Source organism: Orcinus orca, chromosome 21 (genome assembly GCF_937001465.1).
Source record: "Orcinus orca chromosome 21, mOrcOrc1.1, whole genome shotgun sequence".
Lineage (NCBI taxonomy): Eukaryota > Metazoa > Chordata > Mammalia > Artiodactyla > Delphinidae > Orcinus > Orcinus orca.
The window spans coordinates 3,266,302-3,409,389 of NC_064579.1; the positions used below are offsets into that span (position 1 = coordinate 3,266,302).

Genomic DNA, 143,088 nt, shown 5'->3' on the forward strand with positions numbered 1-143,088 from the left:
TAACCTGAGACAAAGTGAGAGAGTGGCATGGACATATATACACTACCAAATGTAAAATAGATAGCTAGTGGGAAGCAGCCTCATAGCACAGGGAGATCAGCTCGGTGCCTTGTGACCACCTAGAGAGGTGGGATAGGGAGGGTGGGAGGGAGATGCAAGAGGGAGGAGATATGGGGATATATGTATATGTATGGCTGATTCACTTTGTTATACAGCAGAAACTAACACACCATTGTAAAGCAATTATACTCTAATAAAGATGTTAAAAAGAATAAAATGAATACTCTACCTGGCAAAGCTGTCATTCAGAATTGAAGCAGAAGTAAATTGTTTTCCAGACAAGCCAGAGCTGAAAGAGCTCATCACCACTAGACCAGCCTTATGAGAAATATTAAAGGAAATTTTAAAAACTGAAATAATGGACACTAATTAGTAACAGAAAAACATATGAAAGTATAAACCTCACTGGTAAAAGTAAATATATAGTTAGATTCAGAATACTCTAATGTTATAATAGTGGTGGATAAATCACCTATAAATCTAGTATGAAAGTTAAAAGACAAAGGTATTAAAATAAACATAACTACAATATTAATTAATGGATATACAAGGTAAACAGATGTAAATTGTGACTTCAAAAACATAAAATGTTGGGGGAGGAGAGTAAAAGTGTAGTGCTTTAGTATGTGTTGGAAGTGAAGATGTTATCAGCTTAAAATAGACTGTTATAAATGTAACATGTTTTATGTAAGCTGTGTGGTAACCACAAGCAAAAATCTGTGGTAGATACACAAAACATAAAGAGAAAGCATACCACTAAGCATAGCACTACAGAAAATCATCAAATCACAAAAGAAGAGAGCTGATGAAGAAGAAAGGAACAAAAGAATTACAAAATAGCCAGAAAATAATTAACAAAATGGAAATAGGAAGATTATATCTATCAATAATTACTTTAAATGTAAAAGGACTAAATTCTCCAATCAAAAGACATAGTGGCTGCTGAATGAATGAAAAATCAAGACCCTATTCTATGCTGTCACAAGAGACTTACTTCAGCTTAAGGACACACACAGACTAAAAGTGAAGGGATGGAAAAAGATATTCCAGGCAAATGGAAACCAAAAGAAAGCAGGGGTAGCTATACTTATATCAGACAAAACAGACTTTAAACCAAAGACTGTAAAAAAAGACAAAGGCATTATATAATGATTAAGGAGTCAGTCCAACAAAAGAATATAACAATTGTAAATATTTGTGCACCCATCCTAGGAGCACTTAAATATATAAAGCAAAAATTAACAGATCTGAAGGGAGAAATAAAAAGCAATATGATAGAAGGGAACTTCAATACCCCAGGTTTAACAATAGATCATACAAACAGAAAATCAATAAGGAAATATTGGACTAAATATTTACAGGATAAATTTCATCCAACAGCAGCAGAACACACATTTTTCTCAAGTGAACATGGAAGACTCTCTGGGAATTTTCCAACCACAGTGGTTTGAAACTAGAAATCAATTACAAGAAAAAAACTGGAAAATTCACAACTATGTGGAGATTAAATAACCTGTTCCTGAACAACCAATGGATCAAACAAGAAATCAAAATAGAAATGTAAAATATCTTGAGACAAATGAAAATGGAAACACAACTTACTAAAACTTATGGGATGTAGCAAAAGCAGTTCTAAGAGGGAAGCTTACAGCTATAAACACCTCTATTAAGGACAAAGTAAGTTCTCAAAAAACAACCTATCTTTACAACTCAAGGAACTAAAGAACAAACTAAGGCTAAAGTTACTAAAAGGAAGAAAATAACAAAGAGCAGAAATACATAAAATAGAGACAAAAAAGAGAAGAGATCAATGAAAATGAGAGCTGTGTTTTTGAAATGATAAACAATATAGACAAACCTTTAGCTAGACTTGCTAAGAAAACAAGAGCGATGACTCAAATAAATAAAATAAGAAATGAAAAAATATAAAATATGAACAGACCAATTTCTCTCTCTAGAGAACAAATCTCCAATTTTCTGCCAATGTAAGGGCAGGAGCAATCATCAGTGGCATCTAGAGATCTCAGAATCTCTTAGTCTTTTCTCCTGATTTTAGCTCCCCCTTCACCCCTACTTCCAGAGCTCTCTGGTGCTAACTATTGGGCATCCCATGATGTAAACTGGTTGCTACTCATATTTCTCCACTTTTCTCTTAGTATTCAATTTTCTGCAGGCTTGTGTAGTCAGTTGCATGTACATCCATTCACTTTCCAGCTTCCAACACTTCGTTGTTCTGCTTCTGTCCAGAATCTCTGTCTTATGGGGGAGGAAGAGGAAAATGATATATATGTTCAGTCCTCCATCTTTAACCGAAGTTCTTAAGCTCTGTGTCTTCTAGTTCATTGCTACTTCCATAGAGAAAGACTTGTGCATATGTCCAGGCTTAAACACACGTGACAAGGCAGCATTTGTTTGGGCAAGGTTGACCAAGGCCACCATCATCTTGATTTCTTCTGAGAGAGACCAGGTGCTCAGTGAACCAAGCAGTGAGCTCTGTGGCGTAGATGAAGAATTAAGGTGACTTTATTATTGTGAAAAATGTTTCAATAATCACAAAAGTATGTAGATTTCTCTAAGGCCCTATTTTAAAAGACAGTAAGTGACTTCCCTGGATGTCCAGTGGGTAGGGCTCAGCGTTTTTACTGTGGTGGGCCTGGGGAACTCAAATCCTACAAGCTACACAGTCCAGCCAAAAAAAGCAAGATAAAAAAAAAAAAGACAGTGCATATTTTTGTTAAAGTAAGGAGTGACTTCTTTTCTGAGCCTGGATTATATTACAAGAGCCACTCTGGTACCTGTAATGGCTCTTTCCTCTCCTGGACATGTGGTGCTACCAACAAACAGCATCTTTTAAGTTCTCCAGTGGAAGGGAGAGGGATATCTGGTCAACCCAACCATAGCAATATCTAAAAATGCTAAACAATACAGCCCCACAATTTAGCATGTTTTCCCATGGGATGATTTTGCTCTCCTGAAGTGTGATTGTCTTCTATCTGGTTTTTGGGTGGCCTAGACTAACACAGTACTGTTATTGGAAATAAACGATATCCTGCAAGTCCTTCTGGCTGAGCGTCTCCTGTTTTACCCCATGCCTGGGACAAATGACTTACAGTGACTACACCTTCCAAGATGCAACAGAGCACGTCCCAGGACTACACCTCCCAAGATGCAACAGGGCACCTCCCAGGACTACACCTCCCAAGATGCAACAGGGCACCTCCCAGGTTCCCAGGCCGTTGACTTCCTGGGCCTTGATGTCCCTCTGAATGGATATAGAAAGCTTAGAAAGGATAGTTGGGGTGGATGGGAGCAGGACCTATCCAAAACCAACCAAACAAAATGGACCACACTTGGAAGTTAGAGGAATGACTATCTCATTTCCTGGACGTAGGTGAATCAGGAGGAAGACAATGAGTGTCGATAGGAGGTTTTCCAAACCTTTTTTGAAGCAGTCTTTATTTTTTAAAGCAAAATCTAGGGTAGGCTGTCAGAAGTTCTCTGCAAAAATACAGACCATTATCTGTATGTGTGGGAAACACATTCTTAGTCAAAATATTTATTTAAACATTTCAGCTGATCATTTGTTCCTTTTGGGAAGAATTATTTCACTGCATGTGAACCTCAGTGGAAAAGACATTGAAAAATTGAGTAGTTCATTCTACACAGCTCCAACTCACATTCTGCTTCCCTCACCCACACGTTTTTATTTCTATCGAAAATTCTTTTTACACCTTCCTTTGAGACAGGAACCGATACACAGCACTAAAACAATTTCAACAAATGTCAACACAAAACGCAAGAAGACATACACCAGGTGCGTTTTCCGAATCAATAAAAACGTTACTAATAAGAAAAGACATTTGTAGTTTGTAAATTTTCATTTTGCTGGGCAGGAAGCCAAAATTCTGGATCATCAGTTTAATAACCAGCCGCTCGGAAGCTGGCTTGAGAAGGAAGATTTTCCTCATTCTGCTTCCTTAGAGTGGCTTAGTGGCTTTTCCAACACCGATCCCCTTCCTGGGGATGTTTCTCAGGGCTGAGCCTGTAAAGGGACTGGGGGCACAGGCCCTGCTCTTTGCTGCCCCCTGGGGCAGCCCCCTCAGTGATCAGGCCAAGAAAAGGCCCTTCCAGACCTTGGTGGGCTCTCTAACCTGGTCCTAAGGGTTAAACAACCTTAAACTTCCAATCTCAGCTGTTTACCTCAGCTCAGGTGCATTAGAGAGATTATATAAAGGCCTTCCTACTTTTTTCTGGTTGTCGGATTCCGATGCTTGGGTATTGTGTTTTAAAAAGTTTATTAGTGAGACTCTTTTCTGAAAAAGTAGTAACCAAAGAATAGTTTTCTGCCTTTCTACTATGATTAATTGGTGAATCCTCTACCCAATTAACTGAGGCAAACTTTGCATTTGCATTATTGCTGCCTGTTCAGATTCCAATGGCACTTAAAAAAAAAAAAAGTTCAATGGCTCATTTCAGCTCTACCTAAATGTCCTTACAGCACAAACGTTATTTTTGGCTCAGGGCACATGCTTTCAGCTATCTCCCTAAAGCTTTCCCCGCCCCGGCTGTGGAAACCCAGCTTTGCCGAGTCTATTCAGGCCTCCTCACATTTGCATGTCTATCAGGGGTCTTTCACAGCCCAGTGGCCCCAACAAGTACTTGCCAATGGCCGCATTGTTCTTCAAAACCACCCCAAATCAGGACTTGCAGCGTCCTTCTCGCCTTACCATTGAAACACCTGTTAGTTTTCCGGGACTTTGCTTTCTACTTATGGGAGTTGTACCTTCCCTACTTGTTGAGATGGCTATTTGTGGGGAAATGCTTGAACTTCCTCTTGGAAAACTCTTTAGAAGTTACCTCAAGTTTTATATGATGCCATTTGATCCCCCTTAGCGCTCATTTCTGCTTGTTCAAAAAAGGCTGGATGGCCACATGGATGGGAGAATGAAAAACACTTGTTTCTCTCACTCTCATGTGCTTTATAAATTTAAAATTTCCCCGAAAAGAATCTGAAAAAGAATGGGTATATGTATATGTATAACTGAATCACTTTGCTGTACACCTGAAACTAAGACATTGTAAATCAACTATACTCCCATATAAAATAAAAATTAAATTAAAAGAATAATAAAATAAACTTTTCCCAAAGTTAAAAGTCTACATGAACGTAAAGTGATTATATTGTGAAACCAACATTTCAGATTAGGCTATAAAACAACACCGTGTTCAGGGAGATGAATTAAAATCTATTGCAAATATTTAGTCCACAATTGCACAGGTCCAGGGAGCCCACTTAACATAAGAGCAGGGCAGGACTCTGAGTAGATATGTCTGTTTTGACTTGTGTGGTTATACATATGTGATATGTGTCTACGTGTACAGATACATACATTACACAGATATGTTTATTATAAATATATGTATATACGTGTATTTAAACATATATACTTTCATGGCTACGTAAGGCATTGAAGACTAAAAAGACAATATCTCTCATTTTTATTCTTTAAAATCTGTACTTAGGACCCACACAGGGTTCGGCTCATCTGGAAATCTAAGAAATGCTTTTGCAGACTCACATTTTGGTGTTCATATCAGACCTGAGAGTAAGACAACTCACTATTTTTATTTCCATGTTATGAATGAGTTATTATTTTTAGTATTAATAACTACTTTATAATTCAGCTGTTTGGAAGTAGACCCAGGCTTTGTGACCTCTGGTCTTACTGTGCTTTTCTCCTTGTTCCCAGCTCAGTAGCAATTTCCCCCCAAACTGCAATCTTTTTATATGATCGTATAGCACTTTTATTGAGTTAGAGAATTTTAATAATAACAAGCAGATGATCAATTATAAAGCAAGTCGTAAAATATCATTGGTGTAGGTAATACTAACGTACACGTAAAAATAGTTTAAAATGGTTTATACTTATTGAGTTAAGGGAAGTTCTGTGCTTTAAGATTTCGCATTGTAGCTTTTTAAGCAACTTGGCTTCACAGCCCAAGAAGCGTTATTCACTGTTTCTCAGAAGGGTGGCAAATTCACATTTGGGCTGTTTTCAGCAAATCATTTTTGGGCTTCTTGGTAAATTGTATGCAAAATATTTACTCTATGGAGTCACGCAAGAGAAATGGTACACGTTGCCATTTTTGGACGTTTGTGAGTATAGCCAGACAAAGCTAAGTGGGGTGGAGTCTGAGAAAAAGCTTAAAAGCCTCAACCACCTAAACAAATGTGGCATTCAGGCATTCAGGCTGGAGGTCCCCTGGTCCTCCAGCATCTCTGGGATACTGGGATGACCAGAGGAACAGTGGTGTGAATATTCAAAGCCTGACCTATTCCTCTGGGTGCCCCTTTCCTTCTCCTTCTGGGTGGAAGCATTTTCTCCACAGACTGACTCTAGTTCCTGAACTAACTGCAGTAGGCAGTTATCAATTCCTCCAAATACATATATTTTTTTCTTTTCTAGGCCTAGAGTGGGGCTGGCTGTGGGAAGGAAAAGTTAGGTCTATCTAACGGCAGGATGAAAGAATCAAAAGGATTATGTTTCAGAGAGAAACAATTGGCTGTGCCTCCTTGGGAAATGCTCCTAAACCGTTCAGGGCCTGAGATGGGATTAGACGCAGCCCAGCCTGAGGCAGCATAGATGCTCATTCAGCTCAGGTCTTTTTCTGCCCACTTTCCTCTGGGGAGTGACCAGGAGAGAGGGCAGCTGTGTCACCATGTTTCCCAAGAAGCAGACAGTGGAGGTTTCAGAGGTGAAAGGTTAAACACTGGGGTCACTAATGTGAAGGGGAGTTTGGGGACAGGGAAGGTCAGCAGGCAGGTTGGGGGAAAGGCGGGGGAGGTGAGAGCCAAGGCAAGCCAGTCCCAGGGTTGAGAGAAAACAGGCCGGCCTCTCCTCCCTCCCCTGACTCCAGACCCTACATCTGTGTGTTGGCGGTTGTGATGTGATCTCCTGCCTCTCTCCTTCAGCTCTGCGGTTTGGCATTAGCCTCGATGCTATGGCCTTATACACAGGATGTTCACAGAAGATGCTTGTTAAGTTATCGTGGTCCTGCCTAGACTTTGGCTCCCCTAGAAATACTCTGATTTTGGAATCACTTCCAGTCTTGGGGCACAGTTTTGCATGTGGCCTTAAGGGTTGCTAATTTCCCTAAAGTAAAGGTGGAATTGATTTTTGGAAGAAGTGTTGCATAATCGGAATAAAATCTGAAAAGGGTAGAAAATGAAGCATGGACTTATTGAAAATGAACCCCTTTGAAACATGGGGTTACCAGAAAGTAATACATTCACTTTTTTGTTAGGTATATATATATATATATATATAAAATATATTTATATATATATATATTTAAATATGTATATATGTAATATATTATATATAAAATATATTTATATATATTATATATATTTTATATATTTATATATATTTATATATATATATTTTTTTCCTGAAAACATTCTAAAATAATTTTGCTAATAGTTAGTACATTAGGGTAAGTGTGCAACTTCTCAAAGTCAGTTGTCATTTTGGAGGTCCAGTCTGCATACAGAGTATTTATCTGGAAAGAAAGGCTGTTTTCTTCCCCTGTTGTCATATCCCCCATGATGGGCTCTTCCTTGAGAGCTGAAGAGAGGCTCTACTCACAGCCCAGGAGAAAAAAGACCCAGTTACCTCCTGGACCGCATTCAGGTTGGTTGCCAGGATCCCTCCTTTGAGGAATCTGCCACTTAAGTCAATGGAGAAGGGCATACTGTGTTCTGGGGTGAGATGCAGGCAGGGCCAGCCATTAGGGGACCTGGCTGGGATTGGGTCTACCTGGTAGCTACTTAGTGATATATTTCTTTGGCAGTTTCCCTCCTGACTTCCCGAATGAATTTAAAACCTCCCCCAACTTGGGCTTATATTTTCTTACCTAGAAAGTAGAAAGAAAAAGAAGAAGGATTTCTCCCTTTGTGCAACCCAGTGCTATAGGGACGACTATGAAAACTCTTTGGGTTCAAAAAAGGAAAAAGAGAGAAAGACACAGAAAATCATAAGGAAGGATAAAAGGGAAAAACCACACAGAGAAAAGACTGGCAGGGAACAGGTAGGGAAGGGAACAGATGGGAAAAGGGAAGAGAGGAAGGAAGGACAAAGAAGAGAGGAAGAGAGTGAAAGGAGGGATGAGGGCAGAAAGAAAGAGCAGAGGAGAGGATGCCTCATCAGACCAGAGCCAGGGGAGACTGAGGAGCCCTAACGCCCCTGGGGAGACAGAGCAAATCTGGTCTGAAATCTTCAGGGATCTATTTTCTCAGATGTCCTGGGGACAGAATTCCAAGGCCTGGGAGACACCAAATTGTGTTCTTTCTGTGGTGCTGGGTCGTGGGGCTGGATGGAGGGGAGGGAAACCATCTGCAGAAGCAGAAAGTAATAGATTGTAGCCTCAGGCTTCTTATGTGGACACAAGCTGAGGCAGAGAGGGAGGAAGACAGATTCTCAGGTTTGGGGTTGGGGGGATCTGTAAGCATGTAAAGTGGGATAAAACTCTAATTTATGTGAAATCATATGTATAAAATTTGTAACACACAATTTTATTTGCTATAGGACAATGTATTTTTAAAAATCATTATAAAAGCAATCAAGATAGAAGAAATAATCCTAAAATTTATATGGAACCACAAAAGACTCAGAATTGCCAAAGAAATCATGAGGAAAAAGAACAAAGTTGGAGGCATAACCCTTTCAGACTTCTGGCTATACTACAAAGCTACAGTAATCAAAACAGGGTGACATTGGCACAAAAAAATGAACATACAGATGAACAGAACAGAATAGATAGCCCAGAAATACACTCACGCACCGATGGTCAATTAATCTAGGACAAATGAGGCAAGAATTTACAAATGGAGAAAAGACAGTCTCTTCAATAAGTGGTGCTGGGAAAGTTGGACAGCTACGTGTAAACCAATGAAATTGGAACACTCTCTCACACCATATACAAAAATAAACTCAAAATGGTTGAAAGACCTAAATATAAGACTTGACACCATTAAACTCATAGGCAAAACATCCTCTGACATAAATCGTAGCAATGTTTTCTTAGGTCAGTCTCCCAAGGCAAAAGAAATAAAAGTGAAAATAAACAAATGGGACATAATCAAACTTAAAAGCTTTTGCATAGCAAAGGAAACCCTCAGGAAAATGAAAAGACAACCTATGGAATGGGAAGAAATATTGGTAAACGATGCAACCAACAAGTGCTTAATTTTCAAAATATACAAACAGCTAGTACAACTCAATATCAAAACCCCAAATGACCCAATCAAAAAATGGGCAGAATACCCAAATAGACATTTCTCCAAAGAAGACATACAGATGGCCAACAGGCACATGAAAACATGTTCAACATCACTAATTATTAGAGAAATGCAAATCAAAACTACAATGAGGTTCTCACATCAGTCAGAATGGCCATCATCAGAAAGTCTACAAATAGTAAATGGAGAGGGTGCAGAGAAAAGGGAACCCTTGTACACTGTTGGTGGGAATGTAAACTGGTACAGCCACTATGGAGAACAGTATGGAAGTTCCTCAAAACACTAAAAATAGAGCTACCATATGATCCAGCAATCCCACTCCTGGGCATTTATCCTGAAAGACAAAAATTCTAATTCAAAAAGATACATGCACCCCAATGTTCACTGCAGTATTATTTACAATGGCCAAGACATGGAATCAACCTAAGTGGTCAGTAACAGCTCATTGGCTTAAGAAGATATTTTATATATATATATATATACACATACATATATATGTATATATATATGTATATATATATGAATATTAGCCATAAAAAAGAATGAAATATTGCCATTTGCAACAACATGGATGGACCTAAAGATCATCATTTTAAGTGAAGTAAATCAGATGGAGAAAGACAAATAATGTGATATCACTCGTGTGTGGAATCAAAAAATAATACAAATATCTATACATAAAACAGAAATAGACTCACAGATATAGAAAACAAACTTTTGGTCACTAAAGGGGAAAGGGAGCGGGGAGGGATAAATTAGGGGTATGGGATTAAGAGATACAAACTACTATTTATAAAATAGAAAAGCAAAAGGGATTTACTGTACAGCCCAGGGAATTACATTCAATATCTTGTAATAACCTATAATGGAGGGCTTCCCTGGTGGCGCAGTGGTTGAGAATCTGCCTGCCAATGCAGGGGACACGGGTTCGAGCCTTGGTCTGGGAGGATCCCACATGCCGCGGAGCAACTGGGCCCGTGAGCCACAACTACTGAGCCTGCGCGTCTGGAGCCTGTGCTCCGCAACAAGAGAGGCCGCGATAGTGAGAGGCCCGCGCACCGCGATGAAGAGTGGCCCCCACTTGCCGCAACTAGAGAAAGCCCTCGCACAGAAACGAAGACCCAACACAGCCATAAATAAATAAATACAATTTAAAAAAAGAAAAAAAAGAAAGTTTTAAAAAAAATAACCTATAATGGAAAATAATCTGAAAAAAATGTGTAACTGAATCACTTTACTGTACACCGGAAACTAACACAATCTTAAAAATCAACTATACTTCAATTTAAAAAAATCAAGGTAGAAAAACCAGCCAACACTACCGTGGATGGACGCGTGTGTGCCCACTCCCTGCTGACATCTTGAAAAGGTCCCAGCCCGGCTGTGAACCGGGAAGGGTCTCTGGCATCCTTGTTGGCACACTGTGTAATAGCAACCTTGTATTCCCAGCCCAAAATGGAAATATGCAGCTTCATGCACGGTCTGACACTGGGATGGAGTATTTGAAGTTAGACTACTGTGGGAACACATGGGATGTATAGGCTTCTCCATTTAGGCCCTAGCAATTCAGCCACAGACCTGCTTCCCCTCCCAGGAGTAACAGTCTCCCGTCTGCGTAGAAATGGAATCCGGGTTTTGCTCCTAGGGATGACTGGTCCTCAGATGAGATTTCCTTCCCCTTTATCCCTCCAAGGGGACAGTGTGAAGACCCCGGAGCGAACTCCCCGGGGAAGAGGCCGGGAAGGGAAGGAGCCACTGGCTGGGCCGAACTGGGGAAGCTAACAAAACGCAAACACCTCCCAGCCCCCAGCGATCCGCCACTTCCCACCCCCTCACCATCCCCGTCCCGCTGTAACGCACGGTGTAATCTCGCTTCTAAACACAGAATTACAGCAAACCAGGGGGAAAAAGCCCCAAAGGAAGAATTAATTTCTGCTTCCTCATGCAAATCCTTTGGCCAGTCATTGAAGGTTCAGAGCAGGACCAATTCAGCTCCTTGTGCAAATTCCAAGCTGAAGGCATTTAGAAAAGAAGAGGGAGCGAGAAGGAGAGCAATTGAATGGATTTACTTTTCTAAGAACCAGCATTAACAAAGGTTCCATTTTCCATGGTTATGGGTCTGGCTAGCCGGCTCTCCCTGACAAGCTCTCCAAACACATGTGCTGGCCTGTTGAAAAGGCCTCGCTGTTGACTGACAGATAATTGAAGTGACAAATTGTTTCATTGTATTTGGCAGGGAGAGTGCTGTATTAGATAATTATGGGGAACGGAGGAGCTCTGGGGTCTCAGGTCACAAGACATGCCTGACCCTATTTTCTGCGAGGTCTGAATGGCGTTCTCGGTCCCAGAGGACCTGAGTGGGGGGCTGTCCCTTTTTTCATTGGTGTTGCGTTTTTTTTCCTTCCCCTTTACCTCCCCCTCCCCCTCCCCGGCCACCCCTCCCCTCCCCCTCCCCGGCCACCCCTCCCCCTCCCCCTTTCCGATCTAGTGATTAAGAGCTAAAGCATATGGAGACCTCCAGAGCGGAGAGAAGGGCCCTGATCTCGCCCCTACCCTGCCCCCACCCCAATTCCTGGCCTTTTAGGAAAACAGTTTGTGGATTTTATCCACAGTAGAGAGTTTTCAAACTCTTCCTCTGATCGGCTGCCCACAGCGTCCTGAAAGGAGGCTGGCTAGTCTTGGAGGGAAAGTGGCTGGGGACGAGGGAGTCCCTTCAAATGGCTGGGGGTGGGGGGGCCTGGGGCGCATCCTGGCAGGGTAAAGGGCGCAGAGCTGCTTCTGTGTGCCGCGTCCTGATGGGGGGTTTTCTGCGTCATCAGCTCTTTCTGATCCTGGTTTTCCTGAAGGAAAATTAGGAGACGCAGGAGACCTAAAGATTAGGAGGTAGTAGAACCATCTCTTTTTTCCAGCTGAGCCCCAGGAGGACCACGCCGTTTGTCAGTGGAGAAGTAGGGGAGACCTCAGGTCGGGGGAACTCCCCATCTGGCACTCTTTTCCCCCAAACACTGGAGCCTCCTGGGAGATAATGAAAAAAGTGTCTGCGAGTGTGAAATACAAATAACTTTGTCCGCCTCTGCCTTCCTAGCTGCCCTGACTGCTGTATAATCTTACATGAAGCTGAAAGCACATCACGTAGATGGATGGATGGATGGATGGATGGATGGATGGATGGATGGATGGGTGGGGGCTCCCTTGTGTCACACTTCCTGCCCTGCCCCACACCCTCAAGGCAGTCATTCTCAGGAGTTGGGGGAGAGACCCTGGGAATGAGACTTCCCCGATGGTTCAGAGGGACCCCAGAGCAGGCCAGAGGGGCTGGGAAGAGCCTGCTCCGTAGGCTACGAGGGAAAGTGAGTGGCAGGTCCTTCTGCCCTCAGCCTGCAGCCACTCAGGGAGGGGGGGCAGGAGACTGGGGTCTGAGGATTTTCACTCTCAACCTCACTTGTTTTCTACAGAGCTTTGATGCTTTGGAAGATTCACTTTTCTTTCCAACGGGAAAGGTGTTAGAATTACGCAAACTCTTAAGATTCATTAGCTTCAGTTGAATTTTCACTTTGCCCCCATGGACTCTCTTTTTTTTTTTTTTGCCTTTCTTTTGACTTTTCACTCTAAATATAAGTCCAGAAGAGAACCTCAGAAGGTGATTTGTCATTTGGTTTCCAAAAAACAAAATGGTGGGAACACCTGAAAATTTCTGCAGTGTGTGTGACCCATGCACTTTCTCTGACTGTTTAAAAAATCCAATAACTTAAAAAAAAGAGAGAGAGAGAGAGAGAGCTCTCTAGTGGGTTTTTTTTTTTTAGATGTTGGGAGTTTATTAATTAATTAATTTATTTTTGCTGTGTTGGGTCTTCATTTCTGTGTGAGGGCTTTCTCTAGTTGTGGCAAGTGGGGGCCACTCTTTTTTTTGTGTGTGTGGTATGCGGGCCTCTCACTGTTGTGGCTTTTCCCGTTGCGGAGCACAGGCTCCGGACGCGCAGGCTCAGCGGCCATGGCTCACGGGCCCAGCCGCTCCGCGGCATGTGGGATCTTCCCGGACCGGGGCACGAACCCGTGTCCCCTGCATCGGCAGGCGGACTCTCAAACACTGCGCCACCAGGGAAGCCCAGGCGGGGGCCACTCTTCATCGCGGTGTGCGGGCCTCTCACTATCGTGCCCTCTCTTGTTGCGGAGCACAGGCTCCAGATGCACAGGCTCAGTAGTTGTGGCTCACAGGCCTAGTTGCTCCGCGGCATGTGGGATCCTCCCAGACCAGGGCTCGAACCCGTGTCCCCTGCATTAGCAGGCAGATTCTCAACCACTGCGCCACCAGGGAAGCCCTCTAGTGGTTTTAAGGCAGTCATTCTCTGAGTCAAAACCTGCTGTGCTCAGTTCAGGACTGGCTTTGACTGACTTATAGAACGTATGTCCCTAACAGAAGGCATTAATTAGAGGGATCGTGAATTTGAGGGGAAGGCAATAGAGGCAGCACAGGATCAGAAATGAATAAAATGGTTTTAGAATCTTGTGGTAAGAGAAGTTGTGGTACGAGTCTGAGGAGAGTTTCCAAGCATGGCTGCCACAAGTTCCCTCCCCCAGCACAGGTATACTTCTCACCCCATCAGGAGGAGGAACTGAATTCCTCTGCTCTTGGACTGATCTTAGTGCCTTGCCTGAGCTGTAGGACGCGGTGGAAGGGACTTCCAGGGACTTCTAAGGCGAGGCCGTGAGCACTCTGCGGCTTCTATCTGGGTCTCTTACAACACTTGCTTCTTGAGACACTCCTTCTTGGGACATTCCCTCTTGGGACGCTGCCACCATGCTGTGAGAAGCCATATGGAGAAGCCACACGAGGTTGTTCTGGTCGTCAACCAGCTGACCTCTAACTGACAGTATCACCTGACAGCCATCGAGTTGAAATGAAGCAGGACCCTATGAAGTCTTCCCAGGACAGAACCACCTCCAACCATGTCCTCTGCCTGCCTTTTGTCTGTAGAAAGACTTTGGTCAAAGAATAAATTTAATCAGAGAAGTGAGAAAATGTAGAAGCAAAGGAAAGCATTCATATAGGACGAAATAATAATAATTGAGTCGTTAAACAAAGTCAAGGGCCTCTATTTAATTCCTCCTCGAGGGCTATACATAATATTCTGAGCCATGTCCTTTAGTTGTTTTGTAGATACTGAAACCCCCAGCAGGTGGAAGAAGTTGAGTATGTGATGACCAGGCTGTCGCCATGATGCAAGCTGCCATAGTTCTGAGAACTGGCCTCAAAGGAATGGGAAAAAACCAACCCTGGAACTGAAGACTAACTGTACTTAAAACAATCAAGATGACACTGATCAGACCACTGCATGACCAATTTCAAGATGATTGTCAGAGCTGACTGTGCCGTTCTGCAGGTAACCCCTCCAGCCACCCCTGAAACTCCCCTTTCAAAGTTCTTGCCCCCTGATTGGCAGGTGGGGATTTGGCCTTTGGACATGAGTCTGCCTTCTCCCCAGGTCCCTTTCTACCAACACTTGCCTCTTGAGTATTGCTTTCAATCAGGGAGCAGCCGGACCTGAGTTCAGTAACAGACTGAAACAACTCCACTGGATGTCCAGTCTACTCAAGCCTTTAGATGACTCCAGCCCTGGCCCCTACCAAATACAACTCCATGAGAAATCTTAAATGAGAATTGCCCCGCTGACCCATCAACAGACACATGAGAGACAATAATAGATTGCTGTTTCAAACCACTATGTTTTGGAGGTGTTTGTTAATCAGCAAGGTGGACAGAACAAACAATGAGACTTCCGTCCCTAAATCGTTGCCTTGGGGAAGGGGCTAGAGAGAGGGGGATTGCTCCAGAAGAAGTAGAACACCATCTACAAACAGTAGATAAAGCAAAGACCTAGGAGAAGGAGACACAGAAATTCTATGGTCCAAAGGATTTTGCCCAGCAACTGATGTAGGACATGCAGCTGGCCCCAGATGCTTTGAAGTACTAGCAAAAAGTCTTCATGTTTTTCTCTCCTTCTTACTGAAAGGATGCTTTTCCTTATGAAATTGATCTGAAGGATTCATCATGGTAGGAAGCCTCTCCTCCCTGCCCTGCACTACCTGTGCAGTTGTGTGACAAGAGGGATTCAATTACCTTGAAGGGAAGGGAGTATAATATATGGGGCTCTCAGTGTGGGGTAAGTAGAGACTGAGGATGCTTTCATGAACGTGGGTTGTGAGTGAGGGTTCACATCCAGAAGCTGGAGACGTTTGCAGAAATCCAAGGTCACCAGGAAAACAGGCTAGAGACTCTGTCAGCTTGGTCCCTTTGGCCCAACACAGAGCTGGATGCAGGAGAAATCACAAGCCAGTGACATCAAAGGTCCTTGTCATGGGGTTTCTATCTCTCTCACCCAGTGGACTTATTTGCTGTTTTCTTTTCCCTGCTGCACCATCCCATTGCACCCTCTGGCATAGACCCTCCTTCATTATTTAAAGACCTCTCTGGGGACTGATGATCTCAGCCCTTTCTCTTTCTAAACCTCCCTTTTGGAGTTAGGCTCCCATGTGGACCACATGCAACTCTGGCAAACAGGCACGCCCTCCTGGGGCCTTAGCCCTGCAAGGAGACTGCAGACAACCCACTCACTGCTAATTGTCTTCTCTGAAAGAAGAACAAAGAAGAGATGGATATTCCTTGAGAAAATCCAATATGAAAAATTCGGGTTTGATAGGATGTACATTAGAGAGTTATTCATATTGCAGGTAGTAGTCCTTTAAATGTCCACTAGTGCATTTAAATACAATTTGATTTAAAAAACTAACCAAGGTAGCGTTTCTTCAGGCCATGTTTACCATGTAAAGTGAGAGGGACAGATGTTTATAAGAAGGGAATCCAGCAGAAAGTGTCTCAGTCTAGAGACAAAGGGAGCCCTTGATTGATTTCTCACAGGGGGAGACATTTTTCTACCTTCTGGAGTTAAAACAAACAGCCAAAGAGGGGAACAAATCAGGCTTTCTGCAGTCAGTTCACTTCACCAAGTACTTTTTTAAAGAACCTACGTGCACCCGTTTGGAATATGCCAAATAAAGAGTTTCAAATTAGTAGAGCAGACTAGAGGAAAAGCCGTCTTCAAAACTATAACAAGGTGATAAAATGTTACTATTTTAAAAGGGTGTAATGTGAGACAACATTCCTTATTTCTTTATTCCACACCATTTCTAGAAAAATAGGCTGATACTCTTAGGTGTCAGGAATGGAAAATGAATTTTGCCAGATTATCTAGGGAGAAATGTCTAGATCTACCTGTAAGGACCTTTACATTCTAAGTTAAACTTCTGCCTCAGGCAGATTCATTCTCTGGGTAAATCGAAATCAAATCCAAACAACGAAGCTAAACAAACTAACCAGAAAAAAAAAAAAGCCAACAACAACAAAAAAAGAAAATTAAAAAAAATAAAAGCCTTTGTGGAAAGAAATTACAGTCAGCGTGGAGGAGAAATGGGAGCTCAATTCGATTTGATTCCATTCACTTCAACTCAACCCAACCCAACCCAACCCAACCTGATCCAACTCATTCCAATCCAATCCAGTCTGATCCAACCCAATCCAATAAATATTTATTGAGTGCCTACTACCTGCTGGCAGAGCAGTACATTCCATGGATTCGGAATTGAGACACAGTCTCTGCTCCCAAGAAGTTCTGTTTGCAACATCTGCAGAGGATCAGACATTCATACATTAGAGAAGGTCCCAGGCTAGCCCGTTGCTTCCTGGCCCTCTGGGAAAGCCCTGCCCTTATGACCCCACCTCTGTGCCGCCAGGTTTAGCCCAGTGCCTTCTCACCTCTGCACAGAGGGGGTACCACTGCTCCGTGTGCATGGCCGTGTGGGTGTACATGGACATTATGCCTGGTCAGGTAGAACTCGTCTTTTCTAGCACATTTGCTAGAGCTTGAATTTCATTATGATCCCTTTTTTTCTCTCTCCACTGTCAGTCTAGCGCAAATAATAATTATGAAACCCCTTTTCCCACTATCGAAATAAAATACAGCCAGAGAGCTAAAGCACAGCCCGTCCACTGAGAGCCGACTGAAGCTGGGTGAGACCAGTAATTCAAAACAGATGAATGAGCAGCAAATACTATGGACTCAGTATTCCAGGCTGACCTGACCTTTAAAACTTGCTGAAAGTTATCCTTGAAATTCCCCAGAACTCCTTGAATAACTTCTGTAAAAGGCTTATTTATCACAAAGTCATAAATAATATTTGCTAGGTATTTGCTCCGTCCGTCTAGAAAATGAATTAGGCCAGAAGACATGAGCTCAGTGGCTGAGCTGGGGTGAGGGTGGGATGGCCTGGGTTGTGGGGTGACCATTCACAGATCTGAGAAGGAAAGTACCGAGAAGCTGCAGCTTTCTGTCTTCCATACATGGGGGTGTAAAAGGAGGGGTGCTCAAGGAATGTGGTTCAGTACGGCAGATTTTAATTTCATTGCTTCAACACAGAGGTGGCTGCAGATGGCTGTCAAGAGACATAGCTCTGGCAAATAATTCAAGTGATAACTTCTACAATCACTAAATTGTTTCTGGGCAAGATCCCAAAGTCCCTTCCCCAAGAGCTAGATGCTCTGTAACTGCCTTCCGTTAAAGCTGGAGGCTTCATTCATTCAACAAATCTATCCAAAGACAGCGTCCTAGTTCTTTGGGGGATATAAAGATAAAAAGGACTTAGTTACATCTTTCAAGGAATCTTTGTCTTCAGGAAGACAGAGAAACATGCAAACACCTAGGACACAATGTAGAAAGTGATAAGCATGTTAGTACAGGAACAGAGACAGGGCAGTAGGAATTCAGAGGATGACTTCCTGCTCATGGGGGTGGGGGGGCAGGCGGTGGTAAGAGGGGGCAGGGGAGGAGATGAGAGGATTTTTAGAGGAAGCCCCACTGAGCTTCTTGAAGGCTCGGTAGGATTTGGCAGGGCAGGGGTGAAGCCTTCCAGGATGAAGGAAACGTGGGAAGATCAAATATAGGCGTATACAAGGCTTGGCCCAAATAGGCTGTGAATTTAAATAGGGGGGTGATGGTAGGAAGGGAGGTGGCAAACCAGGGCTGGAAGACTGACAATGGTCCCTATAAGATCTAAGGAAGATGCTGTTGTAGGAATGAAGAGAAAGGGATGCTCCACAGCCATTATAGGGGGTGACAGACAGAAGTTGGCAACTAATCATGAGGGTGGGGCGGGGGGCGGCGGGAAGGAAGGGGAAGGGATCCTCAAGCAATAATGTTAAGATCATTTCCTGGGTCGGGCTTCCCTGGTGGTGCAGTGGTTGAGAGTCCACCTGCCGATGCAGGGGACACGGGTTCGTGCCCCAGTCCGGGAAGATCCCACATGCCGCGGAGCGGCTGGGCCCGTGAGCCATGGCCGCTGAGCCTGCGCGTCCGGAGCCTGTGCTCCGCAACGGGAGAGGCCACAACAGTGAGAGGCCCGCGTACCACAAAAAAAAAAATAAAAAGAAAGAATAAAAAAAGATCATTTCCTATCTTGAGTGTGTGATGCTATTAAACCTCACGGTCTGAGCCTGCCTGCAGGGAATTGAGGCAGAGCAGGGAAGATAGGAAGTGATGCCTGCTGGGGGGAGAGGATCACAAAGGACAATCGACTGCATCTTCTGCTGCCGACAGCTGGGGACCGGGGAAGGCGTGGGGTGTTTGCAGGTGAAGGGAGCCCGTGGGGAGAGGTGAGATAAGGGAGGGGGATACACACATTGTCGAGGGGTAAGGAAAGGAGGGATGCATGGCCTACAGGGAGAAACAATGAGCTCTGATGAGTGGATGCCCAGGAAGTTTGCGTGGGGAAAGGGGGAGTCGAGAGAGTGCCTGTCCCCACCCTGATGAGGTCAGAGGGCAGAGAGAGCTGCCTGGACACCTGGGGAGGTGGTGAGGTCTACACCAGGCTGGCGGGAAGCAGCGGTCAAGACCTCCTGCCTAGTGTTTTGCCTCTGTTTTTATTCTGTGCCCAGGACCAACGGGCTCAACCGGACACTGTGCCTCCACCGTTCGTCCTGGGAATACGGAGCTCCTGAATGAGGCGACTGGGTGCTGGGGAAGCAGGGCCCCCGTGACAGGATGGTGGCTGACTAGATCGGGGAGGGCGGGTTTGCCTTGCCAAGGAGCTGCGCTCGGAGATGCTCTGAAGAGCCTGCCTGCTTTTCTGTGTTCCTTGGTGGCCTTCCTGGTGACTCCCAGAGGACACATGCTTTCTTCACGGCACAGCATGACTGGTTGTGATGGATGCCTCACTCAGGGGCTTGGCATGGTTCCCGTTCTCATCCTAGAGCGTCAGAGCTAAAGGGGGCTTCGAGCTCATATCGGCCAGGGGCCTCCAACCGGTCCACCCGGAAAACCAGGTCTGGACCTGGTGTCACAGCAGCTGCCAGCCTGAGAAGCCCTCCAGGGATAGGGAGGGAGCCTGGTGGGGTAGCTTGAGCGGCCTCTCCCCTCCAGGGCAGGTGTGACGCTGGCTTCAGAGATAGAGTGGGATAGTGTGCTGCTAAGAAGGTGCAGGAACCCCCTATGAGGATGACTTCCAGCTGGCAACACCATGAGCTTAGGGCCCACTGCCCGGCACAGAGTAGAAGCTCAATAAACATTAGTGAGATAAAAAAAATAAGGAAATTCATTAATTCCATCATGATTGGAGAAGGAATAAAGTTTGAGGAGTTATAGGGTTTTTGATTCTTAGTTCAGTTTCCTCTCACTGCACCCATAAGCTTTCTCTCCCCAACATCATTTTCTCTCATGATTTTGTACCTTCAAGAGCTGTGTGTCTTTCTTAGGCTTCTTCTCGAATTTCCAGAAACTTCCCCCAGGCCTGAGGATCTCAGTTTTCTTTAGGCACTTGGAGTGCTAGACCTACATTCACTCCCTGCTCCCTCCTTATTCACTCTTTCTTTCTTTCTTTGTGTGTTTATTCACTTACACCATTAAGATGTTAATTGGCCATCTGTCCTAAGTCACCTGACGTTCCTGTAAGAGTGTGTATTGTAAAGACAGCCTGGCGGCTCAGGTCTCCTAGAGGTAGGTCACAAGATGGCCGCAGTCCGCCCCCTCCTTGGAATCACACCCTCCTGCATGCACGCTGACTTCCCTCCTGGGCTTTGTCACTTGAGTGGCTCTGGATACTTGGAAACCAGTGGAGGCTGAGAAGCCCTTGTGCAGTGGGACTGGTCTTCTCTTCTGGTTTGTGGAACTCTGTGGCTGCCGCCGTGTGAAGAAGCTTCTGATGATGAGAGACACGTGGCCCAGTGACCTCCGTCATCCCGGCCAATAGCCTGCCCTCAGCCAGATGTGGGAGTCACCCCATTACGTTTCGGGACTGTTTGTCTTCTGGCAATAGGTAACTGATACAACAGTTACCTCCTCATTAGCCTTGAGAGGCATCTAATATCTTTCCAAACAAAAATGCACTCTTGCACCAGGATGCGCCATACTTTCAGCCCCCAAATCATTCTCCAGCTGTTGGTCTCCTTTTATCTTGTTCAGACTTTCTGGAAAGCCACTGGCTCTCGTACAACCTCTGGGCCTGAAATCAACAATAAATATTGGCTTCCCATCCCAAGACACAAAGCGAGAGCAGTCATCACCATATTCCCAGCTCTGATGGGAGTGGGTGCACCAGAGGCAGTAGTGACTATTTGAGGGAGCGCCCTCCAGGGCACCCCCAGGGAGCACGGTTCCTTCAGCCAAGGAACTTTGTAGACTGGACTCCATCCTGCCAGCTCAGGGCACGCCATCACCCCCAACCCAGCAGGATCCTTCGAGGGCCAGAGGCGGCTGTCCTGCTGCAGCTCCCCAAGGGGCAGCATCTCTGTTTGCCCACTCAGGAGTCTTCGCTGGGTGAGGGCAGGGTCTCAGGTTCCGGAACACGAAGACCCAGCTGAGGAGTCTGTGCTTTGTTATAAGAGGGGACGGTTCCAGAGTGTCGGGCTGGAGCCTGCTTTGGGGGTGCTCTGTGGCTCAGTGGTCCCTGCATTTGTGGAGAGACTTCTAGGAGTGGGGAGGGATCCACACTGTGTGCAGGATTGCAGAGAATGGCAAGAGGATGAATAAATGATGCCGATACATGAGTAAGTGATGCCGCTGCTGGTTACAGTGGTAACAGCAGCAATAGCAGTGGGAATCGGGGCATCAGCAGCTCTGCTAGCAGAAGTGATGGCACTTGCAACGCTGCAGGGCTAGGTTTGCATGCGTCTGACCTCTGTCCAGCCCACTTGCACTGGGCGCCCTTTCTCTGGCTTTCCCACCTCCAAGCTCAGGCTTCCCTCCCCCCAGTCACCCTGACAGCCCCTTAAACATCCAACACCCCCTCCGCCCCAAATCAGTGTCCCCTCCTCTGTCATAATCCTTTTGGGCTCTGGTCTCTACCAGCAGACAGTTAAACCCAGATAAAGGCGGCCCCACTAATCTGTCCGTTAGTGTGTGTGTTCCTGTCCCAGATAACACACTCATTATGGCAGACACTTGGCTGGGCTCTTGGAGAGGGTCATGGAGCAGCAAGACGCGGGCTGGAGTTTGGTTTGTACCTGGGGGTCCTGGGGGAGCTTGAAGAGATGGGGTCTCATTACCTCTTAAACCATCCTGAGGGTGGATGTTCAGGCTCCCTCTGTGTGTCTGAAGCCAACCTCTCATCTGGGGCGTTGGAAGAGTCACACAGGCTTTGGAATCAGATGAATCTGATTCGGCCTCTTATAAGCTCTGTGACTTAACAGTTTCACTTCCCGCCTCTGGACCTCAGTATTTCTCATCTGGAAAAATGGGAAAATTATCGCTACCGTGCAGGCTTGCTGTGAGAACTGGGAAGAATATATGAAAAATGTTTACCCACGACGGGACTCCCCCAAGGCAGTGCTGGGATGGGGAGTTTCTCCTGCCCGAAGCCTTGAGGATGTAGAGTGCCCCCAGGTGCAGGGGCTGCAGGCCTGGCTCTGGAGCCAGACCCCGTGGGCTCAAAGGCTGGTTCCACCGCTTATGAGATGTGTGACTTTGAGAAAGTTACTTTTCTGGGCCCCAGTTTCCTTATCTGTGAGGGACAGTATCAGCCCTTACGTCATAGGGATTAAGTGAGTATCTCGGCATGTGATGGAGCTGGCACTGTGCCAGGGCAGAAGGATGGTTCGAAGAGGCTTGGGGGAGGACTTCACCGGCTGACTGTTTTGTCTTCTCTCTGAGCTCTGTCCTTCCCTAGTTGTGGGGCATGGCTCACCAGGACAGGTGCCTGCCCCAGACTCTTCAGATCCAGGGTGCAGTGTCCCGGGGGGGTCTCAGGGTCTGATGGGTCCAAGCATCTCACCTTAGGAGGCCTGGTGGGGTGCAGACAGAACCCTCTAGGAGGGATGGCCCAGGGCCTGGGGTGTGAGAGGTTTGGAAGGCAGGAAGAAGGAAAGGAAACTCAACTTTTGTTTAGCTCCTACGTGTGTTAGAGGATTAGACTCCATGATACGCATTATCTCCCCACCTGATGAGCGCATGTTATTATCATGAGGAGCCCGAGGCAGAGCGGTTTCTACCTGCCGAGGTCACACGGAGAGCGGCTGATGGGAGAGAGACTGGGACAAGCGTCTGCGGGACACCAGAGCTCCTCCTGGGCAGTGAGGCCGTGCAGTGGCTCTGGTGGCTTTAGTCACAGCACGGTCCTCGGATCCTTCAGTTACCAGGGTGGGGAAAGTGAGCTGTGTACCGTGGGGTCACCTGGATCCTTGGCGTGCAGCTCTGTGAATCGGCCAGTCGACAGGTGCAGGCAGCCTCCAGCTTCCAGCGAGGGCTTGGGGCAGCCGGGGAAGGAGAACTGCTGTGTTTGCTGATTCAGGGCAGAGTCACTTCCTCCGCCTTTGCTGAAATTGCCTCTGAAACTCTGGATGCTAAAACATACCCTGCTTTTTTTTTCCAGGAACTATTCTTGACCACAATTCTACTGTCAGTTTGTTTTCTTGGATTGCTTCTCTTTTTCCTCCAGAAAGGGTACTGGGATCTAAGAAATAAAACAAATAAACAAAAACCTCCATGAGATGAGAACTGTGACCAATGGAGCTCTGGTTAACCGAAGCATCTTGTGGAAGGTGGCTTTTGTCCCTGTCGCTCAGCATCAGCGTGTCTGTGCAGCAGGGAGAATCTGTCACTGCCAGTGACCACCGGTGACTCCCCGGTTGAGGTGACTGTGTGTCTTCTGCTGTGTGTGGTCACACTAGCTTCCGGGGTGTCAGGGCCATGGGATAAAGGGGCCCAGCAGGTGGGCCTGTATCTCATTGATTTCCTGTGGATGCAGTGGCCCTTGAAGAAGAGGATTCCATGGGGCAAGGCCCCCCCTGCTCTGCCTTTGCAAATTTTCTCCTCACTGAGCCCAGGCCTGTGTGAAGGATGCTGCTGAAGGGGGCACCAGGCAGCGGGGAGGGGAAGGAGGGAGCCATTGAAAGGAGGGCCTGCACGTCTAGCATCTTCAGTGGGCCAGGCCTCTCTCATTACTACCTAGGACGCTGGCGGTCCCCAGGGCAAAGGGCCCTTTGTTTATTGTTCCTTCCCGTGTCTTCCTTCATTCCTCCCTCCTTTCCACCCCCTTCCCTTTTCCCATCCATCCATCCATCCATCCGCCTATCCACGTGTGACACTGTACAAGAGATGTGGTGGGAAATATACAAGATGAGGTCCCTGCCCTTTAAGAACCTCCAATCTAGGAAGACGGATGAGACAGAGACACACATAAAGCAAAGTAGAAAAAGAGCAGGGCCGTAGAGCAGAGCAAAAACTGCCGCGAGCATTCAGGGAAGAGGTCTTGCTGATGTGGTCAGGAAGGGGGGTGAACCTGGAGGGGGAGGTGAGGGGGTTTAAATGATGGAGGGGATAGGATTAGCCTCTCAGGGAACAGAGACAGCAAAGGTCAAGGTTGGCAGGTGGGAAGGCTGTGGTTGTTTAGGGAAAGGGGACCCGTTTGGTTTGGCCGTGGAGTAAGGGTGCGTGGAGGTGAAGATGGCGGGATACTTTTGAGCCAGGTTGCAGAGGGCCCTGGCTTTAGGCTTTGTTGCACGAGGTAGTCAGGATCCACGCAAGGCTTCTGGCTGGCGGTGCCTGTCCTGAGCGGTGCCGACACACAGCCGCCAGGGACAGCGCCCAGTGGGTGAGTCCACACCCACTGTCACTCCCTGACCTGGAGGGCCCAGCCACTTCCCTCCTGTTCCGGCACTCCTGGCCACTCCCATTCGTGTGAGGATCCATCGTGAAAGCCCCGCGAGGCACGGCCGGATGACTAAGTGATGGGTCGCCTTCATGGAAGAAAAACATTGACCAGAAGAACTTGTCAAAGAGAGGCGGAGTCTGCCGCAAGTAAACTTTGTCAGTGACAAAGAGAAGCATCGCCCGGGGGCTGTAAGTGTCTCAGTCGTGACTCCTTTCTGTAAATTTTTTTGGCTGCGCCAGGTCTTAATTGCAGCACGTGGGATCTTCATTGCCGCGTGTGGGATCCAGTTCCCTGACCAGGGATCGAACCTGGGCCCCCTGCATTGGGAGCGGGGGGTCTTAACCACGGGACCACCAGGGAAGTCCCATGACAGTCCTTTTTTAAAAAAATTTATTTTATTGAAGTACAGTTGATCTACAGTGTTGTGTTAATTTCTACTGTACAGCAAAGGGATTCAGTTATGCACATAAACATTTGTTTTCATATTCTTTTCCTTTATGGTTTATCAAAGGATATTGAATGTAGTTCTCTGTGCTGTACAGTAGGACCTTGTTGTTTATCCATCCTCTATATAATAGTTTGCATCTGCTAATCCCAGCCTCCCACTCCCTCCCTCCCCCACCCCCTCCCCCTTGGCAATCACCAGTCATCGTTGCCCTTTTAAATGAGCAGTGAGCTTACTTCTCACAATACTTTAAAGAGTGTTAAAAGGTATTTTGTCCACGATAATTATCCCTGCCCCGCCAATGCCATAAGTGGGCGTCATTAGGCCCTCTTTTGGTTTAAGGACGACAAGGTCCCTGGCACGTACATGCCTGCCTGGAAAGGGGAAAACATGGAGATCTGTTGGGTCCCTGACCTTCAGGGTGAATGGATTCCTTAGGTCAGCAAATCTGTGTGCTGCCGGCTTCTGAGGGATCAGCACCCAGGACTGGATGGGTCTGGAGTATTTTTAAGAAACATTTAATGAGCTTGTCGAGTGTGCAAATGTCTAAGCTGGAGAGCTGGGGCTGGGGAACAAAGAAGAACACACCTCAGTCTCTTGCTGTAGCTGCTCAGAGGGTCCTGGAATCCGGCAAAGAAGAAGCATCACTAATGTTCTCGTTACGTTTCTCAAGGCATCACCTCCTTTAAATGCATTCATACACCCTGATGAGATAGCTACTAGGATCCTCACTATTTTAGGCTGAGGAAACATGCTCAGAAACGTATATACGTAGTGTTACAAATCAAATGAAGGAGATCTGGGGGATGGGCAGGAGGTGGCGAGCCGCGGGGGGCAGACTTAGCCAGACTCCAGCATCTGTGTTACAACTGCAGGGCTATGAGGTGTGAAGACCATTCTAAAACCTGACCCCAGGAGCGAGGTCAGAAGGAGAGAAGCCAGTCAGACCCTGGGGCGGGAGAACAGAGCAGGTAGGAGTCAGGGCAGACCCTGAGCGTGGGCCCAGGGCGGGTGGCACTTGGTCAGGGCTCTTGGGATTTGCTCCTTTCTTCTCATCAGTAAATTCTGGGAGCAGGACCAAAAGAAGCAACGGTGGAGGCTCACCAAATCTGTGAGGTTAACTCAAGCAGACCGAGCCCGGGTCCCCTCCCCATGGGACCCGCCGGCCCCCAGATGTACTAGAGAATCAACCTAATTCCTCCACTTGGGGTCCATGATAAATTTTGATGCAGCCGAAAACGGCGTGGAGAATAAAGCCTCCCCTGGTGGATCCCAGGATGGTGCATGTGTGTGTGTGTATGTGCACTCAACCAAGCTCCCTCAGTCCCATGCAAACGTGCGGGGGCCCCCTTTTCTTGGAGGTCAGTGACAGCCCAGCCTCCCATTCACAGGTTGGAGAAAGGGCGTTAATCTTCCTGACATGGCGGGGGTGGGAGCGGCGACTTGGGGGCCAGAATCCCTCAAACTGGGACGTCACTGAAAGCAGAGAGATCCTTGTCTTCGGCTGGGTGAATACGCTTTCGTTATTGAGCCCAGGACATAAAAGAAGTCCGAGGAGCTTGAAGAAAATCAAGTAGCATTACAAGAAGCAAATATCACCTCTCCCTTTTCTCCTTCCTGCTTTTTTTTGGGGGGGTGGGTGGGTAGGGTATTCACGGAGGGGACTCTGTGCCCTTGGAGGAATTTTGCAGTGTTTTCCGAGGACAGACACCTATGTTCTCAGCAGAAGGGGCAGAAAGGGCAGGCCTGGTGAAGTCTGAACTTGTGCCCGGAACGTAATTCATGCGGCCAACGGCTTGTACCAACTGACCAGCTGGTGAGGCCTCACCTTTCTCCAGTGGAGCTCTCCTCCACCTGGATGTTCCTATCTCCCCTGCTCCTCGCTGTTCCCCTGGGCTCAGCAGCCGCAGCCTGGGGCATCGGGTCCCATCCATTTGGAACGAGAGAGGTGGGATTGCGAGTGAGGGGAGGGGGAGGGGGTCAAGCACCCAGACCCATTGGTTAGAGAAACTTCGGACCCTGTGCCTGCACCCTCCTGACTCATGGCTGGTGGTCCTCTCCCCACCCCCAGCTTTGCCCCAGCTCCAGGCTTCCCTCTCCCAGACTGTCCAGCCACCTCCTCTCCCGCTTAGCCTAGCCCCGATGTAACCCAAGGTAGGTTCCGTCTCTTTCCTGAAGTCTCCAGCCAAGTCCAGCTACATATCAGCCCCATACGACGGAACGCCTCCGGGGCCCTCACTGCTTCACACGTGACAGTCCCGACCCTGAGGGCTCTGCCCTCTTGCTGGGGGCTTGCAACCATCCTAACTGCATTCGGCTCTCCAGGGAAATGTCACTTCTTCAGAGCGGCCTGATCTCAGCCCTTCAGAGCTAGTCACCCTGTGTGACTTTTTCCCCACAGCACTTCCCAATTCCTTAACATCTTGCTTCCTCGTGTGTTTGTTCTTTTCTTGTCTCACTACGGGAAGGCCAGGCAAGGAGGCAACTTGAGGCGTTGTTCACTACAGTGGTCCCAGTGCCTAGAAAATGCCGGTTTGCCAGAGGATTAGAGATGCTCAGGGCAGCAGAGCGAGCGGAGCAGAGGCTGGAGCGGTGCAGATCCAGGACTGGGCTTGGGGTTCTCACCTCCACGCTGTGGGTGACCCCGGGCAGGTCCAGCAGCCTCCCTGGGGCTGGACGGCGGCAGCCCTTCTTCCTGGGATTCCAGAGCCCTGGGTGTGGTGGGTACGTTTGCGGCTCTCAGGCTTGGCCAGCAGACGTGCCTTGGCAGCCAGTGCCATGCACGCAGGGCACAGGTGCGCCCGGGGCTGCAAGGCTCTTTATGGAGCCACTGGAGCAGGCTTCGTTAGTGAGGAGAGGAAAGGGAAACAAAGGGCAACCTTCCCAATTATTAATAAGGCAGCAGCCCCATCCATCTTAATGAGACAGGGTGGAAAAAAACAGCGTTTGGGCCGTCAGTACACAATGGGATACAATAGAGACCTTGCTTTCTTTTTCAAAAGGAGGACAGAGACACAGACAGACGGGAACAAGGAGGCCAGATTGGAACGCCGATCCGAACGTGCACCTCCGCGCCCCTCGTGGAAGGAGGCCCCTGCGCTGCAGCCACAGCTGTCGGGAAAGTGCCAGGGGTCCTCTGCTGGGGCGGGATGAGGCAGCCCCTCTGGCAAGTGGGCGTGGAGCGGCACCCAGCCTAGCGAGGGCCTTCGACCCCTGGGTGCACGTGGCCCAGTGCGGACCAGTGGCACAGGACCTGTCACCTAACGCGGGGCTCATTTTGATGCGTTAATCTTTTCAGTTAGTAGCCCCCTTCCTCCTACCCCTACCCCCCTGGCCACTGTGCCGTGTCAAAGATTTTCTGAGCCCCGCACCTGGGTCCTTCTGCTCGTCAGCTGAGTGACTTTGGGCAAATTTCTTAATGTCTCACCCTCAGTTTCGTCAGAACTAACTTACCTCCCAGACTTGCTGAGGTTCTACTGCGCTCATCTGTGTATAAATGATTGTCAAAGTGTCTGACACAAAGAAGGCATTGAGTAGATCTTCACCGAGTCAGAATCTGAATCTCATCTCAGCTGGCGGACAGGCAAATGAGGTCTCCAGGAGGCTGGGCTACCTTGAGAGTGGATCTGCCTCGTGTTCGCCCTGATCGCTCCCCACCCAGCACGGAGTAGCTGAATGAACGACCAAAAGGCCAGAACTATAATAACTTCATCAAGACAAGAGGCTGATCGAGGGTTGGTCATGCCCCGAAAGGTGGGGAATCGTCCTTCCTTCTGGAGAATGTTCCCTGGAGCCTGGAGGCCCCGCCAGCCCTGGGGTTCCCTCCCCCTTACAGCAGGTCCCCCAGGCTGCGAGGTCCAGCTTGAGCACCGGCCGCGCTCTTCTCCTCCTGGTGGAAATTCTCCATCTGCAGGAGACTGTAGGAAGGAAGAAGGAAGGCAGCACACATGGGCGTCAGAACCCGGACAAGTGGGCGGCGCAGAGGCTGGCCAGGAGCCCAAAGCACTCAGGTGGGGCTGCAGAGAAGCTGGTCTCTCTAGCCACGTCTACTTAGGTCAAGGTGTCCTGCGTGGGTTATGGAAAGCATTTCAATGTGGAGGGAAGGGGAGGGAAGAGGGGCAGTTGGGGGGTCTGGCGACAGGCTGCAGAGTGTCCCGGGGCTGTGCCCTGCAGGGGCCCTACAGGCAGGGCAGGAAGTTCCTGGGGAGAACGGGCCCCAGCCCTCACACGCGGCCGTCCTCCACAGGAGCCAAGGCTAGATCCCAATTAGAGCCAGGATTCCTGCAGTGATGGCTGTGTGCTGCCAGCACCCTCATTAGCTTGGCAGGAAATCCCTCCAGCCTTGCAGGATCCCGCCACATGCCCAGACACGCTCCCCGATGTCCGAACCCCCGGCTCTCTGCCTCCCCTCTCTTGCTGGGTGACACCCCACGGGTGCAGCATTTCCTCAGAACAAACACCCCCAGGACTCCACAGGAAACGCAGGTCCCCCGTGTGCGCAGGGCAGAGTTCTCACCAGCCCTCCCCTCCCGGGACACAGTCCAGTCCAAATGGGAAAGGAAAGGTGTGTTTTGCGTGGCAAGCGATTACAGGATGAATTCCTGCAGCCTGGAAAGGGCAGCTGTCAAATGCTCTCCTGATATGACAGGCATATGACCTTCCAAGGCTCCCCTCTTGGCCCCTTCCCATGGGTGGGTTACCTTGGGCAGAGCTTGTGCCATGCCTGGCAGTGGCCGGGAGGGTGGAGGGGACCGAGGCGAGTTTGCTGGGAGGGAGCTCAGAGGCCCCGCATCCCCCAGGGACCATTGCATGACCCCCGAGCCTGCTTCAAACCCTCCTCTGCTGCTGCCCAGAGTTAGAGCAGGTGGACGAAGCTCAGAGTCTCTTCCTTAGGGGATGCAGAACGCAACGGAAAGATATCCAGACTGGGCCTGGGATGCCCCGGGAGGACAGGCAGTCCACACAAAGCAGACAGGGGTAGCGAGAGGTCTTGGGGGGCAGTGAGGAGGGCACGTGCACAGGAGTGAGCAAGGATGCCCAGCAAGAACCTTGCACGTAGTAGGAGCTCATTAAATACCTGTTGATTGATCACTGGCCCCAGAGTTCTCACACCAGCCTTCACTTCTGTGTGGTCTGGAAGATGCAGATATGACTCTATATGCATCGTGAACTGGACAATGGGGGCAATTATCCCCCATGTGAGCCATCACTCACCCCGTCCCACACGAAATCTTTTGCAATAATTACCTGACATTTCAAATGAAGCAGGATTTTTAAAAACCTATGTCATTGGGACTAATAGTTATAGAAAAATAGTTATGCTGCTCTCTTTGCCTATCCTTTTTACTTTAAAGTTAATATCTATACTTTCACTTTTTGTTCCCCCAAAGTGATATATGATCATTGTAGACATTTTAGAAAATGACGAAAAGCCAAAAGAAGTAGTTTAAATCCCTTTTTTTTTTTTTTTTTTTTTGCTGTATGTGGGCCTCTCACCGTTGTGGCCTCTCCCGTCGCGGAGCACAGGCTCCGGACGCGCAGGCCCAGCGGCCATGGCTCACGGGCCCAGCTGCTCCGCAGCATGTGGGATCTTCTCGGACCAGGGCACGAACTCGTGTCCCCTGCATCGGCAGGCGGACTCCCAACCACTGCGCCACCAGGGAAGCCCTAAATCACTTTTGATTCCAACAACCAGAGACAATGAGCATTTCAGTGTAGTTATTTTCAGTTTTTTAGCTGTCTTTTTTCCTTCTTTCCTTCTCTCCCTCCTTTCTTTTTTTAAATTGAAGTATAGTTGATTGACAACATTGTGTTAGTTTCAGGTGTACAGCAAAGTGATTCGTTTTTTCTTCAGATTATATTCCATTATAGGTTATTACAAGACACTGGGTATAATTCTCTGTGCACTACAGTAAATCTTTGTTGCTTATCTATTTTATGTACAGTACTTTGTATCACTCACTTCTTTCTCTTCTTTCCAGTCTTTCAGCAAAATTTGTTTTTTTTGTTTTGTTTTGGTTTTTTTGCGATACACGGGCCTCTCACTGTTGTGGCCTCTCCCGTTGTGCAGCACAGGCTCCGGACGCGCAGGCTCAGCAGCCATGGCTCACGGGCCCAGCCGAGGAGGGGCATGTGGCATCTTCCCAGACCGGGGCACGAACCCGTGTCCCCTGCATCGGCAGGCGGACTCTCAACCATTGCGCCACCAGGGAAGTCCTCGGCAAAATTTGAATCATACTATAGATAGGTTTGTAGCCTATATTCTCCTCATTCACTCATTCGTTCATTCATCATTAGTTCATTTGTTCTTTCAGCAAGTGTCTCCTTCTTGAGTGCTTTCTAGGGACGAAGGCACTGTTCTGTGAGATGCAGTTGTGAACAAAACTGATACGAATCTCTGCCCTTGGGAAGCGTTGGTGATGGTATAGAGGGAGACAGACAAAATCAATGAGAAAAATATGTGGGTGTTAGAAGAGCGTAAGAGGTGGGTAGGAAGTTGAAGCAGGAAAAGGGGGTGGTCGCTGTGGAAGGGCTGGATGCAATTTAAATAGAGAAGACCCCCCAGAGCAGCTGATGTCTGGGCTGAACTGGCAGGACATATTTCCTCCCGAGATGTCCCATTTTCAATACCTAAGCTTTGGGTGCTTGAAATGACTTTCTCAGGTGCACCAAAAAATCTAGGCAAAATTCTTGTATCTTCCATATTGATAAATGCAGTAGCGAAGAAGAAAAATGCCAAGAGAAGTGCTCAAAGCTTATGGCCGAGTCGTGCATCTTTCCCGGGGGGGATCAGAGCATGTCCACGGCAGAGAAGAGAAGGAGCTGGGAGAAGGCAGGGCTGGTGAGGGCGACACGGTAGCACCCAGTCCGCACTGCCAACCAGGTGGCTCTCTCCTCTTCCCATTTGGACACAGTTGTTATAAGAATAAAAAAAGAAATCACATCAGCGGGGACTTCCCTGGGGGTCCACTAGCTAAGACTCCAAGCTTCCAATGCAAGGGGCACGGGTTCGATCCCTGGTCAGGGTACTAAGAGGCCGCATGCCGCGCGGCGCGGCCAAAAAATTACAAAAAACAAAAAAAAACAAAGTCACCTCAAAACAGCTGTATCTCTGGTGGTGCCTTTGCTGTTTTCACATTCATCTTTTCACACCGATCTTTTTCACACTGATCTTTGCTGGTTATAATCATCACTAATATTTGCCCTGGGCTTCTGGGTTTTCTGGTGTTTTCAGAGCTCCTAACGCAGTATGAGATGTAAAGTAAAGGAGGCATGGTCAGAGTTTTCTTTCTACATAAAATTTCAAGGTTTGAAGGGGTCTAGAGCCTAAATCGCCCAACTGCCTCACAAATTAAGGCCCCGAGGCTCAGAGAGACCGAGAGGTAAGTCCCTCTGCTTGGTCAGGCTGGAAAACTAGACTCCTAACATCACAGAGTTGATGTTATTACGGCACCATTCCCTTCCAGAAGCCAAGCTGGTTTTCCCTAAATAAAACTCGCAATACTTAAGATTGTTCTGGAGTTAACCACTGGTCCCAGGACTCTCAAATTAAACAGAGAATCTGCCTTGCCTGTGTTCAGGGTGGCAGCGTGGTCACCTGTCTCAGGAGCAGCGTGGCTCTGACCAGGATGGGGTTGGGCTTGGCTGGCTGGTGTCAGCTGCTGGGCTCTTTCTTGGCCACTGGGATGCTTTGAGAGTGGGTCCCAGGAAGTAGCCTGGGCTGGTGCCCATTAGCCAACCCCTTCTGAAGCCCTGAATATGGACTTTGTCTGGCGGCCTCCATTCTGCTCCGAATGGACTAAAGCCAGTCATTTGGCAAAAATCAGCTCAGTGGCCGCCATTGTTCTTAAAGAGGCAGAGCTGAAAGGGCTGTGGGACTAATGTATTCTATTGTGCCCCTTGGGCTGGCCTCTGAGCGTGGGGAGAGGGCTGCATTCCACAGACGCCCCTCCCCCAGAGCTGGAGCTGCTCAGGCAGCCTTTGGGGCCATGGGTGCCTCACCTCCCAGGGAAAACTGGGGGGGGGGGAGGCACCCCATCTGGAACCCCTCGGGTGGAAAGAAAGGGTCTTGAGAGCAGCCAGGAGCCCAGGAAGCGAGCCCTGGATGGGAGTGGAAAGGTGGGGAGCTTCCACGGAGCCAGGCACATCGCCCTGGTGGTCCAGCCCTGTCTCCCTCACCCCTGCTCTGCAGGGCACAGTCACCAATCAAGCAGCCCCTTCTCCTCTGCAATCCATTTCCCATCAAGAACATTCCACCTCCGAGGACAAGAGGGGTCACCGGATTTGTTTTGAGCTGCCTACAGATCTCTGGTTCCAAGGTCAGTTATGCCCGAAGCAAGAGAAATATGATGTGTGAAAGATAAGGAGGGAAGGGCTTGGAGACGGAGAGCCTGGGCTGACACATTTATCATATATGCCCTTTTAAGCACAGAGAAGGGGTCTGTGTGAGTCTGGGGAGACTACCTCTGGTTCCCTGAGTTTTTGCAAAGCTGGGCCTCCATCCCAGGCTTCCCCTCACTTTGGAGGGCTAGAAAGGACCTCAGCCAGGGGAGGAAGGAGGCAAGGCAGGGTGTGGTCTGCTGGTTTAGGTCTTTCCTAACAAGACAGAGGTTTGGAAGTGTGATTCCTCTGGACTTCAGCACCACCTGGTTCTTCCTCCCTGCCACCCCCTTTAATCTTTTACAAGTGTACTTATTCTTGTGACAGCAACCATTCGACCTTTGGGGGCGGTATCACGAGGCTGAGAGCCTCCTTGTTTAGGATAGTCGGGGGTGGACAAAATGATGGCGTGGGGAGAGAGAGAGAGAGAGAGACTTGTCTCCCAGCTTGACAGAACGATGGACCTGAGGAAGATGGGGTCTCTGTGTGCTGCAAACCACAGTGGGGGTGAGGCGGGGTTCTGGGGGGCTTGTTCTGGGGCCGAGTTCCTAGCATGTCCCTTGGTTTCCCTGAGTTGCTGGACAATAGGTGGGCAGATGCAACTCCAGGATAAAGCATGTTGTCCTGACAGAGTGTGACAACCCGTCACCCACGCTCTTCCTACCACCACTCCCCCCAGCTTTGCTCTGCGTACACTGGCCCCCTCAGCCGTCTCTGATGTGTGTCTTTCTTTCCCATCTCTATGGTTTTAGGGATCTGGGGGTACCTCTTAGAAGACCTCTCTTCCCCACAGGACTCAGTTCAGGCAAAGCTTATGTCAGGAGAAAAGAGAGGATGGAATTAACCCCCAATCTGAAATCCCCACTGATTATGAAGAGGCAATTTCCTTGCAGTGGAGATGGAAATAAAGCCCCCAATCTGGGACTGTGGGTGAGTTAAAATTATGCAGGATGCAGAGCACTTCATCCTCCAGAAAGAGTATTTTATTCTCCTGTCAAGGCGCCAATGATGATGGCAATAAAGGAAAACATAAGTGATAGTGGTAAGGATTATGTGGCAATTCAGGAAGTGGTCGCTTATATATTTATGGACCGACGTGGCTGGAAAACTTTTCATACCCAAGGAGTTCATGCAGAACTTGGAAAGCACTCCAAGGCTGAGAGGCTATACTGGGGAAGCTGTTACTGATGGGGCTTACACTGTGTTTTAAGCAGTTTGGTTAATAGACTACAGTTAAAAATCAAGAACAGAGGGGTTTGATGGACAAATTATGCTTTCCTGGGGGGTTGGGGCTTATGGCTTTCTCGCAACACTGTAAGTGTTAGAAGGACCCGTAAAAGGCCATGCTTGTCTAGCGACAGATATTAAATATGATACAGCTTGGAGCTGCTGGAAGATTACAGAAGCCTACAGATGCGCAGCTGCTTATATGGCAGCGTATGGGGAAGAAAGCGGGGTCTGTCTGCCCCCGGCCGCTGCAGTCAGCCTCAGAGATGCCAAGGGGCAGCGCCTCTGTACTGCCTGCCCTTTGCTTTGTAGCACCCCTGCAGCGCTGCTTCCTTTAAGAAAGAGAGTTGCCTGTCCGCCCTTTCGGCCCGTGAGCTCGATTTCATTGTTGAAGGATTGTCTGAATGCTCTGTCCTTGGGGTGGCTGACGAGCCTCTCTGTGACTTACTCTCCTCTTCTGAAAAGTGGGGATCCGTAAGCCCCTTCCAGTTGATTGCTACATCGCGGAATGCAGAGCAATGTGGGTGCCCATGTGTGACAAATCCACTGACACCTAGAAATAGGTTGTTTTTGCAGCCATCGGAATTGAAACAGGAGAAAGACAAAGCAACTTCCTAGCCTTGGATGGGTTTCTTAGGATGGTACTTCTCAGCCTTAAATATGCATAATATGCATGTTGGAACCTTGTTAAGATGCACATTCTGATTGAATACGTCCAGGGTGGGGCCTGAGATTCTGCATTTCTCACAAGATCCCAGAAGCTACTGATGCTGCTGGTCTGGGGACCACACTGTGAATAGTAATGTCCCTGGAGACAGTAAAAATTGGAATGTTCAGCCTTTGAGCTTCCTGTCTGCTGTGAGAGCCTCTAAATGAGAGACCTGTATCACTTAGGTTTGTTTCTATCTGTATGAATGAGAAAACCCAAATGACTTTGGATTTCAACAAGTGAGGCAGAGAGATTATAGGTCCCGCCCAACAGGAATTCCAGGGTAAGCCACTCAGGTCATTGCTTATGATCCAGGTTCTTTCCATCTTTCTGTCCCTCCACTCTAGTGTGTGGGCCTTTATCCTCATGCTTGTGGTCTCATGGTTGCAAGATGGCTGCTGTACTTCTTGGTATCACATCTGAATTCCAGGCAGGCAGAAGAGTGGAGGGAGGGTCATGGTGCATGCCTTCTAAAGTTATCTGGATTTTTTTTTTCCCCCCACTGCCCAGCTTGTGGGATCTTAGTTCCCCAACCAGGGATCGAACCCAGGCCCCCTGCAGTGGAAGCATGGAGTCCTAACCACTGGACCACCGGGGAATTTCCTAAGGCTGTCTGTTTTAAAATGCTTTCCAGGGTGCCCCAGTTACCAACCTGCACTTACTTCTTACTGCTCAGAGCTGGGTCCTAGGACCCATCTCATTCAGGGATCCCGTGTCTACAACATGGCAGGCAGTGGGCTGAGTACGGAAGATACAAGGACCAAAAGGATATCGCTTCTGTCCTCAAGAAGCTTCTGGAGGAGCTCCAGACATGTAAACAAGCAAATAGTATTTGAGGAGGGCTGCTTGGGTAGTCATGGTGCACAGGGGCAGAGGACTGCCCTGGCCACTTCTAGCAGGGGGACCCTGGGGAGTGGCCAGCCAAGAGAAGATGGGGAGCTGAGTCTGGGGTACCGATTGGGAAGACAGCTGGCCTGATGCATTCTGGGAATGGTGCATCTTCTCACGCCTCTATGGGAACCGTCCCAGTGCTGGGATGAAGCTGGCACGCCTGTAGGGCTGCACAGGTGGTTTCTGTCTGGCATACAATCTGATCAGTTGTGCCATAATGGGTTTTAAAATTTTTAATATCCCCCCTGGAAAGACCACGTAACTCTCAAGGTGTTCAGACCCTGAAGAGGACCGTACACAGAACTCCTGCCTCATATCCTGGACCAGCTCTCACACAGCCCTCTTTCTCTCTCTCTCTCTCCCAGGTGTAGTGAGCCCCCCTTCTTTGCATGGCTCCCAGTCTTTTCTCCCCTAGAGCATTTCTTCTGGGCATCCACATGCTGCCTGCACAGAGCTCTGTAGTCTCCTTGGCAACCCAGGACAGGCCGGGTCACCCTTCCTAGCAGCAGTTCCAAAGCCCCCACTTCTGACCCCTGCAGGCACCCGCTACTCCATCCCGCTCTTCCCTGGTTCTAGGACTCACAGGAAGACCCCTCATATACCTGCCCACGCTTCAGACCTATCTCTCCATCGCTCCCTCTTTCAAAACTGCACTGCTGGTGGCGGTCCCACCGCTCTGACGCTCCGGGTCTTCTTCTGAAAAATGGGAATAACGAGCTGCTGTGCCAGCTCAGAGGCTTCTTGTGAGGTCCAAAGGCGATAATGTGGGTAGACTGCAAACTGGGAAAGACTGAAGAATGGCAGCTCACTACTGGGGCTAGGGGCTAGGGACCGGGGGGCAGTGTGCCTGAGCTCAGGGGAGCAGGGCCTCTAGGATGCGGTGCGTTATTCAGGCGGAGGGAGACTAGGAGAGGAGACCCCCCAGCCGTGGATGGAGATCAGGGGGTGAGCGCCTTCAAAGCGCATGTGTGGTCACCACACCTGACGGGTGCTCACTCATCCTCTCCCCGCACCTCGTTTATACCAAACCCATGAGAAAGGCGGCTCGCGGCTCCTTGGGGAATGTGTCCCCGTTGGCCTTCCCCACCCCATCCTCGGAAGCAATCCCAGCGATTTACGGGCCTCCGAAGCCTGTGTCACTTCACTTTCACTGCCTGGATCACCAGAGGGGGGCTTTCCTAAAGAACCATTTTCCCTGCTCTGTGATGTCCAAGCAAAGCCCGGGGCTCTGAGCCAGGACCTGGCATTAGGTCCCACCCTGCGGAGCCCTCTCCAGCTTCTCTTTGCCCCTCCTCCACTCCCAGGTGCTGTCAGAGGCTCTCAGGAACCCCGGCCTTCTGGGTACCAGACCCTGTTTTTTTTTTTTTTTTTTTTTTTTTTTTTTTTGCGGTACGCGGGCCTCTCACTATCGTGGCCTCTCCCGTTGCGGAGCACAAGCTCCGGACGCGCAGGCTCAGCGGCCATGGCTCACGGGCCCAGCCGCTCCGCGGCATGTGGGATCTTCCTGGACCGGGGCACGAACCCGTGTGCCCTGCATCAGCAGGCGGACTCTCAACCACTGCGCCACCAGGGAAGCCCCCAGACCCTGTTTTTAACAGGGTTGTGTTAGGGTCAGTGCCCACGCAGGATTTGCAGGAAGTTCTCTTCTCCTCCGGAAATCGGCCAGTACATTCACCAACTTGCCCACCTTCCATGCCCATCTGCAACTGAGCAGCCTACTTGGTGCAGGCCCTGGGGAGAGGTGAGTTGGATACATGTCTGTCCCCAAGGCCGGATGTGAGGATCAAAAGGATGCAGGAGAAAGGCTCAACCCGCCATTGCTGGCTCTGAGGATGGAGGAGGCGACCTGGAGCCAAGGTATGTGGGCAGCGTCCAGAAGCTGGAAATGGCGGAGAATCCCAGAGCCTCCCGGAGGGACGCAGCCCTGCTACCACCTTGATTGTAGCCCAGAGAGGCTTCTGACCTCCCAAGCTGTAAGATGATAATACATCTTACAACAGTCCCACACTCTGTTTACAGTCTTTGTATAAGGCGCTGAGGATCAGTTCCTCTGCAGACGGAGAAAACCATGTGAGTTATTCATTCTTACTTACTGCCTTGGTTCTCAGGAAACACAGCGTAAAATCGACGCTCAAGGGCATACCTCTCTTAGCCTGGGTCTTTCACACATCTGCCTCTCTCTACTACATATTTATGCATTTATTGGGGAGTGCAGAGCCTTATTGAGCACTTACTGTATGCCTGGCACCATGCTAGATGCTGGGGATGCAAGGATAAAGGAGACAAAATAAGATCCTCCAAGAGCTCCCGGTTGTGTAAAAGACACCCCAAAGCAAGTAGTTATAAAAGGTCAACAGGAGGAGAGAGAGGTTAATCCGACTGGGGTGAAGGACGGAGGTGATGGGCCGAGAGGGAGTCAGACAAACCTGCTGGGGAGAAGCAATGCTAGAAAGATGAACAGGTGGGTTTGCCACATAAAATACAGGATGCCGATTTCAATTTAAATTTCAGATATACAAGAAATAATGTATAGTATAAGTATATTCCATGCAATATTTGGGATATACTTATACTAAAAAATTTTTTTTCTTGTTCATTTGAAATTCAAGTTTTACGGGGGCATCCTATAGTTTCATTTGCTAAACCTGGGAAGTTTATGAGCTGGAGTTTGTACGAAGGTGAAGGAGGGTGTTACTGACAAAACAACATGTGTAAGAGGGAGGGACTGGAGGGACATTGGAGGGCAAGATCTTGATATTCTTCTGGAATCTGGGCTTTTTCCTGTGGACAATCAAAAAGTCTGTGAGGGTTTTAATCAGAAAACCAGCCCATTAGAGATTTTAAAAAGTTATGTTAAAAATGTGTGCTTTCGTTCCTTCTTTTCTGGAAGGCGGTACATAAATTCTACAATGTATATATCTATAAATAAGGTAGTATATTCAAAATTGAATACAAATTGCCAAGCCCAGTTTGACAATGCCTCTTCTGGGGAGAGAGAGGTGGGTCTATCTGAGCAGTGGGGCAGGCAGGGGCTGTGTGTCCGTGGCCTTGAGGTAGATTAGGGTGGGCACTAATGCTTGGGTGGCCTAGGGAGGAGAAATTACAGGGAGCAGAATTTCCCTTCAGGAAAGGAAGAACATTCTCATGAAGTTGCCTGAACCTGGTGGCTGTGTCCCCAAGAAGTGAAAGGGTCCAGTGGTGGTGGCTTGGTGCTCAGCCAGCCCCCATCAAGAATGGTGCAGAGGTTTGGGGACTTCCCTGGTGGTGCAGTGGTTAAGAATCCACCTGCCAATGCAGGGGACGTGGGTTAAAGCCCTGGTCCGGGAAGATCCCACATGCGGCGGAGCAACTAAACCCGTGCACCACAATTACTGAGCCTATGAGCCACAACTACTGAGCCTGCGCTCTAGAGCCCGCGAGCCACAGCTACTGAAGCCCGCGCGCCTAGAGCCCGTGCTCTGCAACAAGAGAAGCCACTGCAACGAGAAGCCCGCGCGCTGCAATGACGAGTAGCCCCTACTTGCCGCAACTAGAGGAAGCCTGCGCGCAGCAGCGAAGACCCAGCACAGCCATAGATAAATAAATAAATAAATTTATTTTTTAAAAAATGGTGCAGAGGTTCACCAATACTGCATTGGACACTTAAGAATGCATTTGGAGGGTAGCTCTTATGTTAAGTGTTCTTAGCACAGTAAAAAATGAATAAAAAGAAAGATGCAGAGGGGTGCTTGCCTGGGAGGAGGTGGAGCTGGACTATGCCTTTAACTCCAAATGTTTATGATTCTTCCCAGACATTCCCAATCCCAGACAGCAGGTCAGGCCAATTCTTTTTTTTTTTTTTTTTTTTTTGCGGTATGCGGGTCTCTCCTCACTGTTGTGGCCTCTCCTGTTGCGGAGCACAGGCTCCAGATGCGCAGGCTCAGCGGCCTTGGCTCACGGGCCCAGCTGCTCCGCAGCATGTGGGATCTTCCCGGACCAGGGCATGAACCCGTGACCCCTGCATCGGCAGGCGGACTCCCAACCACTGCGCCACCAGGGAAGTCCCTAGGTCAGGCCAATTCTTGAGTCAGAGGGGATTGGGAACCTCCGGGCATTTGCACCTCCGCAGAGGCGGAGCGGAAAAGAAGCTCATCCTAGTGAGAACATCTCTGTGCTTTGTGGTGTCTCGTATGGAATGCCATTTTAAACGCTGCAGACTGTAGAACACAGTTAGCACTGTGTGCCTCCCTGACACTGGATGTTGAGAATCCACATATTTTATTTCCTGAGGTAGCAGGGCAGGCATGAATAGCCCTGATTTACAGATGAGAACTCAGCGCAGAGTCAAGTGTGAGTCATCCAGCCTGTAAGGAGCAGAACTGGGGCCATACTCCGTACATCCTGGGTCTGAACGCAGACCCAGCACCACCCAGCCACAGGCAGGAGACCCTCCGCCCTGCACACTCGCTCCAGGATGATGGAGAGGACGCTGAGTGTACCTCTGGAGAGTGTCATCAACATCACTGATGATATGACAATGAAACAGAATGGGAGAAACCGGCCGGAAAGGTCCACCCCACAACCCTTGTTTTTTTGGAAGAGGGCAGGATGGAGCTCTGTGTATAGGCGCCGGGGAGGCCCTGCAGTGACCCTGCGTAGCCTGACATTCAGCTTTCGGCGACCCGGGAGACTGAAGAATGCCTCCTTAAGCTGGGGCTATGAAGCAACAGGGAACACGCTTCCACGTTTTTTTTTGTTTTTTTTTTTTAAATAAATTTATATATTTATTTTTGTCTGCGTTGGCTCTTCGCTGCTGCGCGCGGGCTTTCTCTAGTTGCGGCGAGCAGGAGCTACTCTTTGTTGTGGTGCGCAGACTTCTCATTGCGGTGGCTTCTCTTGTTGCGGAGCACGGGCTCTGGGCACGCGGGCTCAGTAGCTGTGGCGCATGGGCCTAGTTGCTCTGCGGCATGTGGGATCCTCCCAGACCAGGGCTTGAACCCGTGTCCCCCGCATTGGCAGGCGGATTCTTAACCACCGTGCCACCAGGGACGTCACACTTGCACTTTTCTGAAACGAAAACCACAAGTTTAAAGGTGTATTTTGCCCCTGTTCATTCAAGAAGGAAAGATGTGCCTGGCTCACAACTCCCATACTGGAGACCCCTGGTTTCTGAGAGCTCTGTCATGTCAATAACATGTTTAAAGAACCTTTGTTCTAGAACTTTCTCCTCCACACACACACATTCTTGCCATTAGGGCAAGGGAGACTGGGCTTTGAAGTGCAAAGTTTTGACAATATGACAAAGCACACACACAAACCCAACAGCTGCATATGCACCTCTAAAATATGAAGTGTTCAGGCTGCTCTGCCTGGCGCTGTTCTGGGGGAGGGGGAGGGGGGAGGAGGAGAAAGAAGAGATTGTGTTTATTCTTAAAAAGCAGTAGGTCAACTTAGGGTAAATATTCAGGTATCAAAAACAATGGCTAGGGCTTCCCTGGCGGCGCAGTGGTTGAGAGTCCGCCTGCCGACGCAGGGGACGCGGGTTCGTGCCCCGGTCCGGGAAGATCCCACATGCCGCGGAGCGGCTGGGCCTGTGAGCCATGGCCGCTGAGCCTGCGCGTCCGGAGCCTGTGCTCCGCAACGGGAGGGGCCACAGCAGTGAGAGGCCCGCGTACCGGAAAAAAGAAAACAAACAAAAACAATAGCTAAAGTGTTTAAAATTTATTAGATTAACAAACTTGCTCAATTATATTATTTGATTTAATTTAAAATTTATTAACTGATAGCTGTTCCACATATTTTTTTAGAATTTATAATATTTGTACTGTTTCAGTAAATTTTCACCAGAGTTGTCTGCTCAGAGCTAATCATTTATTCAATTTTCCACTTATCCTCTGAATATCTGGATTTAGAAATCATTACATCTCTTGTTATATATGAGATGACCTTATAAAAATTAGTGCTAGCTTCCTCCTCAATTTCAAGAAAATCAAGACATTTTCTTTAAAAACATTTTAAAAGATGACCTGGGCAGTCACGCTCAGTGCAGTTCCAAACTCCATGGGCACTGATTGGTGGTGGGCAGTCATTCTCCAAAATCCTAGGTGTGAGTTAAAGTCTGTCAGTGGGACAGACTTGAGCCTTTCCTTTCCAGCTGGGCCTTGAGAGGAGCCAGAAATGTACTGAGTTTAGGATTCTGGGGTCTTACATCCACACTCCCTGTATTTCTCAGGACAGTCATGTCCCTGGCTTGCCCCAAGAGGCCTCTCGCTAAGGCCATTTGTGGGTGATCAATGAGAAACAGCAAGACCTAGGCTAGGCCCTCCCATGAACGGATTTGTGAGATTTACTCCAGACTCGAGACCCCCCCACCCCCACCCGGCCCCAGGACTGGTGGAAGTGTAGTCACTTGGACTAGTTTCCAGAATTTTCATGGTGGGCAGACCCAAGTCCTCCCACCATTTGGGGAAACAGTGCAAACATGAGTGAGAGCTGGGCAAAGCCTGGATCCAGAGGTGACAGGATGTTATCTGCTAACACAACTCTTTGCAATGAGTACGTAAACAGACACATTTGTCTTGGGACTGAGGGCCTGCCTGGAGGAGAGAAAAGGACCCCTACCAAACTGCATTTTTCTCTAACTGCCCCTTGAATCGAGTCACAGTTGCCTGGTTTCCTGAGGTCTATTCTGTGTCTGTGAAGAATGTCTTCCCCAGCTTCTGGGGCTGAGCATTACCAATTGTTTAGGGATTAACCCTTCGCCACCCAAAGTCTTGCTCTCCCGCCATCTCTTTGCCTCCACGCTGCCCCTCTCGTGTTAATGCACCTTTCATTGGCTTAGAAATGACAGGGAAGGTGACCATTGGCAGTTGCTTCCTGTGTGCACAGTGGAATCACCATCTCGTTAGGGGCACCAGGGCTTTAAGAAAATAGCCTCGCTTCTTCAGAAACTCTAGTCGTTTGACTTGGAATGTGTCCATCAAGAAATTTGGTCTGCAGAATCTAAAGCAAGCTTCCCCAGAGCTTTACAAACAAGCTGGCCCAGCAAGGCAGCGCCTCCTCCGGTGTCTGCCTTGAGCCCGGAGCTCTGTGGCCATTTGCCACCTGGGGAGGTGCCACACTGCTCAGATGTGGTCTGCAGCGTTCTTGGCCGCCCTCCACCCCACATTTCAGGACACAAGCAGTGTGGAGACCCAGTTAACCTCAGGAACTGCTGTTGCTGTCTTCTGCCCCTGGGGTCAGCCGTGGTCACACTTCAGGTCCCTGAAGCTTGAGCCTCCCCCTCAGGGTCCCGTTTGAAACATACAAAGAATCCCCAGGAACTCTGAGGTGGCAGTGGCAGAGGGACTTCATTTCCCGGGGGGGCTGGATGGGAAGGATGGGCTGTTTCTGCTAAGACTTCCCTCTTGCCTCCTGCTTTAACGGAACCCCTGGTTTTTGACTTGAAGTTCCTGGGCCAGCTCTGAATGCAGCATGTGTGCCTGAGTGATGGACTTGATATTTACACAAGCCACGCTGATAAGTGCACATGTGTTTTTAATGTTTTGGCTTTCTAGACCACAAACATGTCAATGTGCATATGCGTGCACACACAGACGTGCTCTTGGGCTGGGCCTTGAGTAGGGCTCCTTTTTTTTCTTCTTCTTTTTCTTTTTTTAAACTGTTCTCGCAGAGTTAACACCTTTGTTAGCACCCTTTCCTGCCTCACTGCCTCCGGGTTGTCGGAGGGCCGTCATCCGGTTATCCCACCTGGAAAGGCGCTGCCTTTTTAAGCCAGCAAACAGCCCGACGACACCTTCGCTTGGCCCTTGCGGGAGCGGAGCCCCACGGGCTGGGGATTGAAAAGCAGACCTCCTTTGCCGCAGCCTTCCTGAGCCCCGGTCTGTCGGAAACAGCCCATCTTCGTCTGCAGACACAGAGAACAACACCGAGGAGGTGGACTGCTGCATAAAGTTAGGGAAAACTGTTTGAAAAAAAAAAAAAAAGTCTTGATTATCTCATGGACTTGCAAGTACTGTTAAGGTTCCTTACTTTCCTGCCATCTGACTCAAGTTAACAGCAGCATTAAACATCGTCTTTACCCACCGCACGCTTCTCTTCGTCCCCAGTCTCTCTTCCTTTTTTTTTCTTCTTCTTCTTTTTCTCGTTTCCCCCCCTTCTTCCTTCATTTATTTTTTGGTTTTGTTTTTTAAGGGGTGTTGACCTGCGCTGAGTTCTAGGGAGCCGACCCCTCCCGCCCGCGAGCCGATTGGCCGGCCACGCGGGTGACTGACGGGCGGGCCCGGAGCGCTCGCGGCGGCCGGCGCTGATTGGCCGGCGCGGCTCGGAGGGCTCGGCCGCGGGAGCGCCGGACACTCGGGTCCCGCCGCCTCGGGAGCCGGGCCGCACTCGGGCCGCGCGCTCGCCTCCCCGCGCGAGCTCCCTAGGGTCGCCCCGCCAGCGCCTGGCGCGGGTGCGTACGGCGCCTTTTGTGCCCGGGGGCTCCTGGAAGTTCGCGGCGGGACGCGCGCGGGGAGGCGGCCGAGGACGCCCCGCGTCGCAGGGGCCGGGGCGCCGAGCATGGGCGGCGGGCGCTGGGCCGCGGCGGGCGCGCTGCTGGCGCTGGCCGCCGGGCTCCTGGCCGCGGGCTCGGCCAGCGAGTACGACTACGTGAGCTTCCAGTCGGACGTCGGCGCGTACCAGAGCGGGCGTTTCTACACCAAGCCGCCGCAGTGCGTGGACATCCCGGTGGACCTGCGGCTGTGCCACACCGTGGGCTACAAGAGGATGGTGCTGCCCAACCTGCTGGAGCACGAGACCATGGCCGAGGTGAAGCAGCAGGCCAGCAGCTGGGTGCCCCTGCTCAACAAGAACTGCCACATCGGCACCCAGGTCTTCCTCTGTTCGCTCTTCGCGCCCGTCTGCCTGGACCGGCCCATCTACCCGTGCCGCTGGCTCTGCGAGGCCGTGCGAGACTCGTGCGAGCCCGTCATGCAGTTCTTCGGCTTCTACTGGCCCGAGATGCTGAAGTGCGACAAGTTCCCCGAGGGCGACGTCTGCATCGCCATGACCCCGCCCAACGCCACCGAGGCCTCCAAGCCCCAAGGTGAGGCGGGGGGTTCCCGGGGCTGTCCGCGCTGCGCCCCGGGACTGGGGACGTGCTCTCGGCCGTGCCCGACCGCCTTGAGAGCTACCGGCCCGTCCGAGGTGGTGCCCGGCGGGGCGAGCCCCGCGCGCACCCGGTCCGGGTCCTGGAGCCGCTGTCCTGGGATCCAGTCAACGGTGAAACAAAGCCTTAGCTCTGGCTCCCAGAAGAGCTCTTCTGTCCCTCGCGAGGGAACCGAGTCCCTATCGGAGTTTTGAACCCCCCAGACGGGATGCTCCGGGGGAAAAAAAAAAAAAAGCCTAAACCCCAGATCTGGGAAGCTCAGAAAGGCCGAGCAAATGCTAAGGTGCAGCTTTGTTTATTTTCTTAGGTTTGAGGAGGATTTTTTTTTTTTAAACGCTTTCCTTAGCTAGTCATTCAGCCAAGTAGCTCCAGGACTGGTTCAGAACTGGCCGAGAAAAAAAGTTCAGAAGTTGCGAGGCTTTCTGTTTCTCTACCCCTTTCAGTTAACAGCTTCGGGAAGGTTTGGGCGGGGGCGGGATGGAAAGGCTCTTCTCCCTCATTCTTGCATACCCCCTGCTTCTCTCATTTACACAAATCCTCAGGTAATTAGAAAGATAAAATTGTCATTAGCTCATGGCTCAGCTCCCCTTGGGGAGCGAGGCTCCGCAGATTGGAGGCTTTCCTAACAGCCCCAGGGATGAGCCGGAGGTACTTCTCTGAAACCCCTTCCACTTAAAGGGCAGTTCTTGGTGGGGGTGGGGGGGGGAGGAAAAACCATCCCGGGGAGGCAACAAAACAGAACGAAACAAGTTAACAAGCAAATAAACCAAAACAAAACCCCACAGAACAAACAAGCCAACGAAAACAACCCAGCACTGTGGCCTGACTTTTAGAGGAGTGAATTCAACCCCAAATTCTTCGGAAGCGGAGTTGAGGCTCAAAGAGGTGGAGGTCCATACCCAGGGCGCCGAGCAGAGCGGTCCGCATCCCAGGGGCTTTTGAGGAACGGGTTTAGGGTGGGGGGAACCTGCTCATGGCTGACTCAGTTCATCTCCAAGGGATGCCAAAGCACAAAGGTCCCCCGAGGGGCGTACTCCCCAGAGTGAGGGCGGGGTAGTCCCGGGAAAGGGCACCCCGAACTTTGAATGCCTTGGCTTATTCCAGGGAAGGAGGAGGTGGTCCAGAGGGGCGGGTGTGGGGTGGCAGGTCTGGCGGGTGGGCAGGGCAGCGGCCCGCCTGCGGGGGCAAGGTCTGGGTCCCGCTGCTCCCCTTTCCTGGGGGTCTGCACAGAGTTCACCTTCGGGGAGGCGCAGCCCTTTGAGAACGGGAGCCGAGCCGTTACCTGGAGCGGACAAAGTGCTTTGTATTCTGTCCGCGTGGAACCCACGGGATTTTCCTTCTCCCCGTCGGCACTGCCGGCGGGCAGACTAGCCCAGCCCTGCCCCCGGAGGCCGCGGCCAGCTCTGCTGGGGCTGAGTCCACCCCTCAAGTGCCCCTTTCTGGTACAATCAGCGACAGAACACTTCTGAGGGGGAAGCCCTTCTGACGGGAAGGTAGGGGTGCTGGCTGGGCTGCCTACTTGTGAAGGGACGAGCATCCTCCACCTCGATGCCCCAAAGGCAGGGGTGGCGGGGTGGTGGTAGGCGACCAAACCCGGGCTCTCTTCTTGGAGGCTTCGACTCCTTGGCTGTGTCCCACCTGGCTGCTCCCAAAGTCTGCCCTTTGCACCATCTCCTCTCCTCCCTCCATCCCAGGAGCGCTCAGGTCGTCACCCTCCTGAGACCAGCTGCACACAGAGAACAGTCCCGTGTGGGACTTGGGACCCGGTCGTCCCCACCGAGTCTTTGGTGACAGGCTCTGGGGGAGGCTCCGCTCCTGCCCAGGACTGCGGCCGCTCAGTGGGAGGGACCCCCTATAGGAGTCAGTCCTCTGGGGCCGAGAGGCCACTGACTGTCAGCTGAGCCCGGAGGTGGGAGGGCTGTGTGTGTGTGTGTGTGTGTGTGTGTGTGTGTGTGTGTGTGTGTGTAGGGCAGGTGGAGACTGGTCCTCGTAACCTTACGGCTGGTGGCTCCAGCATCAGAACTGGTACTTTTGGAGGAGACCAAGTATACATGCCCTACTTTTATTCTTTATTTCTTTTTATTCTGTAAACTTAAAATGGAATTTTCAAAGCAGCGGCATATCTTTGCATGCCGCAGGCTGGTTTCTGTTCACATACTTGGACAAGCACCGTTTGGGGGTATTGGGCAGGCCTTTGGGGCCGCATGTTATCAAAGATAAACTTGATAATGAGACTGAGTCAAAAGACACCCCCCCACACCCCCAAAGGCTTCAGCCCAAGCTGCTTCAGCATCTGTTATGGGAGAGGAAAAGTGTTTGTTTGTTTGTTTTCAGGAAAGTTATTTCTAAATCTTGCCCTTGCATTAGACCTGTACATTCCCAGGCCGATAAATTGTCGTTCCTCCTCCCAGCCAGGTTTTACTGATTCAAGCTCTGCGAACGAGCACATACCTTTAGTTTTATTTTGTTGTTGATTAGGCATGTTGTGCGTTAAAACAGCCTGGCTGTTTTAGTCACAGATTGCAGAGGCCACGGTACACTCATCCTTCCCGGGAGCCTTCCTTAGGGTCCCTTCCCTGTATTGAAGAGCTGGCCAGGCAAGACCTGCTCTGTGTGTGTGGGGTGTGTGTGTGTGTGCTGTGTGGGGGTGTGTGCCGTGTGCATGTGTGTGTGTGTGTGTGTGCGCCGTGTGTGTGTGCTGTGTGCGTGTGTGTGTGCGCGCTGTGTGGGGGTGTGTGCTGTGTGGGGGTGTGTGTGCCGTGTGCATGTGTGTGTGTGCTGTGTGTGTGCGTGTGTGTGTGCGTGTGTGTGTGTGTGTGTGCTGTGTGAGTGTGTTCTCTGTGTGTGTGTGTGCTGTGTGGGGGTGTGTGCCGTGTGTGTGTGCTGTGTGTGTGCGTGTGTGTGTGTGTGTGTGCTGTGTGAGTGTGTTCTCTGTGTGTATGTGTGTGTGTGCTGTGTGTGTGTGTGTGTGCTGTGTGGGGGTGTGTGCTGTGTGGGGGTGTGTGTGCCGTGTGCATGTGTGTGTGTGCTGTGTGTGTGTGTGCGTGTGTGTGTGCTGTGTGAGTGTGTTCTCTGTGTGTATGTGTGTGTGTGCTGTGTGGGGGTGTGTGCCGTGTGCATTGATTTTTAAAAATCCACTTACTCTTGATTCCAGTGTTGGACTTTCCCGTCCTCTCCCTTAACTACTGATGAAACACAAAACCTTTTGGTTTTTGGTTCTTTTGCTTTAAACATTATTTTAAATACACCTTAAAACAGCCATTTAGTTCTGCCTCTCCGATGGATGACTGGGTGGATTTCTCCTGCTCGGGCCGCTCGCAGGGCCCCCCAGCACAATCCAGAGAGGCCACAGATTAATAGCGCCCTACACAGTCTAGAGCTGCTCCCCAGTCGGCTGTGGGTGGGGGCAAGCCGTGCGAAGGCGCAGAACTCACTGCAGCCAGCTCCTGCCCGGCTGGGAGACGCTGAGGGCCAAACGTAGCTGAGCCCGGGGCCCGCCAGCCGGATCGGGGAACTCAGAGCGTCTAGACAAGGTGATGTGAGCGAACAAGGGGAATCCGGTGTTTGTATTCAGATAGTCCTGCCCTGCAGGTTGTTTGGTCAAAGTCACATTCATAGAACTTTGCAATGTGATAACTCCCACTGAAAAAAAATAACCCAAACAAGGAAAGCCCCAAAGCACAGTCCACACTCCCGAAGTAGATACCACGGTCCTTCCCACGTTGCGGGATTTCCTTGCTGTTTTTCTCCCCATGGAAGCAAGAACCATGATGCAAAATTCTGGGTGAGTTTTTCCCTTTGGTCAGAAACACAACCTCTGGAATCCGATCTTAAGTTCTGGCTGAAAAGCACATTTTCAGCATCTGGGCCAAAATATAGCCCCATGGTCTCCTGCTCGGGGCGTGGCTGTGGTTCTTGCTGCAGGACTCTGGATGGAGTGCGGCCCTGGGCACAAAGTAAAGGTGGGACAGGGATCTGTCAGTAAAGACTAAGGTGTACGGCCTCTGCTGCGCCTCGCAGGGACCCTGCTTGGAAGTGGGGCAGGGGGGTCGCGCATCACCTCCCCGGAACTGGGGACCAGCTGCGTCCTGGGGGCAGCACTGGCCCCGGAGGGCTGTACAGCTCCCTTCTCACCCACTGTGGGAGGCTCTGCCTGTTTCTCTGAGCCATAGAAGTGCTCGAAGGTGAAGGAGATGCCGCAAGAGGAGCCACGAAGACGGAGGGGGAGGAAGAGGATGAAGAGCCTGAGTCAGAGCGAAGGTCACTCAGCGCCCCGTCCTCCCTGGGGGTGACTGCCCCCCCCCCAGCGTGGCCGGGCATGGCCTCCACCAGTGCTGCCGAGGTGGAGGACCCTTAGAATGTGCTCGTGCTTTCCCGCATCATGGATAAAACTCCAAGTTGTCTGATAGATGACGGAGGTGACGGTGGGATGGCGGCGGTGGTGCCAAGCCGCCTTCCCTTCTGGCGATCCCACTGGGCCGCTCTCTCCCTGCCCTTCCACAGAGCCCCCTTACCTCCCAGGGGTCTCTCCAGCATCAGCAGCATTTGGCTGGGAGGACCCGCTGGCCCTGGCCTCCGAGGCCTCCCCCTCCCCCGGGGCCTCAGCTGCCCCCGGTGGCCCCCATCCCTGCAGCACACACACCTCCTCTTCAAAGCCCTTCACAGTGTGAAAACGCCTCCAGAGGGTCTCTCCCATGTCTCGCCAAGTCCTTCCCTTGGGCAGCAGGGCTGGTGCCGTTCCCAGCCCCCACCAGCTTCTCCTGCTTCCCGCCCCTGGCAGGAGCTCGCTGCAATAGCCCTTCTGGGGAGGGGTGTTCAGGGCCTGTGGTTGGAGTTTGTGAGTCGGGCTGATTTTCTTTCTTGGCTCCTGGAGAGCTGGTCGGACGGATCGGCCGTCTTTTGGGGAGTTTGGGAACAGGAAGTGGGCAGGAATCAGAGGGGGGTATTTCAAGGAGAGGGGAGAAAGAACCGGGGGCAAACAACTGGGGTAGAAGTGTTTGGTTACAAGTCAGCTTCTCCTAGGGACCCACCACATCCATCAAGCCACGACTCAGGACCCGCCCCATCCAGCCCCACATCATGTTGGTTTTCATAGTTGTACCATATTCAACAGCTCTAGTCCCCAGATTTTCAAGAAACTATGCGTCTGTTTTGGTCTCCAGGACTCGTCTTTTCTCAAGTTGCCCTATCAGGAATTCCAGAAGACCTTTAACTCCTTCCAGCCTGGTCCCTGGGCTGATCCGGGCCCCAGGGGCAGGTCCTCCCCGCGTTCCACCGCAGTCACTCAGCTCCTGTTCTCCCCTTGCCCTTCCTAGGCACGACGGTGTGTCCTCCCTGTGACAACGAGCTGAAATCTGAAGCCATAATCGAGCATCTCTGTGCCAGCGAGTTTGGTAAGAAAGCGCCCCTGGCCGCCTCCGGGAGGTTGGGCATCCCTGGCTGCTCCCATTCTGCATCCGTGGTGCAGAGCCTGTGGGAGCATCTTTTTGGAGATGTGTATTCTCTCCCTCCATCCTCCCCGGACGGCTGCTGTTCTCAGGCAGATGGAAGGCCAGATAGGATGGGGAACCGGCCGGTTTTTATGAAAGTCAAACTTGGCTTCTGTTCTTCCGTGTGTGGGATCACTCGGCGGGTTTGGGGGGACCTTCTCGAGGAGTGGAGGGAGGCAGGCTTGGGGAGAGCTGTAGAGGAGCTGGGGGAAAGCAGGCGGCTTGGGCTGGCCTCTCGGCACAGCTTTTCTTCCGTCCACCCCTAGGTGTCAGCACCACTCTGCCCAGGATCTGGGAGGGGAGTCTCCATGCGCTTAGGGCATTGCCGGGGCGGGCGGGTAGTGGGTGCGGCGGCTCTCAGGTCCTTCCAGGCCAGGAAACTGACAATCCCACAGTGAGGGGTTTTCCTTCCCTTCTTCGCAAATCACTCCGGGCTAAAAGGCAATTCTGGATGAGCACTTGCAGCCCTAGGAGAAGGGCTGGATGTGGCCCCGGGGGCTGATCTCAGGGAGCCTCTCAGGGACGGTCCCCGGTAGTCTGCCCCGCAGAAGACCGAGCTTCACACACCGTGGGCGGCTGTCCTCCGGAAAAGTAGACGTGAACTGCATCCTTTTGAAGGGCCGACTCCCTCCAGCCTCTATTGTATATGGATGCTGAGAAGTGCCTGCCGCCAGGCCTGCTTTGCCAAGGACAGGTTCTCACGATTCTGGCCATTGTGTCCCCGAGGCTGGATTTCTTACAGAATTCCTCCCAGGGAAAGCATGATGGTAGGTAACGTGAGTGTTTACGTCCATCCAGGGCTACCTACTCCGGGTTTTCACTAACCAAGCATAATAAAGTACGTGAAAGGGCCTCGTGCTGGCAAAGTGCCGTGCTGGAGAGCTGCACACGTGTATGTGCGCACTTGTAAGCTGAAGGAAATGGTGCATGTGACAGGTGTAGTCTCAGGTATTTGTCATTGTGACTGAAGGCGGGAAGTGGCGAATTCTGACCCTTTGCCACGGAGAGCTTCTTGAGAATGCACACGTTTTTTAGTGCCTTATTTCTGCATTGAGTATCTCTGCCTGCCTTCTTGGTTCTTGGTGAATGACCGCTGGGACGATTTCGTCTCCCAAGCATTCCACTGCTTGTGTTTGAGTCACATCCTTTGTTCTGGTTGCCATTTTAAGTGAACTCAGATAAATTGTAGAGGGACCTGCAGCAGTGTTTCCAAACTCTGATGACCCTTCCGTCTGACGGCGGTGACACTTGCTTGTTGACGCTCACACCCTTGCTCCATCAAGGGGAGCCCAACGCCCGGGCGAGGCTGGCGGGTCTCTGCGGCAGAGTCTGCGCGGCCCCAGCCTGTCCGAGTCACAAGCTTTCCTTCCGCAAACGGCGCGAGATTCCTTCCCAAAGAGGCATTTGGGCATCGAGAAAAAGGCCAGAAATAAAATCTCTCAGAAGTCCTGATGAGAAGCCTTTTGCTGTGTGATTGGGGGCGTGGGGGGGTGGGAGGAAGAATCTGCTCGGATGTGGCTGTTATCCCGAAGCATCCTTCCTTGCGAGGGGCCGGAGGCAGTGTGGATAATACTCAGGGGCCGCCTTTAGATTTCACTGACCCTCTTCCGATAGTGTAAATCACCACACTCACTTTTAGAAGTCGACTCCCTGACGTTTCAGCAACTCCAGGCAATCGTATTAGAGCCCAGTCTGAAAGGTAATATATTAGCTGATGTTCTACGTTCAGATGACTTCTCCCGGGATGACTTCTCCCGGGACTGCGTGTGCGGAGGACGCGACTCAGATTCAATGTGTCCAGTCATTGACTGAGCCACGCGTCCAGTCGGTCACTCAACATTTCTTGAGTGCAGAGCTCTGTGCTAGATACCGTGTCCTCAAATACGGACCTAGAATAGACGAAAATTTCATTAAAGAAATTTCTTCACCCCGACCAAGCACGAATCGGTGATTTCCTAGAGAATCGTGGTGTCATAGAACTCACCGCCTGAAGGGGGCGCCGTGGAGACTCCAGGCGAAGGATGTTCGGCAGCCCTGAGAAGAGAATCTGCACCTTCTCGTTCAGATTCTCAGTAACCCACCAATCTGCTTTTGTTGGGGGCTTTAGTGGCAACTTGTTAAACTAGAGCCGTTCGCTAGACATGGGCTGAAGAAGCAAACCTTGGGAAAGAATTTGAGTGTGAAGGTTGACCTTTGGGTGAAGGGGAAAGGTGTGGAGGGGGCTGCGGTAAGCCTGCTGGGGAGGGACATCCTCTCCCGCGGCAGTGGCTCCCTGCGTGCAGGCGCCAGGGGTGTATCTTATTTTAATAACCAGTCAGGGCCTGGGCAATCTGATTGGCTGTTTGGGACTGTGTTCCTTTCACCGGGAGATTATCTCCTTCTTGAGTTCCTAGAACTTTTGAATTCTCCTGGATCCTCCAGGTCATCCTATCAAGTCCACTTATTTCACAAATAAGGCGTCTGACTTGCCCCACTGGAGTTCTTTTACTCGCTGTCACGCTGCCTTCCCCCCTTAGGAGAAGATGAACAGCCGCTGGGCTCCCTCCTGGAGGCATTTATCTCCTCCTTGCTTGGGTGTCCTGGACGCCAGGCTTCTTTATCTGAATGCAGGAGAGACTTTTATGGGTTTTCTGTGTGTCATGGTCTCATAAGGCAGTAAATAGGATTTTTTTTTCCTCTCTCTCTCTCTCTCTGCAGGGGCTGAGCTCAGCTCTGCCCTTCTCGGCACCCTGGAGAATGCAGCCTTGTTGAGAAACTTGTTTCCTAGCTCAGCTCATTTCAAGTAAGGGAGGTAGTCAGCCACGCTGATGGGATTCAGTTAAGAGACAAAGAAATGCAGCAGGGCAAGCTGACACACAACAGAGAAGAAAAAGAATGCTTTACTCCCTACTCCAGGGATCAAACTTTGCTTTAAGCGGCCCTGACATCCCCTGTGGGAAGACATCAGGTTGTTGGAAGGCTCCCTGGGAACTCCAGGAACAAGGGGTGCTTTCCTTCTGGGTCAGCACGCCCTCGCCCTCTCCTGCCAGTGTGTCCTCAGACCCCTGCCGCCCCCGTAGAGCTGGGCCTGCCCGGTCTATCACCGGCTCCCCGGGCGGCACAATTTTTTAAAAAATTATTTATTTATTTTTGGCCGTGTTGGGTCTTCGTTGCTGCGCGTGGGCTTTCTCCTAGTTGCAGTGAGCGGGGGCTACTCTTCTATGCGGTGCGCGGGCTTCTCATTGCGGTGGCTTCTCTTGTTGCAGAGCACGGGCTCTAGGCGCGTGGGCTTCAGTAGTTGTGGCACGAGGGCTCAGTAGTTGTGGCGCACGGGCTTAGTTGCTCCGCAACATGTGGGATCTTTCCGGACCAGGGCTCGACCCCGTGTCCCCTGCATTGGCAGGCGGGTTCTTAACCACTGCGCCGGGCGGTGCTTTTTTAACTCTCTGGCAGGTCTGCTTGGTTCTCTCCACCCCTGCACTGTACCTCCTCAGTTCAGAGCACATATTCTGCCCCCAGCAGGGAAAAGCCTCAGTAGAAACACCTGTGGGCTGATGCTCAGGAATGCAGCTGGATCAGCCTGGAGCAAGCACCAGATGTGTGACGGCCAGAAGTTAGACGGTGCAAAGTCTGTGGATTCAACATGGCGGCCAGGCTGCCTGCTGGGCTTCAATGAGAACACCGGCCCTGCTGCTTGTTTTCTCGCTGCTTTTCCTGCTCCATGACAGCAGGGTGCTGCTGTTCTCCCTTCGACGGGTCAATATATTATTTGCAAGCTGCCACACTAATAATCCTGCTGTTAACAACTCAGCACCCATAACTGTCTTTCCTTCAGCTCAGCTTATCCCAGGGATGGGGGATCTGATTTATAATGGCTGTGCGGTTAGGATCCTGCCTCTGGCCACTCTCTAGCTTCTGGATCTGTAAACACCCTTGAGCTTTCCTGGTAGAAATGTGTGGGATAATATACTTCTGCTAAGACAGTTCAGAGCTTCCTCTTGTACTGGCTTCTCCTCTTTTTTTTTTTTTTGAGAGTTCAGGTTCTCCTTTTTTTTTTTTTTTTTTTGAGTTCAAGTGGCCACTTCTTTAGCCCAGTATTTTCTGGTTGTGGAAAAAGATTTCTTGGCCCCTAGAAATTTTCCTTGCCTTCTGGAAGTATTTTTTCCCCCGTTTATATGTTTCCTCATAAAGAGTAAAACTGTACACTGCAATACTAAACTGAGTCAAAGAGGAAAGAGAAAAAAAATTGGCTCTCACCATTAGTGTTTGGGAGTATTTCCTAGAAGAAGCATTCTCGGTGGTTTCTGGACCTTCACTAATTTGTTCTCACCCTGGCTCACTCTGCTTTCAAGGTGTTTTGGCTGGGCTGCTGTTTGGAGGTGCATTGTTTGATTTCTTGCAAAAAGGAGGCTCAGCCTTTCCAAACTAAACCTTGGGTTTCCTCCCACAGAGGAGGAGATGGTGGCTGCCAGCGCGGTAATTGCAACATCTGTAAGCTGCTTGAGAGCAGAATCTGTCTCTGATACCACATTTTACCTAACGGTAAGACACCCATTGATTGCGGGATACACCATCCATCACGGGAGATGCCCCGCCCACAGAGAAAACATACTTCACATTAAAATGTGAAGAGAATCTGTGTCTTAGAATGAACAAAACAAGGCCTGTGTGTAGTTAAATCGTCCTTGGTATGGTGTCTTATCCGCGGTAGGCATAAAATAAAAGTTCGTTGGACGTGTGTGTGAATGACAGTGTGTGGGCAAGGTAGGGAGATGGAAATTCGCCTTTTTTTTTTTTTTTTTGAGTGGTTTAATTTCCAGTTTATTTTCTGTTAAAGTAACTACAACCTGGTTTTATGTTGCATCATCTTAAAATTCACAAAGATGAATAATATAGGAATTTTTAAATCCAAAAATATTATAATAGTACGCATCTGAGTACAAATCCTAGATTTTCTACAGTGTGCATGGAAATGCCTTTCCTTAATGTTCACAGTTGTTAAATGGGAACAAGTACATTTATATCACAAGATTAGGTTGTATTTAAGTGAGAAAAACAATGTAAAAATTATGTAATATTAAAATGTTCCCAGATGACTAGCTATTGGGATACTTTAGACTTACTTTTTAACTTATTGTATGGGTCGCCTTTTTTTGACCTAACCATTGTATATCCTCCTTTTTCACTATTATCCCATTCCACTAGTACTTATGGAAAACCGGTGAATAGACGATATTATTCTGGCAGTAGACGCACCTTGTAGGCAAAAAGTAACAGAGCATTGGTTTTATTTTGTTTTCCAGTTTTCTTTCTTTTTTTTTTTAATGAAGTATAGTTGATTTACAATGTTGTGTTAATTTTGGCTGTACAGCAAAATGATCCCGTTATATATATACATCTTTTAATATTCTTTTCCGTTATGGTTTATTATAGGATATTAAATATAGCTCTCTGTGCTATACAGTAGGACCTTGTTGTTTATGGCTTTCCTTTTTTGTAAAAGGAGAAAACGTCTTTCCAAACGAGTATGTGTAACTTGTTTATTAAATTCGAGGGAAACTGCATCCCTGTTTTGGGTGACTGAGTGTATATGTTAAAAAAAAAAAAAAAGCCCTAATATCTAGAAATCTAGTTCAGTCAAAGTAAAATTAAATAGACAGAGGAAGGAACTGTAACCCCGGGGTGGAGTTGGTAGGCTGAAAACAACTGGTTTTTATTGTCAGTGAAGGTCTCTAAAATACACAGCCCATCCACAGATCTGGAAATAGTTGGAAGGAGCTGTATGGCATTTCCCATTCAGGGAAACACGGGGTCAGAGCTTTAGGTGCCCTGGAAATGCCACTCCCAGCTCGTGGCCTGTGGCCCATCCTAAATCCTTTGCCCGTGATGGGGGGGGCTTGTTCCGTGCAGAGACCACTGCTGAACCCTTGAGGGCCTTTGAAGCCCTCCAATGGGCTGGGAGGGTCATGGTGGCGATTCCACGGCCTCCCAGTGGAGAGCTGGGGGCCTGGCTGGGGGAATCAAGCCCCGGGCAGTTCGGGCCGAGATCCCATGGGGACCACTCTGCGCTCTGAAGCCATGTTGAGGCTCCGCGAGGAAAAGCTGGGAAAGGAGCCAGGTTTCCCCCTCTGGTGAGCACTCTCTGCGCGTTTAATTCTCTCTTGGCTGTACCTGGCAGGAGGATTCTTAGATAAGGCAAATGTCAATAGGAACATTGACATTGCTTTAGCATATTTGGCCCTGAGAAAGTATATTGAAATGAGAAAGGACCCAGAAACCCAGGATCCACGGGTGGAGGCGGCTCCCCTGGAGCTGAGTTCATCTCTCCCTCTGCCCCTATATGTACGCCGGGCAACACTGGGAAATCTCAGAACCTCTCCAGGCCTCGGTTTCCCTGCGAGGTGACACTAATACCCAGCATCGGTTTTAGTGAGGAGCAGATGAGCTGGTGTAAGGAAGCCAGCCCTGGGCCCCGCACACCCGCTGGACTCACTGACTGTTCATCCTGGGGGTCTTGGCAAGGACGGGTGGCCCAGCCCTCCGTTCCCAGCAGACGAGGCCTCCCTTCTCTAGAGGAGCAGGATGCGCAGCTCCAAGGCTCTCAGTTGACACCTCTCCCGAGCCGAATCCTGTTTCCAGCCCTTCCCTGTCTCACATCCTGCTGGAGTCGTTGCTTTCTTTGACCCAAGACACGTGGCGGGGTGGGGGTGGGGGGCATGTGACTGCTCCCTCTTTGTCGATGAGTCCAGCTCCGAAGAGGTTATTCCTCGGGACGGTCAGTTGCCAGACCGCGGGGTTTGGGTGCCCTTTGACGCGCCCTCCAACCTGCCATTCCGTGATTCTCCTGTTGAGGGGCCCCGCCTCACTGCCTTCCCCTCCTTTTTAAAAAAAAACTTATTGTGATGAAATATACATGACATAAGATGTACCCTTTTTTTTTTTTTTTTTTTTTTTTGCGGTACGCGGGCCTCTCACTGCTGTGGCCCCTCCCGTTGCGGAGCACAGGCTCCGGACGCACAGGCTCGGCGGCCATGGCTCACGGGCCCAGCCGCTCCGCGGCATGTGGGATCTTCCCGGACCGGGGCACGAACCCGCGTCCCCTGCGTCGGCAGGCGGACTCTCAACCACTGCGCCACCAGGGAAGCCCAGATGCACCCTTTTAATCCTTTTTAGGTGTATAGCTCAGTGGCATTAAGCGCATTCACACTGTTGTGCCGCCATCGGCACCATCCATCTTTGGCGATTTTTCTTCATCCCAAACTGAAACCCTGCACCCAAACGCTAACTGCCCTCCTCCTTCCCCCCAGTTGCCGGGAACCGCCACTGTACTCTCTGTCTCTGACTTTGGCTATTCCAGGTACCGCGTGTAAGTGGAAGCCTGCACCGTTCGTCCTTTTGTGTCTGGCTTATTTCACTTAGCATCATGTCCTCCTTATCATTTGATGTGTATATAAACGGTCATGGAGAAGGGAAGCCAAGGGAAGGGTTTACCCTCAAGTTCACCTCTGTTCCCTGGAGCCTTTCTGGGGGTGGGTGGAGAAGGAGCGGCGTAGAGATGAGCTGAAACAAGGGGGGCTGCTCGCGCATTTCTCTGGGTGCTGCTTTGCTCCTCCATACCCCTTTGTCATTCTGAAGATCTGCTGAGCTGGATGGGACCTCAAAGATCAGCCAGTGCAGGGCGCTCAGCTTACAGATGGAGGAAAATAAGACTCAGATAAAGGAGTTAGTCATCAGATTGCCCAAGGCCACTCTCTGCCTGGCATCCCTTACCGGTTTTGTTCCCAGCAGCTCTTAGCTGGGTAGCCAGTCTGGATTCCACACCCTTCTTCCTTCGTGTCCCCTCATGCCCATCACGTTCCCATCCTGCCAGGAATGGGAGACGAGGCTCTCTGGGAAGGGGCACTGGATGCTCTCAGAGTTTGCCGGGTATAAATGGACTGATGCCTGTGCCTGACACAGGGAAAGAGCTCGGCGATCGTTGGTTTCTTTGTGGAGGGGCAGGCGGTGCTGTTGCATAGAAAGAACATAGGCTTCAGGCCAGACAGACTTGGATGAAATCCCACCCTTATAAGCTGAGCGGCCACGAGAAAGTCTCTTAACCTCTCTGAGCCAGTCTCCATCACCTGTGGATGGTGATTCCTGTGTGACTGTGTTGGGAGGAGAATTGGGTCAGTCAAGCATGTTCAGTTCCTGGAACATGGCGCCTGCTCCAGCCATAACCATTATTATCTCTTCTTATTGGAAAGAATTGTTTCAGGATGGAAATTGGCCTCGGTAGGAGGATGCAAGCACTAATAAAACCAGCTTGCTTGGCACAAAATGTTAGGAAATGGAATGGAATGTCCTGATGAATTTCTGGTTAGCAGAGGATTAAACTGGAGAAATCTTTTACAAACCCCACTGGGGAAAACTTTAAAAGGTTGATGCGGCTTCAAGGTGCTGAAGTTCACAAAACCAAAACCAAACCAAAAGCAACCCTATAAATACCAGAAGTGAGACAGTCCGGGCTTTAGTGAAATGACACCCTAGAGTCACTGTAAAAACTGGAAGTCATCGGACAGTGATGACCGCAGAATACGTAGAGCTTGGATTGAGTATTCACTCATTCTAGGACACGCCCACTGAACTTTGTTCTTTTGTTTTTGAGTGATTTTCAGAAACCTTATTCCTTATATGAGTTTTTCTGCTCATAATTTATCGGGTCTAAGAGAGACCTTAGAGGCGTCCGTGTTGTCCCCTTCTCCCAAGCACTGACTCTGGGGCAGTTTTCACGTTTTTTCCAGCAGCTGTGATATCTGTGATACGCACTCCCGTGAGCCAAAGAAATAGGCCATATTCAGAAGCAAGTGAGCATTTAAGTATTGGCAGGTTTCTTCCAGTTTTTCAGAAATGAGCCAGCAGCTCCAATCTGTATTTATTTTTCAAAGGAGAGCAAATGGCCAAAGAGATGTCAGGCCCTCGCCCTGCCCCAGCCTGCGTGGAGCAGCCAATTAAACGTGCATTAGCTTTGGAAGGCTTCTCAAAGCCCTATAGATTGCACTTGAAATCTTTGTTTAGTCTTTCAGGAACACTGTCACATGGATGATTTATCAAAGAAAGTTGTTTATCTGCCAGTAAAATAAACTCTGGGCCTGTTCAGACGAAGATTTCCCGTGAATTTCTACCAAGGTAAACACTGGTAACTGGCAGATTGCAAATTCTGTGTGAAAGCCAGACGCATACAATAAATATTTGAGCTACAGATTTGCTGTGTCAGAGGCCCGGCCTGTCACCAGCACTGTCACTCCCACCGTGCCCCGGAGGACCTGGCCCTGCAGCCGGGCCGGTGGGCTGCCAGGCCCAAGGACTGGCAGGGCCCCTGTGTGCCGGAGCTGCCCCTGCTGCGTGGGCCTCCCTGGGCTCGAGTGCCACTTAGTGTGGCACAGGGAACTTCCTGGTTCAGAGGGGGCAAGCCTCAGTCCGGCTTCCCTCTGCATCACACCGACAGCCCGTCCAAAAGTGGCCACCTTAGTTTTCTTTGCAAATAGACATTTGTTGAACCAAATTGGCAGGAGGCTGGGGCGTGTTGAATGATTTGGGAGCTGGGGCCGGGGCATGGTGGTCGGGGGTGAAATCACCTTGAAGATTCTGCTGAGTTTGAAGGATGGGGGCAGAGGGCTGAGATGCTTTCCCAGGGTCTCTGGCTCTGCTCGTTGGGGGTTGTGAGAGCTCCATTTAGGAATAAAGGGGGAAGATCCAGCCCTGTGAGGGCGGCACAGGCACGTGTGCCCAGGACCTGTCTGAGGGAGGGAGGGAATGAACGGATGAATGGTGATGATGGAATGAGAGGAGACGGAGCCTTCCAGGTCTTTCTGAGGGAGACAGTGCAGCGGCTATCTAGAGTGGCTTTTCCGGGAGGGGCTGCTGGGTTATATACTGCTTGTTCCCAGACAGCCCTGGAGGCTGGAGCTTCTGGGTCACCCTGGTCTTGGGGTCCTCATGGAAGGCTGCGTTTGAAGGGGTTTGTGGGTACCACCTCTTATTTAGGCACCATCCTGGGTCCTGCTCATCCTGATTTCCTCGGTGGGTCAGGGAGAGGAAGCAAGGACCCTAGAAGAGATGCTGTCACCTGCGAGGGCTTTGGGGGTCGGGGTCAGGGCTCACGTTTGAGGATTGAGAGGAAACGGTGCTGGTCTTTCACGGCTGGAGGAGCCGTGGGTGTGTAAGGCCCGGCGTCCGGACAGCTCCTCAGGGATTTATGTGCAGGTAATGGATGCTTACTGGCCTGCGGGTATTTAGGGGAATAAAGGAGTATTTCTTTAGGGCAGGAATTAAGGGAAATCCTTTACAACGATTCTGAAAGGATGTCTGTGAGTTGGAAAGAGGTGCCGAAATAGGACTTTGGCAGAGGGAAAATTGGGAACCAGCTTCCCTAAATGACGCTCTGCCTCATTCAGGCAGGAGAACCAAGGATTTTCTTCCGTCAGCATTTTCCCTGGGACGTTTCCTCCTGGGAGTTCCTCAGACGTGCTCTCTGCTCTTTGTGAGCCCTTTGAAAATGAGTTCACACTGGTGTGTCTCTCACTGCAAATCCAGCTGGCTTCTGGAGACGGCTTTAGGGCTGAAGGAAGTCCCCACCGCCGTGGCTATGGCCGCAGAGCTAGAATCGGGGCCTGGAATAAGCACGTGAAACCCTTCAGGCTCCACTGGGGCCTCTTGGACCCAGGTCTGTGTCTGTGGCAGGGACGGCCTGTGCTCCTTCCTGTGGCCTCAGCTCCGCATCAAGTCCTGAACAGATCGGAGGGCCTGGAGGATGAGGCAGGCCGGAGCCAGGCTTGTCAGTCCCTGTTCTCTTGCTTCAGTGCTGGGTGCCAGCTCTCAGGCCTGTAGGAGGGCAGGGTCTCCCGCGGGGGTTGGATACACCCAGGGCGGCTCCCTAGAGGAGATGAAGGTTAACGGAGAAATTCAAGGAAGGCATCCTGGTGTCAGGAGGTGAGGGCTGGGAAAGGAGTTAAGACTCAAAACAAATAGTACTTTAAAAAAAATTTTTTTAAATTTATTTTATTGAAGTATAGTTGATTTACAATGTTGTGTTAATTTCCGCTGGACAGCAAAGGGACTCAGTTGTACATATATATACGTTCTTTTTCATATTCTTTTCCATTATGGTTTATCACAGGATATTGAATACAGTTCGCTGTGCTCTACAGTAGGACCTTGTTGCCCATCCATTCTCTATATAATAGTTTGCATCTGCTAATCCCAAACTCCCACTCCATCCCTCCCCCACCCCCTCCCCCTTGGCAACTGCAAGTCTGTTCTCTGTGTCTGTGAGTCTGTTTCTGTTTCATGGATACGTTCATTTGTGTCATATTTTAGATTCCACATATAAGCGAGATCATATGGTATCAAATAATACTTCTTAAGTTGACAAAACCCAATTCAGGTAAATCCGCACAGGTAGAGAAGGTCATCTGTTGGTTCAGGCAGCTGACTTGGCGTCCTGTTAGGACCCGCTTCGGCCGAAACCCAGGGACTCAAGGGCTGAGTTGAGGTGTGAGGAAGGAGGTGGTCTTTCTGATTCCAGGTTCCCCGCTGGTAGGATGCTGGGGCCCCAGAGGGAGCAACAGCCGGAGTGAGCAGGTGTGTTCCAGGGGTGACCCAACCAGCATGTCTGTGGGTCCGAGTCAGGGATCCTGCCAGCGGGGCATGGCTGCAGGGGGAGTGTGGCAGTCTGCCCTGGGCGACTGAGCCTACGAAGACAGCCTCTAACTTCATGTCAACTACAGCGGCTTCCACGGAAGGGAGGGGGCTGACTAGAGAGAGTCACGGCCTGGCCTTTGTTCTGAGATGCGGAGGCTCGGATGCCCACAGCGTGCCAGGTGCCAGCTAGCACCCAGCCTCTAGGGTGACAGCTCCTTTACTCTTGGCATGCATTCGTTTAAAAACAGGCATATGACGTGTGCGTGTGTTTTCTTTTGAAAAGTCTAACGATCGCAGAAGGTGGGCAGTCTTGCACAGATTTGATCCTACAGATGATTGTTGGGCTTCTGCTGAGGACACGGCCCTGCTTATACTTTAAGCTACGTATGCTGACTTTGGGATTGACAGACATCCAGAGACAGGAGTGTTTGTACTGTTTCTTCCCAGAGCCTGGGAGGAGGGGGGTCCGCACAGTCAAAGCCAAAGAGAGCGGCTGTCTCCTCTCTGCAGGTGCTCTGTCCTTGGCGAGGAAGGTCAGACCTCAGGCAGAAGATAGCTTTTACCTGTGCACATCAGGGGAGCTTTGTAGTGGGGGCAGTTCCGTCCATCCTTTTGTGTGCAGCCTTTCAAACTGCATTCTCAGTGAGAAGGCGTGCACTGAGCTGCCTTGAGGGGGCGAGTGGCCCACGTTATCAGGCCTCCATCCAGACGTGGTGGAGGTGGAGGGGGGTGTGGTGTGTTCGGGGGGCGGGGTTCTCTAGGTGACCTCATAGGAAGACCAGGGCCCCTCACCCTCCCTCTTCCTGGAGCCAGCTTGAGGCCAAAGCTTCATCTGGGGGCTTCCCCATGGGGCTTCTGTTCTGCCTCTCAGGACCTGGCACCCGCCAGTTCTGTGCCAGTCCATATGGTGTTCCCTGCCCTTGAGAGGGAAGTGAGTGGTTGACCCAGTCCCGCATTTGCGTTAGAGATGTCGTAAATGCCGGCGGAATTGAAGGCTGTATCACGTGCAGACTCAGGAGCAGTGAGTGCGCACGACAGCGGTGTGCTTTCTACCTTCAGAAGGCTTACGGTCTGGAGGAGACAGAGGGGAGAAAACAGGCAAGTATAAGATCACGTCGTCAATGCTGAAATCCCTGTAACAGGTAAGCACTGGGCCCATGGGAGCACAGGAGAGGGAGCAGGTCTTCCTGGGGAGGGGTCGGGACAGCTCCAGAGAGGAGGCGCCTTGTGCTGTCCACTGAAGGATTGGTTAGAGTTTCTCACCAAAAAGATGGACATAGGAAGAATATTCTAAGTGGTAGACCCCTCAGAGACCAGGACACATAGGCATGACGTCCTCTGTATATGGGGGAGTGGTGATTCTCTTTGTGGACGGCTTATAAGGCGTATGGGGGCGGGTATCTAGAAATGAGATTGACAGCGTAGTCAAAAGTCAGCTCAGGGCCTTGAATGCCATGCTGAAGAAAGGAACATTTGTCTTGTTGGCAATGAGGGGCCAGGAGCCTATTTTAAAGTGAAGGGCTTGGGTGGAGAGCAGAGAGAGGAGGGGGGAGGGGGAGGAGGGAGAGGAGGAAGGGAGGAGGGGAGAAGAGGAAGGGGAGGAGGGACTGGGGTAGGGTGAGGATGAGAGGAGGGGAGGGGGGAGGAAGAGGGGGAGGAGGGAGAGGAGAGGGAGGGGCTAGGGGAGGGTTAGGAGGAGGAGGAGGAGGGGAGGAGGGGCTGGGGAGGGGGAGGAGGAGAGGGAGGGGGAAGAGGAGGGAGAGGAGGAGGGAGAGGAGAGGGAGAAGGGGCTGGGGGAGGGGGAGGGGGAAGAGGAGGAGGGGAGGGGGAAGGAGGGGGAGGAGAGGGGAAGGAGGGAGAGGAGGGGAGTAGAAGGGGAGGAGGAGGAGGAGGGAGAGGAGGGGCTGGGGAGGGGGAGGGGAGAGGGAAGGGGGAGGAAGAGGGGTAGGAGGAAAACTGAAGGAGGAGGTGCTCATTCATCCAAAGCAATGATGTGCAGAGCCTCAGGTGTCAGGGGTGAGAGGTTTGGGACAGGAGGGCCTGTGGGCTCAGGGCAGCGCCGGCGGGTGCCGGGCCACCCACTGGAAGGCGCCGCTGTCGGCCGTTCTGATGAGGTCGGCACGCGGCTCGGGCAGCCGGGCAGGCCGTCTGCTGCGGTCAGGGCCCCGGGAGACCTCCGTTGGGGTGCGCGGGGCAGGAGCCCGAGAGTGTCATCAGCCCACACGCGGGCCACCGCCGAGCCGGTCATTCCGGAGAGCGGCGGTCGTTAGGAGCCGAGCCGATGTAAACTGCGCACTTGCTCTCCAGACCTCGTTAGCGGCCGGGCGGGCGGCACGCTTGGCGCCCGTGGAGCCGGGCCTGTGATGGTGGGGCCGAGTCAACCCAGGGGTCTGGGGCCTCCTGGAGGGGGGGGCAAGAGGGGCTGTGGCCACATGGGGGCGGGGGCGGGGGAGGCCTCGGCTGGGGTGCGAGTGTGGTTTGTGTGTGTGCGCGCGTCTGAGCGTGTGTGGGTAGGTCTGAGCGCGCTGATCTGTGCACAGCGTGTCTGCCTGGTGAGCGTGGGTGCCAGTCACCCCTCCGGGGGCTGAGTCTCCACGGCCAAGGTCAGGGGCCTCCTCCTTTCCCCGTCGCTCCAGAGAGACGCCTTCCAGAACCCGCCACCGATTCCCCAGACTCGGGAGGGCTCTGGAGCCTGGCAGGGATTTCTGGGCGGCAGGCGCGCCCAGGGCCATCTCTGCGGGTCGGCGAGCCCTCCTCCAGTCCCCGTGTTTTGTTTATTCCTCCAGATGCCAACCGGGCTGATTTTGTTAGGTTTCAGTGTTTGCAGCAAGTCCACTTAGAACTGCTGCTTCTCTGGGCGAGAGCCACCTCCTCGGCAGATCCCAGCGGTTCGCAGGGGTTGTTGGGAAGGGCATGGTGTAATCCCTGGGATATGAAAAATCCATCCGGAGAAACAGGCACGGCCTGAGGTGTCATACAGGCCTGAGTTCAAGGCCTGGTCCCACCACCTACTGTGTCAGCTTGGGCAAGCCGCTTCGCTGCTCCATGACTCAGTTTACCCAGCTGTACACAAAACGCAACAATAAAACAAACTTAAAAACTTCTGTGCGAGGAGATAAAGTGGGATGTGACAGACAATCGCCCCAATCCTGGCGTCCTGCGATGTGACCCAGCGCTGCCACTCGGCCAGTCGGTGACGTCTCTGAGCCTGTTTCCTTAAGCAAGTTGAAGGGGTCACCCTGGGTGACCTCTAAGGCTCCTTGCAGCTCTGAAATCTTATGGTTTTGCTCCGCAAAACTCTGTGACTTGGTTTCTTGATAAATATCTCTGCTGGCACCTCCCTGCTTGCTGGGGACCTGGGTCTCCATCTCAGGCGCGTGTGGAAGAGCTGAGCAGTGAGCGGGAGGCCGTCGCGGAGGAGCTGGGTTGCGGTGCAGCTGTGGGACCCGCATACTGGGAGCGGCACTGGTCCACGGCAGGTCCGCATCCCCTGACGGGGCCTGGCTGGCTGCTGGGCACCCCGACCTCAGCCCCTCTCCTGGACGTGTCCCCCCATGCTTCCTCAGAAACCCAGGGACAGTGGGGACCCTCTCCACCTGTGCGGGGAAGACAGCCTGATGGGAGACCAATTTGCAGGCACGGTGCGGGTGATTTCCAAGGAGGACTTTCCAAACCTCAGCACCGATTTTCTATTCCAGCCCCATGATTTGTCAGCCACGAGACTCTGGCCAACTCCAGTTCTCTGGGCCTCAGTTTTCTCACCTGCCAAATCGGGATAATTGTGTATACTTCTCAGAACTGGTGGATAGACCCCATGAGATTGTACCGATGTGTCCTGGAAAGGACACACTGCAAATCCACCCCAAGCCTGTGACCTTGGCCGCGGTCCCACGTGCCATCTTACAGCTCTGCTGGGCAACCCCGCATGGCCGCTCTTCCCTAAAGCATTTCTAACCTAAGCCACACACTTGGCTTTCCTTAAAAAAGAAAAAATAAAATGAATGCATTTTACAGATAGACCAGATCTGAACCAGGATACTTAATGGTGATGCTTTTCTCAGAGGAGCTTCACAGTAATTTTAGAGGTTATTAAAATACACACAGACTTCACCCCCCAGACATCTCTGGGGTCACAAGGGGAGCAAATCTTACCTGAAGACTAAAGTTCAAAGCATCAGGTGGACAGGACACTCAGAACGTCTGGGACGGAGACTTTGCATCAGTCTTGTCCCTGAGAGGGGCCAGTGGCCATGGCAAGCCGGGTGCAGACAGGGCACCTCTGGGAGCCTCTGTCCCTAAGTGGCAAGTGACCCGGGGCTTTTACTGACACCCTCTGCACTGGTCCTCTGCACTGATGCCGGCGTGTGCAATGAGCACCCAACATCCCTTTGGCCCGTGGTAGCCAATGCTGGATACTTCGTGTGGGCAGCAGCTTGAAGTGTCAGCAGGTAGGTTGTGAGCATCACACCTAGGTGCTACAGGGTCAAAGTTGGGTGTTTCCCGCTTTCTCTGGGGCCTGGTGATTCTCTTCCCACTTCCTCCTTCAAACGACAAGGCTGTGTTTGCCTCTCAGGACCACAAGTGCCAGGAGGACAGTGGCTGAGAGAACTGGGACTGGCTTGTCCAGCCAAGGGAAATCGTGTGCTGTGTAGCTCAGGTAGAACCCGGCTTGCTGAGGAAACAAAACCTTGACCGACAAGGTGGTGGGGTCCCCCCTCCCCAGGGAGCCGTTCACAGATGGGATGGCCTCTTGCCTGCGGACCCGAGAGGGCTGCATCTGGCAGGAAGCAGGAGGATGACTTCTCCGGTCCTTCCAGCCCCACAGAGTCCGTGGTCCACAGGGCACCTGCTGGCGGCACTCCTGCTGGTGGCTTCCCCAGGGAGGTGGCTGTGTCGGAGGGCGAACCTTCCTTCTCGGGAGGACGTCGCCTGATTTTCCGGAGGAAGGTGGAGGGACAGCCTGCGGCCTGGTCAAGTCACCCAGCGACCTGGGATGCCAGCCTCGAGTCCCCGCCCTCACGCGTAGACCCTTCAGTAGGGAAAGGCCGGCTCCGGTGTGCACAGTAGAACCTCGAAGCTGGTCCGAGTTGCGTGTCTTTGTGGCGAAGACCAGACGGCTTGGAGCCCCTGACTCCTGGGGACCGGTCCGCTGGTTGCCAGGGAGGAGGCCGACAGACCTGGAATGAAGTGCAGGCCCGGGCGGGCCTCCCTCCTGCCCTTTCCTTCATGCAGGCGGGACATCTGGTCCACCCCCCGCTCCGGGTATCAGCTTTCCTGGGGACTTGGCTTTCCCAGTTGTGTAACTGTGTGTGTGAGGGTGTGTGTGCGAGGCGCTGGGGCAGCGGAGCCCGGGACCGGCTTCTCTGGAAGGACGGGGCTCCGTGGCTGGTGTGGGTTTGCTCGTGACTGACAGCTCTTCGCCTGCAGCCTTCTTTCCTTACAGACCTAATGTGTCTTCTGGCAGGTTTCCTTGTTCGAATTACTCAGGCCCCACAGAGCACCGGTGCTTTCCTTTTCTTCTGCTCACCACCCCCATCTTGGTCCCCCCTTCCCGAGCGGGTTGGGGGGTGGAATCCGGTCTGGACCAGCTGAGAACTCTCTGTGCTCCTGCCTGGCCCCGGGGCCTTAGAATGAGGAACCCCAGCCAGAGTTGAGAAGCTTCCTGTTCCTCCCTGGGAGCCCTCAGCGTGGAAATTCCAGGCGGGCCCACACCCCAAAAAACTCTGGCTCAGGAAACCGACACGCAGCTCCTTGTGCAGTGGCCTGGAGGGTCCCTGGCATTCCCCCGGGTCTGGCTGTCACGGGGGTGTGAGGCCTGAGAGCCCATTTCCCGGGCGGCTCTCTAATGAGGGTACGCATGGGAGTGCAGCCTGCCGTCCAAGCCGCTGACTCACCCCAAAGGCCCCCAGAGGAAGGCAGGTCTGGGACTCACGAGGACAGGCCCCAGGATGGCTCAGTAAGAGTTTCCAGGACCGGAGGGGATGGAGTGCTGGGCCACAGCCTGCTGTTCTGCCTGATGGGTGGTCCTGGGTCAGAGTGAGGGGCCAGGTTCTCCTTGAAGTGGTGGGGGGACTGGCAGAGGGACCTCTGGCCCCGGCTTTCCTCCTCCACTGCAGCCACGTTTCTTGGAGGAAGTGGCAGATGTGAGAGCGAGCCGGGGTTGTCCTGCAGCCCGGCTGCAGCTTGGTTTTCCGGTTTGGGGCATCTAGTTCTGGCCTTGGAGCAGGGGGAGGGTTGTTCGCATTCGGAGAGGAGGGAAGGGGACTGTGTGATTACATGCGGTGGGAGCCCGAGGGGCTGGGGGTCCTCTTTCTGAGATGGAGCGTGTGTTGAAGGACAGTGCTTGGGGATCGAGGCGGGGGGCAGCGGGGGTCCTGGTTCCAGCTCTTGATGAGCCGGGTCCTTGTTTCCTCTCAGCCCCGTTCACTGATCTCTGGAAGAAGGCTTTGGCTGGATGGCCTCTTAAATCCCACGTCGCTCTCGGCATGTGCTGTGTCCTAACGTGGTGTTCTTTAAACACACACACCACGAAGCGGAACCTTTCTTCAAAGGAAATCTCACCCTGACTTCATCATAGAAACTGGTCCACGGGGGCCTTTACGCTGGAGGAGGGGGGCCTGGACCTGGGTTGGCCTGGCCACTTCTTACTCGCAGCGCATGACTGACCCTTACTCTTTTAAGAGGTTCCTGGGCGTGTGGAAGGGTGTCTGACCTCAAGGAAGAGGGGCTGTGATTATCCGATGAGACACTCGCTGTGTACTTTCTTCCTGGACGGACATCGGGGCCTTTACCCAGTGTCCCCTGGCCTGTCCCCTGTGGGTATGGACGATGACATTGCTGCCCACAGCGTGTGGCCCTGCCAGCCTGCACTTGCTGGGGTCCACCTGCTCACCAAAGGCGGGGTGCTCTCCGGGGGACGCTCTGGGGAGACTCTGCTCCAGGGCCCTCTCCTGGCTTCTGTTGGCTGCCGGCAATCCCGGCATCCCTTGACTCATGGCTCCAGTCTCCGCTCTGTCTCCATGTGGCTCTTCTCTGGTGTCTGTGTCCTTTCTACTCTTCTTGTAAGGATACCAGTCGTTGGGTTTGGGATCCACCAAATCCAGTGTGGCCTCATCCTAACTAATTGCATCTGAAAAGACTGCATTTCCAAGTAAGGTCATATTCTGAGGGTCCAGGTGCATGTGAATTTGGGGGCACACTACTGAACTCTCCGTTACTCACTAGCTGTTGTCTTTTGGAAAACTGTAGTCTAAATCCTCTTGTCTTACAAGGTGAATGATAGTTGTACCGACTTTACCAGGTCTCTGTGAGGCCCTTAAGGATGATGCCTGACACTTGCGGTCAGTACCGGGGTCCCTAAGGTGGACTTGGGAGGTGGCAGCAGAGGGCGGTGGTCGTCAAAGGCGTGATGGAGTCGCAGACAAAGAAAGCCGGCTTCACGCGGTGAGTACCAATGCGCGAATCGTGGAAGGCATTTGTAAGGGATAAAAAGCCTTGTTGGTCTGGAGCACCTGGCCTGGCAGAGAAAATTCTAGATGTGAGATGGTGGCCCGCTGAGTGCCATGTCACACACAGCAGGGCCTGGCTCCTGGTAGCCCCTGGGAAGCAGGGAGCAGCTCCAAATACAGCCTGGCTCTGTTGTTTAGCTGCTGGGGGCAGCGGTGTTACAAGGCTGATTTCTAACATTATAGGTGAGCTTGGGAATAGAACCGCAGAAAACCAAGAACCTGAAGGTGCAGCGTCTAGAGCGTCAGAGGTGAGAGGATGTCTCCCGTCAGCCAAGCCAGGGAAAGTCAGTTGCAGATGTGGGGCAAGGTCGGCTCCCAAGGCATCTTTGGAATAGGTTCTAAAGGGTGGCGGGAGCGATCGTGGAGCCCCCCTCTGTACCCCTGGCCTGCAGTGCCCCGAGGGTCTCCAGCAGCTCCACCTGAAACCCTCCAGCTGGATGGGTTTGCCCCAGCAGCTCATCTGAAGCGCTTTAGAAAATAAGGACCCTTTAAAAACCGTTTATTTGTTGAACGTGAGGCACGAGAACGTGAGGCACAAAATCTGCATTCACAGGAGGGAGGAAGTTTGGAGAAATCACGACTGGGGGAGATCAGAACGCCAGAGAACGGCCAGCAGCGTTGCCCAGGGGGCCTGGGTCTTGAAACCGCATCTTTCCTCACTGGCCAGCAAATGAAATTCTTCATACAGAGGGTGTGTCAGCCCCTCAGGCTACCAGGAGTAATTAGTCACGCATGCAGGCCGTGTTAAGGATGATTTCACTGCAAACCCTCAATTTACGACAAATTGGCACTGTAGCTGTTGGGTGTACGGTGTCTATACGTCTGTCCACCAAAGATCAAAACGGGTGCTGACAGGTGACAAGGTGCCTCCTACGTAGTACCAGCTTATCTGCAATGGCTGGGTGGTGGCCGCGAGCTCGAGCATTCTGGGTCCTGAAGTGTCTGTGCTGGTGCCGGAGCTCTGATCGTAGGCCGGGTGACATTCGTCTTCCACCATCCCTGGTCAGTGGCGGTGACATCAGTCCCCGATGCCTGGTGCGTGAGCAGGGCGGTGACCTCCGTTCTTGGGCAGATCCGGGGGGACCCGCCCAGCTTCCCGACTCCTCCTGCTTCGTCCCAGCTCTGGGGGGACAGCTGGGGGCAAGCGAGTGTGTGGGCTCAGAGGGTCAGCCCTCTTGACCTCTGCCAGTGAAGGGCACGCCTGGCCAGGGAGCCAGATGCTGGGGAGCAGACTGAGCCAGAGCCGTCGCCCGGAACCCCGGGGTCCTGACTGTCTTCAGCAGGAAGGGAGGCACCGCACACGGGGCGTCCTGGGGCCCATTAACCAAAATCTGTCGGTTCCGGAGCCAGGAGCTTGGTAAACACGTCGGAAGCACTGGCCGCCTGAGTGGTAGGCGTGCCTTGGCAGTTGGCGCGCCGCCCCAGGATGTGGTGAGACACCTGCTGCCCAAGAATCTCTGTCCCCGTCATCCGAGTCCTTGCCCATCCACCGACTTCCCCAGGGGTCTCCTCTGGGCCAACTCGGCCCCGGGGCGCAGCGGCTTCCGCAGCCATGGGGAAGTTTGTTTGTTGATGTATTGATTTTTGTTTCCGTCTCTTTTTAATAAGTAGTTTTACTGGAGAAGCAGAAAAGAGCCCCAAGGGGGGCACCCAGATCTGCCCCCTTACCTGTGTGTGGGGCTCCAGGTGGGTGGAGAGAAAGAAAGGAGACCCAGTGAAGTCAGGATCTGGAAGCAGGACTCGGGACCCCCAGCTCGGGGCCGACACCACGGGCCACGTTGCGCGCCTGCTTGCTGAGCTCGGCGGGAGCAAGGAGCCTGGACAGTAGGGAGGAGGCCAGCTTTCAATGTATTGTATCTGTTGTTTTATACAGTTTTGAAAGGTTCCTTTCCATTTACAAAATATTAGCTACATTCCCTGTGTTGTATAAGACATTCTTGAGCCTATCTTCCCCCCAACAGTTTGTACCACCCCCTTCCCCATCCCCCATCATGCCCCCCCATTGGTAACCACTAGTTTGTTCCTATATCTGTGAGTCTGCTTCTTTTTTGTTATATTCAGTAGTTAGTTGTATTTTTTAGATTTTTAAGTGATATTGTACGGTATTTGTCTTTCTCTGACTAATTTCACTTAGCATAATGCCCTCCAAGTCCATCCATGCTGCAAATTTCATTCTTTTTCATGGCTGAGTAGTATTCCATTGTGTGTGTGTGTGTGTGTGTGTGTGTGTGTGTGTGTGTGTGTGTGTGTGTGTGTGTGTACACACCACATCTCCTTTATCCATTCATCTGGGTGATTTAGATTGCTTCCACGTCTTGGCTATTGTAAATGCTGCTATGAACATTGGGGTGTATGTATCTTTTCAACATACATAGTGTTTTTGTTTTTGTGGATATATGTCCAGGAGTAGGATGGCTAGGTCCTACGTTAGTTCTATTTTTCATTTTTTTAAAGAAACCTCCATCCTCCGTAGCAGCTGCACCAATTTACATCCCCACCACCAGTGTAGGAGGGTTCCCTTTTCGAGAGGAGGCCAGCTCAGAGCTAGGACCGGGTGCCGACTGCCATTAACTTTTCAGGTTCTTGGCTTCATCCAGACCTACCTGAGGCCAAGACAGACTTCACCTTTGGGAGACCAGCATTCCTCTCCATCCTGATTGCATTACGTTGTAATCCAAGGGGACACACGTCTGTCTCTGGTGGGGCAGTGCCGGGCGGGTGGCAGGAGAACGTGTGTGCTCTTGCCCCTCCCTGGGGCTTTGGGGTGAAGCCGGGTGCTGCCCCACCTGATGGACGGGGAAGGTGTGCACGGCGGGCTGGGCTCAGGCTGACGCTCGGCGCCTCCCAGGCCGGGGTCAGGCAGGCTGCTAGGGTGCCTGGGCCTTCTGCCCTCCCTGCTCTTTATACAAAGCCTAGAAAGACTGAAAAAAAGAAACAGAAACATTCAAGTGCAGTCAGCTGGGTAGCTACGTGGTCAGGATCTCGGATGGGCAGGAAGAAGCCTCATGGCGGGCGAGGGGTGGGCTCAGGTAGGACCAGCCTCTGTTTCTGCCTGTGCATCCTGTGATGGTTAGAATGAACGATTTTGGACATAGGCTGTTTTTTTGCCTTCTTTTGAACTTGGTACTTGAGAGACATCTGTGACGAAGCAGAGAGGTACTTCCCTTTCCGAATCCTTTTATACCTCGAACGCCCTTGGGAGGGAAAGGGGGACAGTGACTCCTGAGTGAGGACGCTGCCTGCCCCCAGGCCCCGTCGGCGGAGGAGGCCCTAGGACACGGGTCTCCTGTTCTGCTTATTATTCCCGGCGGCGCTGGCACTACCGGGCCTCGCTGTCCTCACTGCACTGAGGGAACGGGACGTAGGACGTAGAGCTGTGGCAAAGGCTCCTTCCAGCCCGATGGTTCTGTATCCACTGGACTCTGCTTCCCCAGCCAGGGCCGTGGAAGTGTGGGCAGCCCCGCGGTCAGACAGGGTGCGGACCCTCTGACCTCTGCACCTGCCTGGTAGCTTTGGGAGCCAGGAGAGGGAGAAGAAGGGCCTCCGTTGCCCTCTCCTCCGCCAGGCCACTCGTCACCACCTCCATGCCAGCCACACCTGTGAAACATGCACCTCCCCGTTACACACGGGCCACCTGCCTGTTAGGGTGACTACATACCCTGTTTGCTCAGGAAGGTCCCTGTTTATTCCTGTGGTCCCAGCGTAAAAACGAATGGCCCTTTCTGTCTCCGACGTGTCCTGGTTTGCAGGCTCAGTTGTATTCCTTTCGCTTCCCTGCCCGTGACCAGGGCTTTTCCCTGCTGGCTGCCCCAGGAAGCTTCAGGGGGTAGCAAGGAATTTGATTTTTTGTTTGTTTGGGAAATCTGGTCAAATGCACACAGGGTTAACCGATGTTTAATTTGGTGTCTCGTGGGCTTTCTGTGAAGACCCGCTGAGCACCTGCTGGAAGAGTCATGAACTGTAAGCTGTAAACTTCTTATTTACCCAGAGTACGACAAGACTTACTTCTCTTTGGGATAATTTTTTTTCTCACTATAAAAATTATAAAACCTGGAAAATAAAGGGAAACACAATAAAAAACTTAGACATCAGCCGTTCTCAGAGCCCAGAGGCAGCGACTGCCGATGTTTTGGAGTATTTCTCTCCGCTGCGTCTTTGATGTGCACAATTTTGCATAGAGATTGCTTCCCAAATAAATTTACGTGGTAGACTTTTACACCCCTAAAATTGCTCTGCAGTTTTCCTCACCCTAGGCCTTTCAAAGGCAGAGGTTTTTTTTTTACTTACTGTTTCAACGTATCAGTGTCCTCTTTTTTTTTTTTTTTAATTGAAGTAAAGTTGATTTACAATGTTGTGTTAGTTTCTGAAATGTTCTCTTAATTATAGGTACCATGCAAGGGTTTCACAGGCATACCTCTGTTAGGGACAGTGATTGGGGTCGGTTTGTCGGAGAACATTCTCTGTGTGTTAGGGAAGCATTCGTGAGACCCAGCCTGCAGCGGCCACCGGTCCAGGCCTCGCATGAGGCCTGGGTCCCCTGGACCTTAGCTGAGCACTGTCCGTGCTTCAGGCGGTGGACGGTGGTGGCCTCACCTCCACTCCTCCTGGCACAGTGTCCCCTCGAGATCCGTGGAACCTCGGCCAGTCTCTTGAGCCATCCTGCCTTAGCCTCCCGATCAGCAAGCCAGTTATCAGGGTTGGTTGCTAGAGAATTCGGTGAGTTAACGTGTAAAGGCACCTACACCAGGGCCTGATCTGCCAAGTAGCCGTTGGCCATCGTTGTTGCTGCTGAAGCAGAGGTTTGAGCGAATGATGCCCGTCTCACCAGTGAGGCTGTGAACTTCAGGGCAGACTGTGCTGTTTATATCTCTTTGTTCGCTTGTGTATCCGTGTTAGCTGAGCTCAGGGATGTGTGGGACACCCACTAGTCCAGGGACAGGGGTGGGTAGGTGGGCCAGGCCTGCAGGCTCACGGTGGGAGGGCACTGAGAAAGCACACTCACGGGTACTTACCACCTGTGCTGAGTCCATATGCAGATGGCGGGGTGGGACCTTGAAGGTCAGGGCTGGAGAAGATCACCTTCAGGGAGAAGATGATCTGTAGCTTGGCCGGAAGGATGGGTAGGAAAAGCATAAATTTTGTCTGGAGCACACCCTCTGCTCAGAGGGATCAACTATGAGAACAGTGAAGGGAGGAGATCTGAGGTGTGCCTGCCGCCGCTTCTCAGAGGCCTGACTCATAGCTGCTTCGGGGATCTCCCAGCCGAGGGGTCAGGGCACTGCCAGGCCTCTTCTCCCATCCGTCAGATGGGATAGTGTGAAGACCTGCCTGCCGCCATGCTGGGAGATGATTTCTGGGAGCTGTCTTTGAGTTTAGACAACTCCACAGTCAGGGCCAGGCTCTTGTGCCATTGTGTTCTCTGTGGACTTGGGCTGTGACCACTGTCAGCAGGGTCCCCGGGCGCCGTGAGCCGGCGAGGGCACCCGGTACCATCTGAGATAGAGGCTACTTTCCCTTGGATAATCTATACTGAGTTTCAAGACAGAGAAAGGAAGTATGAAGACTTAGACAGATTGCCCGTGCTGGAATGGAAATTGAGATTCACTGGTCCAAATGGCTACATGAAGACCCAGAGAAGTAAAATGATTTGTACAAAAGTTAGTGATGGAATCCCAACCAGGAGCTGGACTTGGCTGATTCTGGACTTAGAGTCCTTTACTCTGAAAGATGCTGCCTCTCGCTAACAAAGCCTTGGTTTTCCTGACTTTGCAAGATTCCACCTCTGCGGGGTAGGGGCCCCAGAGACCTCAGCGATTCTGAAAATGGCACTAGAACAGCTTGCCCAAGGTCAGCTGGGTCTTGGACCTGCCCGTGCTGACTTCAGCCTGAGTTTTAATGAGTTTGGAGGGCTGCCCTGGGCTTCCAGTAAGTTTAAACACCATCCAAGAAAGCGTCCTCAGAATGCATCACTGTGAATAACCAAGGTGACAGACCAAAAAGCCCACCCTCAAACCCTTTGGACCGGTGGTTCTCAAGTGTGGTCCCCAGACCAGCAGCATTAGAGTCACTTGGGAACATGTTAGAAAGGCACATTCTCAGGCCCCATCCCATTACTGCTGAAGCAGAAACTCTGGGGGCAGGCTGGCAATCTGCATTTTTTTTTTTTTTTTTTTTTTGCGGTACGCGGGCCTCTTACTGTTGTGGCCTCTCCCGTTGTGGAGCACAGGCTCCGGACGCGCAGGCTCAGTGGCCATGGCTCACGGGCCCAGCCGCTCCGCGGCATGTGGGATCCTCCCGGACCGGGGCACGAACCCGTGTCCCCTGCATCGGCAGGCGGACTCCCAACCACTGCGCCACCAGGGAAGCCCCCCAGTCTGCATTTTAACAAGTCCTCCAGGAGATCCTGAGGACCCCTCTCCGGAGCATCTCTCAGAGCCAGGGCTAGCTCACGGCTTTTCCGATTCTTGGTTCTGGAACCCACTCCCCATCGTCTTCTTTCCAAGAGACCATTGCGCACTCCAACGTGCCGTGTGGCGTGAACACTGCGGGGTGGAATGGAAAACTAGTGAGCCCTCCGGCAGCAGGACTGTTTGCCTTGGCCGGTTGGCCCGGACTTGGAGCCAAGGTTCCATTAATCCTTTTGACTGACTTTATTTAAGCAAGTCTCCTATTCTCCTCTGCCGACTGCTTGGGGAGGCATGGGGGAGGGATGCGGTCCTTACTGGGAGGAGAGGGGCCCACGCCCCTGCTGCCTGGGCCGCAGTGCACACGTCGTCCCTAATAAACCCACACCAGGCAGCCCTTTGCTCTCAAAGTGGGGTTTCCATTTTGCACCATTAGCTTCGATCAGTGGGGATTTAACACAAGCCATGAAATCAAGCGCTTAGGCAGCGGGATTCCGATGGCTGACACCGCCGCCGCCGTGCTGTGTGCGTGAGTACGTGTAAATGGGTTGGGAGGGCACAGAGCTGCAAATTCCACCCTCCCGCCTGACCATCCCCCCACCTCCCCAAGATGTCTGGGATCCAGAAAACAGGACAATTTCAGTTAAATAATTTATCTCAAATAAGTCACTCAGGAGCATTTTTTACATCTGCTGTTTTCTTGTAAATGAGAAAAAAAGAAAAGCTGCTTTCAATCTTTTTGTTTGTTTGTTTTGTTTTGATTTTTCTTTGTTTTCCCTTCTCTCTCTGTAGCGTCTGTCCTGTAGCCAGTAGATGCCTGTAAGTATGCAGCACGTGGTTTGTGGTCGGGGAGAGAGTCTGAGTTATTGTACCAAGCGCGAGCCCCTTTCTTTGCTAAAGGAATTAATGATGCAAACACTGGCCCCTGCTGGGAACGGAGGTCTGTTGAGCTGCCTTTGCAGGGCCTTTGTCAACAGGACTCATTTGGATCCCAGTGCCTACGAGCCAGCCTGTGCGGTGCCCAGACCCTCTGCTGAGTGTTGGAAGCAGCAGCAGTTTCTCCCAGCCCCGCCCTTACCCAGCGCTGTTACCAAATCTCATTTGCACAGTTGGCTTTGGGGATGGCGCTTTCTGCCTCAGGGTCGCCCACCCAAGAGATTTGTGAAAACGGGGCTGGGACGTAGAAAAGCAGGTCCTCTCTGTCTGACTGCTTAGTGAGGTCTTGCTATCTGAACAGGCTCTTTCACCAGGAGGCAGGGTGGGAGGAGGGGTGTAAGCTGAACCCCCAGGGCTGATGCTCCAGGCGCCCACCTGTGGGCTCTTCCTGGTCCTGGGGTCTGGGAACAGGCCACTCAGTAAAGAGTTTGTCCATCTGCTGCACAGATCATGTGTTTGGGAACTGCAGCCCTGTCTGTCAGAGAAAGTAATTTAGGAAAGCTAGCAAGTCAGGAGTCAGACTGTGTGGTGGGTTACCTGCCCCAGGATGATTTTTTTTTTTTTTTGCGGTACCCGGGCCTCTCACTGTTGTGGCCTCTCCCGTTGCGGAGCACAGGCTCCGGACGCGCAGGGTCAGCGGCCATGGCTCACAGGCCCAGCCGCTCCGCGGCACGTGGGATCCTCCCGGACCGGGGCACGAACCCGCGTCCCCTGCATCGGCAGGTGGACTCCCAACCACCGCGCCAGCAGGGAAGCCCCTAGGATGATTTTTTATTAGCACCTATTGGAGATAGTATATCTGACTGCTGGTCACTTGTCCCCAGAATCTGCAGGGACCCCATGCTTTCCTGCTCCTTTCTTGGAGGAGCTGTGGCTGGGCTGAGAGGCAGGGAGCTGTGGGCACCTCCAGCCTCGGGCAGCCTATTCAGCTGAACCAGGTTTGACGTCCCTTTGCATTCAAAGTAAATAATCCGAATTCTAACCTAATTGGTTTTTTATCTGAAAAATGATCGGCTTGACAAGCTCTATAGGCTACTCCGTGCTCCCAAATAAACAGTGGAAAAGGCAGAATTCTTAAACAAAACCCTTCCTGAGAAGCCCTAACGCCAAGCTGCTCCCGCTGAACGGGGAGTGAAGGGCAGGGAATGTAATCTTTGTGTTTCTGTTAAGAGCTCCCATTTTGTGATTCACTGACATTTTATATACATTTCAGTTCTTTACTAGACAGCAAACTTTTTTAAAATCTAAGGTTTTTGCTTCAGAATAAATGCAATTTAAAACGTCAAATAGTATTAAAAGGCTTTTAACAAAAAACTGCAGGCCTCTGCCCCATGCCTTCCAACCACTAATTTCCACAACCCAGAGGTAATAATTTTCAGCTATTTTAGCTATTTCTTATGATAGCAAAATGGAGTAAATAAATACCATACTTAATTTTAATTTTTAATTTTGATTTTCAGACATTGCTTATTGATTTTCTATTATTGAAGACAAAGATCTGTCTCACTTTTGTTTCTTAATTTTAATTTTTACACAGTTTTAATTTTTAGTTAAATTCTTCGTTTTAATTTTTAGACACTATTTATTGCTTTTCTATGATTGACGATAAAGACATCTGTCTTATACCCTATTCTCTCTTCTCCCCGTTCTTTTCAATATAGTTGTATCACACTTCCGCTTAAATTGACATTCAGCGTTTAATTTTTGTAATTATGTCAATATTATCTGCAGCTGAGCCGTGTAGTGTACTGCATTTGTATTTCCTTTATTATACACCATTTTGTTTTCCCTTGAGATAGTAGTTGCCTCATTTTATTTTCCTGGCTCCTCGTGTTTGTGTTTCGAATTCAGCCCCAGACCTTCCTGCAGGTGTACATCTATCCCTCTGTCCTCCTGTTTCAGTCTGGACTGATTGAGCTTTGCGCCGGCCACACAGTTGTTCTGGAGGAACCATTCTAAGACTTCCATCGCTTTTATCTTATGTGAGAGCTTTAGTTTCCTGATCCTGGGTCTTGTGCTGCATTTTTGGGGCAGTTTCCTAAGAACAGATACGTGGAAGATTTTTTTTTAACCATTAAATGCCTGAAGTTGTCTTTATTCTCCTGTCCCACATTGACTGGCTCAGTATTGAATTTGGAAATTGTTTTGGCTTCTAGTGTTGCTGTTGACCAATCCAGGACCATTCTGATGCCTGGTCCTCTGCAGCAGATGTAGCCTCGCTTTGTCTCTGGAGGATTTTGTAAGTTCTTTTTACCTCTGGTGTTTCTAAATGCTGTGATTCATTGACCCGGGCACTGTTTAATCTGAGAACTTGCATTCTTCATTTCTGGAAAATTTTTCTTGCATTATTTCTTTGGTATTTTCTCTCATTTGTCTTCTTGGTTTTCTCTTATTCAGATGTTGAACCTTCTGGTTGGGTTCTCTCTTTTATCTTTCTCTCTCCTATTTCCATCTCTTTGTCGTTTTGTTCCAAGCTTATCTTAAAGCACGTGTGTTGCATTCTTTATTTCTGCTCTTACCTTTTAAAACTTCAAATACTCTTGGTTCTCTGAACATTCCTTTTAACAGCATTCTGTGCTGGTTTCATGAATACAGTATCTTCCATTATCTTTGTAAACAGTTTTCTTCTGTGCCATAGCTTGTTTCTGTTATCTCTGATTTCTTTTTTTCTGTGTGTTCCGTGCGTTTTGGTCTCTCGTTCACATGTAGAGTCTTTCCTTTAAAAGCCTGCTGATGTTGGCCGGCCGCTGGAGCTCAAGAGTAAAGCACTAACTTGGCGCTCTTTGCGTGCATGCATGGCCTGTGATTTGTTGGGCCTCATTTTGGAATTTTGTTAGGGGGAGCTGTAAGTCTTCTCTTTGGGGCTACTAGTTTCTTTAGATAGAAACCCTACAGTCCTCTGACTGGGGGTATTGCTGTAGTGTTCTAAGACCTGAGGGTTTCGCCCTTCACTGTGCAGACTTCCATTTAACCCTTTGGTGTCGGGGCAGCTCCCCCCTACTCCGTCCTCCTGTGAGGCTGGTGTCCGCAAGCCCAGTCTGTCTGGGTTCAGACCTTCTGTACGGAATAAACGTCTTGGCTGCCGCTGGAGTTGGTGAGGGGCAGTCATCTGGATTTATGGCCAGGCTGGTGGATCTGGGTGCCCTGATGCAGACTCCTCAGTTCCTATATTTAATACAGTCTCTGTCATGGAGTGCAGAAGCACCCAATGGCCCCAGTTCACGAGCACGTCTGGGTCCTGCCATGTGGACCTGCTGCTTTCTTACTGTCAGCTCCCTCTGTTAGCAGCTGCGTTTCAGCTTTTCTCTTCTCATCAAGCCAGGACCCACCATCCATTTGCTTCCTATTATACTAAATGTGATGTCCTTGTTTCTTTACCATTTTCTTGCGTGTGTTTATAACTTTTTTTAAACCATAATTTTAGAGGGGTGGAAATGATTGTGTGCTCAATCTACTATGTTTGGCTAGAAGTGGCCAGCGATGACTCTTCACAAACATTCCAGACGCTTGGTGGTTGTCAGGATGGAAAACCTTTTCACTTCCCATTGGTTTGGAGCTCTCTGGGAGTCTCCCTCACCCCCTGGGATTGTGGCTCCCACAGGTCGTCAGCAACCCCCCCACTGCCAAGGCTGGCAAGCTGGTCCCACGCTCGTTCTTAAGCTCCTGCAGCGTTGGGGATGAAGGAGCATTTCTTCCACTTGAAGCGCCTTCCTGCTGTGCTTTCCGAGACGCTGAGCTACCTAGTTTTCCATCCGTGCCTCTGATGACTTTGCAGGGACTCCCCAGTGGAGGTTCCTCCTTCTCTTCTCGTCTCTGTACTTTATTCTTCACTGCAACCGTTATCTGTAATCAGAGGAGTCACAAAGCTGGGGACTGACTCAGCCTCTTCGGCACCTTCCCCATCTCAGGCCCTTTCTTGCACTTCTGCAGCGATTCCACACTGTCGATCGTGTAAATGCCTGGCGCTTGGCCAACAGTGGCCTCTCGTCCAGGCTCCCTGTCTGGGTATTTGGAAGGATGGCGGCCCCATTAGCATAAGCAGGTCAGGAGAAAAAGACGGTTTTGAAGAGAGTGTGGGTTTGGGATGAGTGTAACAAGCTTCCTCTGCTCGTTTCAGCCTCAGAAAATGGCCAGGCTTTGTGGGGAGGCTACCAAGGGGGTGTCATTTGTGGGCAAAAAATATGGTTTCGGTGACTGCAAGTGGGATGAAACTTTCAGGGTCTAACCTGAATAGAAGGGGTTATTTATTTTAAGGTTGCGGAGAAAGACCCAGACAGCCCCTGTGACCTTAAGTTTTGAGTTTTCAAAGTTTCTGGTCTCTGCATCCTCGCTGGCCCTGACCAGCAAGGTGAAAGGCAGGAGTCATATCCTACTGTTGGAGGGCATTCAGTTGCTGCTAAGAAAAAACACAGAGAAGGGTTTTGTTTCTTGTTTTGTTTTGTTTTAGTTCAGGGCCTGGCTGTCACGGGTAGCTGAGATCAAGGGCCTGAGGCAGGTGTAGAATCATCACCCTGTGGGAGACAGGCTTGGGAGGGGGCAGAGAAGGACGGGGACAGGGTGGGCGCAGCAGCCTGCCTGGGATTGCCCAGCACGGGCCCTCTGCATGCTCGATTGGCCAGGCCGGCAGGCAGACTGCACTCCACGCTTTACAGCCTCCAGGAGCTCAGATCCAGGTTCTGTGGCCACCCAGTTAGAACCCAGGACCTGGGACTCCAGCAGCGCCCCAGTCGTGAGCCCAGCTGCTGCACCAGCACCGGTTGCAGCGCAGACACAGTCCCTGGGCGAGCGAAATCCCTGGGGTCCAGGCTGTCTGCATGGTGGAGGCCGGGTGGGGGAAAAGGAAGTGGTCAGTCTCCCCCCACCCCATCCCAGCAGCCCCTGGGTGTATGTGGTGGGAGGCTGCACACATACCCACAAGGCAGGGGGAAGTCGACCTGGGATGGCTAATCGCCTATCCAAACATTGCTGGTAATCTGCATCCCTGAAATAAAGCCCTGAAAGATGGAAAGATGTTAGTAATTTCTGGCCACATGTGCCTCCTTCTTCCCTGCTCTCCCTACCTCAAAAAGAGAAAGGAGCCAAATGGCAAGAAACGAAGAGTCTAATGCAGAACACATTTCCATCGTTTGCTTTTCCCTCTCCCCGCCATGCTCCCACCTATGTAAACTAAATTCCTTGACACGGTCATGGCAAAGGAACATTAATTTTTGATTTGAGTTGTGATTAAAAGCAACACAATCAAAAGAGGGAAATAGTTTCCACTGAAGCAATAGCATCTGAAACCCCGTCATGGTATAGTAGGAACCAGCGTGGTCTTTGGGGTCAGGGGTGGGTTCTATAGTCCTGAGTCTCTTTTCACAAAGTGTGGCCTCGTGTTGTTCCTTAACCTGAGTCCTTCTCCTTGATCGTCGTCAGTAATAACAGCGGTTGCTGTGCATTAAGTCAGGAGAGCCGCACAGAGAGCACCTGTCCTGTGCTTGGCACACAGTGGTTCTCCAAAAAACATGATGGCTCACTTCTCTGCAGAAAAGAGGCTGCCCAGTTGTCACTGGAAAAGCATTCGTCCCTGCCAGTGATGTAATTGATCCCAGCTTTAGACCTTGGGTCACGTGACACGTCGGGGCACTTCTCGGAGGGTGTCTTCACCGCCTCGCCTTCCTGCAGTCCCTGGCCGCCTTCCTTGGGTCAGTCGGTTCTCGCAGTGCGGAGGGCGGGCAGAGATGGAGCCCTGATCTGCCCGGGCCTGGGCAGGGAGTCTCCTCTGGCTCAACCCCCCGGACATATTTCTAGATGAGTGAACTATAGACTGGCCCAGGTGAAGTCTTTTCTCAGGTGGCCCACCGGGTACAAGGATGGTAAGCCGACAAGGGGAGCTGAGCCGGGGTGGGAGAGGGAGGGCTGCTTGGGCAGGTCTGGGCGGAGGTCCCAGAGGGGTGGTCTCTGCTGGTTCCTAGTTGCGGCTTTCCCACCTGCTGGTCCCCCTGCCTCTGCCCTCAGGGTGGGAGTGGGTGCAGGAAGCGAGCAAGATCAGAGGTGCTGGGCGGTGGCTGGTTCCGTGGGGCGGGGGGCAGTAAAGAGAGGAGCTCACTGGGAAACGGTGCTCAGTGCACTCCCGTGGGCAGGGGGGCTGGGCCAGCCTGCGAGGTCAGGGCTAACCATCTGCTGCTTGGGCCAGTCCCCCAAACCTCCGCCACCCTTGGGGGCTGCAGGCCTGGGGTGTCTGTTACCCGGGGCTCGGCGGCTGCAGCGCTGGGACTCCTTCTGTAAGCAGAAGGGATGGGAGTGCATTTCATTTCCTGATTTTGACACATCCACTGAAGCTTTGTTCCTAGGATTTCTCCCAATTCTTGGGGTGGCCAAGAGTGTGCTTTCTAATCAGCTAAAGAATAAATAATAAAGCCTTCGCTCTTGCGGTGTTCCCTTTCAACCAGGAGGAACTCTTACCATTTCGTAAGTAAAGTCATTTTGAGATGTGGGTAAACCTGGGAAGAGAGCCCGAGCCCTTTTCCCGTATTGTCTTGGTCCATTTAATCAGCACTTGAAATGTCAGCTTCATTATAAAGAATTTTGCAACTCGGCCTGGACAGCACGGTGATTATAAGTGCACGCTCAGCCCGTGGGTTTAGTTTAGGGTCAGTGACTCTGGGCAAGTAAACGTAACCATTACGCCTCAGTTTTCTCATCTGTTAAATGGGGGAAATAATTGCACCTTCCTCGTGGAGGTATCAGGTTTCACTGAGGAAGTGCATGGAAAATACTCAGCGCTCTTGAGGGCATCCAGATGCTTTCCTAGTCATTAGCTACTGTTCTGTAGCTCGATTCAAGTCTTTCCTCATGGAATGTGGGTGGAAGCTTTGACTTATTCAAAAGAGAGGGCTTGGTGATTTGGAATTCACAAGAATTCGAGGGATGGACACATCATCTGGTGACCAGAATCTAGAAATGATTTCCAACTCCTTTGGAACTCTCCAGGGCTGGCGAGGCTTCCAGGGGAGTTGACGGTTATAAGGACGCTGTGTTTGTGTTTCTGGTGCATTTCCGATGACTAGAACGCCTCCACGCTAATTTATCCTCACCAATTAACCCCGTGAAGCCAGCACTAGAGTGTGTGGTCCACACACTAACCCTGAAGCACTGTTGACTCAGGCTCTGTAGAGACAAAGAGGCGGGAAGGCAGAGCTGGCAGAGGGCTGGCTTTCCCTCTCTTCGGGGAGCCGTGCTGAGAATGGAAGAAGCCCAGGTACCATGTGAGATTTAAGGAATCACCACCTGGATTTATCCATCAGGCCCTCACCAGGACTTGCTCGAATGGGTCGAGAGGTCAAAGTCGGGTTTGGTTCTGTGGGTCTACACGGTGGGTAGGCTAGCCCATTAGTGGCGCCATCTAGTGGTTGATGAGTGGTGGACAGCACGTCAATGGTACCTGCTGTCTGAACGCCCTGGAGGCCCAGTGGTTGGAACCCTGGTTTCTCTGATGACAAAGTTGGACGCTGACGTCTGATGCAGTCAGCTTTCCCTTGCTGACTGCACACACACAGGTTCTGTCTGTCTTCTTTCCAGAACCCAACTGACAAAGAATTTTAGGTCCTTTGGATATTTAAAAAAAACGTAAACCAATAACTTTCTCCTTAAAACAAACAAACGAACAAAACAGGGTAAGTTTTTTCTTTGAGTGCTGATGTTGGTAGCATTGGATTATGTGGACTTGATTGGATTAGATGATCCCCTTCCTCTCTTAAAGTATCGTATGATAGTCTGAGTCCTGGAGTTTTAAAAAAGAGACACATGATTTGGTTTTGAACTTTTATCTGAGACTCTCACGGCATCCTGTGACAACCATTGAGATACCATCAGATACTGCAAACCCAGGGGGCAGAATTGGTACGCGAAGGTGAGCTGAGACCTTGGTCCTTATCTATAGAATAGACAGATAGAGCCTCCCTCTTTTAGGTGATCTTTGCCTTTTATGTCTCCTGCTCTTCTGCCCGCGGGTGGGTTGTGGTTTCTGATGAAAAGCCGTGTTCTAAAACTCTCTCTCTCCCTTCTCTCCTCTTCCCCTCTCTGTCCTCCCCCTCTCTAGCCCTGAGGATGAAAATCAAAGAAGTGAAAAAGGAAAACGGGGACAAGAAGATTGTTCCCAAGAAGAAGAAGCCCCTGAAGCTGGGGCCCATCAAGAAGAAGGAGTTGAAGAAGCTGGTCCTATACCTGAAGAATGGGGCTGACTGCCCCTGTCACCAGCTGGACAACCTCAGCCACCACTTCCTCATCATGGGCCGCAAGGTCAAGAGCCAGTACCTGCTGACGGCCATCCATAAGTGGGACAAGAAAAACAAAGAATTCAAAAACTTCATGAAGAAGATGAAGAATCACGAATGTCCCACTTTCCAGTCGGTCTTTAAGTGATTCTCGTGGGGTGGGTTAGGGGGGAGAGGACACCCCTGGACCCTCGGCGGTTCACACCCCCTGATCCTTCGAGGTGGAGGGCATCGTAATCCAGCTACTTTGCCCTTGCAGCATTTCCCACCCCTCCCTCCATCCCCATGCTCCAGACCCCAGTATAGCCGATATTTAAAGCCGCATGCCCAGATGAGGAAACCCATTTAGATCAGGAAGCTTCTGAAGACCTACAGTGTGGAGCAGCACGTCCCCAGGGGAAGGGAGGTGCAGCATCATCTCCATCAGAGACACAGTCACTACAAAAGAAAACGCTGCCGGTAAAGAAAGGGGGTGGGCAGCAAGGGAGAGGCGGCAGCAAACGTTAGGTTCTGCCACTCTCTTTGTGTCGTTACAGATTGCTTATGGATCTGTCCGCTAATCTACGCCTTTGGAACTAGAAAATTCTAACTGTTGGTAAGATGCACGGCTTTCAGTTCCAGAGGAGTTTCTCTTTCTGTCCGTCGTGGACAGAAACAGACACACACCACACTCAGAGAGTGACAGTGCACAGGAGAAATAGTAAGAACAAAGGGAGGGGCCTGCATTGCTTGGCCCTGTGGCCATGTGTCATCTCTGATATGAACCAGCCAGTCTCAGATGCCCTGGAGGTGGTTACCGGCAGCCTCAGTTTGATCTCACCTCCTGACACGTGGAGGGCGGCACGGGCCTGCCTTGGTGTGACAGAGGTGATGATTCGTAGACTGAGAAGGCAACGGTGGTTTTCAAAAAACAGAGTTAAAGGAGAAAAACAGAAAAAATTGAGAACAGTCGAGCAAGTTGCTAGTCTAGGGTGAATTGTCATTGGGCAAAGAGCTTAGTATTCTAATTCCCTTGTTTGTTCATTTCGCATTGTTTTAAAGCGACCAACAGACCCACTTACTTTTCAAGGTTTTAAAAAAAAATCTCCACTGAGCATTTGAAAGGTGTGGTAAGACTGCGGTCTCTTGGTGCCTTTGAGGCAACTTTCTAGCTGAGTGGCTGTCTCTCTGAGCATTTCCAGTGGGAGGTGGATTCTCCTGGTAGTGTAGCTGTGGGTCCTCCTTCCTGAGGGGTTCTGGCTTGCCCTGGCCCGAACACAACGCTAATCAAAACTCACAGTACATCCCATTCCTGTCTTTCCTGTGAAGAAATGGATTCCTTTGAACTTGATTGCCTAGAGAGCCGAGAAATTCAGAATAGCCTGCCTACCTGTCCTCTGCACTAAAAAAAAAATGTTTGTTTGGCTTTGCTTTTTTCATTTCTGCAGAGGGAAAGCTAAGCTACAAGGGTCCCAGTCCAAGGAGGGAGTTTAAAAGGCAAAGCAGCTACGGTTTTCCCCCGAGGGCCCTAAGATAATTCTCAAAGCCATCGTGTTTAATGAGTGATGTACATAAACCCATTCACGGAAGCAACTTGACTTCTGTTGTTCAATGTATAGGAAGTAATTCCTCCCAAATTAATTTCTCCCTCAAGCCTGATTCTTAATTCTCTGTAACACCTCGAGGATTTAACGATTGTCCCTCTGGGCAAATGTTTATACCCAATCCAATGCTTCAGTGGGGCTGGAAGGCGTCACCCGCATGGCCTCTGCCTGACACAGAAACAGTGGAAGATTCTGTTAACTTCCCAAAACTCCAGTCTGAAAGCCAGCCTGCCAACTTCAGTACGTTCTTGAGGGTTATCCTGATCTAATGAACCCCTGACAATTAGTGACCCATCATTTAATACTTTTTTTTTTTGGTTCTCTCTGACCTTTAATCATAAAGTGTTGGGGATCTTAAGTGATTCGCCTGTAATTTTGGATGATTTTTTTTAAATGTGTATATATATTAGTTAATTAGAGATATTCTACTTTCCTGTTGTCAACTGAAATTCAGAGCAATTTCATGAGCGTATGGTCTTGACTGATTAACTCAAGAGTTCTGTGCTCGTTTGCATCTGCTTGTTTGGACAGAGCGGGTCAGGCAACAAGGCCTCTGTCCAGGGTGAGGGCCTTGGGAAAGGCTTTGTGTGGGCCATAGCAGTTACCCCAGGAAGGTTATACATGAACAGGTGGACTCTCTAAATGGGGATTCTCAGGTAGGAAGCAGTAAGAGAGTTCAAAATAAGTTGGAAATGTGAATTGCAATTGTAGAGTCCAGCCACAGAGTCCCGGGACTGAGTTTCACTGTGGACTTGGGACAGCCTTGACTATCACACATCAACCATTGCAGGGCACAGGGAGGCTCTGGGCCCAAAGCTGCATTTGATCACAAACCTTTGTTTTTCTCAACAAAGGATGTAACAAAAACGATGTGCAGACTCACTGGCTTTCTCATTGGTTTCCAAAAGAGGTCTGTGTGTGATTTGGTCATTATTGCTGGTGCAAAGGTTGCATTCGTGAAGGTTTAAAATCATCATTCTGGGTGGAATCCAGTGAGGTCATGGGCAGAACTCAGCTAAATCTTTGAAGAATATTAGTACTTATCTTAGAAGATAGAAAGTGAGGTGAGAATTCCAAGAACACTTTATTTTTAGAGCATCCTGTGTCACACTTGGCTTTGGGTGTCGGTGAATTAGCACTGAGGGCTCCCTAAGGCACCTGGGTCTGTAAATTACAGAAACCCCATTGCCCAAACCTAGAGTCTGTCTCATCAGACTCCAAGTAACTGATGGCTTTGCTGTAACCCCGTGGATGTGTTGGGCTCAGGCGTTCTGTTTTAGGAGAGACTGTCGTGGCATAATGTGCTGGCCCTCCTGACCTTTCACCAGCAGATGCACAGGACACAGACGAGATTCCTGTTTCCTCTAGTTCCTCCACGTAGCACTCCTCTTATAGAGTCTAAATCTCTTACAAAAGCTTTGAATACTGTGAAAATGTTTTACATTCCATTTCATTTGTGTGTTGTTTTTTTAACTGCATTTTACCAGATGTTTTGATGTTATCACTTATGTTAATAGTAATTCCCGTATGTGTTCATTTTATTTTCATGCCTTCCTGCCATGTATCAATATTCACTCAACTAAAATCACTCAATTAATCAACGGTAATGTGCATGGTGACTTTTTCCCGCCAGTGATGCACCGTTCACCCTCCTCCACTGCACACGTACCCCTCTCTTGATTTTTTTCGGGTCCCAGTTTAACAGCTTTCAAATGGTAACGGGGCATGGTGGGCCAGAGGAGTACCTGGGGTGCCCTGCAGACACCCTCACCCCATCCCACATACACCACCTGCTCCCATGAATCATTTCCAGAAGTTTCCCCCGGCTGTGTGTTTCAGATCAGAGAGAAAGTTAAATACTTGCTCTCCAAGAATGTATTTTTCAACCTGCCTGCGTTTCTTTTCCATGTTTTTGGTTTCAGATGATCTTTCCCCTCCAGCCAATTCTATGTTAAAATTCCAACTAAAATCTGAAAACTCTTTGGGACCTGGAGTCTGAGACCCACATGAGCCGTAGAGGAGACCATGTCTGCCCCTTTAATTTACAGATGGGAAGCCAGATGTGAGATGGCTAGGGTTTCCCAAGGAGGGTGGGGCTCCCAGGTCACTGGCGTTGCTGGAACCAGAACCCAGGGCTCCCAAGTCCCAGTCCTGTGGGATCAAGGTCTGAATTACAGCTGAGCCTCCCTCTGGACCCAGACTGTGTCACTTGGCGAGCCCAAGCTCTCTGATAGGAGGCTATAGGCTGCTATAGGCTTCTTGCCTAAGGAATTCCTCGCTGTGATTTTTAATTCTGCGAGCGATGACACTGACAACTTCAGTTCATGTCTTTCCCTGACTAACAAGGCACTTCCGAACCTCAGACAACTGGCAGTCTCACCCAGAAGTGAGCAAATACTCCAAGTGACCCCAGACCACACCTAAGCACAGAGACACCATTTTTAAGGCGTGGTATGAGGACTTGTAAAAATTCCACTAAGTCGTGCTCTGGTTTCAAAAGATGTTCCCATACTAGTGGACCTGTACCTGGAATGCCAGCCCAGCCAAGGAAGATACTGGCATTTCCTTTTTATTCCTCTGTGGTTAATAAGAAGGAAAGTCTCTTTCAGGCTGGGCGTGGATATCATTGTCACCCCACTGAACCCTACCACCACGACCCATATGTTCTCACTGCTCTTTTGCATTTTTAAAAATCAAATCAGTATAACTGAGTCATTTTGCTGGATCGCAGAGACTGGCACAACATTGTAAATCAACTATACTTCATTAAAAAATTAAAACTAAAAAAATTAAAAAAGTTAAAATAGAATTATCAAAAAAAAAAAATCAAATCACCAAAAAGATGATGAAGTGTGTTCAAAGGCATCCTGGCTTCAGCAGCTGGCGTCGCCCTGGAGTTTGGGTTGTTCCAAGTGTCAGGACTGCCAGAGCCTCGTGACTAAGAGAGGGTTGGCAGGGCTGAGAACAGCAGCCTTACCCTCAGGCTCCATAGCGCTCACACCTCTTGAAGGGACTGTACAGGTGCAGAAACTCCAACTCAGGGGCAGAAAGAGACCAGGGTCACAGTGTTATCCAAGTTAGGGGGGTCTTATTTCCAAGGCAACCACGGACCCAGAAGTGCTAGCAATTCACTTCCTCTCTGGAGGAAGAGAAATCCGTACCAACAATCCAACAGTACTTAAAGGAAATAGGGAGGCTCATTCTTAAATTGTAGCATGTGTCCCCGAGGGGAGCTTACTAACGTGCAGTTTCTGTCTTCCACTCCCAGAGATTTAGATTCGGGAGGTTTGCCATGGGGCCCTAGAATCTCAACTTTGAGGGAGTGCTCTAGGTTTTCCAGATGCCAGCAGTCCTCTGGATCTACTTTGCATGACGTTCTAGTAGGACATACGTGGTGGCTTGGGAATGAGAGGCAGACGATTATTTTGGTATCTCTTTTCCCTACTCACACACTTCATATTGCTGCAGCGCTTTCTGAAGTTCTGTGAGTTATTCTTAACTAGGTATTGATTAACAGAGGTAAGTTAGATACACGAGGGAGGGGATGAACCTAACTCTTTACTGCCAGGTACATCCTGCTCTTCAAGGAGTACTTCTCAACCTCTAAGATGCATATAAGTCACCTGGAGACCGAGTTAAAATGCAGGTTCTGATTGGATAGATCTGAGGGCGGGTTGGAATTCTGCATTTCTGATTGGCTCCCGGGTGAGGGGCGGAGCTGGCGCTGCCGGTCCTCGGAGGCTCTAAGCGGCACATAGTAGAAGGGCTTCCCGCTCAGCAGTGTCCTGGCTCCCTGCGCTACTAATGTCACCTCTGGGTCCCCACGCAGCGCCCATTTCCTCGGAACTCAAAATATGAACCATGCTTTGGGGTGGAAAGAAAATCAAACTGTGGGAGAGTCGCAGTTCGAAACCCAAAGCTGGGGTCCCATCCTCTCCATCCACTCGTTAGGGTTCTTTGTCCTAGCTCTCCAGGGTTGATTCTTCCCCAGACTCCTTTCCCTTTTTTTTTTTTCCTTCCTCAGCAAACTATTAGCCATCCAGACCTGTCCTGTCCAGGTCTGCCTTTGGACCTCCCCGCCATCCCTCCCCCCAGCCCCGCCCACTGGGGGGGCCTTGGAGTTCACCTCTCGATGGTGTTCCCCTCCACCGCCAAACAGATTCAGAATCTGACAACAGAACGGGGGCTTTTCATGTTCCGATGTTCACATCTGGGCAGCTTCAAGCTCAGGTTATGGGAGAGGCCACGAAAAGAGGGGTGGCGGGGGGAATGAAGTATTTGGAGGGGAAATCCCACCTCTTTGATAAATTGAGGACAGCCTGCCGAGCAAGGCTGCTTTACCCGGGGAACAGGCGTGAGGAATTTCTGTCAGCAAAGGCCGAGGAAGGCTGCTCTTTGTAGGTTTGGAGAAGACGGGAGCCAGAACAAGCTCCGAATAGCACCCGAGAGTGCCTGTGTCTTTATAGATCTGTGGACTATTTAGATAAGCGGGGGCTGTACTTAATCATGGAGAGAGTTGTTTGCTTAAATAAAGGGAGGGAAGGTTGCATGTGTATGTTTAAGGAGAGACAGAGGAGATGGGAGGTAGGAGAAAGGATCCAGCAATTTTTCCACAGCTGAAACCCCACCACGTGGCTTTAATTAGGATGACCTTCCCGTCACCTGAGCACCAGAGTTGGTGGATAGGGCGGGGGCGAAGGATTCGGAGTTCTCACGGTCCTGTCCTCGGCATTTCAGCTAAGCTCTGCTGTAGGCATCCACGAGATGCAAGCAATGGTTTTACCTTCTCTCTTCCCTGGATTTCCTGAGTCCTGGGCCCTGAAACTGAGCACACTGCGGAAGCCTGTCCATCAGCTAGCCAGGTGGGATCCTGGGCTAGGGCTGCTCTGAGATTCCTTGGATGTCAGGACTTAGAGATAAATAAAGCCATCAAACCCCAGAAGTGCACATTTGATTTCCTTTCAAAAAAAAAAAAAAAAAGAGAGAGAGAATTAGAAAGAAAAGAGGAGATGCTGCTGCAGTGTTTTCTACATGATCCCACCTCTGTTGCACTTTTTAATAATTCACACCAGCATCACCGTCACTATTTGTACCTGGGAATGGATTGGGGGTGGGAGGTGCTTTAAGGGCCTCGGTTTCCAGTTTTGCTGTTGAGTCCTCTGGAGACTTTGTAATGACCAGATCTGGGTAATTTTGCCTCTTTGCCTAGAAGATTTAGCCCATCAGCTGAAGGAATAAAGGCATCGCATGCCATAACCCGAGTGTGTGTTTCACAGTGTGACCCAGAGACAGCCAGGGTGGGTTCCACAGAACTAACTGGATTCCTGGGGGGTCAGCACTCCCTCCAGAGGCCGGCAGCTGAGAGCACGGGAAATCCAAGTCTGGCTGCCCATCCCGCAGGTTACTCAGTGACTTCTAGCAACAGTAGCTCCCCTCCGGCATGCAAATCAGGCCCTGACCTGGGCCAGGCCTGGGGGAGGCCTCAAGGCCCCTGCAGAGAAGGAAGAGGCGTGGGAAGACGCAGCGTGGAGCCGGCTAGAGGAAAATTGCACCCCAGTCTGCAAACGGCAATTAATGGCAGCAGGAAGCCTCTCTAGCTCTGCCTCTGACTTGCCAGCCACTGTCACAGCTAAACTCTCCGAGCCCTCTCCTAATTCTTCAGAGCTGACTCCTCACTTTTGGACGTCTCCTCTCTTCAGGCTGTTTACGAGGTGGGGGCTGGAGAGGGGTGATGAAGGCGTCCCACGATGTAGGGACAGTTGAGATGGACAGCCGGACCCAGAGACTTACTTTTATTTCCGTTTAGTGAGTTGGAAGGAAAAGAACTCACCTTTAAAACCCTAAGAACTAGCTCGACTGTGCTGTGACTCTTGATGAAAAAAAGGACAGCTCGTGGTCAGTGAGGCTCCTAGCAAAATATTTGCGTCCTAGACCCTCCTCGCTGTGATCCGACCTCCAAGCCTGAGCTCTGCACTGGGGACCATTCTTCTCGGGTCTGAACGCTTCCAATCAGGACTCCACTGAACCTACAGCAGGTCCAGAAAAATCCTCCCCTCTTTTCTGACTCACTGTTTCCTCCTCTCCTGGTGGATGGAAATGTGTTTGTTCAGGAGAAGTGGTTTCAACTGCAGGGGAAAGAGATCCAGTTTTAAATCAAGTCAAATGAAATTCATGTGTTTCAGAAGCCCCCCACCACACACACAGTCACACACGTGCCTGAGGACAGACAGCTCCGCCCCAGAAGGACCGTTTTCTCAAAGTGCAAACAGCTCCGGGTCTCAATTTGTTGCTATCGTTTTTATAATCACTGTTATGTGTTGGGATGATTGTGAGTGGCGCTGGGAATGTTTGTTCTCATGTAATTGCTTGTTTCCTACTGAAATTTCCATGTCAGACCCTTTCACTGTTCTCATTATCACTTGCCTCCTATTCTACCTGCCTGCCCCTCGGGGAGGCCATCACGGGCGGGAGCGGTGGGAATTGTTGGTATCCATCATGAAGCCGGTGTCCCCCAGCCCTCCCCAGGCAGGCCGTCAGGCAGCTGTCACCCACCAGCACAGGAATTCAAGGCTGTGAGCCCCTGCTCTGTCCTGACCATCTGGGGTCCTGGGTGCTGAGCCAAACCTGGGGACAAGGGAGATGTGACAAGGGCCTGGCCTGCCACCTGATTTGGGATTAGGCTAAATGCACCCCGACCAAGTATTTCAGAGGAATGTGACCCCTGTGTTTCTCACTGTGTGCTTAACTCATTAAAATGTTGATTTACAAAGGGTGGGTGATATCCAAACAAACCTCAGGGCCTCTATTCCAAGCCAACCATTTTTTTTCCTTATGACTTTTTGTGAGGAGGGTAGGTGGGAAAAAGGAATCAAGGATCTTCACTTTGAACTGGGAAGCGACGTTCCATTAGGCATGAAACTTGACCGAGGGGCAGGAATGCCGACCTTTGGAAGCCCCCGATTCTCTAGTGGAAAAGCCAGGCGTCTCTAGACCTGATCAGAACCACCTGGACTTGCTCATGGCCCAGTAACTGTCTAGGCAGCATAAAGCATTTGAACTTGACCTGTGCTGGAAACGAGCCAGAGTCCATGAAAAGAAAGGCCAGCGTCTGTTCATGGGATAAACACTTAACCGCAAGAGCGTTCGAAATTCCGGGATGAACGTTTCGCACTTTTCTCTTCTTCACCTGAAATTCCAGCGACCACCTCCCATGGACACTAATTTACTCCTTCGAAAAGCCCAACCCTTCCAGAAATTTAGGGTGCATTTTCTTATGGATTACTTACAAAGCCTGTTTGGAATGGGGCAAAAGGAGGATGACATTATACATTTAGCCAATGGAGAGGTTGTGAAGAAAAGGGAACCCTCCTACACTGTTGGTGGGGATGTAAATTGGTGCAGCCACTATGGAAAACCGTATAGAGGTTCCTTAAAAAACTAAAAATAGAGTTACCATATGATCCAGCAATTCCACTCCTGGGCATATATCTGGAGAAAACTCTAATTCAGAAAGATACATGCACCCCAATGTTCATAGAGGCACTATTTACGATAGCCAAGACCTGGAAGCAGCTTAAATGTCCATTGACAGATGAATGGATAAAGAAGATGTGGTAGATATATGTATATGGATATTACTCAGCCATAAAAAAGCATGAAATAATGCCATTGGCAGCAACAGACGGACTTAGAGATTAGCATACTAAGTCAGACAGACCAAGGCAAATGTGAATGCTATCACTTATTTGTGGAATCTAAAATATGATACAAATGAACCTATTTACGAAATAGAAGCAGACTCACAGACACAGAAAACACACTTATGGTTACCAAAGGGGAAAGGGGGTGGGGGAGGGATAAATTAGGAGTATGGGATTAGCAGATACAAGCTACTATACATAAAAGAGATAAACAACAAAAGTCCCACTGTATTCAATATCCTGTAATAAACCATAATGGAAAAGAATATGAAGAAGAATATATATGTATATGTGTGTGCATATATATATATATATATATATATATATATATATATATATATCCGAATCACCCTGTTGCACAGCAGAAACTAACACAGCATTATAAATCAACTATGGTTCAGTAAAAAGAATTCAGCTGGGAGTGCCTTCTTGGGCCGCCCAAACTTCTTTAGAAAGCTATGTGCTTTTGTCCATTTCTCATTTCTTTCAGCAGAGGAACTTAAAAACTATTACTCTCAACACAGTGGTTGAGAGTCCACCTGCCGATGCAGGGGACATGGGTTCGTGCCCCAGTCCAGGAGGATCCCACATGCCCCGGAGCGAATGGGCCCGTGAGCCATGGTCGCTGAGCCTGCGCGTCCGGAGCCTGTGCTCCGCAACAGGAGAGGCCACAACAGTGAGAGGCCTGCGTACCGCAGAAAAACACAACAACAACAACAACAAAAAACAATTACCCGTGAACTGGTGTGCGGAGAACACATCTCTTTGCAGGGTGTGGATGTGTATGGAAGGCGTGTGTGTGTGTGAGTGTCAGAGCGTGCAGGAGCTGATGTTGGGACGTGTGTGCTTGCCTTGGTGTTGGTGTCTGTGCGTGTAACGTGGCTCTACTACCAGACCGCGGTGGGGGGGGGTCCCCTCCTCACAGGCCCCTCTTCTTTGAGCACCCACCACGCCTGATATATGATGGAACGTTAAGTGGTGCGGTGACAAGTCTCTCTCATATGGGTCTCTCTTGTTCCTGGGATGTCTTTTAATCCCTTCAACCTGTTTGTAGCACATGAGGTCTAATACTAATGTAATATACATTATACCATGCATTACACATGGTAATAAGTTATACCCGCATTATACCTGTGTGATACTAGTTTTAGGTCACCCCCCTCCACTGCCTTGCACATGGCCTGTACTCAGGTAACTTGTCCACATGGGTAACTTGTTTTTATGGTTAAGAAACAAGAGGGATGGGTGGAAACAACGGGACTTCCGAATCTGCAGAGGGGGGCATGTGTGAGGCCTCCCAGGAGGGAGGAAAGTGAGTGGAAGGGTGAAGAGGGTGGGCAGTGTGGCAGTAGCTTTGCTGTCCCTGCCCTGGAGCCCTTCCTCACCTCCTGTGGCACCATTGGGTTGAAAGTGTCTTCAATTAAACGAGCTTTTCTTTTTCCATTATGAGAGGAAGGTGGTGAGTTTATGCCAGTAGACTGGAATGTATTAAAGGCTGGTCTGGCCTCACAGAAGGTGACCTTCAGCTGCTGGCGTACCGAGGGAATTAGGGAACCCTGGCTCGCCAGTATTTCTTTGGCAGAGGACTCGGCAACTGACACCGATCAGAGTTAGGACTCATAAAGCACAGAGCCAAGACCTGAATGCTCAGCGCTTTCTTCTAAGATGCTTTCAGCTCCTTATCTTTCAGAGCAGTTAAATGTTCGCATTCACTCCCCTGGGGACCCTTTATTGATTTTTAGGGTGGTCCCGTCGGATGCAAGTCATGAAGATCTGAACTGGCCAGAAAACCTGGGATATTTTCTCCTAAATAAGTGGCTCATTTTGGATCTTGTATGTGAAGTTAATTCTTTAAGATTCCTTGCTGTACGACGGGAAAATGTGTACCCAGAAGGCAGGGACAAAAAAACACCCAACGTCGAAACAAAACCCCACCAGCAACAACAAAACAAAGAAGCCAAAACCCAAACTCCTAAGTTTAGCATAGGTCTGAAAAAAAAAAAAAAAAGATTTCTTATAACCTCGTACAAACTCTGACTCGGAAAGTAACAGAAAGGGAAGGTCAGCTCCTGTCCTGGTCCACACTTGCTCATTGTGGCCACTGAGATCCAGGCCACCCATTATCAGCACAGGGTTTTATCTTGTTCTGTCACTTAAAGGCATCTTGAGAAGAGCCATGGTATTGAAATTGGCTAAAATACTCTTCTTACAGGAGACAAAAGAAAAAAATGGATGAATTGGATTACATCAAAATTAAAAACTTCTGTGCATCAAAGGACACAATCAGAAGAGTGAAAAGGCAACCCATGCAATGGAAGAATTTGCAAATCATGCATGTGATAAGGGTTTAAGACGCAGAATGTATAAAGAACACATACAACTCAACAACAACAACATAAAGAACTTGAGTAAGAAATGGGCAAGGGACTTGAATAAGCATGTCTCTGAAGAAGATATACAAATAAGCACATGCAAAGATTCTCAACATCACTAATCATTAGGGAAATTCAAATCAAAACCACAACAAGATACCACCTCACATCCATTAGAATAGCTACTATCAAAGCACAGAAAATAACAAGCATTGGCGAGGATGTGGAGAAATTGGAACCTTTGTGCACCGCTAGAGAGAGGGAACCATAGCACAGCTGCTGTGGGAAATAATATGGCAGTTCCTCAAAAAATGAAAAATAGAATTACCGTGTGATCCATGCAATTTCACTTCTGGGTATGTACTCAAAAGAACAAGAGGTTGGGCTTCCCTGGTGGCGCAGTGGTTGAGAGTCCGCCTGCCGATGCAGGGGACGCGGGTTCGTGCCCCGGTCCGGGAAGATCCCACACGCCGCGGAGCGGCTGGGCCCGTGAGCCATGGCCGCTGAGCCTGCGCGTCCGGAGCCTGTGCTCCGCGATGGGAGAGGCCACAACAGTGAGAGGCCCGCATACCGCAAACAAACAAACAAAAAAAGCCAGTCACAAAAAGAAAAGTACTGTATGATGCCACTTAGATGAGGTCCCTAGAATAGTCAAGTTCATAGAGACAGAAAGTAGAATGGTGCTTGCCAGGGGCTGGAGGCGGGGAAAATAGAGAGTTGTTTCATGGACACAGAGTTCAAGTCTGTGAGATGAAAAGGGAACAATGTGAATGTACTTAACACTACTGAGCTCTACACTTCAAAATGGTTAAGATGGTAAATTTTGGGCATAGACTGGTGGTTGCCAAGGGGGAGGAGGGGAGGGAAAGATTGGGAGTTTGGGATTAGCAGATACAAGCTATTATATATAGAACAGATAAACAACAAAGTCCTACTGTAGAGCACTGGGAACTATATTCAGTATCCTGTGATAAACCATAATGGAAAAGAATATAAAAAAGAATGTATATATGTATGTATAACAGAGTCACTTTGCTGTATAGCAGAAACTAACACAACATTGTAAATCAACTATACTTCAATAAAAGATAAAGTTTTAAAAAAGTTGGTCAATTTTGGCATGTGTAATTACCACAATTAAAAATAATTTTAAAAAATACTGTTCCATCTCTCCTGGGCATTTCCGGGACAAAATAGGGTTTCCAGAGCCCAGGACGATGTGAGTTGGAAGCTACGGGTGCAGCAGACCCTTATTTCTGAGCTCCTTGTGCTATTTCGTGGCCTCCGTAATGGAAAAAACCTCAGGGGTGCTTTTTCCACTTCCTCTGCTCACCACACTGGGGATTACAAGAGGAAACCAGCTTCGCCCAAAGCAAAAGTGAGCAGAATTCTCCGAGGGGCGAGATTCTCCAACCCGGGCAGGCAAGCTCCTCAACCGTCCCTCCACACAGGCATGCACGCTCACAGGCACACACTCACATGCACACACTTTCCAGCCAGCTCAGCAGATGTCCTGTGTGAAATGACACCATTTCCCAGTGCCCCTGCTGGGCTGGAGTGGAACCCTGAACTTGCCCCCCGCCCCGGGCCCCCAGGATTTGTACTGGGAGGAGAAAGGGGATGGGGCTGCTTTGGGCTTTGCTGAGAAGCTCATGGCTTCACCTGTGTGGCCCTGCTCCTTGCTGGTGTGAGAAGACGGAGTTTGGACCAAAAGCCCCAACTCGGAGGGAACATGTATCCAAGCAACAGCACCCATCAATCCACGAGGCTCTGCAAACATTATTCCCTATTTGCCTTCTCTTCCCCACCCCCCGGCTTTTAAGATTTCTTTATTTTCCTTTCTTGCTGCTCATTCTTTCCTTTTTTCTTTTCCATTCTCTTTCTTTCATCATCTTCCATTTTAAAAATTGAAGTAGAGTTGGTTTACAATGTTGTGTTAGTTTCAGGTGTACAGCAAAGTGATTCAGTTATACACACACACACACACACACACACACACACACACACACACACGTATAGATATTCTTTTTCAGATCCTTTCCCTTTGTAGGTTATTCCAGGATATTGTATATAGTTCCCTGTGCTATACAGTAGGTCCTTGCTGTTTATCTATTTTATATATAGTAGTGTGTATCTGTTTATCCCACACTCCTAATTTATCCCTCGCCTTTCCCCTTTGGTAACCATAAGGTTGCTTTCTATGTCTGAATCACCTTCCATTTTTACACGTTTGGCTTTTTTAGATTCCACATTTCAGTGATATTATACAGTATTTGTCTTTCTCTGTGTGACTTAGTTAACATAATGTTCTCTCAGTCCATCCCTGCTGTGTGTGTTGGGGGCGATAGCACAGAGGTTTAAGGGTACAAAGTTGCAACAAGCAGTGAATAGCCCTAGAGACCTAATGCCCAGTATAGTGAATACAGACAAAAGTGTCGTGTTATAATCATCAAACTTTCTGAAAGACTAGATCCAAATTGTTCCACCCACTAAAAAGAAACTATAATTATGTGGCATGATTGTGGTGTTAATTATTGCTATGATGGCAATCATATTACAATATATACATGTATCAAGTCAACATGTCATATGCATGAAATTTATACAGTGTTACAGGTCAAATATATTTCAATAAAAATATTCAAAGTCACAAAAAATCATCTTTCCTCATAGCTCTGCCTCCGGCCCCTCCTCCACCCTCAATCTTCCTACCTGTTTTCCGAGCTCTCCCCTTGTCTCCCCTTGCTTTCTCAGCTCCCCTTCACAGCCAGATACAATCCTTGGCTCGGGGACTTGTGTTCTGAGGCGGGATGCAGCAGGGACTCTCCCGCAGGCTGGAGCACACTCGGGGACTCTGTCCCCGTGGTACCAGGTCAGGCAGCCTCCTTTACAGAGGCTGCCCTGCTCCCCACGTTTCTCAGCCAGCCAGTTCACACTGCCTTTGACTTGAGGGCGTCCAAGCTTGCTGTGCAGCAGGGTCATCACGGCAGAGTTGAGGGGACGGCAGCCTCACTGAGGGACAGGAGGGGCGTGGTCCGTTCCCGTAGGGATGAAATGTGGCACGTTTTGCCTGCGTGCTGTCCTTGGATGCAGGGAAAAAAACAAGCCACGATGGTTTTCCAGCCCAGGTGGCGCATTCCTCCCATGGTTCATCACCCTGTAATCAAGACTTGTGCTTGCCGTGCACGCGAGGCTCTGAACAAAAGTGCTTCCCTTCACACACAGCTGACCCGTCTTCCATCTGCCAGATCTGCTTCCCCGGCTTGGGACAACTGGCTCTGGGCTGTGACACCCTGCTGGGCAGGGAGAGGCCTGAGTGAGATGAAAGGAAACGTCCTGCTTGACTGAGGCAGGGGACAGCTGGTGGCCTCATTTTCTGAAGAGCTTTGAGAGGCACAGAGCCCTTCAAAAGGGTCCCCTTAGCAATCCACTGCTTTTCTTAGTGCTGTTGGGATTTCCCCGGCCAGGGGCCTTCAGGGCCTGGAATTCTTGGCCCTCGAGGTTAGGAAGAACAGACAAACAACCATTTCTCTCTGCCCGGCCTGCTCCATCCAGACTCTGCGAGACAGTTCTGTTGTTGCCAGTCACTGATAAAAGCCAACTTTCTCGGGTAACCACTGGCATGGAGGCAATTCACTATTTGCCTTTATGAAGGCCGCCAAGATCAAGCAGAAATGAATCCTTCCCTCAAGTATCCTATGGTCTCCTAGGGAAGGGAAGACATGGACTTGACCACAGTGCTACGTAGAAAGTGGAGCACCAGATCAGAGAGGCCTCAGAGCAATGCTGTCCAGGAGGATGGAGAAAGTAGGGCAGGTGGCACTGACATTGGGCCCCAGAGAAGAGTGACGATGGGATATGCCGAGTCAAGAAGAGGGTGTCCCACGCAGAGGGAACAGCACGAACATTGAGAGAGAGAATCAGGGCACGGAGCTGATGCCGCGGGACCCACCCACGCTCTGGAGATGGACCTAATCAGAAGTTGCTTCAAGGAGACTGGAGAGGCCGTCAGGGAGGAGGACAGACACAGCCTGGCTTGAGCTGCTTGAGAAGCGAGTGGCTGCCATTGAACTGACCCGGCTAGTGCTACTGAAGAGCACGACCATGGAGGGCGGTCACTATACACGTGAAATACGAAATGCGTGCAGAAATCGCTATTTGATGGAGTGATTGCATGTCGAATCTAATGATACAAAATTGCTATTTGATGGAGTGATTGCATGTCGAATCTAATGATACGAATGTTGAACTTGGATTTTGTATGCTTTGCTTTTATTCAATTTTTTCCTAACAATTTGTTTTTATTGTATCTTAGAATATATAGAGTTCTTGGACAGACTGGAAAGAAAAACCTCACGAGTCTTTCATGACAGAGAGTTGGGGGAGCAGTCCCTTCACTTACCGCTGTGGTCTTTCCTGAAACAGACCCCATTCTCCCTCACACCGTTTGCTGGGGTCTGTCATGTGAAGCCCAGTCTCTTTCCTCTCTCCAGATGGACCACACGTGGCACCTGCTGTGTCTGCATAGCCATGTGAAGCCCACACAGTGGGGCAGGACACGGGTCTAAAGTGTCCACGACAGGAGTGGGCACTCTGGGTGGTAAGGTAGATCTGGACCCTGGTTCGGCCACAGCAAGGCCACCATCATGGGCTCAGGGGAGGCCCGGCAGCAGCTGGCCTTTGTCTTTGACCTTTGGAGCCCCATCTCTTTTCCTATAAACTATTTTCACATGTTTAGTATTTGTACCTGGTTTATTCCATGAACTGAACTTGGCCTGAAATGAGGAAACAGTACTCCCTTTTCCAGCTACTGCTTTTCCCACCTGCTGGGTTGGATCCCGATTCCGAGAACTCATGCAGCTTCCATAGTTTTCTGGTCCTTGCAGGTACTAAGGAGGAATCTCGTTTTCATGGACCAAAGAGTCCAGACTACCTAAAAAGTTTTAAGTTCTTATTCAGGCTTGGCGTCTCCCTCCCTCCCCCCTCCAGCCTCTGAAACCTACAGGGGAGAAAGGGGAGGTGGTCTCTTCCTCCCTTTGTCCTGCACCCCCCTGCACTGGGAGCCCAGCGGGAGAAGTTCTCATTCTTCTAGCAGGTAGTCGTCTGGACTAGAGGCCACCTAATTTGGATGGTGCCCCAATCTAGACGCTTTCTCTCATGGTTTTTAAAATATTTTTTAATAAATTATTGGAAATCCTCCCTCCCTGCCCTGCCCCCCACCCCATAGAGATACCTCGATATCTCATCTTCCAGCTGACAATCCCAGAGCTGTCTGCCAGGATCACCTGGGCCTTTTAGATGGGCTCCTCCCAGCCATCTGTTCTGCCCCAGTGGGAAAGCCTGGCCCTTGAAGCCACTCCCAGGGCAGCCCTCACATGACTTTGGCTTTCCAAATAACCACCCACCTGCTGCCTTTAGAGGTCTACTGTTGAGAGTCAGACGCATGACCCTAGGACTTCCCAACTCCAGGGGACACTTTTATTTATGCTCCTCTGGGAACTCTCCTGCTGACCTCTGCTCTAGTCCCAGGGCCCCTTGGCCTGAGGTGGTACACAGAGAGATCACATCTATATCTACTTTTATGAAGCCACCAACCTTCTTCAAGAAATGTATTATTTGTACAGCAGAAATTAACAGAACATTGGAGATCAATTATACTTCAATTTAAAAAAAATGCATTATCACCAACCCTCTCCCTCCATCTCTTTCTTACCATTTTAAACTGAAGGAAGGGACTTCCCTGGTGGCGCAGTGGTTAAGAATCTGCCTGCCAATTCAGGGGACACGGATTCGAGCCCTGGTCCAGGAAGATCCCACTTGCCGCGGAACAGCTAAGCCCGTGCGCCACAACTACTGAGCCTGTGCTCTAGAGCCCACAAGCCACAACTACTGAGCCCATGCATCACAACTACTGAGCCCATGCGCCACAACTACTAAGCCTGTGCTCTAGAGCCCGCGAGCCACAGCTACTGAGCCTGTGTGCCACAACTACTGAAGTCGGCACACCTAGAACCCACGCTCCGTAACAAGAGAAGCCACCGCAATGAGAAGCCCGCGCACCGCAACAAAGAGTAGCCCCCGCTCACCGCAACTAGAGAAAACCCGCGCGCAGCAACGAAGACCCAACACAGACAAAAATAAAAATAAATAATTAATTAAATAATAAATAAATAAGTAAATGGAAGGAAGGTGATTGGCAGAAGACAGAAAACACGTTATTTTGATGGAGAGAGTATAATATAAATAATTATTAATGATACAATTTTCCAGTTGTATTGGAGAACTGAAAAGGCAAAACCAACTACTAAGGTATTATGAAAGTTGTAACCCTAGAATGTAGCTACCCTCAGTTAGGGAACTGAGGGAAGAGATAGGAATTATGGAAGTTTCGAAGTAGTTCCTCACTGAGTAGTGAGGAACTGTTAGTCAAAATATTCCCACACCCCACACAGAACTGGGAGTAATTCAATTCCACCAGACAGTGTGGAGAGACATTCTTCTATATGATTAAGGCCTCAGAAGGGACATACCTAACAGAAGGACTTAATGAATCTGAAAAAAGACTCTCTAGACGTCCTGAAAAGAGGTTTAATAAAAGCCCAGAAGATTAAACTGATGTGCAAATAGCTTACTTGACTGCCAGAATAAAGTCCATCACTCTTTAAAGCAATGCAACAAAATCTAGCATTCAAGAACGTAAAATTCACACAATCACTAGATTTGCAAAGGAGCAGGAAAATCTAACTCATAACTAAGACAAAAATATTACTCAAAGGAAACTCAGAAACAGACATGATGGAAAGAAATGTCAAAACAATACTTCAGCTTTCCCCACCTCCACCGCCATGAGTGTGGCTGGACTTGGAAGCCACTCACTTCCAAAGAGCATGGAGTGGGAAAGGTAGTCATTTACAGCAAGAGACATGGCAGCCTTACTTTAGTCAAGCAACCAAGGTTCATATCACCAGTGATATTTTATTATCTTTGATCTCCTGATATGATACCATGATAAAGGCATTTCTCCTCTGTGGTATTCCTCCGAAACACCCATATAACCCCAGTCTAAACATGAGAAACACTAATGGAGAAACATTTTAGAAAATATTTGACCAGTACTTGTCAAAACTGTCAAGATCATGAAAACGAGGAAAGATGGAGAAATAGTCAGAGTCCAGAGGTAACTAAGAACCATGATGACCATGTGCAACGTGGTATCCTGGATTGGATTCTGGAATAAAGATATTAGTGGAAAAAACGGGTGAAATCCAGTAAAGTCAAGTCTGGAGTTTAGTTCATAAAAATGTACCAGTGTTAATTTTTTAGTTCTGAGAAACGTACCATAGTTATGTAAGATGTTACTATTAGGGGAAACTGGGAGTTGGTTATATAGGAATTTTGTGCTATCTTTACAACTTTTCTGTAAATTTAAATTGTTCCAAAATAAACAGTTTATTTAAGTAAAAGAGCTATTGATAGAACGCCCAGAGATAAACCCACGCACATATGGTCACTTTATCTTTGATAAAGGAGGTAAGAATATACAATGCAGAAGAGACAGTCTCTTTAATAAGTGGTGCTGGGAAAACTTGACAGCTACATGTAAAAGAATGAAATTAGAACACTCCCTAACACCATACACAAAAATAAACTCAAAATGGATTAAAGACCTAAATGTAAGACTGGACACTATAAAACTCTTAGAGGAAAACATAGGAAGAACACTCTTTGACATAAATCACAGCAAGATCTTCTTTGACCCACCTCCAAGAGTAATCGAAACAAAAATAAACAACTGGGACCTAATGAAACTTACTTAAAATCTTTTGCACAACAAAGGAAACTATAAACAGGATGAAAAGACAAACCTCAGAATGGGAGAAATATTTTCAAATGAATCAATGGACAAAGGATTAAGGTCCAAAATATAAAAACAGCTCATACAGTCAATATTAAAAAGACAAAAACCCAATCAAAAAATGGGCAGAAGACCTAAATAGACATTTCTCCAAAGAAGACATACAGATGGCCAAGAAGCACATGAAAAGCTGCTCAACATCACTAATTATTAGAGAAATGCAAATCAAAACTACAATGAGGTATCACCTCACACCAGTTAGAATGGGCATCATCAGAAAATCTACAAACAACAAATGCTGGAGAGGGTGTGGAGAAAAGGGAACCCTCTTGCACTGTTGATGGGAGTGTAAATTGATATAGCCACCATGGAGAACAGTATGGAGGTTCCTTAAAAAACTAAAAATAGAATTACCATATGACCCATCAATCCCACTACTGGGCATATACCCAGAGAAAACCGTAATTCAAAAAGATACGTGCACCCCCATGTTCATTGCAGCACTATTTACAATAGCCAGGTCATGGAAGCAACCTAAATGCCCATTGACAGATGAATGGATAAAGAAGATGTGGTACATATATACAATGGAATATTACTCTGCCATAAAAAGGAATGAAATTGGGTCATTTATAGAGACGTGGATGGACCTAGAGACTGTCATACAGAGTGAGGTAAGTCAGAAAGAGAAGAACAAATATCGTATATTAACGCACATATGTGGAATCTAGAAAAATGGTACAGATGAACCAGTTTGCAGGGCAGAAATAGAGACACAGTTGTAGAGAACAAAAGTATGGACACCAAGAAGGGAAAGCGGGGGGGTGGGGTGGTGGTGGGATGAACTGGGAGATTGGGATTGACATGTATACACTAATATGTATAAAATAGATAATAACCTGCTATATAAAAGATAAATAAATAAAATAAAATTCAAATAAAAAAATATTAATAATAAAAAAAGTAGTAATGGACTTCAGATCTCTGTTGGTAGTCTTTATGGGAAGAGTTTATCCGTGTGTGTGTGTGTCTGTGTATACATATACATATAAAAAAATAATAAATATATAAATAAATAATAGAGCTATGATAAATATGCTCAAAGATCTAGTAGAAAATATGGAGATAATGAGGAGAATGGAAGATATAGAAAGAAACCAAATAGAACTTCTAGAGTTTAAAAACTATATGCTATCTACAAGAGATGCACTTTAAAAAGTACCAAGGAAAACTGGAAAGTATTTTGAACAGAATGAAAATAAAACCAAAAAACACCAAAATTTGTGTGGTATAACTAAAGAAGTACTTGGAGGAAATGTTATAGCTTTAAATGCTTATGTGAGGAAGGGAACATCTAAAATCCTGGACCTAAGTGTTCATTTTGAGACTGTGGGAAAAGAGTAGCAAATTATCCTCAAAATAAGTAGAAGGAAGGAAATAACAAAGGAAAGAGTAGAAACTGATGAAAAAGAAAGAATAAAAGACAGTTTGACATAAATACACTACTGTGTGTAAAATAGCTAGTGGGAACCTGTTGTATAGCACAGGGTGCTCTGTGGTGACCTAGATGGGTGGGATGGGGGGTGGTTGGGAAGGAGGTCCAAGAGGGAGGGGATATATGTATACATACAGCTGATTCACTTCGTTGTACAGCAGAAACTAACACAACATTGTGAAGCAATTATACTCCAATAAAAAATGATAGTGAAATATTAATAAACTCCAAGCTGTTTCCTTGCATAGAACAATACAACTGATGTACCTCTAGTTGGACTGATCAAGAAAAAAAAAAGAGAGAAGACAGAAAATACCAACATCTAGTATGCAAGAGAACACATCATTAGAGGTCCTACTGACATTATAAGAATAATAAGAGGATATTATTTTTTAAACTTTATGTCAATAAATTTGACACCCTAGATGAAAGGCGAAGTGCAATAAAAAATCACCAACAGGGCTTCCCTGGTGGCGCAGTGGTTGAGAGTCCGCCTGCCGATGCGGGGGACGCGGGTTCGTGCCCCGGTCCGGGAAGATGCCACATGCCGCGGAGCGGCTGGGCCCGTGAGCCATGACCGCTGAGCCTGCGTGTCCGGAGCCTGTGCTCCGTAACGGGAGAGGCCACAACAGTGAGGGGCCCGCGTACCGCAAAAAAAAAAAAAAAAAAATCACCAACAACCAAAACTGACTCAGGAAGAAGGGAAAGTCTGAGTAGACCCAAATCAATGAAAGAAATTGAATTCATAATTTAAAGCCATGCCACAAAGAATAGTACTCCAGACCCAGGTGGCTTTGCTGGAGAATTCTATCAAACATTTAAGGAAGAAATTACACGAATCCTACACAAATTTAGGAAATAGAGGAAGAGGGGACACTTCTCAACTCATTTTATGAAGCCTGTTTTACTCAGGCTGTCTGGCTACTTATTTTGGCCTTAAGTGACATTTACACACCTTGAAATCTCCCAATTACTTTAGAGCACTCGACTGTCTCCTTTCTGAACCCTGGTTGCTCCAAGCAGCCCAGTACCTCCTTATTCATTATTCATGTGACTCAATCTCACTCAAGATAGATTAAAAACTCATTGAGGGGACTTTTCCATACTTCATATGGTGTCACGCACACCCTGCAGGTCTGACCTGGGCTCGAGTCCATATTTGCATCTCAGTGAAGAGTTCCTGCTTGAAACTGGGATGACTTTTCTCCAACTCATCCCCACGTGTGAACATCCTCAGCTCCAGCATGTCCCGGCCTCTGGCATTTCCCAGGCACTGTTTCCTGCCTTTCTCCTCCCTCCCACTCTGTCCATTTCTCATTTGAGACAGGATGTGATTTTCAGCCTGGTCACAGAGTGACCAGCAGGAAGCAGGAGGAGAGTCCCAATCCCTGCTTCCCAGGCTTGTGTCAGGTGCCTCTGATGGACCTGACAGTACCTGTGGGAACCATACATCCTGGTTTGCCTGGGTCAGTTCCCAGTTACACCTGTTGTCTGTCATAATTATTCATGGTGCCCCTTTTCATTCTCAAAATGTCCTGTCTGGATGATAATAATAAATGTTATGCCCCCCCGCAGAGGTCCATGGGAGGAGGAATTAGAGATTCAAGATTTTCATTAGGGGTTGGATTATGTCCTCCCAAAATTCGTGTTGAACTTCTAACTCCCTAGCACCTCAGAATGTGACTTTATTTGGAAATGGGGTCATTCTGGTATAAGTAGTTAAAATGAGGTTATACTGGTGTAGGGTGGACCTCTAGTCCAATATGACTGGTGTCCTCTAAAAAGAATAACTGTGTGAAGAGACAGACACACACACACACACACACACACACACACACACACACACACACACACACACACATACAGAGGGAGAAGGCCAAGTGAACATGAAGGTAGAGATTGGGTGATGTTTCTATAAGCCAAGGAATGTCAAAGACTGCCAGCAAACCACCAGCAGCCAGGAGAGAGGCCTGGAACACTTCCCCGTCACAGCCTCAGAAGGAACCAACCCTGCTGACACCTTGATCTTGGACTTCCAACCTCCAGAACTGCGAGACATTCAATTTCTGTTGTTCTAAGCCTCTCAGTTTGTGGTACTGTGTTACAACAGCCCTAAGAAACGGTACAGTGGTGAGAGCTGGAGTGGCCCCAAGAGATCTAAGTGTGTCTTTTTACCCATGAAGAAACTGAAGCCCAGAGAGGTTAAGTGGTGGTGCAAGGTCACCCAGCTCGTTAGTGGCAGAGCTGAGACTTAAACCCAGATCTCTGACTTGCTTACAGACTCTTTCTGTTGTCCAGTTTTGCAGGCTGATGCTCAGTCCCCTGGTGCAGCCAGCTGCCCTGGGTGAGCCTCTGTAACAGCCCTTCCCAGAGGGTCCTGCCAGAACCAGAAATTTATCCTGCCTGAGTGGATGTTTTGAGTTTGGAAAGTTATGGCTGTGGCCTGCTGCTCCTGGGGGCTGAGCTAGCAAGGGACCTGGGCGTGGGGAATTAACAATGTTTATGGAAGAGACATGCAGGTACTTGAGTCGGGTGAGAGGAGAGTGCACCTCGTAACTCTCCCAGGTTCATTGCTGTCCGGAGCCGGGGGCCCTCTCGTCTCTGCCTTCGGGGGCTGGACGTCAAGTTCTGGTTGGGTTGCCGGGAGGATGAGTTCTTTAGTGCAGATGTCCGCACGCTTATTCAGAAAGTATTTGCTGAACGAACTGCTGAGTGAATGGTTGTCACAACTAATTTGCGAGCTCTTTGGGGGCAGGGAACACATCATCGATCTTTGCAGCCCTGCTGCAGGGCGAGGCCTAGAGCAGGAGCCCCTTCTTTCTTGCCCTGACATCCCACCGCTCGGGTCACCCAGATGCAAAGTCCCACTTTCCTCCATGACACCGTGCCTCCCCCGCGACCCCAGGGCCTTGCCCTCCAGCCGGGTGGCCTCTAGCTCCAACACTTCCTCTTCCCTCCCCTTACACCTCCAGGCCCTCATTAGCTGTCAGCTGGACCACTCTGAGACAGGTGCTTCTACTTCAGGCCTAGAAAGCTACAAGGATACCTGTGACAATGGGGACTTTTGTCTGGTTCCCAATCTATCCCAAGTGCCAACAGCAGTGCCTGACACCTAATGGTCACTCCATGGATATGGAATGAAAAACTCTTTCCCCCAATACTTCAACTTATACTCTACAGATAAAGTGCACTTATCGTATAGTTTGCCCCCAAATTACATGACCTGTATCCTGAATTTGGTATTTATCATTTTCATAATATTATGTATATATAATTTTCTATGTCTATTTCATAACCATCTATTATAACAGCAATAGCATAATTTTGCATTTTTCAAATTTCATTTGAATGGCATCACATATACGTATGTATATATCACCTTCCAAATTTAAAAAACTGAACCTTGTGTGATTATCCATGTTGATAAGAGCATGGAGAAAGTCTATGGATTCGTGCATGTTAGATTGTGTATTTAAACTATATACTCTATTATATGTACGGTCATAATTTATTTATAAATACTCCTGTTGATGGACGAATAGCTTGCTTCTATTTATTTTCCAGCGAAATCTAAGAAGACTCCCTGGGCTCTGTTTCCCTTCTCAACTATTTTCTGATCTGGATAATAAAAGCCCAGAACTCTGAGGGGAGGCAGAAATCTCTCCGGCAGGAAAGAGGAGAGGAGAGACGCTGAATACTTGTCTGTAAATATCTTTTCCTCTTACACATCAGCAATGCTTGCTGGGTGCCTTCCTGACTGCGTGCCGGGTCTCTGCTAGGCACTCAGTAGGCCATCCTGCGCTGAACAGTCTGGATTCTGCCCTTGTGGAGCTAACCGGCCAGTGGGAGAGTGGCGTGGAGAAAGGGCCATAATTGATGATGCTCCAAAGAGATCCGGAAATAATCAGGGTTGGAAATGTGTTCTTTATTTCAGGGCCAACAGCACTACCTCAGGCCACTAACGCGTTCCTCCTGAAGACCTCCCTCCATACTGACCTCAGGCTGGGACATCGGTAATTACACAGCACGAATAGAGTCTTGGGCAACAGGGTTGATGCCCAGGGAGGAGAGGTGGAGCCAGGTGTGTGCCCCTGCTCAGATGTGAAGGAGGATTTCAGGGCAGAGCGAGTCCTCGGGGACTGGCTGCGGCTGGGCACTGAGCATGAGGACAGAGTACAGTTGTTCCTTGGTATCCGCAGGGGACTCGTTCCGGGATCCCCATGGACACCAAAATCCAAGGATGCTCAGGGCCTTATATAAAATGGCAGTTGGTTGAATCCATGGATGTGGAAGCTGCAGACACAGAGGCCGAATGCACGTAGGACCAGAGAAGGACGAGTATAGGAACTAGAGAACGAGACCCTCAGAGCCCCAGAGATGCCTGAGGCCGCCAGATCCCAGCACTAGGCGCTTAGGTGGCAGGTGCGGCTGAATTTGTGGGAAGGGACAGTCTTCCTCCATAAATCGTCTTTACGCTGTGGTCCCACCTTCGACAGGGAGGCCTTTCCCACTGGCTTCAAGAGAACCATTCTCTGAATCCAGTATCCGAGAGGCTAAATGTAGACACATTCTCTTATAATAATAATAATAAAAACTAACCACGCGCCAGACCTATTCGAAGTGCTTTATTTCTGTTAATTCATTGAATCTCCGTAATAACCTGAGGGGCTGGTGCAGCTGAGGAAACAAGGCACTGAGAGGGGATGTAACTTGCCCGCGTTTACACAGCAAGGACATAGAAGAGCTAGGATTTGAACTCGATCTCCTAATGCTTGGATCTCTGAGGGGCAGTGTGGTTGAATGGCTTAGGACATGGTGTTTAGAGTCAGATTGCAAACCCTAGCTGTAAAACACACGTCTATTCAATGACCCGGCAGTTCCATTCCCAAGTGAAATGAAATCACACGTATAAACAAATACTTCTACAAGAATATTCACATCAGCCTCTTTCAAAAAAGCCCCAGACTGGAAACAACTTGAACGTTGATAAATAAGAGAATGAAAAAAACATACTATATTTACATAATATATTCATGGGATCAATTACTAGTGTATTCATAGTATATTCAGCAATAAAAAACGACTGAACTGCTGTAGACCAAATAACATGATTGAATCTTAAACATTTTATGCTAACTAAGCGAACAAAGAGAGTCACAAAAAAGTACTTTTGGATGTTTATAAAATCCAAATAAAGGAAAAAAAATCTATAGTGAACGATGTCAGATAGTAGGTGCTGATGGTGGTAGACATATTCTGTATCTTGGTTTGGGGGGTAGTTACAAGAGTGTGTACAATTGTCGGAACATATCAAACTGAATACTTAAGATATGTAACTTTTATTGTGTGCTAATTATTCTTTAATCGGAAATAAAATCTTGGCTTTTCTACTCACTGGCTGTCTCCCGGTTTTTGAGTTACTTTGCCTCCTAAGCTTGAGTTGTCTCATTTATAAAATGAAGAACACAGAGCTTTTCCAATTCTTCTAGGTTGTGATTTTATAAATCTTCTTAATTATTTAAAAGAAACAATAGGGGAACATTGAACTGAGCTTGGGATGCGGAGAGCTTTCTAAGCATAAAGCCGTTGGATCCATCACAGAGGAAACTGTTACGTTTAACTACATAAGACAAACAAGAAACCCAAAACTGTCTGCATGTTTTAAAATCCCTCTATAATAAAAATTAAAAGTGAAATGAAAAAAATGGCAAAAATATTTGCAATAAAATTGACAAAGAATAACAGCCTTAATTACATCAAGTCAATAAAAGATACTAATACCCCAATTGGAAAATGACCAAAGAAAATAAACAAGCAACTCATAGAAGAAATGCAAATGGCCAACAAACCTAAGAATTGGTCAATAGACCCATTAATCAAAGAAATATCAATCAAAATAATGAGATATCATTTCCTCCTATTAATATGAAAAACATTTAAAAATATTGACTTGTTTCTGCAATGCTTTTGCACTAACCCATACTTGCTATTAGGGCTATAAACTGGTGCAACATTCCTGGAAACAGTTTAGCAGTAAGAATTTTCGTAAAAATATTTATGTCATTTGTCAGAAGGATCCCACTTTCAAGTATCTCCTAAAAAAATAATCAAAATGTGATTAAAGACTTATGTCTAAGGATCTTCATCACAGTGCTATGTCCAATCATTAAAAATTATAAACAACCTGAATGTCTAAAAATATTATTCTGCAATAAATATGGTATTTTGAAAGAGTATTTAATGGCAATAAAATACTTATCGTAGGATGTCAAGAGAACAAAGCAGAGTAATAAAACACTTACACCATGTGATTCAATTTCATTTTAAAATAGTTTGTATTTTTTATATCCACTGAGAAAAACCTAGAAATGAAGACACAAAAATGTTAGCGGTGGTGATCTTGGGGAGAGGAAGAGAGACCTTGGGTGACAGTCGTTTTCCTCTTAAATTTCTCAATATCCAGACACACCTCCCTTTATTGCTCTTCATAAATATTATGTTTTTTTTACAAAATAAAGTTCTGTGGCAACCCTGCCTTGGGAAAGTCTACCAGCATATTTACCCAACAGCATTTGCTTACTTTGTGCCTCTGTGTCCCGTTTTAGTAATTCGCACAGTATTTAAAATTTTTTCATTATTATTATATTTGTTTTGGTGACCTGTGACCAGTGATCTTTAATGTTAGTATTGAATGACTTTGGGGTGCCCCAAACCACGCCCATATAAGATGGCAAACTTCATTGATAAATGTTGTATGTGTTCTGACTGCTCCACCAGTGAGCTCTTCCCCCATCTCTCGGGCACCCCTATTTCCTGAGGTACAACAGCATTGCAGTTAGGCCAGTTAATAACACTGCACTGGCCTCGAAGTGTTCAAGTGAAGGGAAGAGCCGCACATCACTTGTGTCATATCAAACAGTAGAAATGTTTAAGTTAGTGAGGAACGCATGATGAAAACCAAGATTGGCTGAAAGCGTGCCTCTTGCACCAAACAGTAGGCCAAGCTGTGACTGCCAAGGAAAAGTCCTTGAAGGAAATTAAAAGTACTACTCCAGTGAACACACGAACGATAAGAAAGGGAAACAGCCTTATTGCTGATACGGAGAAGGTTGCAGAGGTCTGGATAGAAGAATAAACCAGCCACAGCCTTCCCTTAAGCCAAAGCCTCATACAGAGCAAGGCCCCAATTCTCTTCAATTCTGCGAACGCTGAGAGAGACGAGGAAGCTGCAGAAGAAAAGTGTGAAGCTAGCAGAGGGTGGTTCTTGAGGTTAAATGAAAGAAAGATTTAACTGACCTATTTCATAGGGTGGTCATTCTTCAGGTCAAATTAAGCACAAAATGTTTTTAAATGAAAGGATTTGTAAGCTATTAAGGTCATAAACTTATAGCTTAGAGGCCTATCAGTTTTTCTAGTTGCTTTGAAAGAGAAATCTTACAATCTCGCTTCTTGAACGTAATGAACGTCTATTTCTCATTCACGCAGAGTCCTATTTGTGGGGACTGGGCTCTGCTCCATGCGAGCTTTCAGGAACATGGGCTGATGGGAGCTCTGTACACGTGGTTCCCAGGGCTGCCCTGGGTGACAACACCCTGCCAGGATATAGCAGAAGAGAGTATGGAAGAGGCATGTTCATTTCTTGTCCATTTTAGTCTGAAAGACATCCAGTTAGTTCCACTCGTCATCCCATTGGCGAGAGCTAATCACAAAGGGGTCTGGGAGATGTAGTCCTGGCCACAGAGCTGCTTTTCCAGCAGAGACTAGAGTGCAGCTCTTTGGCATATTTAACATCTCTGCCAAGGAGGCCCTCTGGTCCTTCCTTTATTTAAAGATGCAAACTAAGCCAGGAAAGGTGTCACCTACTCAAGGTCACAAGCTTCACTCAGAACAGTGTAAGATCTTGACTGAGGTCTCTAACTCACGCCAAGTGTTGCTATTGTTATTGTCTGTTTGTCATGATTTTTCAGAGGTAACTCATGGGATAAACTCTTTTCTGTTCACTTCCACTGGAGAGCTCTGCCTGGGGTGACTCTTTGCTCTGGATTTTCTGTACAATTGTCCAAGCTTTGCTGAATCGGGGTTAGCAATGGACCTGTCCTGGGATCCGTCCCGACTGTCACTTTGACTGAGAGCCCTCTACACCTTCCTCTCGGACTGTGTGCAGTTCTATTTTCATGCTGTTTCAGAAAGGCAGCCTCCTTCCAGGTTCAGCCGCAAGCAGAATGCTGCAGGAGAGCTTCTGCTCCCCGTGGGGGTGGGGGGGGGCGTCCACCTGCTCCTCCCCCAGCCTCCACCCATTCTTTCTGCTTTCCTTCCCTTCAGGGCTCTGCTGGGGACTGTCATGATCCCACTGACGAGGATCACGGAAGCTTTTTGGGGCTCACCCATCTTGATGTCCTCCCTCCCCACAGGCTTTTCCGAGGGAAACTTGACGACGTGACGACTCCCCCTCCTGGGAGAGCTGGCCAGCGTGTCAGGTTTCTTTGTCTTTGGCTGGAATGATCTCAGTGCAGGATAGCAAAGCTGGCCCACTCCTCTGATGAGCAGCTTTTATTACCTCTCAGTCATAACATGGGAAAACAACTCAGAGGGTACCTAATAAACACAATTTTGGGATACCTTACACATTTATAAAAAGATGTCCACAGGGGTAAACATTAACAACTGGGTCTTGGGGGTGAACACGGGTGTGACCCCCTAACCATCTCAACATTGAGCGCTCTGTGGCCACCATGTTGGGCAGGTTTGACACAGCTGGCGGACCAATGGCTAAGACTACGGCCTCTCCATGCCGTTTAAGGTTGGCCGGTCAAGGTCTGGGACAGCATTGTGTCAGCAGGCTTCAACCAGAGAAGCAGCACCACTAGGACTGTGTCCATATTTTCTCCAGAAACATCTTTGCCACAAGCAGCTTTGTTGCACAACTAATCGGCTATAATGTAATTTTGCCGTAAAAGACAAGACAACTGATTGACAGTTGGGTTTCATTTCTCCGTGGGTACAATACTCCCTTCTTCTATTATATACATCTCAGGCCCCGTAATGATCTCTACAGTGATGTAGTTATGGTGATCTTGAAAGAGTGGATGGGGCTTCCCTGGTGGCACTGTGACTGAGAGTCTGCCTGCCGATACAGGGGACACGGGTTTGTGTCCCGGTCTGGGAGGATCCCACATGCCGCGGAGCGGCTGGGCCCGTGAGCCATGGCCGCTGATCCTGTGCGTCCAGAGCCTGTGCTCCGCAACGGGAGAGGCCACAACAGTGAGAGGCCCGTGTACCGCCAAAAAAAAAAAAAAAAAAAAAAAGAGTGGATGAAAACAACCATGTTTATTGACATGATAAAACACAAGATGATAAGAAAACTTAGTGGAAGTGTAAAATAAGAGTGTGCAGAGCTGGATTGCATACCATACTAGAAAATGATGGCATATTAGTTTGCAAATCCTTCCATGAGCACAGTCATCCCTGCTGCCCCTTGGGGCCACAAGTCTATAAGAGGCGGCAATTCACAAGAGTCTTTGAGAGCATTAATGATAGATTCATTGGCCGATTTAGATACAGCAGCTTGTTCTCTCTTGCCAGCTTTAGCAAATTTATCATTATCAGCGGTAGCAGAAGTTGGAGGCAGAAGAAGAACCAAGGCCCTCCCTCTCCCCCTAAAGATATGGTTATGCGATTTCTGATGAACATAAGTTTCTTGAAAATGGTGACTTTTTTTGCTATTTGGTAGTAGAGAACATGATGTAGATGGAATTTGGGTATTTGGCACAGAATCTGGCTTAGATGACTTGGTGAAATATAAGGGACTGGGCAGGTGATGGAATATTCCAGTGTAGACCAGATACGTTCTAGCAGTTACATACATTGATGAGAAATAGCAGCATCCCTAGTCTTACTTCCGGGGAAATCTGGAAAGACTTACAGCCGATTATATGTACATAGTAGAGAACTTATGTCCAACATTAGATCCTGAATCCTTATTGATCGACTTTGAGAAGGGAAGTCATCATCACTTTCCTTAAGATATACCTGAATACGGGACTTCCCTCGTGGTCCAGGGCCTAAGACTCCACGGTCCCAGTGGAGGGGGCCTGGGTTCATCCCTGGTCAGGGAACTAGATCCCACATGCCGCAACGAAGAGTTTGCATGTTCTAACTAAAGTTCCCGCATACCGCAAGTAAAAAAAAAAAAAGTTCCCGCATGCTGCAGTGAAAATCGCACGTGTCACAACTAAGACCTGGCGCGGCCAAAAAAAAAAACGATATACCTGAATACAATGATAACGAGCTGTTTTGCCACCCAGCATGAGGGATTTTAGTTCCCTGACCAGGGATCTAACCCATGTCCCCTGCAGTGGAAGCTCGGAGTCCCAACCACTGGACCGTCAGAGAATTCCCCAGCTGTTTGTTCTATATGGCAAAAACCATTTCTACAAAATCACTGACATTGGACAAAAGTTGCTCTGTCAAACAGATGCTGAATTTAACGTGAAAATTAATTGCTTTGCAGTGTTAGCATTTCTTCCGGTTAGTGACATTACTGATGGCTTTATCCAGCTGACAGGTGACAAAGAGTTGCTTTCTTATTTTGAAGCACACGACATTGGAAGAGAAAGAGGATGAGGGTCTCCCAGGCACACAGTTGAACGCACATTTCCCATAGAACTTTGGAACGTCTATCAGCAGCCATGTGACAATATGCCAAGAACACAGAATAGTGTAGAAGCTTCCGCGATGAGACACAGAGTGCAGTTACAAATATACAGCCTAGGATTTGGAAACTGGTATCTGTCTTAATACAGAGGGATATTTTAGTGCAACAGGAAAAATGGAATGCCATACTAGGAGGGAATTAACAAGGAAAAAAAAAAAGTGGAGTACTATGAATGAAGGAAAGATTTGGAAGACAAATGCTGAGATACAATCCACAAGTTAAAATCAGTTATTTGTGCAGTATTGCCATGAACCCAGAGACATTTTACATGTATTCAATTTTTTTTTGTATTTTCATTTTTCACCATAAAATCTTTAAAAGTTTTTGTCATTAACTTTTCCTGATTCACTATGTCCTTTTTAAATGTCCATCTTTATCTTATTTTTAGTATTTTATCTTCTATGGCAAAATTGCCTTACGGCCAATTAATTGTGCTGAGAAACTGCTTCTGGCAAAGATTCTTACAGTGAAATATCTAGAACCCACCAGGATTTATAATGAGGGGTTTATTGTGGGGATTTGACCTCCCACAACTGTGGCAGTTGACGAAAAGCTGTCAACAAAAAATTAATCCATCTAAGAAAGAAATGGAAAATTTTATTCGAGTCAAATTTGAGGGTTGTAACTCAGGAAGAGCATCTCAGAAATCTGAGAACTGTTCCACCCGTTCGAAGTCAAGACACAGTTTATATAAGTTTTTTGAGACAGAGGGCTGTACATCAAATGACGTATTATTGACAGTTCACATAATCCAGATATCTAAGTGTCATCCTGGTGGGTCATGTGACCCCTTACAAGATCAAGAAGGAATGTTATCTTTTATGGAGTTGTCTTCTTGATGCAGGGGGAGTGCTGCTTTTTATGGTTCAGCAGGTATTCCTGCCAATGGGGGAGGTTTGGTGATGCTTAATGCAGATATATCATGCACAGTGGGGGGAGAGAGGAGGCCAAAGGGCAGAGAAGAATTTTTGTCTAAATTTCTCTTGTCTTGCCATAAAAATATGGCTTTTATTTCACAAAGGTTAAGAGGTTGTCGCTTCTTTGCCTGGTGCTGGAATCTGAACTCAGCAGGCAGGCAGTGGGGAAGAAAAGGTGCACATAATACAGAAGAAGCAAGGAGAAACTGAAATTGACACAGATGGTCCGGAAGTTATGAGAATGGACTAGAATCTGCATTGACCTCTTGTCACCTCTAAGCCTCCAACCTTGATGATGGGTGTCGATGGGCAGGAGAAGCTGGCGGGAGCTGCCACAGAGCTAAACACATCTGGCCCAGGAATTGAGCTGAAGAGAGACCTGGCCGGAGATGCAGCTGCTGCGCCGTCACCCAGGCAAGCTAGGTGAGAGACAGTGTGTGTCTGCGGCAGCAGGGCCAGCAGCCCTGCACCAACTTTCCGAGCATGAAAGGAATAAGGCTCCAGCTTCACTTCTGCCTTCCAGATCTCACGCAAAATGTGTTTTGTGGCCAGTGCTAACCCAGAACTTCTGGGAAACAAAGTTTCATTTAGCTAAGTTGACTTGAAACAAATTTACCACAATATACCCTTAGAAACTTCTTATCCACATGTATCACTATTAACTATTTCCTGACAAAGACAATAGCAAAACCATGCTTTCACCTAATATGATACAACTATCCTCTACACAACTGAAAACATTCTAACCCTCTCCTGAAAAGAAGAAACAAAATCCCTTTATCCATCTGTGGGTGAGGTTTATTCCACTTCTGGCTGAGTTACACTCCCTTACTAACACATTTTTGACCAGAGACATATTATGGCCACAGGTATTAGTTTCTGCAAAAATCCCCTGGTCGATAATGTGTTAATATCTCTGACTTAAATACTGAGGTATAAGGTAAACTATTGTTAACACAGCTTAGATGGTAGAGAATTGGAAGAGAGTAAGAAAGAAAAGAATTGGTTAATATATACTCAAATATATTCTTATCAAAATAAGAAAAATGATTCATAACTATTCCAATTCTCATTCTGTAATTGTGTCCATGGTTGCAGCTATGTCTCATACATATCTTCTTATATTTCTCAGAACATATTTATTCCTTTTGCTCTTAGCAAGCACCTTGGCTGGTCGTGGCTCCCTACCTAGTGGGGTGAGTACTGTCTGTAGTTTTCCATCAATTTATTCTCTTATAATGATAATCCCATTACATTAATTTAATCACAGGGCGTGGGAGTACTTAAGGCAGCCTATAATTGGTTAAATTGTGTATTCCAAAAAAAAATATGTCGAATTCCTAACCCCCAGTCCCTGTGAATGTGACTTTATGTAGAAATAAAATCTTTCCAGACATCATCAAGTTGAGATGAGGTCATTAGGATGGGCCCTAATCCACCATGACTGCTGTCCTTATAAGAAGAGGGAAACTTGGACTCAGACACACACACAGAGGAGAACACTTTGTGAAGATGCAGATGCAGAGGGAAGGTGACAAGGTGATGATGGAGGTAGAGGTTGGAGTGATGCTCCACAAGTCAAAGAACACCTGGGCCTGCCAGGGCTGGAAGAGGCAAGGAAGGATCATGCCTTACAGGCTTCAGTGGCTGTTTTAAGGGCCACTCAGTTTGTGGCCCTCTATTATGGCAGCCCTAGAAACTAATAAAGGTACATAGAAAAAAGCATTTACCAGTTCAATAGCTACATACAGATTCTCTAGGATATATTGATTTCCTCTGTCAATTAAAAAACACCAGGAACAGTGGCTATAATTGGAGTGACCATCTAATCAAGTTTATGATGATAATCCACTGTCATTTCCCAAGATCCGTCTTTCTTCTGTACAGGTTAAATGGGTGAGTTGAAAGGGAGTGCAGTAGGAATCACCACCCTTAAATCTTTCAATTGCTTGGTTGTGGTATTAGTCTCTTTTGTTTCTTTAAAGATTGGTATTGCCTTTTGGTTAGTAGATAGAGGCCATCGTGGCGACTTCCGTTCAGCTTTCCCTACCGTGATAGCCCTCACTCTATGGGATTTTGCCAGTTTCTGAGTGTATGTATTCCACTTATACGTTCCCAGACTGGGGAAATAGCTATAGAGTGGGTTTGGGGTGTGAGGACGTCTCATGAGATGGGCTTGAGCCAAAATTCCTTTGATTTTCTGATCACCATGAGCCTCTACACTGACTAGTCTACTGCTGTGGAGGTTGGGGTGTCTAGGAATTACTGTGAGTTCAGAATCACAGTCCAGTTATCTCTCCAAATTCTGATTATTTCCCTTCCATGAAGCTCAGTCTTCCTGGCAAATGTGCAGGTGCCTTTGGAGGGGATGAGGATGAAGATTCCCAGGGCAAAATTTGGGCTGTGTAGCAGGTGCTTCCTCAAGAAGACCTGGCCTCCCCTTCCTTCAAGGGTCTCTGGAACAGTGAACTGGCTTTAATAGGGAGTGAAATTAGTGTCCATGACTCTACTGTGCTTCTCAGACCTAGAGCTTCTCAGCTTGTATGGATCAAGACATGAGTGGGATCCCCATCCTGTCAGTCCTACGGACACCCAAGTCCTCTGCTGTCCATTACGGTCACCGTGCCGGTAACATCTCCCTACCATGTGCCTTGGAAATCTTGGCATTTCAGCCACCTGTAGTGTGAGCCACCTTTTGGTCCAGATTTCTGTCCACCAACCAGGAAAAGTGTTAGAGAACTCTCAGCCCGTACAGCGAACACACTGAATCTGAAATCTCTGCTTAGTGGCCCGTATCAATCAGTTTGGCTTGATCCAACTTAATTTTCCTTCCAATCTATTCCCACACCATTTGGAACCATTCCACATATGTTTCCCAGGTTTTTATCAACATAAATCAGCATCAGATGATGTCCATTCTAACTGGTGTGAGGTGATACCTCATTGTAGTTTTGATTTGTATTTCTCTAATAATTAGTGATTTTGAGCAGTTTTTCATGTGCTTCTTGGCCATCTGTATGTCTTCTTTGGAGAACTGTCTATGGGTTGTTTGTTTTTTTAAATACTGAACTGCAAGAGCTGTTTATATATTTTGGAGATTAATCTTTTGTCCATTGATTCGTTTGCAAATATTTTCTCCCATTCTGAGGGTTGTCTTTTTGTCTTGTTTATGATTTCCTTTGCTTTACAAAAGCTTGTAAGTTTCATTAGGTCCCATTTGTTTATTTTTGTTTTTATTTCCATTACTCTAGGAGGTGGATCAAAAAAGATCTTGCTGTGATTTATGTCAAAGAGTGTTCTTCCTATGTTTTCCTCTAAGAGTTTTATAGTGTCTGGTCTTACATTTAGGTCTCTAATCCATTTTGAGTTTATTTTTGTGTATGGTGTTAGGGAGTGTTCTAATTTCATTCTTTTACATGTAGCTGTCATGTTTTCCCAGCACCACTTATTGAAGAGACTGTCTTTTCTCCATTGTATATCCTTGCCTCCTTTGTCATAGATTAGTTGACCATAGGTGCGTGGGTTTATCTCTGGGCTTTCTATCTTGTTCCATTGATCTATATTTATGTTTTTGTGCCAGTATCATACTGTCTTGATTACTGTAGCTTTGTAGTGTAGTCTGAAGTCAGGGAGTCTGATTCCTCCAGCTCCCTTTTCTTCCCTCAAGGACTGCCTATTCGGGGTCTTTTGTGTCTCCATACAAATTTTAAGATTTTTTTGTTCTAGTTCTGTAAAAAATGCCATTGGTAATTTGATAGGGATTGCATTGAATCTGTAGATTGCTTTGGGTAGTATAGTCATTTTCACAATATTGATTCTTCCAATGCTAGAACATGGTATATCTCTCCATCTGTTGGAGAGAGATCATCTTTAATTTCTTTCATCAGTGTCTTATAGTTTTCTGCATGCAGGTCTTTTGTCAAAAACCTAGGTATTGTAAAATACCTAGGTTTATTCCTAGGTATTTTATTCTTTTTGTTGCAGTGGTAAATGGGAGTGTTTCCTTAATTTCTCTTCCAGATTTTTCATCATTAGTGTATAGGAATGCCAGAGACTCTGTGCATTAATTTTGTATTCTGCAACTTTACCAAATTCATTGATTAGCTGTAGTAGCTTTCTGGTGGCATTTTTAGGATTCTCTATGTATAGTATCATGTCATCTGCAAAGCAGTGACAGTTTCACTTCTTCTTTTCCAATTTATATTCATTCCTTTTATTTCTTTTTCTTCTCTGATTGCTGTGGCTAGGACTTCCAAAACTATGTTGAATAATAGTGGTGAGAGTGGACATCCTTGTCTCATTTTTTTTTTTTTTTTTTTTTTGCGGTACGCGGGCCTCTCACCGCTGTGGCCTCTCCCGTCGCAGAGCACAGGCTCCGGACGCGCAGGCTCAGCGGCCATGGCTCACAGGCGCAGCCGCTCCGCGGCATGTGGGATCCTCCCGGACCGGGGCACGAACCCGCGTCCCCTGCATTGGCAGGCGGACTCTCAACCACTGCGCCACCAGGGAAGCCCCCCCTTGTCTCATTTTTAATCTTAGAGGAAATGCTTTCAGTTTTTCACCATTGAGAATGATGTTTGCTGTGGGTTTGTTGTATACGGTCTTTATTATATTGAGGTAGGTTCCCTCTATGCCCACTTTCTGGAGAGTTTTTATCATAAATGGGTGTTGAATTTTCTCAGAAGCTTTTTCTGCATCTATTGAGATGACCATATGGTTTTTCTCCTTCAATTTGTTAATATGGTGTATCACATTGATTGATTTGCATATATTGAAGAATCCTTGCATCCCTGGGATAAATCCCACTTGTTCATGGTGTGTGATCCTTTTAATGTGTTGCTGGATTCTGTTTGCTAATATTTTGTTCAGGATTTTTGCATCTATGTTCATCAGTTGTATTGTATTTTCTTTTTTTGTAGTATCTTTGTCTGGTTTTGGTATCAGGGTGATGGTGGCCTCATAGAATGAATTTGGGAATGTTCCTTCCTCTGCAATTTTTGGGAAGAGTTTGAGAAGTATGGGTGTTAGCTCTTCTCTAAATGTTTGATAGAATTCACCTGTGAGGCTATCTGGTCCCAGGTTTTTGTTTGTTGGAAGATTTTTAATCACAGTTTCAATTTCATTACTTGTGATTGGTCTTTTCATATTTTCTATTTCTTCCTGGTTCAGTCTTGGAAGGTTATACCTTTCTAAGAATTTGTCTATTTCTTCCAGGTTGTCCACTTTATTGGCAGAGTTGCTTGTAGTAGTCTCTTAGGATGCTTTGTATTTCTGCGGTGTCTGTTGGAACTTCTCCTTTTTCATTTCTAATTTTATTGATTTGAGCCCTCTCCCTCTTTTTCTTGATGAGTCTGACTATCAATTTTGTTTATCTTCTCAAAGAACCAGCTTTTAGTTTCATTGATATTTGCTATTGTTTCCTTTGTTTCTATTTCATTTATTTCTGCTCTGTTCTTTATGATTTCTTTCCTTCTGTTAACTTTGCATTTTGTTTGTTCTTCTTTCTCTAGTTTCTTTAGGTGTAAGGTTAGATTGTTTATTTGAGATTTTTCTTGTTTCTTGAGGTAGGCTTGTATAACTATAAACTTCCCTCTTAGAACTGCTTTTGCTGCATCCCATAGGTTTTGGATCGTCATGTTTTTATTGTCATTTGTCTCTAGGTATTTTTTGATTTCCTCTTTGATTTCTTCAGTGATCTCTTGGTAATTTAGTAATGTATTGTTTAGCCTCCATGTGTTTGTGTTTTTTCCTTTTTTTCCCCTGTAATTGATTTCTAATCTCATAGTGTTGTGGTCAGAAAAGATGCGTGATATGATTTCAATTTTCTTAACTTTACTGAGGTTTGATTTGTGACCCAAGATGTGATCTATCCTGGAGAAAGTTCCGTGTGCACTTGAGAAGAAAGTGTAATCTGCTTTTTTTGGATGGACTGTCCTATAAATATCAATTAAATCTACCTGGTCTGTTGTGTCATTTAAAGCTTGTGTTTCCTTATTAATTTTCTGTTTGGATGATCTGTCCATTGGTGTAAGTGAGTTGTTAAAGTCCCTCACTCTTATTGTATTACTGTCAATTTCCCTTTTATAGTTGTGAGCAGTTGCCTTATGTATTGAGGTGCTCCTATGTTGGGTGCATATATATTTATAATTGCTATATCTTCTTCTTGGATTGATACCTTGATTATTATGTAGTGTCCTTCCTTGTGTCTTGTAACATTCTTTATTTTAAAGTCTATTTTATCTGATATGAGTATTGCTACTCCAGCTTTCTTTTGATTTCCATTTGCATGGAATATTTTTTCCATCCTCTAACTTTCAGTCTGTATGTGTCCCTACATCTGAAGTGGGTTTCTTGTAGACAGCATATATATGGGTCTTGTTTTTATATCCATTCAGCAAGCCTGTGTCTTTTGGTTGGAGCATTTAATCCATTCATGTTTAAGGTAATTATCGATATGTGTGTTCCTATTACCATATTCTTAATTGTTATGGGTTTGTTTTTGTAGATCCTTTTCTTCTCTTGTGTTTCCCACTTAGAGAAGTTCCTTTAGCATTTGTTGTTGAGCTGGTTTGGTGGTGCTGAATTCTCTTGGCTTTTGCTTGTCTGTAAAGTTTTTGATTTCTCCATGGAATCTGAACGAGATCCTTGCCAGATAGAGTAATCTTGGTTGTAGGTTCTTCCCTTTCATCACTTTAAGTATATCATGCCACTCCCTTCTGGCTTGTAGAGTTCCTGCTGAGAAATCAGCTGTTAACCTTATGGGAGTTCCCTTGTATGTTATTTGTCATTTTTCCCTTTCAATAATTTTTCTTTGTCTTTAATTTTTGCCAATTTGATTACTATGTGTCTCAGCATGTTTCTCCTTGGGTTTATCCTGCCTGGGACTCTCTGTGCTTCCTGGACTTGGGTGGCTATTTCCTTTCCCATGTTAGGGAAGTTTTCGACTATAATCTCTTCAAATATTTTCTCGGGTCCTTTCCCTCTCTCTTCTCCTCCAGGGACCCCTATAATGTGAATGTTGTTGTGTTTAATGTTGTTCCAGAGGTCTCTTAGGTTGTCTTCATTTCTTTTCATTCTTTTTTCTTTATTCTGTTCCGCAGCAGTGAATTCCACCATTCTGTCTTCCAGGTCACTTATTCGTTCTTCTGCCTCAGTTATTCTGCTATTGATTCCTTCTAGTGTATTTTTCATTTCAGTTATTGTATTGTTCATCTCTGTTTGTTCTTTAATTCTTCTAGGTGTTTGTTAAACATTTCTTGCATCTTCTCGATCTTTGCCTCCATTCTTTTTCCGAGGTCCTGGATCATCTTCACTATCATTATTCTGAATTATTTTTCTGGAAGGTTGCCTATCTCCACTTCATTTAGTTGTTTTTCTGGGGTTTTCTCTTGTTCCTTCATCTGGTACATAGCCCTCTGCCTTTTCTTCTTGTCTATCTTTCTGTGAATGTGGGTTTTGCTCCACAGGCTGCAGGATTGTAGTTCTTCTTGCTTCTGCTGTCTGCCCTCTGGTGGATGAGGCTATCTAAGAGGCTTGTGCAAGTTTCCTGATGGGAAGGACTGGTGGTGGGTAGAGCTGGCTGTTGCTCTGGTGGGCAGAGCTCAGTAAAACTTCAATCCGCTTGACTGTTGAGGGGTGGGGCTGGGTTCCCTCCCTGTTGGTTTTTTGGCCTGAGGCAACCCAACACTGAAGCCTACCTGGGCTCTTTGATGGGGCTAATGGGAGACTCTGGGAGGGCTCATGCCAAGGAACACTTCCCAGAACTTCTGCTGTCAGTGTCCTTGTCCTCACACTGAGACACAGCCACCCCCTGCCTCTGCAGGAGACCCTCCAACACTAGCAGGTAGGTCTGTTTCAGTCTCCTATGGGGTCACTGCTCCTTCCCCTGGGTCCTGATGCACATACTACTTTTTGTGTGCCCTCCAAGAGTGGAGTCTCTGTTTCCCCCAGTCCTATCGAAGTCCTGCAATCAAATCCCACTAGCCTTCAAAGTCTGATTCTCTAGGAATTCCTCCTCCCAGGTTGGGAAGCCTGACGTGGGGCTCAGAACCTTCACTCCAGTGAGTGGACTTCTGTGGTATAAGTGTTCACCAGTTTGTGAGTCACCCAACCAGCGGTTATGGGATTTGATTTTATTGTGATTGCACCCCTCCTACCATCTCATTGTTGCTTCTCCTTTGTCTTTGGATGTGGAGTATCTTTTTTGGTGAGTTCCAGTGTCTTCCTGTCAATGATTGTTCAGCTGTTAGTTGTGATTCCGGTGTTCTTGCAGGATGGAGTGAGAGCACGTCCTTCTACTCCACCGTCTTGAACCAAGCTCCCAGTATCAAATTTTGTATGAGACAAGGTTCAGTTAGAGAAGCCACAAGGAGTTCTACACAATAGGGGTTTATTGTGAGAATTAGCCTTAGGCCATTGTGGGTGTTCTATGAGAGGTTCTGGCTTTTGAAACTGGTGCTGGGTCATGACCAGCTGGGCGGCCAGTCTGTAAAGATGCTCATGAAGCGGAAGGACAAGCAAGAACCTATGCAGATGACATAGAATCCCTGAGGATGAACTAGAACCCACATTGGTCTCTCACCATCCGCACCTGGAACTTCGGTGATAGGTATTCTGCAGGAGCAACCGACGTCCTATGTCACGGTGCTAAAACCCACCTGGGCCATGAACTGAAGGTGCTCAAGAGGGGATCTGGCAGCATCTGGAGTCGGCCTGAGCTTGGCTGCTTCCCCATGGCAATGGGGTAGGCCGCAGGCAGTGACGGCGTGAGCGAACAGATGCAGGCAGCACCTGGCATGCTGCCCTGACCTTCTGACTGTGAAAGGAATCTGGCTTCTGCTTTACTTCTGGTTTCTCGAAGCTGACACCACAAAAATCCATACAGTCCCAAAGCTTGGGAAAGTACTCTTCCCAAAGCTCCACTGTTCTTTTAAACGCTGACACCTTGAGAGACAAGGACATTTCCATCCGTGTCTCTGAGAAAGAAAACATGTTACTTTGACCTGTGTGGATGCTGATGTCTCGGCATCAAGCAGTTAAACCCGGCATGAGTGGGAGCTTGGGGTTCAGGGTTGAGAGTAGTCATGTGCCTGTCTCCCTGCTTTATGTCTCCCCCCAGCCAAGGTCCTTGTCAAACTTTGTCTCAGATTCTGGATGCCCAACCAAAAGTCCATGATATTTATCCCAACTTTGCAAAGTGCTTTCACACACACTTATTTTCTCCTTCGGTTCTCATAGAAACTAAGCCAAGAGATGTTCAACTCGTCTAAGTCATCTCCAAAAGAGGCAAGGTGGCCTGAGAGTCCTGAGTCAGGGCATCAGGATCATTTTTACCTTCAGTGAATCTTCTTGTTCAGGGCTAAGAGCGTTATGCTGTTATGAATGATCTCCTGGGCAACGTGGATGGGAATTTGCAAAAACAGGAACAATCGTGTTCATTACTTATCACTGCAGCTGCTGGGAAACCAATCCTGCTTCGACACAAATCCAGGAGGCCCTCAACCAGTGCTTGGGTCTCCTGAGCAGCTGTTTGAAACTACATACAGCAGTGAGGGGCTATCATAGTTTCAGAGGCATGTTTGGGGTGTAGAGGGCTGTGTGGGTTTCTGATACCCGCTTCTCCAGTTGGGAGCTACTCTTCTATTCTTGACACTTGTCATAATGCCTGGATATGATTATTCTAATAATAAGTTTTGCCTGGTGAATGGGCCTATGCAGTTATAATGATATGCAAATATTTGTTGGAGACCTTAAAAAAATAGACTTACGTCCAATGGTGACATTAATTCAGGAGATGGTAACATTCATAGGTCCTTTTGGACTCTGTACAACAAAACTATGTTCATATTCAATCAGATGACCCAGAGGAATACTGCGTTCTTGATCTCGTTATAATCAATCCTCCTCAAGGAACATCATGGCTCCCCTCCATGAAAGAGTCGTTTTTGGTACTGGAAATGCTCACGTTCTCCTTGCACAGTGGGCGTGTGGGAAGAGGAGAGGGGAAGTGACCAAGGCTTTTGGACTTCTTCCTCTTCTGCCGTGACCTCTCTCAAGTCCATTCCTTTGCATTGCTAACATGCCAACAACTAAATCAATGTCCCAATCAAGCACAAATCTAAAATTGGCCTCCAAACTCCAGATCTTGGAGGAGGAGGGTAGTATTGACACAATTCTTTCGTGTCCTCTTTTGAATTTAGAAAACTTTTTTCCCTGGTTAATTCATTTTGCAGCAGATGGACTCGGCTCTTTTCCATGGTCAATCCCTGCCCACTAGGTCAGCAGGATATCTTCAGTTGGACAATGTTTTTTATAACAAATCCAGTACGTACTCTGGTTTCCTAAAGGCAGGGGTCTCTTCCTCTTGACATTGCCTATGCTAATTTAGTGTGTAGCACATAGTAAGTGGCCAAAAATATTTGTGGTTGAGGGTGATGAAGGACTTTACCCCAATCTGGTAGGAGGCTTCCAACCGAGTCATGGAATAATATGATACTTACTTATTGGAACCTGCTTATTGGAATCAACTTCTGAAAGTTGAACTTATTGGAATCAACTTCTGAAAAATAGTAAGGGTTAAGATATAAGTCTTCAGCCACATCTTTTCCCCTGGAAATAGTTTTCATCTTCTGTTGAAACCTATACAATTCTGGAATGGAGGATGGGTGAAATATAAGAAATTAATAAGCAAGTATTTATTGAGTACGTATTATATCCCGGGTACCACACATGAGCTCATGGGAGTACTGAGAATAAGGCAGGATCTTTGTTCTCAAGGAACTCATGGTCCATTTGGGGAAGAAATTAACCTACAGAGCAATAGTAAGAGGTTCTATAGGAGTGAATGGTGTGATTAAAATGTAAAGCGAGGAAGGAGGTTAGGGTGTGTGGGAAAGGTTTCTAGGGAAGCTGAATGATGAATCAGGCCCTTGAATAGTAGGTAGGATTTACACGAGAAACACAGAGCAGTAGACAGAGTGAGGCAGGGCTCCCTGAAGCTGACCGGTGCCAACAGTAGCTCATCATTTCAAAGAGAGAGATGACACAGGTCTGTGATGGTTGTGTCTGAGGAGTCCCCTCTCATTTCTGGATTGCCCCCAAACAACAGGCCCACTTCTGTTCAGGGCTCAGTGGGACCACAGCAGGCACATCTCATGACCCATCACTGTCCCTTCCAGAAGGTGGTCTTTCTGTCCTTAATGAGGGGTACCTCTGTGCTTAGGAGGTTTCTTTGCTCCATTCTGCTTGGCCAGTGTGTGTGACTACCTTGTTGCTTTGACTCTCCAATATGAGAGGACCCAAACACCCAGGCGACCTCTTCCCTGGGAGCTAGGCCCTGTTCTCACTAATTCCAGTTCCCGGCAGATGCCTGCCCTAAACCAGGGGGACAACCGGGCAGCATACCACGGCTCTTCACTTGTCCTGTGCACACCACTTCCCAAGACTCCAGCTGTGAGGCCAACTCCACCCTCCTGGGCTCCTTGGCCCATCCTTGCACAGGCCAAGTTCACCACGATTATGACTGCTCTAAACTACTGTGCATATATGGGCCAATTATTGTGCACTCTGTGATGTTACTTCCTCCTCTCTCTCCCTAGACATTGCAGAGAGACACAAATTATTATCCCCTTGAAGTGGGTTAAATTGTGTCCCCCCAAAATATATTCAAGTTCTAACCCCCGGTGCCTGTGAACAGGACCTTATTTGGAAAACAGGGTCTTTGCAGATCTAATCAAATTAACATGAGGTCATACTGGACTGGAGTGGGCCCTCCATCCAATGACTGGAGTCTTTATATGAGAAAGGAGAGAGATACTCAGATACAGAGACACACGTGGGAAGAAAGTCCACCTGACAGTGAAGGCAGAGACTGGACGATGCAGCTACAAGCCAAGGAATGCTGGCAGCGACCAGAAGCTGCTGGGAGAAGAGAGGATTCTTCCCCAGACCTTACAGAGGGAGCACGGCCCTTCTGAAAGCTTGATTTTGAACTTCTAGGCTCCAGAACTGTGAGAAAAATCATGTCTGGTGTTTAAGCTCCCAGTTTGTGGTATTGTGTCATGGCAGCCCAGGAAACTAATACGAGTGTTTTTTGCAGGAATAAAAATAAAGGCTCTGAGAGACTCAGTAACTTGCCCAAGGGCAGACAGGTCTCAGTGGAAGCAAAGCCCACGTCTTGATCCAGAGCCTGGGCTTTCCTCCGCCCACAGCCTCTTGCCTGCACACAGCTGGCCTTCCCCCCTCCACTCCCTCCTGGCTGCTTTTGGGACTCAGTTCCCGACACGGGCACTTCTACAGCATCTTGAAACACATCCCTGTGGAGACTGCCTCACACATAAGATGTATCATTACATTAAAACAAAAGCAGAGTTAAAAATCCCGGGCTGCGTAAGCAAACACACATGTTTGAGGCTTCAGACGGGCCCTGCCAGCTGTTGTAATCGCACAACTGGTTCTTTGAGTCCTTGTACTATACTATAAAAATAACTGTAATTTGGAAAAGATGGAACCTTGTTTGTGGAAGTTCATAACTGATTCAACATGTAACAGAGAAGGCTATTTTAAAATTCTTGCCCCTCTCTTGGTGTCACTGGGATTTAGTTCAACACAAGAGAAATGAGGTCAGGGTTTGATTTCGGAGGTCGGGGTGGAAGCTCTGACTGACCTGGAGAGGCGCCGAGCTTTCATTAATGCTCTGGGGTCCCTGGAGTGTATCCACTTAGATCTTGGACGGGCCCGTCCAGCCAGGGCCAGGCTGCTGGCCTGACTTTATCACAGAGAGGATAGATGTTCCTTTCCCGGCTAACTAAGCAGCCCTCACGTGCCAGGTGGCAAAGAAACAGCAGCTGTGGTCCCTGAGCCCAGAGATTGAGGGTCTAAGAGAGGAGTCAGAATTCATTTCCTCAGCGCAAAGGAAGGCAGCCGAGCTCCAGGCTTGAGGTTAGAGTGCTTCAGGGGAGGGGGTGTCCCTGGAACTGGCAGCGGGAAGGGAGTCTTCCTGAAGCGAAGGTGGAGCCGGGCCTCACGGGAGGGCAGAGGTTGGAGAAGATACAGAAAGAAGGAGGGAGGAAAATCACATGAGGAGACCCAGAACTGGGGCTGCAGAAGGCACCTGGGATGGGGGACAGACAGCAAGAGGCTGGCTGGGTGTTGGCAGCTACCTGGTCCTTTCTGCTGCATTGTGGGAGCCTCGGGCAGCTCTGGGGAAGGAAGCAGAGAAGCAGCTGGGGATGCAGAAAGCGTCTGTAGACGCGGGCAAGGCATGGCCTTCACGGAGGCTCTGGGGAGACGCTGCTGGATGCATCTGGCTCCGTGGTTGTTTCTCTTGCACTTATTGAATTATTGTTTATTGACTTGCTTTGTTTTGTTTGGTTAAGTTCTTATATCCTCCAGTTACTAAAGCAAGACAGTGCAGCCAAAGGCCCCTGGTGGGGAGGTGGGCTTCTTGTGGGGAGGTGGTGGGCCTGCGATAGCCGCTGGTGTTCAGCCATCCTGGTTGTCAGGGGAGAGGGTAGTGTGTGTGTGTGTGTGTGTCTGTGTGGGAGAGTCCTAAGCAGACACACTCACTAATCCTGCGCCTGTGTCTTCTGTGCCTGCAGGAGATCAGGAGCACGTAAAGCCCTGAGATTATTTAGCAGACTTGAGCCCCTGTGGCAGAAAATGAGGACAGGCTTTCCAGCTCTGCTGATGGTGACATTGCCAGGACTCAACCTGGCAGCTGGGAGGCTGGCTGGCCTTCCTCTGACTCAAGCTTGCTCGTGCTGCCCTTTGCCTGGATTGACTGGGGCCATGTGAGAAATGAATCTTCTGCAAAGTAGGCACTGAGACCCCCCAGAAAAGCAAGGAGGGGTGCAGCAGATGCTGCTTCCTGAAGCTTCAAGGTCCGTGATCTCTGCCATCGGTGCCGCCTTGTCACTTGTCACTTGTTCCTGTCACTTTGGGCTTGGCCCCCTTTCTCTCCCAGTCTTCGTTTTCCCTCGCGGTCCCCCCGAGAGGAGCCTGGTGGGAGCCCCTTGTGATACTTCCTGGCAATGCAGGAGTGGAGCTGGAAGGATGGGCCCCGGGGGCACACGGATTGGGTTCCCAGCTCTGGCTCTGCCACTCACTGTGCAACCTTACTCTCTCCGCCTCAGTTTCGCCCGCTGGTAAGAACATCTATGCCATGGGTGTGGTTTCGAAGCTTAACTAATGTATTTGGCACTCAGCGGGGGGCTGTTCAGTCCCTACACTGGATTTCCCATTGCTTTACCAGTTGGGGTGTCTTGGAGGGTGAGGTCCTGAGTCAGCTGAGCTCCCAGGACCATCTAGACTTGGGGACCTGCCCAGCATCTCAGGGCACAAATCTGACTGTTGAGACAAAGAGACCACGTTCCTTTGCTCAGAATGTCTGCTGATTCATGCTTCGCCTCCAAAGGGTAATTTTATCTTAAGTATTCGGTAGCTTCATTCAGGTCCCTCCTAGCATCCTTGCAGCCCCATGCTCAGGAGACAATGGAAGAGCGAGGTCTCCCCACCCACAGAAAGTGTTTATACTTTCCCTTCCATTTTATATTCTGCCCTCTCAGTCATCCTAAATGTTTATTTAACGATGCTCAAAGCCCTTTTAAGCTTCCTTGGTTTAATGTTTGCAAAACACGCTGTCACTTCCACTTCTACTGATAATTTCCTGCCTGCTGCAGAGCTGCTCCGCTTACGCACCGTCTGGAAAGTCTTAATGGCATGACTAAAGCCTCGGTCCCCGCAAGTGCGTGGACAGCCCGGGAGGTCAGGATGCTCTCTGGGGCAGAGAAAAATGAAGAGGAACAGGGATGCTGGGAATTCATTTGGAATTCAGGGCTTTTTAAGATCGAGGGGCAAAATTTCAACTAGATTGTGTCAATTGTCAGAATCCCAGGCAGCACCTAGATGGCCCCCAGGCCCTTGGTTTGGCCCCAAGCCTGGCCCAGAGCTTCTCCATTGTGAGGAGAGAGGAGGGGCGTGACCAGATGCCAGGTGGTGGTTCAGCGTGATTCCTGGCACGTAAGCTACAGAGTGTGGAAGAGAGAAGCTGGCTCTTTCTCAGGCCACAGGCTGATTCAGCCAAACTCCATGCTCAGCTCATCTCTGGTGTCCTTTTTCTTCCTCGTGGCCATAGATGGATAACTCTAAAAACATGGGCTTCTGGCCACACGACCACAGGAAGTTGGATACTATTGCCATGTGTGGTTGTGCAGGTTCCGCACTGAGCAAATCTAGGGGGCTAAGTCACACCATAGTCTAAGTGAATGGCACTCTCTAGAGTTGTGTTTAGCTGTTGACCCGGAAGCAAGCGGGGCAGTTCTGTGTCAAGGAACTGGGACCAGACTGAAGGTGATGTGTGCAAGGCCAGAGCGAGAGGTTTTGAGTAGGACCCTCCTTATCACACCAGCCCCATCCAAATCCCACCTCAGTGCAGCAATTACAGGTTGGAAAGGTGCTCAGAGGTGGGCAGTGGCCTAGGAACCTTGGCACCTGAGTCTGGAGTCCCTCCGTTCACATGAATGATGTTTTAAAAAATTCAAAGGTTTACTCCCCTTCAAAGCTGACGGTCTAGTGGGAGTTATAAAACTACTAAGCACAGGCTACATCAGGACTTGAAGTTCTTCCCGTAAGGAAACCACACAGCAAGAACAAGTGTTTCAGGGAGGTCAGTGTCAGCAGGGGTGATTGGGGAACACTTCTTGAAAGAGTTGGGTCCTCATACATGGCTTAGAGAATGGGGTAGTATGGACGGGTGTGGGGTCCAGGGGAGCAGAGTTCACATGTGGAGCGATCGGGGGGAGCCAGAGGGAGGGGCGCATGTGAGCATCAGCTTGGACTGAGGGATGAGCAGGGGTGAGGAAGCCAAGATCACATCCGTGTCAAGTGCGGGCAGACGCGTTGGGATGGTCAAGTGGGACCACATTTAAGCAGCTTCAGTCTGGGCGTGCAGTTTGGAATCCATGCTGTCGGGAAGCCATGGGAGGCTTCTGCGTGGGACAAACTTATGAAGCGAGAAGAGCCCTGTAGAGTGCCCTCCCTCCCGATCTTTTCCACCCAAGCCTGTCTCAGCTTGGGGACAGCTGGGGAGACCCTAGTGGGAAGACTTAGTAACGTTCAGCTAGGCCCCCAGCTCTGCCCTTCCCCAAGCCAGGCTCCTTTCCCTCCGGGCCAGGGTAGAGCCATCCACAGGGACAGCAAGTCGCTGTCTTTCCTGGAGGCGTGGCCACGTCTCTACCAACGAGCAACACACAGCGGGCCACAGAGGCCACATCCCCTCCCGCTGCCCCTCTTCGTCCATGGCTGGCTGCTTCCAAATGATGGGGGGACCCAGACATCTCCCGTGCTCTGCAGAGGCCTTTCCTGACCCCTATGGGGGTGGGGAACTCCGGCAGGAAGAATGCAGTGAGGCCAGGCAAGGAGCACAGCTCATCAGGGGCTGCTGCCACGTGGCCGTCCCTGCAGGTGCATCCACAAGTTGCCACCTGGACCACGTTCAAGAAGACGCGGGTGTGAGATGAGGGGCCTGCCGTACGAGGGGCCTGCAGGCAGCAAGGGTACTTCAGCCCCAGAGACCTCAGCTGGTTTTAGCAGTAGGGTCTCCATCCCAGTCAGCTGTGCTTCTAAGAGCCATCGTCTCTCCTTTGGAGAGCTTGCGTCCCCTCTCGGCTGGGCTGAGGCTCCTCTGGGAATTAACTCACCCTTTGGCCTTTTTCTGCTTGCAGCCTCCCCGTCAAGCTCCTATTCCCAGTCTGAGAGCAAACTGATGATGGACAAGAGCCACGGGCACGTCCTGCTTCATTCAGCCTGTCGGTGTGCAAAGCCGTCTGCTCCCAATTACAGCTCTGAGGTTGAGCCGTGGATTGACAGGGAGGACTTCCCAGGCCTGGAAAACCCCACTGACCTGTAACTTCCCCAGAAAACCATCACTCATCTCCTTATCAGCCCCCGCAGACCTCAGACGGTGACTGGCATCTGGTGGACCCAGGCCCTGCAAACTGAGAACAGAAAACGTGTCTCCATCCCAGCAGTTCTCAGTTCTGACTTGTGAGCTTCCTTCTAAAGCCAGTGAGAATATAACTCAGCCATAAAAAAGGAATGAAATCATGCCATTTGCAGCACCATGGATGGACCCAGAGATGATCCTACTAAGTGAAGTAAGCCAGACAAAGACAAACATCATATGCTATCGCTCATATATGGAATCTGCAAAATAATACAAATGAACTTATTTACAAAACAGAAATAGACTCAGACATAGAGAACAAACTTCTGGTTACCAAAGGGAAAGGGGGGTTGAGGGGTAAATTAGGAGTTTGGGATTAACACACTACAATATATAAAATAGATAAACAGCAAGGACCTACTGAATAGCACAGGGAACTATACTCAATATTTTGCAATCACCTATAAGGGAAAAGAATCTGAAAAAGAATATATAGCTACATACATACATACATATAATATAAACTGAATCGCTGTGCTGTACACCTGAAACTAACACAACATTGTAAGTCAATAAAAAAATAAAACCAATGAGGATTTGGTGCTCACAGCACTGGGGAAGATGGGCCAGCAGCCCTAACCCCGTGGTTTCTTGTGACTTTGGCATGCAACAGGGACACTGGTGAAGCCAAGATGAAGTCCCATTTCCAATTTTAAAAAGGGCGATCCAGGATGTCGGAGCCCAATAACACTGTCTGTCGGGCTGAGAGTGACTCAAGACTCGGGCTGTGGAAGGTTCTAGAAGAGACTTTTCTTGTCTCCTTGGGTTAGGAGGCCTCTAATCTTTTCTGTTCCTTGGAAAATGCTATTTGAAGTTCTCCCTTGGTGACCTTAAACCAAGATCCAAGATCTTAAACCACCAAGAGAGTGGGGGCAACTTAGCAACCCTTCCCCTTCTGTTTGAGAGACCTGAGTCATTGTACCAAGTCATGTGTATACCCCCCGGACCCGAACCAAGGAACCCGAGGCTCAGGAGGTGGGGCGGTACATTCAAGGTCATGGAGCTAGTGGATGAAGAGCTGGACTTTGGAACCTGATCTCCTGCCTTCCAGCCCACCAAACTGCCTTCCATTTTCTGAATGCTTGTATCTCATCATGCTGGAAAGAGGTGGGGATTCATTCCACCTTTTAGGCCCTGGCAAATGTGTCTGTTAAATCCACCATCCTCCCCTGTACCCTAATATGCATCGACGTGAACACGCAGCTGATTCTGATGGAGGGTGAAGTTGAAAACAGAAATTCTGAGACAGATGCCTGGCTCCAGCCCTGACCCACTAAATCAGACTATCCCCCGTGGGTCCTGGCTCTGCAGGTAATTCTGAAGTCTGGCCAGCCTTGGCACCATGGTGCCGTGAAAGCTTTCTGAGGGACCATGAGGATGGTGGTGCTGCTTGGGTGGAGATGAGGGGCTTTTGTAGGGTGGCTTCAGGGGGAAATCTCTGCTTTTCAGTTCTTTGGAGGGAGGCTGGCTGGTGACAGGGAAGGAGCAGGGAGAGTAGGCGAGAGCTGCCTAAGGTTGCAGGGCGGGTCCCTGCACGCCCAGTCCAGGGGCAGCGCAGGTTCGCTGGCAGCCTCTGTGGCTGTTAGTAAATGAGTGGCTGCTGCTGCTGGAAGCTGGGCCAGTGTGCCCGGGAATGGTGGGCGCTGCCCACTCACGCCAGCATCGGAACTGAATTCAGTGGACGCCCGTGAAGCCTCTGCACCAGTTCAGGTGCTGGAGCCATGCGCATCTGGGTGAGCCCAGAGCTCCGAGCGCAGGGGCCCTCCCCCTGGAGAGGGAAAGGCGCCCGCAGCCACGGCCCACGGCAGGGTGGGCAGCCGGCTCCTGAGCTTCTGGACCCTGCGTCAGGAGAGCAAACCCAAGTCCTAACTGATCCTCAAATGGCTTTTAGGAAGAGAACCATGGAGGCCTACTGTGTGGTGTGTGAGTGTGTGTGTGTGTCTGTGGTGTGTGTGGTGTGTGTGTGTGTGGTGTGTGTGTGGTGTGTGTGTGGTGTGTGTGGTGTGTGTGTGTGGTGTGTGTGGTGTGTGTGTGGTGTGGTGTGTGTGTGGTGTGTGTGTGTGTGTGTGTGTGGTGTGTGTGTGGTGTGTATGTGTGTGTGTGTGTGGTGTGTGTGGTGTGTGTGGTGTGTGTGTGTGTGTGGTGTGTGTGTTTGTGTGTGGTGTGGTGTGTGTGTATGGTGTGTGTGTGGTGTGTATGTGTGTGTGGGGTGTGTGTGTGTGTGGTGTGTGTGTGGTGTGTGTGGTGTGTGTGTGTGGTGTGTGTGTTTGTGTGTGGTGTGGTGTGTGTGTGTGGTGTGTATGTGTGTGTGTGTGTGTGGTGTGCGTGGTGTGTGTGTGTGTGGTGTGTGTGCGTGCCTGTGTGTGTCCAGCACAGCTGAGTGGGCTCTTGCCGTTGCAAGCTAGACAGTAAGCTCTCTGTGAGCAGGAACCTGCGGGTTGGCCCCTGAGCATCTCCCCAGCTCCTGGCAGAGTGCCTGGCACACAGCAGGCGCTCAGCGAAGGGATGGGTGGAAGGGGCTTCGAGGTCAGCATCTCTACTTTCCCTGCATGGGAGTGAGGGGCAGGGAGGTGACAGAGGAGCACGCTGGCCTGGCCTGCCTGGGGTCACCCAGCGAAGGCACAGTGGCTGCGGGCCTTCTGGCCTCCAAGCCTCATGCTTCCCACTCTCGGCAGGCCTCCTGTCACCAGCCTTGGCAAGAGAGGTGCAGGGGATTAACAGGTACGAGCTACTGTGTACAAAAGAAATAAGCTACGAGGGTATATTGTACAGCCCAGGGAATATAACCATTACTTTGTAATAACTTTAGTTTTTAACTTTTTATTTTATATGAGAGTCTAGTTGACTTACAATGTTGTGTTAGTTTCAGGTGTACAGCAAAGTGATTCAGTTATACATACACATGTATCTATTCTTTTTCAAATTGTTTTCCCATTTAGGTTGTCACATGACAATGAGCAGAGTTCCCTGTGCTGTACGGTAGGTCCTTGTTGGTTATCCATTTTAAATACAGCAGTGTGTACATGTCAGTCCCAAACTGCCTATCCCTCCCCCACCACCATTGCCCCCAGTAGCCTTAAGTTCGTTCTCTAAGTCTGTGAGTCTGTTTCTGTGTTGTAAATAAGTTCATTTGTAATAACTTTAAAAGGAGTATCATCTATAAAAATATTGAACCACTATGTTGTACACCTGAGACTTATATAATATTGTCAATCAACTATACCTCAATAAAAAAAATAAAAAAGGAAAAAGAAGGGCCTGGGGCAGTGTGGCTGTAGGAAGCTGCACCCCTCTCCCCATGTGGCTTCACAGAAGCGGCCCTGAGGGACATGTGTGTCAGGGGAGCCCACACAGAGGGCAACTGGGAGGCTCCCGGAACTCTGAGCCTCTTCCCAGAGCGCCTCAACCTGAGGGAGGGCATCCTAGGCTGAGCCATCCTCCTGAGGGGTGCGGCAATGGGCAGGCCCTGAGCTGCCTGGCCTTGCTTTCCACTCAGGAAGCAGCCTCAGTAGGATGGGAAAGGGGCCGGGCGTCCCATCCTTCCAGGTCCCCAGGTCTTAGGGGCACTCAGAGGGCAGGGAGGTGTGTCTTGGAAGGCGGGGGTCTTCAGGGGATGGCTCCTCCCCGCCAACACCTTTGTGGGAGGTTCCTGGTCCAGCGGGTGCCTGCAGGGTTGCAGGATGAAAGAGACCAGGATGACAGACATTTCCCAGAGAAAATATACCAAACCGGGAGGTTGCCCTTCTCCTGTGACCTCCTGAAGCCCCAGGAGATCAGGCTTTCAGGAGCTGTTTCCTGCTGTTCACTGACCTTCCTCCTAAAGGTTCCTGAGATGTTTGCCAACGTGATGCTATGGGAAAAAAACTCTCAAAAAGGAAAAACAAAACACACAAACAAAAAAATGAGGACGATGTCTGGATGAGAACGTCAGGGTTCTAGGTTAAGGACTTGTTTCTTGGAAATGGCCTGCAGCTCTTGGAAATTTGTGTGGGGTGGAATGCTACAAAACCAGACACCGGCTGCTGTGTCTGCGGGTGACGATGGAAAGTATTGGGTGTGAAGTAATTAACCACACAGAGCACTTGCACTGGAATGAAGATTGCAGAATGACACAACCTTTTTCAACTGGTCTGGGAGATATCAGATTTTGTAGTGATTATTGTACCTTTCTTCCTTGCCTTGCTGAGGATGAGACCTTTACTCTAGTTCTGTGCTGTCTGATCTCGTAGTGACAGGCCAGGTGTGGCTTTTTAAATTAATTGAAATGAAATAAATTACCAAGTCAGATCCTCAGGCCCACCAGCCACACCGCAAGGGCCCCATAGTCACATCTGGCCAGTGGCTACTGGACTGAAAGGCACAGATGGAGACCATTTCCATCCTTGCGAAAGTTCTTTTGGACAGGCCGGCTGTAAGCATTCTTCTGTTCGGGGGTTGGAGACCACAGAGGAAATGAGAAAAGTTATTTAAGAAATGTGAAGAGGAAGAACCACTTAATATTCAGCCGTTGACACTGAATCTGATCCTTCCACAATAACAGAGCTGTGTGTGTCAGACTATCGTCTTGAAAAACAATTGTCCACATCTCTTTACCGCCCCCTCTGACATTTCAGCAGCAGAGCCCAGACGACTCCGGCCAGAGATTTCCTCACCGCCAAGAGGATAGCCAGGCTTAGCTGGAGGCAGGGGGAGAAAACACAACTCAGAGTATTTTCTGAAGTACAGGCAGAGTGTGTGTTCTGCCTGGAGAATGCGGGCAGGAGAAGAAAAGGAGTGAAGACCAGGCACAGCTGGGCTCACGTCTGCTGACCCAGGCCTGGGCTGGTGAGGGCGGGGCTGTCAGGCGGGAGGGCCACGTTGAAAGCAGAATCGCCACCCATCAGCCTGGTACCCAGTCACGTTAAGGTCACCCGTGGCACAGGGTAGCCTCGGGAGGCCGTGCAGACTTGCCTCCTGTTTGGTCACGCTGGGATGTGGACACTGCACTGGCAGCCAGGGCGCCCGTCATGGCATCCACCGTGGCAGGTGGAGGTGGTCCACTGTAGGGGCTGGTGCCGGACTTGCAGGGTGCTGAACTAGATGGTGGGCTGGCAGAGACTCAATGTCTATCCCTAGTGGCAGCCGAGGTGAGGCCAAGGCAGCCTGGGCTAGATACTTGATTCTGAGCAAAGTACGCAGGAGCAGCCAGGGCAAGATCTACACTGCAGACTCCTCCTGGGTGGACGGGGACGGTGTCCAGAGCCTGGAGGAGGTTGAGGATGCCAAGCCTAAGGCCTCTCGTCCATCCCTGCGGGCACAGGGTGAGCTAGCGCCTTCCTCTCATGCACCCAGACACCCTCTTATGCAGAGAAGCAGGAAGAGGGAAGTTCTGTCTTAGTAACTGAGAATTTTTATCCAAACAAGTCTGTGTATTTCTTTTGAAAATAATCTGTTTGCAGGACTTCCCTGGTGGCGCTGTGGTTAAGAATCTGCCTGCCAGTGCAGGGGACACAGGTTCCAGCCCTGGTCTAGGAAGATCCCACATGCAGCCAAGCAGCTAAGCCCGTGTGCTACAACCACTGAGTCCGCGTGCCACAACTACTGAGCCTGCGCACCTAGAGCCCGTGCTCGGCAACAAGAGAATCTATCGCAGTGAGAAGCCCGCGCACGGCAACGAAGAGTAGCCCCCACTCTTGGCAAGTAGAGAAAGCCCGCGTGCAGAAACAAAGACCCAATGCAGGCAAAAATAAATAAATAAAAATTTTATTTTAAAAATCTGCGTGATTGGATTAGAGTACATTTAAACTGGATTTGGTCGATAGTTTCTTGTTAACCAGTGGGTAGAGACTCCAGAGGGAAAAGATCAGATTTGCTATTGGCAAACCAGAAATATTATATTTTCTCTGTCCATCTGGGTTGCAGGAGGAGGTGCATCTAGAGAACCCGATATATATGCAAAGACTGAATGACAATCAAGAATCAACAACCCCAGAAGATCAGACAGAGTGGGATGAGGGCAATGGGAGACCCAGAGGAAGGACCCGACGGGGTGATCACGGGGACCTCGGCCTCACTGGCTCAGAAGCATCTCCTCTGTCCTGGGGAAGAGGAGATGGAGTCTGGGGTCAGAACCCCCCGGATAACCAGCCCTCTGTGGCCATGTCAGTTGAGATACTGCAAGTGACACAAAACCCAACTCAAATGAGCAGAAAAGGGAGTTCACTGCTTCAGGTAACTCAGATCCAGTAGATGCTGCCCCAGTTCCATCTGTGGCTCAAGGCAGGGCTCAAACGATGCCACTGACAAGTCTCAGTCTAGACTCTTCTCTCAGCTCTGCTGCTCTTCAGCTTGGTTTCGTTGCCAAGTAATTCCCTGGTGACACTGTGGCTGCCGGTGGCTGCACACACCCAACTTCTCCCCAAAGTCCCAGACTGTCTCCCTGCTCTTCATCGGCCCCGATTGTGTCTGACACCTAGCTTTCATCCAATTGCTGCGGCCAGAAGAATTCGGTGCTCTAAATGGGCAGGCTCAGTTTACCTGTCCACCTGGAGGCAAGGGTGGAGTGAAGTCCACCTGGGACACCTGGACAGATGGGGGGAGAGAGGAACGGTGCTGAGCAGTCCACAGAGCTGTGGAGTCGACTGTATTTGGTACTGACTCTACGGGGCAGTGGATAGAATCATTCTCAAAAGATTATTCTGTTGTCGTCAGAAGGACTCAGGCTTAGGTATTGGTGGATAGACTGTAGGCAGAGATGCACCTGAACCGACGGGACTTATTTCAGGGTCATGGTCAAGAGTCCGAAGCTTGGAGCAGACAGAAGGGTGGGGTCTCCTACGGAATGTGTCAGAGCACGTGTGACGCAGGTGTGCTTTGAGGTGCTGTTTCCCTGAGTCCGTGGGAAACGTTGTGGCCAAAGGGGTCATTGATGTGCAGCCTCCCGTTTTATTCTGGTTGCGGTGCTGAAGCTCTGGAATTCGCCCTCGGGTTGCAACAAACTTTAAGGTGTTGCTGAGCGTAGGTTGTGTACCTATTTGCAGAAACTTTCAAAAGGCGAAACGTTTTTAGTGTTTTTCCGATGGCAGCCGTTTGTTTTTCCTTCTCTTTCTTTTCTTGCGCTACCATCAGTTCCAACCCCTTCAGCCCTGAAGAGGACACAGGGGCAAAAAGCCCCTAAAGCTGGTGGGGTGTGACAGTGGAGACCCTGAGAATAATCTAGGGCTCTGGGAGAAGGAGATCAGACAACTGTCAAGGTCCCTGTGATCAGGATGCCCCCCCCACCCCAGATGTCATGTGTAGGGTGGTAGTGGATTGAATATAGTTTCCCCCAGTTCAGGTCCATCTGCAAGCTCAGAATGTGACTTTATTTGGATATAGAGTTTTTGCAGATACAGTTAGTTAAGATGAGGTCCCACTAGATGAGAGTGGGCCCTGAATCCAGTGCCCAGTGTCCTCAGACCAAGAGAGACATACACAGGGAAGAAGTTCATGAAGACGGAGGCAGAGATCGAAGCTACGCGCCACTTTGGCGGCGACGAGCCAGGGACCGCCAAGGGGGACCGGGAGCCACCGGAAACTGGGAGAGATAAGGAAGGATTCTTCCCCGGAGCTTGCAGAGGGGGGCATGGCCCCGTTGACCCCTGATTTCAGACTTCTGGCCTCCAGAACTGTGAGAGGACAAATTTCTGTTGGAAGCCCCCCAGTTTGTGGTCATTTTTACAGCAGCCCTTGGGAAAAAAATATAGGGCTCAGCAATTTGCTTTTAAAGAAATTCAGGCCTGGAGCAAAACATGGGTCAGAGGAGGGAGATGCTGACATATAAGGTCCCCTCGGAGGCTCCTTGACAGGGCGCGTTTAAAGGATACATTTCTGCTTCTAGACAGAGTT

General features: G+C 49.0%; 1 protein-coding gene across 1 annotated transcript; it reads left to right on the forward strand.

Moving 5' to 3' along the window:
- The first annotated feature begins 44,537 nt into the window (after positions 1-44,537).
- Positions 44,538-88,768, forward strand: SFRP1 (secreted frizzled related protein 1). The gene is made up of 3 exons (XM_004285055.3): positions 44,538-45,268; positions 50,647-50,724; positions 85,410-88,768. Exons 1-3 carry the CDS (start codon positions 44,743-44,745, stop codon positions 85,730-85,732), a joined length of 927 nt encoding a protein of 308 aa, XP_004285103.1. The 5' UTR covers positions 44,538-44,742; the 3' UTR covers positions 85,733-88,768.
- The last annotated feature ends 54,320 nt before the right edge of the window (positions 88,769-143,088 follow it).

Bases quoted from the DNA above. Each gene is read 5' to 3' on its own strand.
- SFRP1 (XM_004285055.3), top strand. From the start codon at position 44,743: ATGGGCGGCGGGCGCTGGGCCGCGGCGGGCGCGCTGCTGGCGCTGGCC. The intron at 45,269-50,646 runs GTGAGGCGGGGG...TGCCCTTCCTAG, and splicing joins CGAGGCCTCCAAGCCCCAAG to GCACGACGGTGTGTCCTCCC. The intron at 50,725-85,409 runs GTAAGAAAGCGC...CCCCCTCTCTAG, and splicing joins TCTCTGTGCCAGCGAGTTTG to CCCTGAGGATGAAAATCAAA.